Genomic DNA, 105,339 nt, shown 5'->3' on the forward strand with positions numbered 1-105,339 from the left:
CTGTACTCTTGAATCCTGGAAAGACAGTATTGCACATAGATTCTTGTGGTGGGTTTTAAAGTACAGTAAAGTTGATTCATCAGTGTCTCAAGAAAAACCAGATTTGGGGTTTTTTTTACTGATTGGGCTTTCAGGTCAACTGGCTAAAACCACGATTTTATGATGTTATTTCTAATTCAATAACATGTAAGTATCGAGGAAAAAATGCTAAAAACATTTCAAACTGTGCTATTGTAAAATATCTATTCATTTCTCCATGCATTTAAATAAATTGGATACTTATTATACTTCGAGTGCAAAATGCTGAGGGCCTATTCTGCCCTTTTGAGTAAAATTTTAATTACTTGGTAAAGGAAAGCACATCAGGAAGAAGAGGTGACATTTCACCCAAGAACTTTTCTAAAGAGTTGAACAAGGAGATTTGTATCTGCTATTGTTCACTGATGATGAGACAGTGCTTTTTTTTCCTTAGCTCATTTTATTCCTGTATTTTTCAGTTTTGACCATTTTTATTAGTCCATCTCCAATGGACTTGTATGAGCCCTGCTGGATGCTAACAGCAAAGATCAGCATCAAAGACAAAGAATAAATAAAACCCCCGCCTGTTTTCAGGTATTCACAATTTCTGGGATTATATCCTTTTCAGCTGGAGCTTTCCGTATTGGAGTCAGCCCAAAACTTAATTTAGGAAGAAAGTTTGATTAACATTCCTTCAGTTACGAGGCCTTCATAAAGCAAAGTGTTTTCTTGGCCCCTTTGTTAGATGTTTTTCTTCGTTATACGTGCAAGTGTCTTTGGAAGAAGAAAGAGCTGAACTTTAAAACAGACTTACTAAGAAGGTGAATGTGAAGTACTCAGTTTGCAAAGCTAGGAAATATAAAAGTGAAAGTAGTATGTTAGTGTTTGAATGTCCTGAATGCATGCTATGCATGATGGATAATTCTAGTGACATGGGTAAAAATCTGTACGGGAACTGCAGCTCCACGTAGGAGCGTAATGCTGATGAGGGAGGGGAGATGGCAGGCATGTTCTCTGTGTGCCTTATTTAGCATCTTTCAAAGAAATTCTGTTACTTGTGCCACCAACTAACCCCGGCAAACTGCTGGGAAATTTTGTGCTACTTCTCAAAATAGGATTGGTTGATGACTGTGAGTGATGACTACACTATCGCTACTTTAAAAATTTTAACTACATGGTACCCGATAGGCATTTGATACATATTTACGGACTGATTAAGTGATTGTTATCCAAATGATATATGTATTCTTCCTGGAAGCACCAATGATAGCAGGAAGTATAGTAAATTGAGAGTTAGAAGCCTATCCTGCCAATTTGCCCGCTATGTGATTTGTGACAAGATAAAATAATCTCTCTAAGCCTCCATTTCCAAGTCTGTAAAATGGGAAGAACTATGTCTACCTGGAGGAAAAATTGTGGGAAAATTAAATAGGGAGACAGTATGCAAAATGCCTGATACATGGGGGGCCCTCAGCTCTCAACACCGGTTAAGTTGAATCTTAAATTATTCATTCTCAGGAAGGAGTTTGTCTGTAATTTTAGTCTTTCCATCAATACTTTAGATGCATTTATTTTGCTCTCTGGATTATCTAGTAGTCCTCCTCCCTTTGAAAATAATCAACTAATTTTTGGCAAAGTACAGAAGCAAGCAAAAATAAAAGGAATATTAAATATTGCAATGGCAATTAAAAGGATGAAAATCTTTGAGATATTAATAAATGCACAGAGCAGCCCAGGGTCCTGGGTGACATTGGTAAGGGAGGCAGTGACCACAATAGTAGCTTCTCCGTGTGAGGACAACTGCAGGTTTTTACAGAGAACCCGGCTGATTGTAATGCTCTGCCATCCTCTTGACAGTTACCTAAGCTAACATTATCATTCTAGATTTGATTAATATGAAAACTTAGGACAGATGATAGGATACGTCCCTCCCAATAAAATGCAAATAGCACCCAAGGAAAAAGGAAGGGATACCAGTGAAGGGGCCAAAACTCAGCTGAATTAGAAGAGGCCAGTCTAAACAGATGCTTGGCCTCTCAGGAGACTGACAGCTCCAATACATGACAGGCCAGACAGCCTGGAAGCTGCCCCTTCCCTTCTGCCAGACCAGATGATGATCGGCAACTGACACATGAATAGGAAGGGCGGGGCCTGGGCCTGAAACTGCGGTGAGGGGCACCAGGCCCAGCCAATGAGCTGGCAAAGCAGTCTGAGAACGGAAAAATGCAAATGTCCTGGGTTGCCTCAGCTGTCAATTAGGAATCTGAGGACCAGTATATACATGGCTGTTTCAGGAAGATAAAGAATTGCTTTTAGAAAAAGATGGCAATTTAAAAACCAGCTTGTAATTGTTCTTATATTTCAGATGCTTTGATTTCCTATGATATTCCTACATAATTTTTATACCTGAATATCTTAATATTTGAAAAATTTTTTTAAATCTGAATTTTCCTCAAATTAGGTTCAACTCATTTTGTCAATATCCCATTTCTAAAGGAGGTGAATCTTTAAAACAAAATTTTGAGAACCTCTGAGATATCAAAAGTGACTTAAAATAACATAAAAAGTTTATTTCCATGAAGACATCATACTCTGTCTAGTCCAATGTTCTTACCCTAAAATAAGCTGGCATTCCAATGTTTTCATATATACTAATGAGCTATTACAACAATACTCATAGATTTTACTAACTAGTAAAATCTATCTAGTAATAAAGAAGATAATCTTGTGATTCTCCCACCATTTTGAGCACTTCTCAAAGAAAAGCCATTCTTAGTTTACTTTGCCTCTCTCTGGGATAGGATACAACTTGCCTTGTAGTTCACAGAATCAAGGAGCGTACATGCTTCTGTTTAAACCTCCATGTACAGTACTGCCATGTTCTACTACAGCTTGGCCCAGCAGATTCTCTGCCCACTAAATCATCTGAAGCAACAAATGTATCCTTCAATTGCCAATAAACATGTGTGAAGGGAGGACCCTCAGCAAAGATTTCCTGTATTTTAGAGCTGCTGCTATAATGATACTTTTACTTTCTCATCTTAGAAATTATTTTTCTTTGTAATTTAATTAGAGATGGAAATCAATGATTGGTGCCCTCCTACGAAATGCAGAGCAGGTCTAAACTAAGTTTAAAAGTCAAGATTGAGGGCCGGCCCGTGGCTCACTTGGAAGAGTATGGTGCTAATAACACCAAGGCCTTGGGTTCAGATCCCTATATAGGAATGGCTGATTAGCTCACTTCGGAGAGCGTGGTGCTTACAAAACCAAGTCAAGGGTTAAGATCCCTTTATCACTCATCTTTTTTTAAAAAATAAAAATAAATAAATAAATAAAAGTCAAGATTGTTTTCCCATCTCATGAGTTGCATTCTTTTTTTTTAGTTTTTCTTTCTTTTTTTATTTTCAATTTTATTTATATTTATTCTGTGGGGTACAATGTGTTGTTTCAATACATGCATATAGTGCAGAAATGATTCACTTAGGGTAGATAGCATAGTTTTGTACCCACTGAACTTAGTACCTCACAGCTTGGCTTGCCTTTTACTTCTGCTATGGCTGCAGCCTTGTGCAGCCACTGTCTGTGGCCAGACAGCACCTCACTCCAGTCCCACTTCATTATCTCTCACTTCTGCCCTAGGTGAGAGATGCCTGTGGTAACCTGATCAGCTTATGCACCTTGAAATATGAAAGGTTAACACCTGGTGCAATGCTTGTCCAATGAGGACAGGAACAGGTGGGCAAATGCTACCCACCCTCTCCCATTCCTCAGGTGAACAATTGAGAGGCACAATCCACATAGCTCCTTAGACGGTCCCAGAGAGAATGAACCCCAGCTGCCCACACAGTGGAAACCATCTGGCTAAGGCTCCCCTGGACTGGGTTTCTCCCTCCTTCACTCCTGTTCCCATGTTTTAGGCTCTGCTTTCTGAGGCGTACAGATTAAACTCCCACCAATGGTGACTGTTTCATCTTGTCAGTAAAACCAGACATTATCCGCCTTTTAATATGTTGTCAATCTGATAGGAAATAAGTAAATCTCGCTGTTTTAATTTGCATGTGTAAGTTAAACATAAAATGCTTTTTTAAAATCAGCACGTAAACCACAATCAACTATCAGTAATTTCTCCTAAAATTAAAACCTTAGAAAAACACCTTGTTAGCTCTTTTTTTTTTTTTTTTTTTCAGATGAAGGCATTACTTTCTGATTTTCATACAGCAAGCACCACAGCAGGGAAACAACATGACCAGAAGTCTTTTCCTTCTACCCTATAGCCCTTGAAATGTTAAGACAGGACCAGCAAATGATGGCTGTGTAGTTTGGATTTGAGCCTTGTCTATATATGACAGACTTTCATAAAATGTTGGAGCTGGAATAGATGTTAGATGTCACCTAGGTCAGTATCCTCACTTTGCAAATGGCAACTCTGAGGCCCAGTGAAGAGAAGTGACCAAGTGACTCACCCAAGACACAGACAGTGGAAGCCCCAACCTGGGACTCCTGACTCTTAGTTTAGTGCTTTTCCTACTAAATCCTGCTGCTCTTTCTTCAGAAACTGATCATTTGGCTTTTCCAAAACATCTTCACTCCTGATAAGACCCCACTTACTATTGAAATATAATAAGAAATATTATAATTCACCATAAAGGCATCATGAAGAACTATATCTAAAGAAAAATATCCAGAGAGGTTATAACTTGGTAACCAACTTTGTAATGGTGAGCTCCTGAAAGAGCTTTCTAAAGTGTCCAAAACTAGAGTTCCAGTCAAGATGGCAGAATAGATGGTCCCCAGCGTCACTCTCTCCCACAAATCAACCAATTTACAACTATAAAAATATAACAACAGCCAAGCTGGGGCCACTAGAGCTGAGTGGGGAAGAGGAGAAGAGACCTATGGTGTTCATGAAGGCGGGAGAAGCCACAATGAGAGAAAGAAATAACTGCTTGGAGCGTTTTGTGCTGTGTCCACTTTAAGGCTCCAGCTGATGCACACATGGTGCAAGAGCCAGCAGAAGCCGCAGCTGTGCCCTTCAGATGGAGTTAATTGGAGGAGGCAGGGGAGAAGAGGGCCTTGGTGGCCCCCAGGACAGCAAGACCACTAACAGGGTTCTCATGGACCCACACAGGAGCAAGGAGCTACAACAACTGAAAAAACGAGCCATTCAGAGGCCAGTGAGTCATCGCGAGGGACAAGCACACAGCCCATCATCCCATGGGAAGTGTTTGCAGCACAGGTGGTGGGGGAGGCAGGCAGTGGGGGAGATGGGCCCACTAGGAGAACACTGGGACACAGCAAGGAGAGCTGATCTGCCCCCCAATCAGCGCAGAACCACACAGAGGAAACTGGTCAGGAATCCAGAATTGCGTGGGGTGCAGTTTGATGAAAAGACTTAGGCACAGATCAGAGTTTCTACACAACCCAGATCCACTGGGTCTCTGGAGAGCCAGAAGTACTTATGAGGTCAACCATTAAACCCTGAGCTGCACAAAAAGTCTTCCCTAGAGAAACAGCAGCAAAGCAGCAATTTAGCTCAACCACACAGCTTAAGTACTGGTTCCCACAGGAAGTTCCCCCATTTTAGAAGTAAGCAAAGGACAGAAAAATGAGTTCTGGCCCAGGCACACCACCAGCACCTCAGGGCCTGCCAGGGTACCTGAGGCTGGAGCTGAGACCGGACTCCCCCCTGCCACCCACAACCAGGCACACTGCCAGTGCCTCAGGGCCTGCCCAAGAATCTAAGGCATAGAGCCAGGGACCAGACCCCACTCCCACATCCAGGCACAGCACCAATGCCTCAGGACCTGCCTGGGGACCTGGGGCTTGGAGCCGGGGACTGGACCCCCTGCCCACAACCAGGCACACCACCAGCACCAAGCAGCATGCCAAAATATCACCTCTATATGGATGGCCCACCACAGCCACAACAGTAACCACAGCTACTGCAAATGTGGCTGGACATCACAACCACCATGCAGATGGTCCACTAGCCACTGGAGTACATTGACACAAGGAGAGTCACCAGCAGAGACCAAAGAAAAGAAGAGGATGTCTCTCTCCACAAATCCCATTCCAGACTGACAGAAGAAGCATCTACTCTCTGATAAATTGGGGGACCTGAACTCATCTCTCAGCATTGGACAGATCATCTAGGCAACAAGTCAACAGGATAACCATTACTCTTTCAGAGGGAGAGAACAAATCTAGTGTTATCAAGTGGTGGGAGGGGGGAGAAGGAGGGGGATAGTGAGAGATTGGACAATAAAGAGCATAAAGAATAAGTACAATTTGTAACAATATGCATAATAGTAATATTGATTTGATCAACATATGTCAACATTGAATCCAAAAAATATGTATAATCAACTATGATTCAATAAATAAATAAATAAATAGACTCAATGAAACATGCAAAAATAAATAAATAAAATGAAGTGTTCAAAACTACAATTTGTTTTAGAATCCTGAGATACTAGCATATGTCACTATTCAAAGGTGGCATAAAATATGAGGTCAGCACAAGTATCTAAAATAAACAACAAAACAAAAACTAGAGTTGCTAATGCAAAATCAAGACCAATAAATAAAGGGTGTCAGAGACTTTACAGTTTTTAAGAGACCTATACCTACTAGTGAAAGGGAGCCTGGAAATCTATCTCACAAGACTATGTTCTAGAGTTAATTTTTTCTCTTTGTTGTGTTAGAGATTTACGTTAAGTTTTCATATGAATGGTTTTTATTTATTATGATAAAACTCTATTTAAAATAACAAAAGTTAAAAGTCATTGGAGGTGATTCATATATTTAGAACAATTGAATTTTAAATGCATAATTTTAATTCCTATTACGATTAATCAACCATTAATAACAGCTGAGTTTGTTTTAGCCATATCCAAGTATTATTTCAGCATATGAAAGAGCTAATATTTGTATAACACATGCCGAGTGCTATGCACTTTAGATAATTTCAACTTTATTTATTGCTGTCCAATGTCCTACTTTGAGTCACCCCAAAAGCAGACCTTCAGACAGGATTCTAGTGAGAACAGTTGATTTGGGAGGTGAAGGAAACACTGACGGGGTGGAGAAGTGAGACGGTGAAGGCAGCCAATAAAGGTGGTGTTTCTAAACTGGCTACCACTGTGGGTGATTGCGGCTTAATCCTTCTGGGGGAAAAAAAATCTAGAAACCACTGTAGAACATACCCCTGAGTTATCACACTCAAAGGGTAAGAGATCTGGTATGTTGGTCAATGTTTAACGCCCAGCTCTGGGAGAGGGTGGGAGAGCTCTGATGTGTAGCATTTGCCAGTTTCCATGGTGTCAGTACTTCCATCATGGCCAATTTCAAGCTACCAGTGTGACAAGACTGAAATTGGAGTTGGGAAAAGGTGTGCATTCTATGCTCTCATAAGTCAATGAAAGCCACCTCTAGTTCGCCACTACAGCTCCTGTCATGGCTAATGACTGCTCAGGATCAAGGGCTGGGCCACTTCCTGTCAGCAAGGCAAGGTCAAAGGCCAGAGAGATACAGGTGCTGGCATGGAAATCTGGCTTGTGTATATCAAACTAGAGGTAAGGGTGAGAGGAAAAGGGTGAGGATACTACAGAGGCTACTCCATCCTCATGTTAATGATAATCAAAGTGTGTACAACTTGCCAAAGATCACATAGTAGTCATGGTAGAGCTGAGACTCAAACACACCTGGCTGATACCAGTGCCCTCTTGATTCTATGTCATGCTGCTTCTCTCATAGGGAACTTTAAGTTTCATAGTGCATTTGTGAAAAAAGATAATGATACTGCATTACTTAAGGTAGATTGAACTGCTATAACAAGTAAACCCAAAATGTAATAGCTCAAGACAATTGAATTTTATTCCTAAGAAAGAATTCAAGTTGTCTAGGGGGCTGCCCTCCATCCGATCATTTAGGGACCCTTTTGCTCTATTGTTCTGCCATCCCCTGGGCCATTGTAGTCATGTGTATCCAGCTGTACCATTTCTGTAAAGCCATGGCTCTTGTGCTACTGGTGAGAACCAGTCACATGGCCATACCTAGCTGCTAGTCAGGCTGGAAAACAGTCCCTGGCTAGGCAGTTGCTTCCCAGCTATAACTGCATGATAATGGATGGGGAGAGGAAATTTGGTGGCAGCTGTCTCTACCACACCTTCCCATAGACTATTAAGGCTAGGAGGTTATTTTCCATTTCTTCATATAAATTTTAAGATCTAAAGTAATGTAAAGGTATATTTTTATGTCAGGTCTACAAAGATTTTTTTCAAATATAAGATTTGGAGCAGCTTGAACTTTGGGTTATAAAAGTAATGCCGAGTACAGCATCCCTTTCCCCATTCAAAGGGGTGTATTGGTGAAGACCTTCATGGTAAAATTTTCACTTGAGAAGATTAGGTGTTATTTTTTAGGGAATAAAAGCTGCATTGAGATAAGAACTCTGAAAAATCTCACAAATGCTTTTATGTTCACTAAGAAAATAATAACAGCTAACCATAGAAAAATGAAGATATTTTATAAATATTATATTAGTAATAATGGATATACATTGCAGCTTTGCAGTTAAAAGAATGGGCTGTGGAGCCAGAGAGCCTAAGTTCAAATCCCATCACCATTTCTTCCTACTGAATAACCTTGGTTAAGTTACTTAACCTCTCTTTGCTTCAATTTCTTCATCTGTGAAATGGAGATGATTATATTGCCTACTTCATAGGGTTACTGTGTGCATTAAATAAATTAATACTCATGAAGCACTTATCACTGTATTGGTATATGGTTTGTTTAATAAAAGTTTATAATTATATTCAATAATTTTTAACACCCTTTGCTCTCTTGAAACTTCCAGGATTCTCTTCCCACAACCTTTCAGATTTGTTTAATATGCTGCAGATGGTACACACGCCTAGAGACATTTTTCTGTTTTTTTTTTATAGGTTTCTATTCAAATGTTCAATGCTTTTCATTTTATGACTCCCAATACTACCTTGTCTCCAGGCCACTTCTCAAGGTTTTACCTCCTGCCTCCCTCCACCACCAATTCCTGCCTCCCTTCATCAACAATCCTCACAGAGGTTCCTGAACAGGTTCAGTTTTAAGGCCTGAGTTTACCACCCCTGGTCTATTTTCCTTAAACTTTCCTGAGGCTTCATTGCACACCTTTTTATTCCTTTCGTGCTTTTTAGATTCCTTCTCTTCTGCTTTTTAGATTCCTTCTCTTCTGCTTTTTAGATGCCCACTTTCCCAGGTCTGTCTGTCTGTCTGTCTGTGTCTCTCTCTCTCTGTGTCTCTTTCTTTCTCTCCCCCACCCCAGTATTCCCCAGTGAGAAGCAATTAGAATATATATAAAAATAAATATTCTTCTTTTTCTAAAGCAAATGTACAATTAAATTTGCAAAAGAAGTAGTATCATTTTAAGAAAAGGAAACTCCGTTCGGGAGGAAATGTGATTGAAAGCCAGATCCTCAGAACTCTTAGAGAGTTGGTGTTTTGTAACCAACTAAGTCAACTCCTGTTTATTGTGCATCTACTACATGCAAAGCATTAAGCTAGGGACCCCGGAGAGGCAAGGATGTAAAGAGGAAATGGTCTGCCCTTTGGGGTCTCATAGCTGGTGGAAAATGTGGACGTAGACACAGAGGCTCTAACACAAGGCAGGCTCTGTAAATTCCCCAAGGAAAAAGGCATCGATTTATTTTCTCTACTACTAGCACCTAGAATAGGGTCTGCCTCTTAGCAGGTGCTTAGCAACCCCTCCTCCCTCAGACTGGGCAGGAGGAGACTCTGCCTTTGGCCCTATGTTTTAGACTGCACCATGTGTCATAAATCTGAAAAACAAATTCATTAAAGAACACAGAGCTGCCCTGGTCACTTGGATCTAGTGTGTAGTGTAGTGTGACAGCTCTGCATAACCCATAACCCTAAACATTTGCTCTGGTGACCAGCACCATTCAGCCCCAGGGAAACACTGCTTCACAGTCCTTGCCCAGTGACACTGAGATGTCGAGAGGTTTTGTGGGTGTGTTGCTGTTGATGTTAGAGAACAACAATGCTTTGGAATAAGGGAGGATCTCACAGGTAGAAGCTTTTAGCAAGAGTACAGACAAATGTGCAAACTTGTCAAATCTGTCCCCTCAGGTAACAGAAATGCAACGGATTCCTGAACAACAACATGTCGTGTCCGGTCATCTGAGTGTCCATGTTCTTGCTTCCCTTCAAGGCCCATTTCGTGGGTCCTGAACTACTCACATATAAGGGCAATATTCATAACATCTGCACATAAATGCTAAGAAACATTTTGCAATATTAAGCGATCTGTATGATTTAAATTTGTATTTATATAGATTTAGACAAAACCCATGAAGTGGGTTGCCATTCTATACATTGGCAACTATACAGATATTAAATGCTAGAATTAAAAATAGTTTTATTTTAATAAAATATTTGATATTTTATTAAATTTTCAGTTTTTAAAATTCAGCTTTATTTAAATAATTTTTATCTAAAATTTTGATATTCATCAAGTTTGTATCTTAAATTGATTTTTGCCTTTAGTAATAATAGATAATTGACTTGTTTCAAGTGATTAAAGACAAATTATGTGAAAATCTTAATTATAACAACATGATTAGTAATTTTGTTGAAATAAAAGCTAGAAAATTAATTTCATAAAAAATATTTATAAATTATATATGTCTTTATTCCTCATCCAAACACTGTCAGCCCATCAATGGAACACCCAGATATATACAATTAAATATAATTGTCTTTGATATATTATCATGTCAGTCATATAAAAACAAATGGTCTTTAATCTCGTCTTTATAAAAGTATGCTTATCAAGATAGGAGCCTAAGACATATTTTTTTGTTGTTGGCTTACACTTTAACTTTTAAATAATCTAAAATATTGTATGGAACCTCCATCTGTGCTCTTGCCCAAGCTCTGCAAATGTTAGAAATGGGCTTAGCCCAGGGGTTGTGATGGTGACGGTTTTGGCAGTGGAGTGGATTTAAGAAAATGTTTGCAGGAGAAGAGGGTCCTATGGGTGGAAGCATGGAGGAAAGAGAGCACAACATGTTCATGACCTGCAGAACGGGTATATGTAGCTGGAGCTCAGACCTCAGGTCAAGGAGAACTATGGTGAGAATTGAGCAGTTGATGGTGGAAAGTAGAGGGAGATGATAGACTAGGAGTTCCATAAGGATAGAAGTCATATCTACTTTGATCTCTAGAGTATTCCCAGGTCTTGCATAGTATCCAGCACATAGAAGGTAATACACTTAATGTTGCTGAATGATGAAAGAATTTGAATTCTATAGCCTATGTCCTATGGAACCATTAAAGAGTTTGAGGTAAGAGGACAGAATCAGAACGGCAGCTGCAATAGATAACTCTTAACAGTGGCGGCTAAAAATTTATTTAAAAGGTTAACTACTAGAGGTGGAAATAACTAATTTACGTAGTTATATGTTACTGATTTATAACTATTGTGTTTTTTCTCTATTTCCTGAACATATACATGTGGATTTTTAATTTATACACTAATCTGACTTAATCAAGCATTTCACAATCCATAAAACTCATAGGTCTTAGGTACTATTGTTCTAGGGGCATGCTGTCCAATACACTAGCCACTAGCTACATGTGGCTTTTGAGCACTTGAAATGTGGCTAATTTGAATTAGATTTCCAAGATCAGGCTGCCCCCTCAGTCTGGAAGCAGACAAGAGAGCAGTTCCTGGGGGCCTAGACAGGAGTTGAGGGAAGCACCCCCCACTGAGAAGAACCCCCAACCCAAAAGCAGGCAAGACGGCATGCTGCAAACACCACTTCCATGTGGGTGGCCAACCACATCCACCACCACTGCCACAGCTGCTGTTAAAGGGACTGGATGTCACAGCAGTATCCACAGCCACTGTGCAGGCAGCCTGCCAGAGACTCAACTGCACTGACACAAGGAGAGTCACCAGTGGAGATTGGAAAAAAAAAGAAGATGGCTCTCTCCTCATGGCCCACTCCAGAGTAATAGAAGAAGCAACTGCTCTACCAGATGACCAGACATCAACAAAGAGATACTAGAAATACAAAAACCCAAGAAAATATGACACCACCAAAAGAATACAATAATTCAAACACCAGACCCTATAGAGCAGGAAACCCTTGAAATGACTGAAAAGGAATTCCAAGCAACAATCTTAAGGAAACTCACTGATGTATGAGAAGACTTAGTTAAACAACATAATGAAACAAGAAAAAAAAATCCAGGATAAGAAGGAGGAAGCTTACAAAGAGATTAATACCTTAAAAAAAATACTATAAAAAAGAATGTAGCAGAACTCATGGAATTGGAAGATTCACGCAACAAAATTAAAAACACAACTGATAGCTTAAGCAGCAAGCTAGAACAAGCAGAAGAAAGAATTTCTGATCTTGAAGATAGTCTTTTCCAAATAACACAGGTGAACAAAAAAAAAAAAAAAAGAAAGAAAGAAAAAAGAATTTTAAAAAATGAAGAAAATCTAAAAGAGCTAGCAGACAACCGTGAGTGCACAGACATTCGAATCATGGGTGTTGCAGTAGGAAAGGAGAAAAGAAAAGGCGTGGAAAACCTATTCGACAAAATAATATTGGAAAATATCTCACATATTGGGAGAGACATGGACCTCCAGATCCTGGAGGCTCAAAGATCCCCAAACAGATTCAACCCAAAAAGATCCTCTCCAAGACAAACTGCAGTCAAACTGGCAAAGCTCAAAGACAAAGAGAGAATCTTAAAAGAAGCAAGAGAAAAGCATCAAGTCACCTATAAAGGAGCTCCTATCAGATTAACACCAGACTTCTCAATAGAAACTCTATAGGACAGAAGAAGATGGGATGATATATTCAAAGTACTAACAGAAAAAAAACTGCCAGCTAAGAACGCTGTATCCAGCAAGACTATCCTTTAGAAATGAGGGAAAAATAGTCTATTTTCCCCTCACAAAAACAAAAACAAAAACTGTGGGAGTTCACCACCACACAACCAGCCCTGCAAGAAATTCTCAAGGAAGTCCTGCATCTGGAACCTGAAAAACAATAATCACTACCATGCATATGCAAGAAAGAACAAAATCCATTGGTAGAACAAAAAGGCAAATGAGAAAGAGAAAGAAAGTTAAAAGGAAAAAGAATATCTCTATATACATCAAAAACAGCAATGACATTGTTTATTCAAAGAATTCAAAGAATCAGTGCAGGGCTGTAAAATGAGTAGAATTTTGCTGTGAGATTAAATTTAATAAGTGTAATTTTATTCTTAAATATAAAATCCTAATTCAACTTTTTCATTTTTTACTACAAAATTTAGTTTCTGATTTTAAGTACTGTATATGCAAATAAATGCAAATGTCCGGTTAGTTCAGTAATAAAAGGGAATCATGTAAGAGAGTACTTCAAAAAGTTCATGAAAAAATAGAATTAAAAGATAATACGAATCTTTCTGTGGACTTTTTGAAGATCCCCCTCTTATCTCTTTAATATTTTACTCTAGCTTAAATATAAATAACAGGGCTTTGTTTTGGTCGGTTTGGGGTTTTTTGGCTGTAGGTCCTTGATCTTTAGAGTCTGGTTCCTCTATTTAGAGTTCCATGTGTCTTTCTCACAGGTTGCATTGTCTACAATTTTCGGTTTTAGTTTCTTTTAAAGCAAAGTGAATACTGATAGATACTTGCAAAGTAAATTCTTCTAGATTTGAATGCTTTCCTCTCAATCTTTTGCAATGATAATACCCACAACTAATTGGACAGAGATTTTTTTCAGTGTCCTGCCTTCATTCATTCTCTTAAAGCATCTAACTTCGTTTTCATTTTGGAACAACTTTCTTTTTGCACTCACATACTCATGTTTTATCAATTTAATAATAATTAAATAATATTTAGCTAAATATCATGAGGACAGTGTAATCAGGTTTGGGAACATGTACAATGGATTCTAATGGGGCCCAGAACTCACCCAGTGGGAACAGAAGTGCACAAGTGCATACCAGCCGTTGGCCATGAGCATTTACTGTGCTGAGGCATCTTTCTGCATGTGGTAAACGGCACCAGCAATGAATGGTATCTGTTACTGGGTGAAAACGGCACCAGCAATGAATGGTATCTGTTACTGGGTGAGTCAGCCAAGTGGAGGCTGGATAAGATATTTTCTACTACAATGTCACTTACAGTCACCTACAGTGACATTGTAGGGGGACCATTATCCCCCAGATGTCAAGATTTCCTGACTTAAATTATCTGGAAACACCTGAGAAGTATGGTGTTTGGAAAGAGCACGGAGAAACCAAGTAGCAGCCCCACCTCTCCTGCAAATTTTCCATAATAAATATTTATAAACCTGACAGAACATCAGCTTTTGCTCCATTCTCAAGGTTATGTTCTTATTTTTCATGTCTGTCTAAGACATAAAACTCACAGAGCCATGAATATGTGAACATATTCACATACTGATGGATCTGGAATTCTATCAGAGTCAACCCGATAAACACCCACTAATAAAAATATCTGTAGGTGAGAATATTTTATTTATTTTTGTAGAAATAAAAAGCACCAAACAAATCCCCAGAGGAGAAACTTTCTTGCATGTGCACGGTAAGTGCTTAATAAAAATATGATGAATGATGTACAGGCTGAAATATTTCTGCCAGTGTGTATTAAGTTTTCATTCTAATGCCTGTGATATTTATGCATAACGAGGAAATGCTCAATGTTAAATTGGATCCTCCAAAAGAATGTGGTGCAGGAGCTAAAGTGTGACGATTCCCAGAAGCACTATGTGAAAGCAGTGATCTGTAAAGCCCTGGCATAAAGATTGTCATTTCATGACAAATTTCATTGCATATGAAATCACTGCAAGGTTTACATCCAAGTGAGGCTGGAAATAAAAATGTTGAAAATAGTAACTGGAACCTAAAAGCAACCTTGGAAGAAAAACAAGTCTCCTTTATGTCATGAAAGAAATCAAATTAAGGCAATTTAGAGCCTACAGGAGCTTGACATTTGACATATGCCTCTGTGCAATAGTATAAAGCAGGATCCAACAGCACCAAAACCAGAGCTAGAGTATTCATCATGCTTAAGACTCAGAGACATGCTTAAGACTCAGTAGCAATCCGGTACAGTTAATTGCTCCTCAAAGAAGACTTTGTATTAACATATGGCAGAGGGAGAACACCCTTTTCAATCAAGCACATCCTGTGATTCATTTTTCTCTCTTAAAAAAATTAGTGTCCATGTGCAGATGCATAATGATAGCCCAAATATTTACATAAAAGGTTTAAAGCACCAAAAACTATGGAAAAGACCAGCAATTAGGTTTCTCCGTGGTGGTGTGTGGTGGATAGAGAATTGTAGCTAGTTGATAGTGCTCCATTTGGTAGCCTTTTCACTTTGGTCTCCAGTTTCAATCACAAATAAAGGCAGAAGTCAGAGTTGTGCTGGAAGACCATTTTTACTTTGCTACTGTGGACAAACTTCAAAACTGGAACAATTTGAAAGGCTAATAAAGGATTCCACTTACTTTTCTCACCTACAGGTACCTGAGTATGTTTGCGAATTTAAAGATTTTTAGATCTAGATAGGAAAGAGGAATTTTGTTCCTTTCAATTTAGGATATGGTGGGTGTGGCACTCCGGGAAGTCCTGGGAAATAACTACTGTATGGTTTGGATGATACTCCTGACTACCATTAAAAGAACGTATAATTATAGCCTAAATGTAGACTTAAAATTTTAACAGATTCATCTAAACTTTCAAAATTTGTACAGTTGGATGTAACCATATAAAACTATCTTATGGCAGATGTTATAGCAGTATTCAAAACATTAAGCTAATGAAATCAGAACGCTCTTAAAAATCCCTCTGTTGTCACCTTGCTCCTCAGTTAACCTTATACCTGAGAAGGGGGCTTTCATTTTATCTCTTCTCAAGAAGTCAGAGGAATTGTTTTGTAACTAGTTCGGGCTTTTGTCAAAATATATGAAGGCTGACAAGCTAGCTCTTACTCTGCGTGAGAAACTCCCTCCCCCTCGTCCCACGTCTTAATTAATGTTTCACAAAATAAGTCTAGAGACGCCGCTGCTGGGTTCTGGGAGATTTCCCATCCCAGATAAACCAGCTAGAGGAAAAGAAGGGAGAAGTGAAAATAAACGCGACACAGAAACTCTACTCGATTGATAAAAGTTTGAAAATCATTAACATGTGAATGTTTCTTTTTCCATCCCAAAGCACCTTATCGCAGACTCCTGGGACTGGAAGGGTTCAGAATGCCGCTTTAGGCAAGCCGGCCCCGCAGGGGTGGGGACGGAGGGAACCCGGCCCGTCGCCCGACCCTGCTGGGAAGAGGGACGTGCAGCTAGAAGCATCGGATTCGGGGAGGGCCAGGACCTGGCCGAGGATGGCATTATGTAGCACTTCCTTGCACAGCGCTGGTTCCTTCCCCACATGTGCTCTAGTGGTCCCGTGTACAGCTGCCTTTCCCAAAGACAGCCGAGGAAAAAGTAACGATCGGCAGGGACACCCGCCCCTCCTCGTCTCTCTTTAGCCGGTGGGGGACTGGGGAAAAGGGAGGAGGGAGGGGAGTGTCCCAAACTAGTGGCTTCACTGAACAAGGCATTACAGAAAACTTTGAAGTTTTGTTACTTGTAGCACGAGGGACGGGGTGTGGGTGGAACAAAAGGGAAAAAATGCTTTCTTTAAAAACAAAACAAAACAAAACAAAACTTCACTTTTTTGGTCTGCGGTAGGGGAACATTGACTTTCTTTCGCTTTGCAGCAGGCGACAGTCCCGGGCGCCACCTGTGCGTCCCGCGCTGAGCAAGCGGGGTGGGGGTGGGAGGTTAGTCCGCTCTACGGTCCCCCGACGCCTACTGCAAAGGGCAGTGCGAATGACAGACTGCAAACCATCTTGCCTGCGTCCCCTTCGGCATCCTAAACCCAAGTTCTAACTAATCAATTCTTTCCGAAGCTGCAACTCCCGCTGGGCGAGCTCCAGCCGAGCCGGCCGAGATTGCGGCGAAGAGGCAGCGGCGCGATGCTGCCGCCGAGGCTCCTCCTTTCGCCGGTGCGGCCGGGACTACCTGGCTGCACCGCGGGTGCAATGAGCGGACCCCAGAGCGCCCGCGCGCCCGCCACCTTCTAGCCCACCTCGCCCGTCCTAGTGCACCGCCCCCCGCCTTCCACCTGCGGCCGCCCTCCGCCTCCGCCTCCGCTACAGGTCGGCTCCCGCGCGCCCACCCGCCCGTGGGCCCAGGCCGGGTGCCCGGCGGGCCGCGCTCACGCAGTTGGCGCAGGAGGCCCTACGCTGGCGGCGCACGCCCGCCCGCCTGCCCGCCCCCTGCGCTCTCCCCGCCCCCTCCCTCCCTCGCAGGGGCCGAGCGAATGTAGCCCGCGAGAGAAAATGGCGGCGGCGGCGGGGAATCGCGCCTCGTCGTCAGGATTCCCGGGCGCCGGGGCGGCGAGCCCCGAGGCGGGCGGCGGCGGCGGGGCCCTCAAGGCGAGCAGCGTGCCCGCGGCGGCCGCGGGGCTGTTGCGGGAGGCGGGCAGCGGAGGCCGCGAGCGGGCGGACTGGCGGCGGCGGCAGCTGCGCAAAGTGCGGAGTGTGGAGCTGGACCAGCTGCCCGAGCCGCCGCTCTTCCTCACCGCCTCGCCGCCGTCCTCTTCCACTTCCCCGTCTCCGGAGCCCGCGGACGCGGCGGCGGGCGGGAGCGGCTTCCAGCCCGTGGCGGTGCCGCCGCCCCACGGAGCTGCGAGCCGCGGCGGCGCCCACCCTGCCGAGCCGGCGGCCGCGCCGGACAGCGGCGCCCCGAGCCCCGCGGGGGCCGAGCCCGGGGAGAAGCGGGCGCCCGCCGCCGAGCCGCCTCCTGCAGCGGCTCCCGCCGGGTGAGCAGCGCGGCAGGGATTGAGGGGCGGGCGGGCGGGCCCACGGAGGGCAATGAATGAACCCGGGCACCGCGCACGGCGTCGGGGGGCTCGGCGCAGCGAGGCTACGCGCCGCTTGCAGAGATCCGCGCCCCCGGCACTCCCCCGACCTCTCCGGGGTCGGGCGGCGCCCCGGACCCAGCCTGGGGGACGACACGGGGACGTGCCGGAGAGTTTGTTATTGTTTGCAGACATGTGACAGGCGTGCGAGCCGCGCTGCGGGGACCCGTCGCAAAAAGATGTGGGGGTCTCGCTGCTTTGTGGTGCTCCCAGAATCGGGACTCTGCGAAGAGCCGGGGTGCTGGGCCTTGGAGTCGGGCCGATGGGGCAGGAAACAGCCCAGCTGCGGCGCCCCCGGACGGGTGTCCCCGGGGCAGAGGTTCCTGGGGGCGAGGCTGGAGCCTGCTTAGGGCGGTGGTCGGAAAAGGGGCGGAGTGGGTGGAGAGCCCGAGGTCGGGTCGGGGGCACGGAGGGCCAAGGAGGAAGCGGCAGGTCTCCTCCGCTGCCGTGACAGGCAGAGTTCGTCGGCCCGCCGAGGGCTCGAATTCCCAGGCAGGTACCGGCGTTGGGCCCGGACGCTGGCGGCGCGCCCCGAGCGCCGGTCGCTGGGGCTCCGGGTGCATGGCTGGGTAACGCCTGTCAAAGCGGTGCGGGCGGACGGGCTGCAAACTCGCTCGGGCTTGCAGGGTTTCGGGACGTGCGGTTTGTCTAATTGCGTCCCCCAAGGGACTTAGAGTGTCCTTGGGAATGCGAACTGCACCACTAAGTCTTGAATGACTTCTGTTTGGAGTTTGAATTTGGCCTTTGAAGTTTGCATTTGGTTGAATGGTGTGAGAACCAGGACCGGATGTGTCAGCCATTCAGTTTCAAAGCAGCGGTGACTGCTCCCCGCAGCCCCTCCGGCGTGGCTCGGGGACCGCGGCGCGGGTGCGGTGCTTCCTGCTCGGTGCAGCTGCGCGGACTGGCCGCCGGATCCCAGGGGCCACAGTGCTGTGGGCTTCTGCTCACATAAGTCTTCTGGTGCCTGTGAAGTTTGATATGTGTAAGGTAATTTAGACCAACGGTTCATTGGCCTCGTCCTTTTTTTGACTACCGAAAATTTTTACGCTAAAGGAAATTTTTAAATCCATAATCCTTGTTTGTTTGTTTGTTTTTAATTTGATTAATGTATGCAAAGCACAAAGTTTTGATGTGTATTTTGAGTTTCTGGAAATGTTTTTGTGATAGTCTCAACCGTTGCCCTGTAGAATTCCCTTAGCTTTATTATGGGAATAAAGTGTGTCTTACTATGAGAGGACTTTGACAGTAGGAATCCTTGATTTTGGTTAATTATCTAAAGTGATTTGGCACTTTTTTATGCACTCGATTATTTGTTTGAAATCGAGGTCCGTTTATTACTTGGAGTTGCCTTCCCCCACCCGCACCCCCCAAAACCTAAAAATATTCTCAGCACTGTACCATGGCAATATTGAGTTGAAAGATTTGTGACTGTGATAGTTTTCTGTGTGCACTTGTACGTGTAACTTAGTCTTACAAGAGTATGTTCCTCTGCGGTTTCCTGTTTTTGTGCAGATTGTATTAACACTTAACTAGAGTAATTCTTTTAGGGCAATTGTTATTATAAAAGAACTCCAGGTAAAAAAAATTTAACCCCAAATTGAGAAATTAATTTTATCTCTTCTCATGAGACCTCTTTGGATACAATAAATAATTTAGCGTCAGCGTTCTAGTTATCTTAATGAACTGTAAATATAGTATAAAAGTTACCACTGTAAAAATAATATATAGAAGTTGTTTAGTGTTGTCTCGACACAAAATAAGAGGACTGAGGTGAAGGCAGGTAGAATTCAGGGACTGAGTTAATCCATGCCTATTTTTTGCATTTTATAACCTAGGTTTTTTTCTCCCTCTTTGTTTAAGGGATGGATTATAGTTGCACAGTATATGAAATAATGGGCTAGTAAGCACAATCTTTTTTTAAAAAATTAATTTTATTTGCCAGAATGCTGTTGGTTCACCCCAAATGTCATCTGAAAGATTTCATTTATACCGAAATGTTGATTCTCTATACTTTTGAAATACAGCGATTTTTTTTTTTTCCAGTTTTCTTGACATTGGGGTTGAAATTCATTTGAATCTGTTGGTATGACAGTCTTTGATTGTGGGGAAAAGACTTGTATCAAATTATTTTGCACGTATTTTATGTGTGTTGCAAGTTGGCTATTATACTTTATTTACCATTTAAATTAAAGTCAGAAAAAAACTTTATAAACAATTCTATAAAATCTCAGTTGAACTTTATATTTCACTTTTTTGACAATAGTTACATTCATACTTTTGAGAGGAAAATCTAACACTAAGATTTTGAAATATTTTTGTATTTCAGTAGTAGTAAGGGTCTAAAGACTCCTGTCTAAAAACCTATTTTTTTAAAAAGAATTCTTTGATTTTTTATTTCAGAATTTCGTTCAGTTTCTGATCTTTGGATGTAGAAATTGAAAGTGTAGAAAATATGTGAAGTATGATATATATATATATATATAAAATACTCACATTAAAATAGAAGATTTTAAGTCTGTTTCTTTTCTTCCCTGTAATAACTGAAATTAGTGAAAGTTTTGTGCCTGTAAGTGGCGCTCAAGGGTTGGAATTTTTCCTCATATTATAGAATTAAGGGCTTTTTCTTCCTATTTACTGTCTTTGAAGAAAAATTACAGTGTTACTCTCCATTAAACAGGCTATTGTGAGTTTGGTAGATATAATTACTTCATACTATTTTAGTAACTTAAAAAAACCAAACTATCAATTTGCTGGCCCTATGAAAGAACAAGATATGCTGTACTTGTTAATGTTAGTTTTTGTTTAAACATATTTCATAGGCTGCTTTTATATCCTCATAAGACCTTAGGTTTCACTTCCTTTTAGAAGCTTTGAGGCTAAAAAATATTTTAGTGACCTTTTTCTGGAGAGGAGGTACAAGAGCATTATATTACCCAAAAATAAGTTTTTAAAAAAATTAAGTTGGTGATTTTATAAAAACAATAGAGGTAGTCACATAAGTTAGTCTTACACTAATTTGTAAGTTTTGTACTTATGAATTGTCTCAAGTCAGGTAAAATTAATGCATTCTTTAAAGATTAACCTTATTAAATATAACTCTGGAAGAAAAATATCAGAACTAGAATTGTTGCCAACTTCTGTTTTCTTTTCATATCTGATTTTGGCAAGGGTGACTGGTTACCCAACATTCCTTAATATATGATTTGCAATACACTATAATAACTTCATTTTGTTAGATACGAAAAACAGGAAGTAGCCCTGTTCATTGATATTCTTTCACATCTTCCATACCACCTCAAGCATAATATGTTGCATGCTTTAGAAATGGCCACTGACTTGTAGACTGGAAGATTTCACAATGTGGAAAGGAGTGTTCTTTTGCTTTTAACAGCAGCAAAAAAAAAAAAAAAAAAAAAAAACCCAAAAAACCAGCTACAGCTTGCCTGGATTGTCTGCTAATCAGTCCTTGACACTGGCTGTGTGCATTCCATAGCAAGAAATGATGGGGTGGCAAGGTAGTTAATGGGGAATGGATTACCCCAAGGAAAAATATGGGGCAATCAGAAGTGCTGTAAGTTAGAAAGAACCACGTTTGCATTTTGTACTCCAGTCATTTTCTTGGATTGATGGTTATCTCTTGATACAGAAGGCAAATGGGAAAATGTGGCATGGAAAAGTAGTAGTCCCCAGAGGCAGCTTAAGAACTGCATGTCTGTTGCACCTCTAACCTTGAATTGCTTTGCTTATGTCAGATATACCAAGTATATTTCTTAGACTTGGTTGTCTTCCTTAGTCCTGGCCTTTTTATGTCTTAAGAGTTAGAGTGACTTAAAAATGTAAATGGGTGGACTGTTAATGTGAGTAAATGTGCAGTATTAGTAATAACCCAAAGTTGTCTTTAAGAAATAATTTAAGAACATTTTTAATCATGAAAGAAATAATTGGGACCAGAATTAAAGTAAGTGTTTCATTGCCAAGCAATGAGGTTAGTCAGGTGTTCTTTTCAAATTGCAAACATTTAAGAGGATTTTACTTCTTAATTACCACATTCATTGAGCATGTAGATATGCTTAGATACCTTTTATATAGTCATCTCTTTTGCCTTCTGTGTATCAGGTAAGTTATATATATATATTATTTCATTTAATCATCACTGCAGCCCTCTAAGACATTGTAATTTCAGTTTTCAGGACGTGGAAACTCATTTGAAATGGTAAAGTCCCATGATCACACGACTATAACACAGAGCTAGGATCCAACTCCAAATCAGTCTGACTCCATTTCTTTTTAAAATTAACAGTCAAATTAATTGGTGACTTTTAAGGAGGAAGTTGTTTTGCAACAGTCCTAACAGACTCCTAGCTAGGTCTCTACCCAGTGCTAAATTTCTTTACTAATATGTACTGTATATAAAGCATATCTTTCTATAACCTGGCCTCGTACATGTAATACAAGTAAACTGTGTTTAGATCACCCTAACATGTTAGGCAAAGAGGATAAGTGATTAGTGTTGGATGTTTCTTAGTTGTGTTGATTTGTGTTGTATTAAATCATAAGAGAAAGAAGATAAAGAAGCTGAGCTTAACATCACTTGTTCATCTTACCACACAGGAAGAGAAACTTCCAGTTTTGCTGGACACTACCCCTTGGTTATTGTTTTAGATTTCATTCATTCAGCATTGATGAACCTCTGCAAGGTTCTGGGTGGTAGAGAAAAAGATCAGTGTACAGCCTCTGTTTCTGCTGGTAGATTGTAGTATTAACATGTTTCACAATGCCGTGATAAATGCGGTAAGAGTTGGGAATCCAGAGGAGTACCCAGATCAAAACTGGTGCTCTGAATCTCATCTACAACATTCCGTACTGTATTCCTGTGGTGAGTACAGTCGTACCTCCCTAATTTTCTGAAGAATTAGTTGGTCTTCCAGGTTAGTAGTGAAGAGTGATGGGTTTGTCCTACTTTCTGCTTAACCATTTGGCCTGCTAGTTTTTGCCCTTTTTCCTTCAGTCTCTTTCCCTTCTCTTAGAACAGATACATGCTGTAGTATTGGGTCACAGTAATGGAAAAAGGAATCTAGGTACAGATTAGTTTCAAACTGTTGCTGCCTACTCTCTTAAGAGGAATTATATGCAGAACTGCAAGTTCAGACGTGATTTTTTTTTTCTTGCAGGAGAAAATTAAAATGGGGGCATGGAGAGCAAGGAATTCAATATCTGCCAATGCTGGTCTTAAAATTTAGTATTATTAGTAACAGCAACTCTGCTAGTTAAGAAAACAAGTAGGGAAATGTAAAATATGCTCTAGGGCGTAAGATGATCAAGAAGATATACTTGTCTTCATTTACTCTATGGCATGTGACAGTTGATTTAGGTATGTTTGGTATGGAAGGGAGTTCTGTATTGTTAGATATGGAGTCCTTTGGATGCCAAGCTGGTTAGTTTGATGTAATAGATTGGGATTTTGTAGAATACCATGGAGGATTGTGAACACACACCAACTGTGTTTCTGAAAGTGCATCTGTCATCTGGGAATTATCACTGAGGCCATTAAAACCTCTTGAAGAGACTGGAGGAAGTACTGGGAGCCAGATGTTACAGCTTATACAGTGCTGTCGTTAGTGCATTAACTAAGTTTATCATGTGTATCATAGCTATAATGGGTATGTGTGTGGAGTCAGGAGAGGGTAGATACTAGGCTGTAGGTGGAAGCTCTGCTCCTGACAAATAGATATTATCATTACTTTTCCTTGTTGCCTAAACAATCATTTAACTGATATGTTATCATATAATCTTCAAACTGGCCTAACAGCATTCTGATCACTAAATATTAGTTCTTAACAGATCAGACCAGGAATTCTGTCTTATTCTCTGGACCATCTCCTAGCACCTGGATTAGTGTCTGGCACCCATGAATATTAGATGCCCATGAATGTTAGCAGGAATTATTGTTTCCAAAGTAGTTATTTTTAAATTAGTGCATCTGAAGATTACAATAACATACTGTAATGAGATTTTAATCATGGTATAGCTTAAGGCAGGTTTTGAAGGCAAGAACTGTTATGAGTCTTTGTACATTGCATAGTATTTAGTAGCAGTGGTTGGTATTTAGAAAACAGTCATTGATAATATGACCAATTTTATATAATGTAAAACTTACAGTAATTAGTATATTTTAATGACTGAGTATAGTTACAGAATAATTGGAGCCATGTTCAAACTCTCAAATATTGAGAAAATTGAGGTTCTGGTATTTGAAAGTGTCTAGTTATTTGGATTAATAGGTAAGCCCTCCTAATTTTCTTCTTAACCTTGGCAGACCGACACCTGTGTGCCACTTCCACACTTGGATGTGCAAAACTAAATTCACAGTCTTCCCTGAATCTTCCCCTAACATGTTCCCTGCTCATTAAATGGAAGAACCAGAACCAAGGAGTCATCTTTGGCGCCTCCTTATCCCTCACCTCCTCAGGCTCAGTCCCTCCTCAGGTGTTGCTGACTGACCTGTTATCGCGTCCTAGTCCAAGCGTCCATCATCTCTCATTTAAACTGATATATAGCCTCTCACTCGCTCCTTATATCCTACTTTTTCACTTCCAATTTGTTCTCTATATTTGTTTATATATTTGTTCTCTATATTATGTAGTCAGTTCTCTATATTATATAAATCTAATTGTAATGTCCTCCCTTCAGAAAATTAAATTAAATTAAAAAAATGTTCAAATGCTGTCCATTTGGATAAAGACCAGAGAATCTTTAACATCCCCAACTGTGTCCCTGCCTGGTCTGGCCCCTGCCTGCCTCTCCAGGCCCATCTAGCTCACACTTGCTGTTGTTCTTTGAAGGATTGCCTGCTTTTGTTTTCTCAAACTTAGAACATTGCCTCCTGCCACAGGGCCTTTGCATGCTCCCTCTGCTGGGAACACTCTCCCGAGTCAGTCCCCAAGTCAGCTCCTCGTTGCTGAGATCTTAGTTCATTGATGCTTCCTCCGGGAAGCCTTCCCTGGTTGCCCAGACTGGCTTTGTAGCACAGTGTCTCTACTATGCATGTTGTGGTTTTACATTCATTATCTCATTTGATGAATGACTGCCTTCCTCAGAAAACCAAAAGACTGAGTGGGCAGGGCCAGTGTTGGGAAGGGACGCAGCACCTAGCAAAATGCCTGGCACAGAGTAGACACTAGGTAAGTATTTGTTGAATAAATGAATGAGAGGGATAATGGCATGGCATGTTCAAACTAGTAGATCATCTGTTCTTCCTCTTTGATCAGATGTAGTTTAGGACCTAGCTGAGAAGGGGTTAAATGGCAAAAATCTAGACTATTGGTGTTTCCAAATTGTAGGTTTGTGATAGACTCATTGGGAGGTACCTGGACTTGTAGACACGCCTAGTGCCCCAAGTCAAGTAGGACATCTTAATGTGGTATAGAGCAAATAGCTATACTGCATGATCATTTTATAGGTAAGAAGAGTTTGCTATGTGTATAGAATTCTTCTTTACTTACTAGGGTGTTGAGAATGTATATATGAATAAGTATACAAAGAAAGTTGTCATGCATTAATATAATTATTCCTTTTTTCAAGTTCTCAGCATGTTATCTGAACTTAAGATATAACTTTTAGGATTCTTGTGTGGAAAACCCTCCTTCATCCAAACTTTACTAATTTGATAATAATTCAACTTGGGATAAATAGAAGTTCATATTTGTATTAAAGAAAAGGTACTATATGAGATCTCAGGAGCCAAGAACCCATGTAACAGAAAACGTTTTAAAGTTTACTGATGGTAACTAAACCCAGCAGCCTCCTCTATCTAGAACATGGTTTAGCACTAAGAAGTAAGAAAGAAAGGCTCTGAGCAGCCAAAGAGCCTGTAACAAAATCTGTGCTTTGAAGTTCTTTGATTTTTACATTTAGAAGAGTTCCAAGGGCGTTTGCTCAGGATTGACATTTACTTAAGATGTTGTTCTTACAGTCTTGTTCATTTGGTGTCCCTAACGTGCATTGATTAAAAGCAGCCAAGTAGAAGGGATGGCAACGAGAGTACTGCAAGAGGTAGGTTCCCTGAAGTCAGCAGGGTTGGCAGACCTGAGGGCAAGAGAGGACATTAAAACCTTGCAATCGGGGGCCACCTGGTGTTGGTACAGTTAGTTCCACCTGGGTAACCTCTACAATTATAAATTTATTAAATCACAGCACTATTATTTTTGGGACATCAGTGTTCTAATTTGTAAAATGAATGTGATCAAGAATATATATGATTGTTTTTATTTATAAGTGAGTGTGACGCATTGTTAAAAATTTGTCAAGTTTCTATATATTCAGTGAATTAAAATTAGAAAGTTTGTGATACATACTAAGGAAAATTTCTGTCCAAGATAGTGGTAAGAAATTATTTCGATCTTTGCAGTGGTAAAGCTCTAAATTATATGGAAAATGTAGTTCTGTAGTCTTGATACTGAATAAATGAGGTGTACTTTAGAATTACATAAAATTGGATGCTGCTCATTAGAAATGTCTTGTGGATTGTCTGTGTGGAAAAAGGCTTTTTGCTTTATTCCTTGGCCTGAGTCATTTTATACCCTGCAATTTCTTTAAAATACTTACCACCACCACCACCGTCACCGTCACTGTCACCATATACTGGCCTGTTTCCTAGTTAGGTTGCAAGAACTCAAGCACTAAGCTCCAGCTTTGCAGCATTAACCATTATTTAATTACTACAAGATTTTTGGTTTAATAAGATGGTTAATGTGAAAACATTCTTAATGTCTGCATGTTCTAAGATGATATTTACTTCTGTTTTGAAACAAGCATTTCACAGATTATTCTTCCCACCCCCCACCAAAAAAAATCTTAATCAATTGGCTATGTATGTTACTTGTTTCTAGATTTCTATTGATACTCTTAAATTCTTCTTGGATAATAAGCCAGAGAAAAGGTCTGACTGATTAATAAAGTACATATTAATATTCCTGATAAAGTTTTAGTGTTTTAACCTAAATTTATTTTGAATTTTGAAAATATATTTTAAGTATTCTGGTACACAGGCACTTCCATGCTGTTAAACTATATTGTAGCAAGGTCCTAGAAGTATTTCTGGGATTTAGAATTTACAGAATTAAACTTCATTATTAAATGATTGGACAGTCCTTTTGAAAGCAACAGAAAAATTTACTTTGTTAAATGACACAGATGTAATTTTTTATAAACAGGACCATACTATGCATACAGATGTACAATTTGCTTTTTTTCTTAACAGTATTTTGTTAGTTATCTTGGTGAACATAGAGCTGTCTTATTAATGACTACAGTATTCCATGATATGGATTTCTCATTAATTAACCAATTTCCTATTTTTAACATTTACGTTGTTTGCTTTTTGGTTGTTATATTAAGCTTCTGTGACTATCCTTGTATGTGCATTTTCATATAGCTGTGTATTTAGTTCTGTAGAATAAATATTCAGAAATGGAATTGCTGAGTCAAAGGGCATCCATATTTAAAAATTTGGTCATATAGCCAAATTGCCCTGTGAAACTCTGTGCCAGTTTACATTTACCTCACAGTATGTGAGACTGCACATTTCCCCACATTCTTGCCAAAATTATATATCTTCAGTCTTCCATTTTTGCCAATCTGGTGGATTAAAGCTGTATTCTCATTTTAATTTGCTTTTTTTCCATCATTGTGCATCTTATATTTATGATAGTTTCATGCTTCTTTTGTGTATTTCTTTTCACACATGGGAGAGAACTGTTTATTTCTTACTGATTTGCAAGTACTCTTTGTATATTAGGAATATTAGTTCTGATATTTGTTATAATTGTTTTTCTCCACTTTTGTGTTGACTTTGATTGTAGTATTTTTCTATTAAGAAACTTTAAATTTTTGTCTTCAGATTTCATTTCTTTCTTTTACTGTTCCTGTGCTTACGTTATATAGAAAGGCCTTCCCCAGGGGCAGTGCTGTATAGTGATTTAGTACATATGCCTGGGTTCTAGTCAGGTTCACCACGATCAAGCAGTGAAACTAGGGAGTTATTCTTTGCATCTCAGTTTCCTCAACTGTAAAATGAAAGGGATAATGGTATCTATTTCATAGTTCTGAAGACTGAAAGAATTTGTGTTTGTGTAGCTCTTAAAATAGTGCTTGGTAAGTTGTAAACACTATATATGTAATAGCTTTTATTATTCCCTAGTGCTAGATTTCTAATAGCATTTTTATGGGTTTTTAAAAAATACTTTAATCTCAGATCCATCTGAAGTTTAAGGGGTGACTTTGGGCTCTAACTTTATTTTCCTGAAATGGTTGGCTGGGTGTCCCAACACTGTTTATTGAGTAAAACTGTTCCCTTTATCATATGCTAAATTTTCAGTGTAATTTGAAATTCCTAAATACGTTTATTTCAAGTGTTTTCTCACATTCCTAAATAATCAAATGTCAAGTTTCATAGAAAGATTAAAAGAAAGGTAGTCATTGACCAGAAAGAAAAGGATATCAGGAGATTATCAGCTATGTCCTTGTTGACTCATTCTTACTTTGCTGACTCATTCTTATTGATATTTTGGTGTCTTAATATGTCTTGGCTTCAGTGACAGAAGCCTGCCTCTGCCTGTCTCCAGGATAGTTCCTCCAGGAGGGACAGCTCTGCCAGGCACTGCAGCCACCATGTGTCCAAACTGCATTCCTGTCCTCTGCAGTCTCTCCATCCTAGCACTCAGATCTCCTTGTCACTTTGGGTGCCCATCTGGGTAAACACTGCCACCAGAATCTCCCTAACTGCTCTGCTCCTACCCCTTCAGCTTTCTCACCTTCAGCTTCCAGTCAGTCACCAGTTCTGTTGTTGCCACTTGCCAGCTCACCTTAGAATCTACCCAACTTTGTCCCCCACCACCATTGCTAACCCAAGATCAGGGCACTGTCACCTTTTCCTTCATCCTCAGAATAAAGTACAGACTCCTTCATGTAGCTCAGAAGCCCCTGGTGATCAGGCCTCGTCTCACCTCTCAGCAACCGCTTCCAGAACACCCTGCTCCAGTCATTTGGTGCCATGCTCATATTTGTATTCCCCCAGCTGACCCTTCTTCTTTGTCAGTGTGCTGAACATTCTTTTCCTCTATCTTGAATACTCATTCTGTCTCCTGTGAGAATTTTTTAAATGTTTTTTTCCCCTTTGCAATAATTATTGGTATTCCACTAAAAATAAATGTGGCTGGGCCGAGCCTGTGGCGCACTTGGTAGAGTGCTGCGCTGGCAGCGCGGCGACGCTCCCGCTGCGGGTTCGGATCCTATATAGGACTGACCGGTGCACTCACTGGCTGAGTGCCGGTCACGAAAAAAAAAAAAAGACAAAAAAAATAAATAAATAAAAATAATAAATAAATAAATGTGGCTATTTGTAGAAGTCAGTACTATACTATGAATTTTGCTGAATGCTTTGTTTTAAAGTCTCTCAATATCTGAGTTAGCTTTACTACTTTTAAACCTTTTTAGTTTTTCCTCTATTATTGTACACGTTTTCAGTTCTTTCTGAACAACAGTGTTTCCAAAGAGATGTTCGTAAAGCACGTTATTGTTAAATGAATCACATTTTCCTATTAATTTGTGTTAAAAATTTCAGAGATGTAGTCTCTGAGAAAAAAATTTGGTGACAACCCACATATTGCTGTCCTCGAGAATAATCCGAGGCCATCACAGGTCAGGCGACAAACATGCCCAAATGCTTCAAGCAGAGAGCCTGACTGTGGCATGGGCATGTCCATCACAATGTTTATATCAGCTGCTGGGCCTCCCTGGGCAGGGTCCCAGCGAGCTGGCGGGTTGTGGGTAAACAAGCATGTCACATGTGGGGTCACCCAAATCCCTCTAGTCTGTGGGTATTCTTTCTTGAGGAATGAAAGGACAGAGTAGTAAGCATGCCAGGGCGAGTGTGTGTCGCTAGTGCTGCCATCACTCCTGATGGGGATGTCCATGCCTTCAGGAAACACTCTGGGTGACTGTGCGAGCCAGGCTCCAAGGTGCTGGAGTCCCAGCAGGAGGAAGTCTCCACCCTGCAGTCACTGAGCCTATGGGAGAGTTTCCCTATGATGAGGGTGGTGCTGGCCTCAGTCAGCTGGGATGGGGGAGGGTTTCTGGGAAATGCAAGGTGGAGTGCCAAGTACTGAAAACTGGAGGAGTGAGCAGGTGAAAGGGGCTCTCAGGGAGGTTTCGTGGCCCCAGGGTAGCTGGAGAACACACAGGCTTAGAAATCAGCATAGGTAGGTTGTAGGATGATATGGAACATAGTTTAGGTAGCTCTGTCTGGGTGGAGACGGGGTGCAGACGGGGCTGAAGAACCAAGCTGGGGACAAGATTCCTGGCTCTGGTCAGAGAGAGAACCAGGCAAAACTCTCTGCTTTTTTGTTGCTCCCACTGCCAACCCTTAGATCTCAGTGCTTAGGACAAAATAAAAAGCCTTTGTAGTTTAACAGGTAGCCACAGTGTGCTAGGAAGTGGGTCAGGAGGCCCAAAGGAGGAGTTACGTCTGAGCTGGGAAAGACAGTCTAAGGTCCCAAGTCTGGGAGCTGTGGCTCCCCATAGTTTCAAAATTTCACAGATTGCGAAGCATTCTTGTACAAGATGAATTCTGTCCTCCCTGGTCCTGAATCTGGTTTTGGAACTGCGTGTTTCCATTTCAGAGACAGCGTATTGTAGTGATTAAGAACCTGGGCCCAAGAAGTCAACCTTGTTAGCTACTTACTACCATTGGACTCCAGGGGAGTCACTAAACTTTTCTGAACCTCAAATTTTTCATCTCTAAAATGGGATTAGTGGTGGTGTTGAGACAATGAAGCATGATTCTTGAGTGGTTGGATGACATAATACAGCACGATTCTTGACCCAGAAAAGCATTCAGATAATATTAGCTATGGATTATACTACCGCAAGTAACTGTGAAGACTTGGTACCTAAACCTTTGACCATACAGATGAGGATGAAGTTAAGAGACTCGACCAAGTTTACCTTGCTAGTTACCATTAGATTGGCAAAGGTAGTTTCTATAGACTATGCATCATTTTGATAACAATTCATTTTTCCCTATTATTTTGAAATGATTTGCTAGTAAAATGGAAAACTGCAGCTTTCAAAATTCTGTGATACGTGATAAAGCATCTCATCAGTAGTAGATAGATAAAGGTTCTCTTCACTTTGTGACTCAAGACAGGTTTCCTTGGTCTCATTTTCCCATCTGTGAAAAGAAGAGGTTGGCTTACATAATCTCTTAGTTTTCCTCAAGCTCTAGCAACTTTCTGAAAATTTAATTTGAAAATTACTTCTTGTGGCTGAATTCAGCTATAATTACTGAAACAACAGTTAGCTTTTTGGACTCTTAGAATTGTAAACTTGGATATAAAGAGAAATACAAATGAAAAGCATTGAAGGCTCAGGGAAGAGAGATCATATATGTTAACAGTAAGTGATGAGAAAATACTTTTTTTAAAAAAAAATGCTTATAACTGTGCTGGGAGAATATTATTTTGCAAAGTGGAGAAAATAAATTAGGGCAAAATAGTTAGCATGTTTGTGTTTAGCAAATATACCTACTTAAGGGAGCAGTTTTGATAACTTTAAATCTAATTTTTGGTAACTTTACTATTAATAACTCTCTGTTTTTCACCCTTAACTTTAATTGTCTAAAAGAAGGACATTCACCAGCGATAACCTCTAAGAAGCAAAGCAATCCTTTGACTTCTTCCTTAGTTTATAAAGGTCTTTTCATAAACATACATATGAACACATACTTTTCTGTTTAGTTAAAACTGAAAATGCTTCGCTCAGTGACTCTTAGTTGCATTGTTTCCTAATTGTGAAAACCCAGATTTAATTATATTTGGGGGGCTCTTTTCACATAATTTGGACAGAGTTGGCAGTTACCGAACATGTGAGTTGCACTGTGAATCCTTTTATTTTTCCTTTTAATATGGTAATTTTGGACTCAAGTTCTAGAAAATTATGGCTTTCAAATAGATTTGGAATAAGACTAACTGATTTAATCATGTGTTTGTACCTTGAAACATTCACACAAACCTTCTTGCCCATTGCTGCTTTTCATACACAGAACTGAAGCTGCTCATAATTTATAGTTTAACACATGGCATCCTGCAGTAATTACTGTGTTAGATTCCTGGTAGTGAGGAATACCTGACCCTTCTTGCTTCTGTCACAACCCATGCTGTTCCCTATGTCTCAGTGTTGTGATCAGTTATTCAGATATTTATTTGGAGTACTTGCTATGTGCTCCCAACACATGATTTCCAGACAAGGCTGTGGTAAGGAACAGAGTGAAGTCTTCTTGAGTCTTGGTCACTTTAGCATCATTCTCCAGCCTGTTGTGACTGATTGTGATAACTGGCTATAGGTTTTGTCACTAACAAATAAGGCAACAAGACTGTCATCTACACAATGCAAAAAGAAATCATCCTGCAGTTTTGTAAGTAAGTAGTAGAATATTCCCTTCATTGCAAGAGGATTTGCTAGGAGAGTTTTAAATCATGCCAAAGATACATCAGAACAAAGCCCTTCCTTTTTGGGCACAGATCCAAAAAGGCAATTTTGGCATCACAGAGAAAAGGTTTATGCTCAAGAACATCTTGCTTTCTCATCTCCCTCTTACTTCATGGGCCAAGTTTTGGTGATAAGATATAAAACCATTAGTGTCTGAAGTAAGCTTATCTCTGAATCTAGCAACTTGCTAAAAAATTGTATTCAGTATTACATTGTGTAATATAATGCTTTATTCTTATTGAAGGTTCCCCAAAATACTGAATGTCACAGATTTTAATTAGTAAAAACAAATTAATAGAAATTTCTTACCTAAATAGAGAATATGGTCGGCCATACCCTAAGCCAAAATGAAATTTTTTTTAAGTTCTGTGTCTGTTTCTTGTTTCTCTCTCCCTCTCTGTCCTTAAACTCATACATGTTCTACCTCCCCTATCCCCCATACATATACAGAGGTCTTGCTAAAGTGCTGCCAAGTTGTTCCGGGACTTGCTGTTACAGGCCCTGCAGTGAGCTGCTTATGCTGAATTCTGTGCTGTAGCAAAGTTGCTATAGTGCCAGTGCACTCACACCTTTTCCTGTATTTCCTCAGTGCTTTATTAAAAATAAAGCTCATTTTATAAATCATGTATTGAACATTGATAGGGTTTGCATTTGTAATCAAATGTTACCCATCTACTTTACACTTTGAATTACATCTATACCATGCTTTTACTCCTAAGCTAATATCCTATCCTCATGTTATTGGGTTACTTCTGCCACGGCTGTATCATTTTGTGTGTATGTAAAGCACATGAGCTAAATTTTATATTGGCCAGAGTTTTAATATCTGTCACAAAAGTTAGCCCAAAGACAGAAAATTTTATGCTCAAGTTACTGATTTTTTGATGCCTAGTCTAGGACTGATTTTTAAAATGTACTGTAGGAGATTGCCTGCCTGCATTCAAAGCGTTAATAGCAGCACTTATATGTTTTTTAAAAAGTTTCTGCTTAAAGAATATTTTTTAAATGTCGATTCATTCTTTTCCATATGCTTAGGCAGCCATGTGTGTCAAATCTTTTCGAGTACAATATTCTTTCTTTAAGCCATTAAAATATCCTGGAAATTTCATCATTTCGTATTCTAGCTCTGTCTTCCACAACTCCTTTATCCATGAAAATAGGTTAAAAAATTTTTTTAGGATCATATGTTTGAATTTGAGGTTCAGAAACTGTGGTCACTGCAGGGACCGGACAGCCATCACCGACTCTCCCCCAGGATTATGTGTGTCACCTGTTGGTAGGGTAGTGGGGTGGAGGGGAGGAGAATGGTGGTGTCAGCACTCTTAGCTGCTGTGGCTTTCACATTCTCTTCACAGCCCAATAGCATTTGGATTCTGTGGTAACTCTGGAAAGTGAAAACATCACTAGGTCTTACCTTGGGTCCTGCAACAGAGAGATTGGCTACTATGCTGCAGCTGAGGTAAGGTAGACTCCAGGCACGGGTAGTTTGGATACTTCCAACAATTGTTCCTCCTGAAGAAGACTTGCTCAAAAGATATCAACCTGTTCTTGCATGGTGAAGCAATGAAGCAGCCAGTGGGACTTTTTTAGAAGATTGGATCAGGACTGGGATGGAGAGCAGCAAGAGGGAGGATAGGGGTGGCTAGAATCAATCTCTAGAACCGGTGAACTACAAACCCTAATCAGGCTTCTTTCTAGGTAGGTAGACTCTGAGAGAGGAAGATGGACTACAAAAGACCTAGCTCTAAATTTTTTTTTTTTTTGTGACCGGTAAGGGGATCATAACCCTTGGCTTGGTGTCATCCGCACCGCGCTCAGCCAGTGAGCACACCGGCCATCCCTATATAGGATCCGAACCTGCAGCCTAGGCGCTCCCAGCACTGCTGCGCTCCCAGCGCTGCACTCTCCCGAGTGAGCCATGGGTTCGCCCCCTAGCTCTAAATTTTTTTAACCCAATTTGTAACTTGATGTTTTCCTCTTTGTTCATTTTATTTTATTTTATTTTTATTATTTTTATTTTTATTATTTTATTGAATCATAATTGATTATACGTATTTTGGGGGTTCAACGTTAAAGTATGTTGATCAAATCAATATTATTAGCATATATATTGTTACAAATCATACTTATTCTCTATGCCCCTTATCCAGTCTCTCCTCATCCCCCTCCCCCATTCCACCTCTGATAACCCTAGATTTCTTCTCTCCTTCTGAAAGAGTAACGGGCCCTTTGGCAGTGGCAGTGTGCCTGGTTATGGGAGGAGGGGTCGGTCCCTGGCTGCATGCCTCAGGACCCTGGGTGGGCTCTGTGGCAGCAGTGGCCTGCCTGATTGTGGGAGGAGGGATCAGTCCCCAGCTCCATCTGTTTTTACATTCTAAGTTGTTGTGGAGCAGTTCGGTGGGAGGGGGAGAGGGGAAGGGAGAAACAAATAGGGTGGGAGAAGGAGGAGAGGGGTCGTGGTTGAGGCCCATGGTGCCCTACTCATTCCTGCAGGGGAGACCAGGGGGCTTCCAGTGGTGGCTTGGTTGTTGGCTGGGCTGAATGCAGATGTCAGGGGGTGTGGCTGAAGCCCTCAATCCCCCACTTCCCTGGCTTGGGAAACAAGGGGGGCTTTCAGCAGTGGTTCAGTGGTTGTTGCTGGGCTGGTTGCAGATGTTGTGGGGGTGTGGCTGAAGCCCTTGACCCCCTACTACCCTGGCTTGGGAGCCCAGTATGTTTCCTGTGGCAGCCTGGTGGTTATCTCTGGGCAGGGTGCAGGTGTCAGGGGTGTGTGACCAAGGTCCTTGGCTCCCCACCGTCCCGGTTTGGGAGGCCAGGGTGCTTCCTGTGGCAGCTCAGTGGTTGTTACTGGGCTGGTTATGGGTGTTGGGGGGCATGGCTGAGGCCCCTGGCCCTTCCCTCTCCCTGGCTTGGGGGCCCAGGGGGCTTTCGGTCCTTCTAGGTTTTTATAAGTGTTCTTTGGTGATGTCAGACCTTTACTAGTTAATATCAAACTTTGTCTCTGGTCTATGGGTATTTTGTTTTTTCTTTCAGTTCTGTTCCCACTACTTAAACTCTGCACTGGAACTAATTTGCTGTCTTTTGGTTACTTCTAAAATGGGAGAACTTCCTGTAGGGACCAGCACTTGAGCCCTGTGGTTGAGTTAAATTGCTGCTTTGCTGCTGATTCCTGGGGAAGGCTTTTTATGCAGCTCAGGTTTTAATTGTTGACCTTGTATGTACTGGGTCTCAGGAGATCCAGGATACCTGGGATGTGCAGAAAACTCTGGTCTGGGCCTGAGTCTTTTCAGCAAACTGCTCGCCCTGCAATTCTGTATTCCTGACCAGTCTCCGCTGAGTGGTCCTGTGCTGATTGGGGGGCAGATCAGCTGTCCTTGCTGTGCCCCACTGTTCTCCCAGTGGGCCGGTCTCCCCCACTGCCTGTGCTCCAAACACTTCCCATGGGACGGGCTGTGTGCTGGTCCCTTGCAATGACTCACCACCCTCTGAGTGGCTCCTTATTTTCTGTTGTCTGTGGCTCCTCGCTCCTATGTGGGTCCACAGGAACCCTGTCAGTGGTCCTGCTGGCCCGAGGGCCACCAAGGCCCTCCTCTCCCCTGCTGCCTCCAAGCAACTCCATCTGAAGGGCACAGCTGCAGCTTTTGCCAACTCTTGCTTCATGTGCTCACGAGGGCCTGCCTTCAAGCGGCCGGGGCTCCAAGCGGTCCAAGCGGTTCTTTCTTTCTTTCATCATGGCTTCTCCAGCCATCATGCACTCTGTAGGTCTCTCCTCCTCTTCCCCTGAGCTCTAGAGGCCCCAGCTTGGCTGTCGTTGCTTTTTAATAGGTGTAAATTGGTTGATTTGTGGGAGAGAGTGATGCTAGCGTCCATCTATTCAGCCATCTTGACCGGAAACCTACCCTGTTTGTTCATTTTATAATTCAGGTGTAATAAATCAACTATCAGGCAGTCATTTAGTCTATTTCAAAAATTGGTAGCATGTTAATTTCATTTATTAAATGGCATTTAGAATCATTGACTGTTTCTTTTAGAACTTCAAACTTTTTTTAAAAAAAAACCTTTTGAACATTCTGGTGTATTTCAAGGTATCTTTGCCATTGCTTATGTAGGACTAATGCAAAAATTCGAAACAGACGAATTCAAGAGACTAGTCATTCCTTATGGATATGCTTGGCTTCCTCTGTCCCCTTCGAGCTGTTGGAGAGGGAATTGCCAGGTGTCTTTAGTTAAAAGATACTTAACCTGCTCTCTGACTGTGTATTGTGGTAAACTAAGTGTTAGCATTAGCTCAGGCTTGTGAGGCCTGTCCCCATTACTGTCTCACCACTATCTGCAGGATGTTGAGTCAAGTTATTTTAAACTCTTTTGAGTTTGTCCTCCTCTGCAAAATAGATGTAATTATACCTTTCCTACGTACAGAATTTGGGGAGATCAAATTGAGATGAAGAGTAAAAACAAAATACTAGGATTCATGGTAACAGCATTTTAGAATTCAAAAGGACATCTCCTGACTCTAAGTAATGGAAGCAGTGTTAAAAAGCTTCATCTGCTGTTGGGAGGTTTTCTGCTTCAGTGCAGACGTGGGTCTGGGACCAACCAAGCCCAGTTTATCCTGGTTCATTTTCATTCTACTCAACTTGTCTTATTTAGATTGGCAGTAATTGTTAAGTTCCTCTGTGCTTGGGACACTGGCTGCCTTCTGTAGATTGTCTCATTAAAGCCTCACACCATCCTTGTAAAGTAAGTGCAATTTTTGTTCCCATTTTACAAATGAGAAAGCAGAGGCCCTGAGAGGCGAGTTGGCTTGGCAGGGCAGCAATGCAGGCAGTGTGCGCTGAAGCCTGTGCGGGAACACCAGCAGTTTGATCCCACACCTGTGCTCTTAACCTTGACAATCATCTTTTATGCTCATTTTTGTATTTTTTTTAAATCAGGAGATAGGTTTGAGTTACATCAGAAACAAGTTTTATTATCTTGTCTTGGAAATGAATTCATTTCCTTGTCGTGGCTTTTATCTGTTGTTCCTCAACGTAATAATATAGGATGAAGTCAAAATCATATGTAATGATGACTCTTTAAATTATCTGTTTAGGTCTTCCAAAAATACAAGAAGCATCAGTGAAACATTTTAACCTTTTTTATTGTTACGTAAAGTTCTTATAAAATAAGGCAAGTTGTAAACACAAATAAATTTAGACTTCAGTATGTTTACTGTGCCAGAGAAGAGATTAGCTTCCCAGCTACAAATATGGTTAAATTTCTTCAGTGTGCACATTTTTGCCAGCAGAATCGGAGATGTGTTTGGTGCACACATGCAGTAGAAGTGTAGTAGTTGTTAGCACTGTGGAGCACGTTATCCTTTACAGAGTGCTTGCCCAGACTTTGTCTCCCATAGGCATCATTCTCGTTTCACAGTTGGTGGGAATACCTTGGCAAGTTAGGTGGCCTGGCCTGCCCAGCCCCACAGAGTGGTAAAGGGGAGAATGAAAACTCCCAACCCACTGCCCTGTATCCCACACATTCCCTCTGTCTCTTCTCCTCAGCTCCCACCTGAGTGTCCTTGTGCACGCTCCCAGGGAGCTGCCTTGGGTACCTCAGGCATTTTGAAATTTATTCTTTTACAACTAGGTGTAGCTATTAGAGCTCTTTATAAGTGAGTCCTGGGGGGGGGGTAGTTTTCATCTCCTGTGATCTTGAATTTAAGCTTATTTCAGACTTCGGCATTCTTTTAGTTGGTATGTTTTAATTCTTTGTAATGCCTGCTTACTAATTTGAGTAAAGATAATATCTAAGACTAGCATCCACTGTAAAGTTATGCCTAAATGGATATCAGTTAATTTATTCTCTTATTGATTTTTGTTCTCTACTCGTGAAATAAATTAATGAATGCCTTCCTATCAAGTGTGGGACCTTTATTTTATGTTCAGCAAGCATTCTTGATAATTAAAAGAGCTTAGTGGCACTGAGAGAATTCAGTAATCTGCCTTGCCCAATAAAGGAGATTATCTTTAAGTTTAACTATAGAAAGGTCACTCAGGTAAAACTGAAATCTTCAAGGCAAGATAAATATTTGTCCTTAACTGTGTCTCTGACATTCCACTATTTTGTCTTCTTCAATAATAATAGTAATGTGTTTGGTGTCCCATAAATCTTATATATGAACTACTTATGGAAATTTACAGTCACTTCAACTCAATATGTGTTTCTTGACATACTTTAGTTTGTGTATACTACTCTGCTAGGGGCTGAATTATCCCCAGGTAAAAGCTGGAGTTGGGAGAGGTAACAAGAGAATTTAATTGCTGTATTCTCTAGTTTTTGATTACTTGTGGCTAGTTTCATGAGAAACTCTTGAAGAAAACTGAGTAGGTTCTATGTGGATTTGACAGTGTTCATGTGTATGCTGGATATGAGGACAGCTTGATGAATGCTGCTTATTAATTGTGCTTTTAGGGTACAAATGATGTGGGCAATGAGGAAAAAAGATGAAGAAATATCATTGTGCTTTAAGAAAGCCCTTTTAATTAAATTGTGAGTTGACACTCCAACCCTCCCCACTCCCCGAAAAATATCAACGGTGATTCAATGTCAGATTCCTGAAAATGATTTTATTATGTATATTTTATTTTTATACAGCTTTTAAGAAAGGAACTTGTGTAAAGTAAGATATGTTTCATTTTATATCTTATTAATTACTAGTAGTTCCACCTTCAGGGTTGAAGATTCTTGGCCTCTAACGTTTCTAAGGACACCTTTGTTCACTCTAACCCTCTAGGTTGCTCAGAATCTGGCGTAAGTGCCAAGGACTGAGGAATGAATGGATAGTTCCTGTGGCAGTCTTAATTCCATGATAGGCAGGCCCTGGTCCATAGCCATACCTTTGAAAGGGTAGCAGGGACGTTTTAGCTTAGATTCCTCCCTTAGGAGTGCCAGTGTTTTCTGGAAGAGAGCAGAGAGGATCCCATAGAAGAGCTGGGGAAGTTGCAGAATAGGCCATACAGACAAGGCAGGGAAGAGGACTTTTCCGAGGAACAAACGGTCAGCAGTAGTGATGCTGCTGGACCAGGGCTACAGAGGGTGGAGTAGGAGCCTCACCGTGCTTCACTGAGGGGTGCAAGAGGGGTGTGGACACACTGGCTACTCTGGAGAAGCCTGGAGGAGGAGGGAGATGGGAGGAAAGTGGAAGCCAGAGGGTTTGCAGAGACAGAAACATTTGGGGGTTTGGTTGGTTTTCATTTTAAGTCAAGAGGAAAGAATGCTTATAGGCTGAAGAGAAGGAGCAGAGACGAGGAAGTTTTACCTGTTAAAGTAGCTCGAGTATGCTTTTCTGAAATACTGACATTTCTCAAGGAGGAGGCTTGGAACAGTTGATTAATGGTTAATAGGAAACCAGTCTGTGATGAAAAGCTTATTACGGTTATGAAATATGAAACATGTATATAGGAGTTTTCTTCTTGTTTGAATTATTGTCACCTCATGGTGTAAGAAAACATTTGTTTACTCAACAAATGTATTAAGAACTGGCTGTGTGCCAAGCACTAGGAATACAGCAGTGATGAAACAGACAAAAATCCTTGCTCTCATAGAGATCACATTTTAACAAACATTTGGTTATATGTGTGCCCAGAACCCATTCACAGTTTCTTCTTAAACGTTTTTTTCATGTTTTGTCTTAGGATGATGTGAATACTTCCTTTAAAGTGACTATTCCTACCCCATGTTATTTTGAGGACCACTTTCTGTCCAAGCCCTCTGGGGGGGCTCTTGCATTTCTCTACTTGCTTCCTAATTGTTGCTTTCAGTTACCTCATAGATCTACGTCCCTCTTCACATTTTAACTTGGTCAGCATGTGTACTTGATTGGTAGTCAGTCTCATTTTTGTGTTGAAGGCATAGGTGTGCCAACGTACCTGTGGAGGTGATCCAAGAGTGCTTTCTTGGTAATAATAAAATATCAAAGTTTTAAAATAATTCATTTGTAAGTTTTTTGCATTAAACTATAACATGATTTGGCATTTATATATCCTGTAGGAGGGAGTGAAACACTACCTGCCTTAAATTGTGATTTCTAGGAGGGTTTCTAGATTTAGTAAAACCTCAGATACAAATAAATGAATAAAGATTTTGAAATTGCTTTGCCTAACAATAATAATAATAATTTGTTCTTAGAAAAATAATTCAGGACCTATTTAGAAATACTCCAATAGATACTAGTTACTCTTTCGCACACTGGCAGGTGTTTTGGGGTGGACAGTGGTAGAAGTAGAGATGTGGCTAACACTTTGGCATTCTTAAAGTTTATCTTCCTCTGCCTCAGGGAGGGGATGACTTGTTACTTATATATGGCCAGTTGTTGTGGCCTTTCCTAAACAACTTTTTGAAGTTTTGTCATGTCTTGTGCATGTGAATATCATATTGTGATGGCAGAGTTGTTCAGAACAGCTGCTTCGGCTTGGTATTGAACATTTTAGCCATCCATTTAGTAGACTTCTGTGGAAGGATGAGGAGGGGAGCACACCTGGGAGCATCCCCTGCAGCTTGCTGTCCTAGGAGTGACTGCTTGGAACAATGAACAGAATCAGTTCAGGTCTCATGGTTTACCTTCATTCATTCATTCATTCGTTCCAATTTTGTATTTAAGTCATATTTGTATTTTTAACATAAAACCACCCCTGCACACCCCTCTTGCAAATCTTGGAATAAAATTGACACTCTGGAAATAAATGCTCTGTTTTCATGCTTATGTTGTGGTTTATAATGTATCCTGCCAGTTGTATCCCCCCAAACCAGGAGAATCCAGGTTTGAGAAATCAGGATTCTGGGTTCTAGCACTGCCCCTTCCCCAGACACACCTATTCATTGACCCCACCCCCACCCACCCCCCCAGCTAGTTTCCCTTCTTTTTTCTCAGGTTGCTTCCCAAACAGGATGCTGTCATGGCTTCTGCCTCTACCATCTAGGCACAGAATCTTTAAGGGTTTTCTTTAAGACTTTTTATGCCTACTAACCACAGGAAAATCAATGGTAATTAACAAAATTATACACATGGGTAAGTTCCAAAGCTGTGGGAAAGTTTTTTTCACTGAAATATAAATAAGTCTAGACTCATGGTTCTTAGCTTATTTTCCTGACCATCTCGTAGTGTTTTCCAGGGCATGAAATCTGTCATTCTTCCCAAGACTGGTGTCCCATCCCTTCTCTCTCTGCAGTGCCCCTAGGACTTATAGATACTTGGCTTACACAGAGGCCTCAGTGAAGCTTATTTACATCTAAGAGATCTTCCTGGTTTGGAGGCTGATATTGCAAAGGCATTGCTTCCTCACAGCCTGCCATGTACAAGTACCAGGCATTGAGAGTCAGTGCTTCTAGAATGAAAGATTAGTAAGACAAAAGTCTTGCCCTCAAGTAAAACACCGCCCGAGGGGAAAGATTAATCCATTCATTTATTCAGCACGTATTTATTGACTCTCACACCAAGCTCTCTACTTGGTGGGGACATAAACTTGAGACCCATTTCTGTCCTCAGGAATCTCATCATCAAGTGCTAGAGACAAATAAGTAAGAGGCCATTATAACAGAGTTCTGTTTTGCTGAGTGAGGACTGAGAAACAGTCCCTCACCCTGCATTATAGGTGCCGTGGCCAGTGAGGGAGGTTGAAGGCAGCATCTGGGACAATTTCTCCAATGAAAGGGCTGACCCTGGGCTTGAGTAATGAGGTGGAACCTGTAGGGTATTGAGACCAAGGGATGTTACCTATAGAAAATTAGGCAAATTTGGGTTTTGGGTTTTATTTTTTGCTTCTTCTGTAGCTAGGTAAACTCACATTTTACGAGGAGTCTTCAAAAAGTCCATGGAAATATTTGTATTATCTTTTAATTCCATTTTTCCAGGCATGCTTGTATTAGCTGTCAGCTTTGTTTTCATTTTTCAATTTAAAAGTTTTGAGGTTGATAACTTTGGTTCAGTATCAGCCAGAATGACAGTGAATTGAGTCACAGTTATTCTGAGTAAAAAGAATATTCATGCTTATGAAAAAGAGTCACTATCATGTTTCAAAATGGGAATAATAAAAATTCTATATACAGGTACAGTTCTTTGTCCCATTTCTGTTCAGATTGTTCAGAAATCATTAAAATTAGAAAACGGTTATGATGAATGTCTTTCAAAGCCTATACCAGGCTAAATCTTAAGTCAAAACCTGCCAGTGTAAAGCAAATACAGTTATTTGGTTTTACTGAATTGTATCTTTTGCTATAGTGAAAAGAAATGGGCATATTTATGAACAATTCCAGGATCCCATTGAAGTGAGGAAAACATTATTTAGGAAGACAGTATTTAGGACTATATTTAGGACAGGGTCTTGGAGTTTGTGCTTTCTCTTTCAAGCGATTAGTGAACAGATGACATCTTTGATATTAATAATTGCCTAGGTTACATTTCTAAGGAAAGAATGACACCTGTTGAATGAAGACTTTTTTTTCCTTCCCTCCCATTTGATTTCTAGAATCTTCTGTTTCACTTTGAATTCTTAGTTTCTGCAGCTGTGGTACAGGTAACTCCAATAGGTAGCTTATGCTGCACAGTGATCCCATCTTCCAGTGGATTAACTAGAGTGGCTAGGAGTCTAGAGGGCGTTTGTGCCTCCAAAACCAGGTGTAGAAACAAAATCTAATCATAAGCATGATTCAGCATTTTGCAAGTTTCAAAACCTTCCCATCATTTTAATGCACTCACTGGCCCAGAAGTTTGTTTGTTTTGATTTAAGCCGGTATATAAACACTCAGTGGGTAGGAATAGGTGAACAAATGGCTGGGAAGACATGAACTATTCCAAGGTATAATCGGAGAGGATTGAGGAGCATATGACACTGGTCAAGATCTACAGGAGGATACTTCATTCTCCTGGGGGATAATATTAGTACAAAGATTGATTGATCACAACTTGGCCATAGACCACTGGAGGGATTCCTGAAGTCAAGTTCAGGTCACATCCAAAGACCTGCTTCAGCGTCATCTGTGTGGTGCTTTTTTGGTAGCTCTTAACAATTATATTATCAGAGAAAGGTTGAGAACATGAGCACCAGCAAACATACCAGTATCAGAATTAAAGAATATTTCAGAGTTTTACATAGCCATTATTTTTAGTGTATTGGCACATCTTTGGTGTTGTGGCTTAATTTATTACCAGGCATCAGTCATCTCCAGCTTTTTCCACTTATTGGGCTATATAAGTAGAAAGTGATTTTTTAAAAAGGAGATGGACTGTATGCTAAATTGATTTATACTTGCTGATATCTAGATTAATTGTACAACCCACTGAGGGATGATATTTTCTGCTAGGATCCCAAAGTGATAAACAAAAAATATATGGCCTAAGGTATTAGAATTCATTCTACATAAAATGTTTATGTTTTCTAAGACAAATATGTCAAGCTTGTGTCCTAAAACACCAGATGTTATTAACCAAGGGTCAGTCACCTTTTTTTTTTTTTCTGGTTTAAAGTATAACTTGCAGTGACATCTATTCATGTTACTTAAATAATGAGTATTAACTGTCTGAATAGCAAATACTCTTGAAAACAGTTTTAAATACAAAAGCAAAAATATTTTAGCAGTAATTGTGTTTTCATATTAGCACTCAAAAGACCAGTATGACTCTTGTTAACATTGTCCCAGCTTTCCTCCTTTTAAAAAAAAGCAAACCATAAATTCTGTGCTTTGACAAAGATTAAGCATTTCTGGTACTGTTTTTCTAGATTGTGAGAAAAGTAGGCTGTGTAGCTGCAGAGAGCCCTGGCCTGGAGCAGTAAGAATTCAGATTTGAGACATGAGGACAACTGGAACTGAGATTTGGTCAGAAAGCACCATGTTTCATTTCTCATTTCAGGCTATTACTTTACATCTTTTGACTCACAGCACTTAAATATGCAAAATGGTTATGTTTCTTTTAAGGAAGAGAAATTTGTGACTCATTCATTAAAAAGAAAAAGACTAGTAGAGTTGTTTTTAGTGTAAAACAACCTTAAAATCTATGCTTTGTGCTCTCAGCTTTCTCAAATGTTCCTCTTGACAGTTGTTTGATCTTTCTGAGAGAGCTTTGATACGCCTCGCCCTTTTTACTAATTAGCTTGAATTGCCTTTGTCTTAGTGACTGTCTGTAGAGTCTAAAAGTTTATAGCAATATTTCCAGCCTGAGTTATCACAAGGGGTCTGCAGATCCACATAGCTGCTGTGGAGATGGGGATGACGATAATGTTAAAAAGGATTCTCACATTTGAAAACACTGGGAGCTACTACGTTATGGGAGTGGCAAAGAATATTGTATATAAATAAAATGTTGGGAGATTCTCTCCAGGTTTAACAATTGAAGGGAGTTTGTGGGTCCTATTGAGCTTTTTATTTTCTGATGTTGTATCTCCCTAGCAGGAATATAGCATTTTTATAGTGGTGGTAATAAATTAATTATTATGTTGACACTCACCAGCTTTAAAGTATCATCTTGTAGTCTGATCTGATTTTGTAGGTTCTTGATTTCAAAAAAGGCTGTAAATTACTTAACATCATGTCGCTGGTTAAAGGCACTGTCGGGACTTAACTGTATTTTCCTTTGGCTCCATGAAGCTTCCCACAACATAGAGTGGTAGTTGAGTGGCACATGTTTATTTCTAAGGAAATACTTTAAGCATACAGAAAAATACAAAGGGTATATGTTGTAGTATAATGAACAGCCATAAAACCTTCACCAGTATTTAATAAATGTTAATATTTTATCATACTTGCTGCAGTTGGGGGTGTGTGTTTGTGAGTTTTAAAATAAGTTAATAATAAAAAAATGGCTGAAGCCTCCCTTGTCTTCCTCCCCACATCCAGAGGTCACCTTGAACAGCCGTCTTCACATTCCACTTGTCTCTAATCAACATTGCTACCTCCTAAAACCAGAAAAAATAAGTGTATTTTGCTGCTTTCATCTGTTTTTCAAGTAACTAATTGTTAAAAGAAATTATGAAGCAGCATAGTGTAGGAAGAGGAAGATAGGGATTTAAAGCCAGAAAGACCTGGTTTTGAAACCCAGAATTCTCACTGTGGATACTAAATCAAGCTACTTAATCTTTCTGCAAGAGTTTCTTTATCAGTTCAATGAAGATGAGTCTTACCTTGTAGCATTGGTGAGACTTAAAAGCCACTGTATGGACAACACCTAGCATAGTACCTGGAACAGAGGAGATGCTCCATAAAGGTGACTTTAATGATAATAGCAGCAGTAGGGATTACATTTATGGTGTACTTACCATATACTTGGCACTGTTGTAAGTGCTTTGTCCATGTTCATTTTAAGACGGAGGTGAGAATTATATGCAAAGGGCTTAGAACAGGGCATGGCACATAGTGAGTGAGTCATAAATATTAGCTATTATTATTATCCCCATTTTACAGGACAAGAAATTAATGGAAGGAAATCTGGGAAGTTGACTTTTTTCCTAAGTATTTTACTTACGTTAACTCATTTAATCCTAATAGTCACCGTATGTAATAGGTATTATTATCCCCACTTTACAGTGTGGAAAAAGGGGCACAGAGAGGTTAAGTAACTTAGACTAGTATCTAGTAAGTGTCAGGCCTCAGATTTGAACTCAGGCAGCCTGGCTCCAGAGCTCATGCCCATTATCACTGTGCCGTACTTCTTGATTAGGTATGTGGTATGACTACTTACCTTATCTACCCTATCCTAGGAACATGTCTTTCAAGTTGTATGATCTCTGTTGACTAAGAAGCCATTTTGGTTTTGTTATGTATACAACCCAGGTTTCCTCATGTGACCCTGCCCTGTTAAAATGGGGTCACTTTGATGAAAGCTGCCCAGATTTTACTGGTTTGGATGGCGGTTGCTTGATCAGTACCTCTGACAGTCCTCTGCCCCCACAATACTTCGTAGTAAAGTCCCCAGTGTGGGCCTTACATATGCTGGTCAATGAATGTGGTCAGTTGCCTTGTAGCCTTCTCTGGATGACACTGCCTCCTCAGCCATTGCCTTTGCCTCCTTCAGCCACGTTGGTCTCTGCCTCTGCTGGGCACTGATGCTGTTTCTGCTCTGAGCTGCTTTACCCACCATTCACTGCTTGTTACACTGCCGTCAGTGCTGAAGACGAACAGGTGTGCCCTCTGTGCACAGCTAGGTCTTTTGCATAGAATGAGAATGTTCTTCAGGCCCTTTTTAAAATTTCAGATTCTGGAGCTTTCTTATAGCCATATAGTGATTTTTACAGAAAATGGTTTATCAGGGAGTTATTTTGCTCATGGCTTTTTTGTCTTCACCCCAGACCTAAGTCCTTGGCAGATAAGTGAGTAGACTGGGCCAGGGGTAAATCTCTGTGATAAACTCTAGCCTCATGCCAGAAGACTTTACCCATCTCGCTGTCTGTCTCTCTGTCAAATAATCCTTTTTCTCCCTTATTTTGAATTCTTGGAGCCTTATATTGCACTAAAGATATGATGAATTTTATGATAGCATAAGAAGTCTTATATTAAGACATTAAGACAGCTGGTGTTAATTTCTTCCCTGGTTTTTTCTTAGAAATATTATCTTATTAGAACAAGAGGGTCTGTGTAGATGATTGAGTACAGATTTCTTATAGTATGTCTCAAGGAGCACTACTCCATCAAAGGTGTTCAGCAAAAAGGACTTTCATGCCAAAGTGTGTGGGATGCTGCATACCTTTTCCCCTTAGAGAATCATGATGCACATAGGTTTGTATTAGAGCCTTTTTGAGATGTGCTGTAGTGAATTAACCCAACTAACTTTATTTCATCTAGTGTTTCCTAATCTATAGGATCACAAGATGTTTCGTATTATGGAACATTACTTTTGCCAAAGCTATGTCTTCTGTGTAGAATATCTCCTTTCAGCCTTCACCAGCTCCATGCCTGCCAATCCTATTCTTTAAAGTTATGAGGGCATCACCTACTCTGTGTATCTTCCCAGGACTTTCATAGATAAAATTGAGGATGGAGATCATCCTTGTAACTATTTATGATGTGTTAAATAATTATAGTAGTCTGGCATTGTATTTTCTTGCTTCTGTTAAACTAAGTGTCTAGAGGGATAAACACCTTGCCTTATTTATCCTCTTTCTTTATTTTTATTCTCTGTTGCCTAGCCCCGTACTTAACACATGGTAGGTGTGCCAGCATTCATTGAACATAGTGGTTTGTTAGCATTAAAAGCATAGAGAAGAAAAGCTGCATTTGTCAGGGTGTTATTCTTCCTCATTCTGAGCATCCCAGTTAACATGCCTTTCTATCAGCTGGAAGGAAGTAGTAGAGTACTAGCTATTCCTCTGGGTTTGGAAAGAAATCCTCCCAGCAAAGGCTGTAAGAGGGCTTTGTATTCTAATTCAGCATTATCCCCTCTTCTCCATTAATCTCAGAACATTAAAAACACTTAAAAGTTTTTGTTAACATGGAAGATACTCATTCAAAATGTTGCATATTTAAACCACTTCTTTAAAATGTGGGAGAGGAATATATACAGTAACAGATTACTTTCCCAAGTACCAGCCTTGTTCATTTGATCTCTTAGAAGAATACTCAAACTGGATGGCCACATTTCTTCAGAGATCACTTAGTAAAAATGTAATCACACACCCATTTGGAGAAGGTTCCAAAGAAAAAATATACCAGAGTCTCCACATAACACTGCCTTGGGATGTTTTTGATGAAATCCAAAATGGCGAAGGGCCGGCCATGTTTTTTCAGATGCCTGCACTGTGCCATGCACTCTGTACAAGTGCTCTTAGATGGAGCGCAAGACATGGTGCCTTGCTGAACTGCCCCGCAGTGCTGGTGCCCACAGTGGTTCCAGTCTACAATAGTCCCCCCTTACCCGTGGTTTTGCTGTCCATGGTTTCAGTTGCCCATGGTCAGCCATGATCTGCAAATATTAAATGGAAAATTCCAGACATAAATAATTCATAAGTTTTAAGTTGTGTGTCATTCTGAGTAGCATACGAAATCTCTCTCAGTCCCACCTGGAATATGAATCATCTCTTTGTCCAGCGCATCCACACTATATATGTTACCCTCCCGTTAGTAACTTGGTAGCACCCTGGGTTATCAGATCAAAGAAACATAGTATGCATAGGGATCAGTACTATCCAAGGTTTCAGGTATCCACTGGGGGTCTTGGAATGTATCCCCTGAGGGTAAGGGAGGATTCTGTACTTCTTTAGAGTAGTGTAAGATCTGACTAGGTTTACCCACATTAGTTTTCTTGTAAACATTCCCAACCCTAGGTTTGTCAAGTAGCACAAAAGGGGAATTCTTGAAAGGAAATACACATTTAGCCAAATATTTTAAGAAAAAGAAAAAGAGCATCCTTTTCCTTGCTTACTGATCTGTGTTCAACAATTAAGGAAGAGGATGGTCACAATGTCCCATTTTTCCCCCAAAGATTTCTAAAGATTCTTTCTAAAGTATTAAGGACACAACAAAGGAAGGAATAAACAGTGGAATTTTTGCACAGAATATCAGAAGAATGTAAGCTTACATCGGTTTTTTTTCAAAAGGAATAAATGGGAAGTGGGACCACATTGATGTTAAACTCCCTGTGAAAACACTGGCTGTCTGAAAAGACTTCGTTTACATTAAACCTCATAGATTTTCCGAGTTCTCAGGTGAGACGAAAAGAACAGTGTGAATCCTTCCTCCTGGGAAGATGGATCAAGAGTAATAGTATTTACACGTACTGTTACAAAGGTGATGATTTTGATGAGTGAGAAAGTAATCTTGAGAAAAATTTAAATTAGTAAATATTCCAGAGACAGCCAGTAACTTTATAGTTCATTTATTTTGTCTATCATTACTAAAACAGCGTTGTTTTTCTGTTACTAAGGTTTTCATGTATTTCATGAGGTGTTGAATCTTACAAAATCACCAAACTCATATTTCTGTTCAGTTCTGACCATTTTTATGATTTTCACTTGTCTCCATAAATATTACCAACAAATTTTAGTTCATAATTTGTGATGAGTCAGCTGATTTCATTGAATTTGAGTCTTAAGTCACTAGAGAACTATCAACATGTTGGTTTCACTTTAGTCTAATTTGTTTTCTGTTATGCCCACACATGGGAGGGGGGGTGCGGGGGGTGGGGTGCTAAAAGTCTGCTCTCACCTCCTACTTTTTCTTCTCAGCTGCTTTTTAGAAAAAATACTCATCAGATTTCAAAGTTCTAGCCTTTTAGGATTTTCATTTCCTTACCAACCTAACTTGATTACTAACCGGACTCATCTTATCTCTTAGTTTTCTTTAAAATTCATATCAATTTTAATAGTCATTTCATATTCTCGATTGTCTCTGCATAGCTACCCGCCCCCCGTCTCCCCCCCCCCCCAAGAAATTCTGATGTATTTTTGACTTGTCTGAAGACTCTTTTCCGCCTGGCAAGTTTTAACTTCTGTTGAAGTTTGTTTTCTTGAACTGAGGATACACATGACTGTTTCCATGGCTTGACTAAGTATATATACATACTTAGTTTTATTCTTATATAAATGTGTTGATTTTTATATTCATCTGTTAACCATTTAGAAGGAAGAATTGTACACTTGCCAGATTTGGATAGAACATCTCAGTTCCATTATTAAATGATGTCATGAGTAATGCGAATTAGACTGATTTGTTGCGGTACATTAATAACTTGAATGGGGTGGATTTTAGTGGAATCTGCCAGCTACATTTCTGAGAGATGAGGGTGTACCAAGGAATACGTGAACCAAGCCTTCGCATTGCTGCTTTATTTTCTTTTTGGGATTGGGCAGATATAAAGAGGTGATTTAGAAAATCTTTTTATATTGTATCTCTTTTCTTTTCTTTTCTTTTTTTTTTTTTTTTTTTTGGCTTTTCTGGGTTTCAGCCACAGGCAATGTTTGATGGTATTTACTCATATGTAAGTATGTCTACCAGAAGGCCTCCCGTTGGTGTTTTACCTTAAATGTGTCAGTAACTTTGCAGGCTATTGGAGTACATCAAAAATGTTTGTATTTTAAATTTACAAGTTAGATTTTTCCTGCAAGGCAGTTTTATCAAATTCATATTTGAATATTCCTGTGAATATTTGTGATCAAGAAAGATGCCTTTTAATCATAATATAGTTTTGAGTAGAGTTCAACAAAAATGTAATTCATAAAAGATAAACTAGAATCTTTTTCTTCACTTAATAATATATTCTCTACTCATCATAATAGTGCCCTAGTCTGTCGTCGTCAATATTTTATGCACACATTATTTTATATGTTTTAATGGTGTCTGAAATTTATATCACACTGAGTTTGAGTTACCGGTAGTAATTTATTTAGCAATTCCTTAGAGTTTATTCAATATTCTATAGAATTTCACCTGCTTTAGATATATTTCTAACATGGAGGAATGTATAGTATAGGAGAATTACACAGTTAAAGTACAGTTTTATTTTTGATTTGCCTTCTCTAAAGGGAGACTTGGGCATGTTGTAATTGACTGCAAAAAAAGAAAAGGGAATTTGGTATAGAGTTGCCACCTTTAAGAATGGTTTGATACTGACTAGTAGCTCTCTGCTTTTTGTAAATTCTCTGTTACTATATTTGCACGATGATTGTTAAGCCAGTCTTTTACAAATTACTAATTTAGAAGTAGGGAAGCCTTTTGAATATTCTCCCTATTCTCTTTGAAGCTCTTCGCATGTCCCCAAAGGCACTAATTTGTGGTAGAGTTATGGATTGCGTGTGTCCATTATGTGTGATGGCCGCAACATCTGCACAGTGTTATCTCCTAGATCTTTGTTGATTAGAAATGATAACCAACTACCCTCTGAATCAGCCAGTGTTTATCAAGCCCATGGCATTTGTTGCTCTGGGTACTTTGTTCTTAGCTGTAGGACAGTATAGGGAAAAGGCCCTGCCCTCAAAGAACTTACCCTTTCCTTTTGTAGATCAGCTAGTGAACGGGCATTTGCAGTATTGATTACCTATTAATACATTATTTCAGCTTAATTTTCATTAATTTCATACATTCTCTTCGTGGTTTTTATACCATGTTCTACTTTTCAAAATCCTGTAATTCTTACTGGAGAATACTTTTATCTTTACAACTCAAATGGGGTGATATTTTAGTAGAAACTAATTCATCATTTCAGACAAATGGATTTATAGTATGTGCATGCCAATTTAGAATATTTTAGAAATATGAATCAATCAAAATCACTAAGGTGGTATTAAACTGCTTATATTCTTTGTTTATAATTAGTTATATTATTGTCTTCATTATTTAGCTTCTATATTATTTAACTTTTGATGTAGTTAATCAGAATTTGAGCTTTTTGAGGGTGAATTCTGTGCCTGTATCTCTCAAAGGACTAAATAGGGAGGTTTGCACATAATACTGGAAATAGTTTTTCCTTCCTAATAAAGATTTCTGTTAGATAGTCAACATATTATAAAACTGATTATACCACAGCTATACCCATATTAAGAAATCAACAGTCTTTTGTTGTGCAAAAGAGAGGATGTTTACTCTATATAGGAAAAAAATTAGTAGCTGTTTATTATTATAAGTAAATAGAGGTTGTCCCATCTTTAGATCTCAGAGTCAAACATTACTGACTACAACCTGGAATAAAATCTTTTGGGAACTAATTTTCATAATGTGAGCCATTTTTACACCCTGTTATTTCTTATGTAAACTTAGATGTGTGGTAAATGGAAGGATTGCCCTTACCAATGGTTTTATTTAATCCTTCTTGCTGAAAAGAGGGAAAAAGCCAACTGTTGCAAATGACATATCTTTGGAGAAACTATCTTACTGAAAAACAGAATTGTCTCAGTATTAAGATACAAATTTTTTGGTTTTGTTTTCATTTGCTAATGACTCATATTCAGATGAACCAGATTTTAAGCACTTATAAGTATTCATTTTCCTTTTGTCCTGTAGGAGACACAGACTGTGAAGTCATTCTTATCTGAGTTTAAATCTGTTTTTTTTTTTTTACATATAGATTTAATCACCTCGATCATGTAGCTTGTCTTTTTTCTCCTGTGTAAAATGGGATAGTAAGAGTCTTGGCTCATGAGATTACTGAGAACCCATGTGGAGCTGTTAGCACAGTGCTGTTCATGGTTGGGGGTTTCTGACCTTTACATTTTATCACGCTGTCTCCCCATCCTTACCTAAGTCATTCCTTCTCTTGCCTTTTACCTGGAAACTTACATTTTAAGGGGCCCACAATGGACTAGTATCGTTTTGGAAGGTAGGTCCTCTCTTGCCCTTCTCTCTCCTTGGTAACAAAGCTTGTAAATTTGGTAGTATGTGAATTCCTGCTAGTATGAGGACTTTTCAAGTAGACCTCAGGTGGGTAGCTCTGATTTGTGCCTGTCCCAAATAGTCCAATGTATTTTCCAGGGTTCCTTGTGATTCTTTGGACACTGAGAGAATTGAGATTCTCTCTATATACAGTTATCCATAGTCTAAACTGTTATGGAAATCTTTATTTATGTTAAGGTTAAAATCCCATTAATTTCCAGAAAGGTTTTATATGATCGTTATATTCTTAGTTGCTCCTATTACAGTTAAATGCTCTACTAGTGAGTAGAGTTAATGTGCTGCTTTAATTCTTTTAGTAAAATAGTCACCATTGTAAAACTTATAAAATTTGTTTGTATTATTATCAAATAGATATCAGCATAGATATCTGAGTGCTGACTTGTAAAAACAGAATCAGATTTGGCAGTGACCTACCATAGCAGTGAAGAGCACAGGCTTTAGAGTCAGACCGGGGGCAGGTTGAATCCTGGTCCTGTACTCACTTTAAACTGTGTGACCCTGGGCATGTAACCCACCCTCTCCACGCCTCAGATGGTAACGATCTCATAAGGTTGTTGGAGAGTGAAGTAAGTTAATACATGGAAAGCACTGAACACCATGTAATGTTAACTTTTTCTATAATGACATAGTCTGGCAGTTATTTCTTTCTATTACTAGTTGTTGACTAACATAATATTCCCATGCCAAAGATGAACCATTTAAGAAATAACTTTATAAAAATTATAGTAGACTTAGTAGGATTCTATTTTTGAGTATTTATTGAATATCCTCTGTGTGCCTGGTACTATACAGAATTAGTTAGGCTTTTTGGGGTTGCAGGGAACAGACACATGTTTGTGTTAGGGTTAGGGTTTATTTCGTTCCAGCGTAAAGAATCCATGAAGAAGTTTCCTCCACTTTAGCATGTGTTGCGGCCCCTGGAAAACTAGTCATTCATCAGCCAGGGTCGCGTAAAAGTAGCTGTCATCATCTAACAGCATATCAAGGGACACAGGTGCAACTCTTGTGTTTAACTTGTATCACTTCTCCATCTCTAACTACATCTTCCTCCTGACTAATGCTCTCTCTCATTGCTCTACTTACTGCCTCACTCTGTTTCTCTCTTTTGGTGCCATTCTTCCTATGGTGACACTGCTCATGTATCTTGCTTTCAAACTCTCAGAGAGGGAAGATCTGACTGAGATGTCAATACCATCTGGTTTAGAAGGTCGTTGGACCAAGGCTCATTCTTGGACCAGCCAGCTGTGGACTGCAGGATGGGTTCTGATGTATAAATGTGGCACCCTAAGCATCAGGCACCTCTCTTAGAAGGGCGGGTGGCTGTTGCTGGGTAGGCCTTTGGCTCCCCAGAAGGGAGCAATGTGTTGGGTACAGTTTGTAGTCCATCCAAGCAGTGACAGAAAATTGAATAAGATGTAACGTGTCTGGGAAGAGTTCCTGATGTAGTGAGGGAGGCAGATACTTAAACATATACTTGATTTTATACTATATTATAATTAATATTTAGCATGTTGGTGAGGGCGTAGCTAGCTGCCATAAAATGGTGATAGGAAATTCTTTACTGAAGGCATATGAGATGGTAAAGGGTATTCCTTGCAGGGAAAAAAATCATCTGCAAAGACAGGTGTGAAATATCTTAGTATACTTAGGAAGAAAGTTATCTCAGTGCTGCGAGAAGAGTGCAGTAGTTGTCATTCAAAGGGCACCAGGAAGAGGATCTAGTTTATGGCACTGAAGAAGTTAATAAGATGGTTAGATGCAGAAGTAGGAGAAAATGATCTTGTAGAATAAGAGAGGAAAGATGTATAAGAGAGTCAGTACAATCAACAATGCTGGCACCACAGTAGGTCAGATAAAGGCAGGACTGACTGGCTTTCCTGAGAAGGGGTCATTGAAGCATCTTGGTTTTTAGCAGATGAGTTCTGTAGTCTAGAAAGATCTAGGACTAGAAACCTGGCTTCATGGGAGAAAGGGCCCTTGAGAACCTGGCTCAATCGCAAATTCATTTTGAGGAATGTTTAAAAACCAAAAGAAAGCAAGAAACTTCATGTTTCCTAAACAAGCAGGAAAGGAAGATAAAAGCCTGATCTGTAACATTGTTTCTCATTTATCTGCCTAAAATTTTATTTATTTTTTAAGTCTTCAAGGTGGTTTCCCAAAACTCATTATTTGTTTTGCTAAAATGTGTTATTTTTAAAAGTCATAAATATATAAGCTATTATTTTAGTTAAAATAGATATGGTAAAAATAACTCCCCTAAACATTAATGTTTAACCAACGTGAATGAGAGATGGCTCTCATGTCCCAGTGACTTTGCAGCTATCTGTTTAGATTAGCTTTGGTTTAAAAAATAAAAGCATGTTTTTTCTCCTGTGGCTGTGATATTAATTGGATAACAAATCACTGCTTTATACATATGTACACACACAAATAATTAGCTGGTAAAAATAAAAGCCGTGTGTGTGTGTGTGTGTGTGTGTGTGTGTGTGTGTGTGTGTGTGTGTGTGTGTGTGTATACATATCTGGTCTGTGAAGATTATATGTTGGGATTATAAGAAAACAAGTATGTAAGAAAAACCTAATTTTCTTCCCAGATTGGTTTCGATTTCAGAGACAAACAGTAGATATGATTTCTTCTTGGCACGTAGAGTAGGATTTATTGTATATTTCATTGATTCTAAAATACCAGTAATTATAAATTGTACCATTATTTTATATACCATGAAGAAAGGGGGGGGGGGAAAGCCCTACCAGTGAAATTACAATATCTTTTTTTTTTTTTTTTTTTTTTGGTGACCGGTAAGGGGATCGTAACCCTTGGCTTAGTGTCGCCCGCACTGCGCTCAGCCAGTGAGCACACCAGCCATCCCTATATAGGATCCGAACCCACGGCAGGAGTGCCACTGCGCTCCCAGCGCCGCACTCTCCCGAGTGAGCCACGGGGTCGGCCCATTACAACAATACCTGATTGTGAGAGGCATTCAGATTTCAAGTATTAAAATGTGAAAAAAAATATTTTAGAACTAATGATTTGTAATTATTAATTATGAAGAGACTAGAAAGAACACTTTGTATTTGCAGATTAAATTTAGGAACAATTAAAATCATTCTACTGAACAACATTTAAATTATAAATTTAGTCTTTTAAAACTGAGGAAGGTCCTTAGGACTGCCAAAGATGTTAATAAATGATCATTCATTTAATATATTGTTAATACCTATTGTGAACCAGACATCGTTAGATGTTGGATGTATAAATGGATAAAACACATGGTCTCTACCTTCATGGAGCTTACAGTTCAGGAAGGAAGGAGGGATAGTTTGCAAATTGCCATGAGCACGTTGATGGACTAATACAAGTGCTGTGAGAGAATGGAACCAGGAGTTCCTAACAGGTCTGGACCATTTCTGAGGAGTTGAGGAAAATCTAAAGAGTGGGAAGAGATTAACTAGGTGAGAAGTAGGCAGAATAGGAAGAAGCCCAGGCAAAAGCCCTAAGCAGAAAAGATTTTGGAGTTTTTTGAGGCAGTGAGAGAAGCAGAAGAGTGGGGTGCAGGTCTGGGTGACATGAGTTAGGGTGAGACCACGTGACGCAGGGCCTCATAGGCTATGCTAAATGTTTTGGATTTTAGTCTAAGCCCTGGGGAAAACACTAGAGGCTTTTAATGGGGGAAGCAACTCTGGCTTCTCTGTGAAGCCTGGATTGGATAGGAGTAAGATTCAAAGTGAAGAGGCCCCTGAGGAGCCTGTTGCTAGTTCAAACCAGATTACTTAGCAACTTGACCTGGGGAGCGGGGTAGTGATGAATGGAAGATGCATTTTCTTGAAGATAATTCGCCAGTATGTACTATCTAAATCTTAATTTGTATACATTTTGACCCAGCAATTCCATTTCTGGGCATTTATGCTAAAGAAATAATCACAGATATGTGCGAAAAGTTAAGCTGCTAGTATGGCTTTCCATACTATTTATAATAAGAAATTGGTCTAAAAGAGGATAGTATTTTCAAACAAGTGGAAAGGAAGGAGGCAAATCATACAGACTTTAAGGAGGCCAAATCATCCAAGAAGATTTGTTTAGACAAGGAGAACAATGTCCGTGTTTCGGTGGTTGAAAGGAAGAGAGGCACTGAAAATGCAGAACAGAGAAGAGATACTCCTGGAACAAATTTGGGGGATCAGAGATGTCTAGAACCAGAGGGAAGAGGATAGATAATGCCATTGTCAGGAAGTGCTGGAGCTTCTGGTATTAAAATGCACTCTAGTTCCACTGTGGGACTTATTTTTGGGGGAACTAGTCTGTGAACTTAACTACACCTTGCAACATTGTTACTGGAGGGGGGAAAGTGTTTGCTTTCAAAGTAGAGACTTCTGAGTGAACTTTTGGTATGCGATTAGCCCATAAATTCAGTTGCCTATAAATCTGAGCTTCCGCGAGTGAGTATTAACTGAGCAGGATGGATTTTCAGGAAAACATTTCTCTCTTCCACCTCTGCCCATCTCATATTGCTTCTATTTATGTGACAGTTTTTATACCTGTGTGGTGGAAATATTTTTACTATATGGTGTTAATGCCCATTTGCAAGCTTCAAATCAAGAGTTATATGCTCTTTGTATTTCTAAAAATATCTAGGCCAGACTCTCACACAGAGGTATTTAACATGTTGGTTTCTATTCCCCTCAGAGTATTGATGCTTCCGTGAAACCAGTTAACCATTTCCTTTCTAGTGTGTTAAGTAAAATTTTTTGCTGGTTCTCTGAAGATACTGCTTCATAGTTGTGATAAGCTGGAAAATTCCTAGAGGAATTTGAATATGACTTTTTAGTAAGCTCGAGGTATCATCTCTGGTATTTCCTTGAATGTTTCCTTTTCCTATCAGTGTAGAAAAATTATTGCTCTCTACCCTTATAGACTTTTCAAAATAGTTATTGAAGTAAGCTTATTCTTAAAATTGTTACTTCTAAAAAAAAAAAAAAAAAAAAAAATTGTTACTTCTTCCAGAGTACAGTTGCTTTAACTGCTTCCTTATGAACCAGGTTTAAAAATCTATGCATATTGTGTGTGTATATATGTGCGCATGTGGATATGAATACATTTTTTAAATTAATGATTTTTGTGAGCTTGATTCTTTACCTATTAGGCTTTGTAGAATTAATTCTCAAAAGTGCCTAGTTTAGAAATTAATTTATTCTGGTAATGCCACACTATTTGATGAAGTAAAGGTCAAAATGTTTGTACCAGATCTTTTTTACTCTTTTGATATGAAGTGCCCCCAATGCTTTGTCATGGAATTATTGTTCTATAAAAAAATTAATTTGATCATTTAGGCTTTGAAAAATTGTTTTAGTATCATAGAAGATGTAGTTAAGTTTTATTTAGCTTATTAAATATTCAGCTCATTTTAGAAGATGAGCATACCCACCAGATTCTGTGTTGACTTAAATTATTGGAATTCCTGCGATAAAGAGTAGTAAGATGCCCTTCTAAATATTAGTTTGTCATATACTTGCGTATGTTAGAGTAGTGAAATTAGAAACATGCAGCCTTCATGAATGTATTTGTTAATGCAGTCAGTTCTTAATGTCTTAGGATCTATTTTAACTACCTGGGAACAAAGGTCTACATTCATATTATTAGTAAGCCTGCGCCTTCTACATAAAACATTTCTTTTTAAAGGCATTAAACTCATGTTTTCATGTAACATGCAAGACTATCCACTTTGTAAGTTCAACAATACAGTAGTATATAATTCACAATATTTTCATACCTTGCTTAAATTGTTCAGTGTTTTTAGCAGTTATCTTTTTGGTTTCATATCCATTGGAATTTTAAAATAGAGCCATACTTTTCTGTTTGTTCTTGGAAATTATTTCTTCTCTATAAATTTCTCATTCTCCTTGTTTCTCCCTCCGTTTTAGTCGTGAGATGGAGAATAAAGAAACTCTCAAAGGTTTGCACAAGATGGACGATCGCCCAGAGGAACGAATGATCAGGGAGAAACTGAAGGCGACCTGTATGCCAGCCTGGAAGCATGAGTGGTTGGAAAGGAGAAACAGGAGAGGCCCTGTGGTGAGTGGCTGGGGGTTACCTGCTAGAAGGAAGAAAGCGTAGGAGGAAGTGGAAAATTAAACATAAATAGATACTCTTGTAAGCTTTTTTCTTATTCTTCATTTGACATGCAATAGTTTTATTTGCTTGATATTCTGGTCACTTGGAATAAATCATAATTTAAACTATGGTTATTAAACTAACTTCAAACTGTTCTAGGAGTTTAACTGTGTCTGCTGGAGGGGTAAATGCTTAAAGCAACACTGCCCTCTAATGTCCATCTCTAAAATCCTTTCATTAAGAGTTTTATACTATACTTCTTTCTAACTTAAAAAAAAAAAAAGAAGGAATTTTTCCAATTTACTTTAGATGTTTTATCTCTAAGTTAGGATCCAAGAATCTTAATTCCAGAAATCTTCCAGGAAAGCAGAAAAAATTAAATAGACCTGAGGTTTAAGATAAATGTAACATTTATGGGATGTGGAAAAAGAAAATCTAGAGTCTTAGATTAGGAAGGGTAGAGATACTTCATTTTTTGCCATGGTCATTCTCTTTTGAAGTATATTATCATTATGAAATAAATGTCTTATCATTCTTACAAAGGAAGAAGTAGATCCCAATTGTTAGTGTCCTAGCACCAGTCTGTACCAGCAAGTTTTTTTTTATTTTGTTCTCTTCAAATAGAGAAGGCAACTTAAAATTCATGTAAACTTTGGCAGGAGTCTAGAGTACATACTCTGCCAAATGATCACCTAGCCCTACATTGATCCTGCATGCCTATGTAAGTTACAATTTAAATTAATTATACGTAAATAAAAGAATTTAGTTCCTCATTTGACTAGCCACATTTCAAATGCTCAGTGGCTACCTTTGGGGCAGTGCAAATATAGAACATTTCCATCATCTCAGAAAGTTCTAGTAAATGTTGAGCACTGCCTAGCGTCTTACTTAAATATCTCAGTAACCCCCGAGGCTTTGGACATCCCTCATCATTGAGCTACACTCTGTCATGCATATTCTACCCACTGGCTTTAATCCCAACCCGTGGAGCTATGCAGAGTAAATCTAATTGTTCCTTCACATACCAGCTTTTATTTTCTTTTTAGCCACTATGGGGCCTGTGAGTCCTTTTCAGCTAAGCTTTTGCATTTCTTCTATTTATTCCACACATGAGGTAGTATGGAGGGAATCTCTCACCACTTTAGTTATTCACTTCAGAGGATGAAAGTGAAGAAATCAACGATTTATCTTAGAGAAGAGGAGATTCTATAGAAACATCTTGTAGAAGGTGGCAGTTAGAGGGCCATATTTTTACACAATCAATAAAAAGAACTTTTTAATAATTAAAGCCATCTGAAAGTTGAATGTACTGCTTTCTGAGCTCCTTAAGCTAGAGGTGCTGAACAGAGCCTAAATCTTTTGAGAATACCATAGGACAGAAATCACAACTTTTTAAAAAGAAGTCAACCTTTATTATACATGAACTAAGAATATCTAGTTCTCAAAGACCAAATTTTGTTTTTTCTCCTAGTCCACTTTGCAGCAAATACCTAACTACCTTGTCTGTATATAGGACAGGAGTGAAGAGGGAAGAGATGTGTGGAATAAGACACATAATATGTAGTCCTTAAGCTTAATTACCCTACCCTATATTTTATGGTTTACAGATTTCATATTATCCTTAAGTTCACTATCTACTTGAGAAGTCTGATTTTGTTTGTTTTCATGTTCTATGTAAATTGCATCAGATCCTTGAAACATGAGTAAGGTGTAAATGTCTCCATATGGGAAAACAAGACTAATACACTATCAGTAAACAATAAAGTAATTCATGAAATATCACAAAACAATTTGTGGCTAGGTGCCAAATGTGTGGGGTGGGCAGAAGAGCAATAAGGACTTAGGAAAGATAAAGTATATCAGACTGGTAGAATTGAGAGAGGTTTCCTAACAAGCGAGATTTTAACTGAGCCTTAAAAGATGGGTGAGTTTTTCCTATGTAAATGTGCACTGGCTGGGCCTCTGAGTGATGGAGATCAGGATTAGGTGGGAGAGTATAGTATGCATGAAGCACAGGAGGAGGAAAGGTTATGCACAGGTGGTTATCCAACTGCAGGAGAAATAGGATGAAGGCCAGAAAAATCTGCTGAGCTGCGACTGTACTGAGGTTGCAGAGTTTGGCCTTCTGGTCACGGTTAGGTTAGATTAGATTAGAGAGCCCTAATATTTCAATAGCAGGTCTTGTAAACTGCATTGCTGCTTGAGGGATTGATCTTTAAACTTCTAGCTGCTTTTGGTTTTCTGAGATACATGTCTAAGCTGTCTATTGTAATAAGACTGTTTGAGCACTTAAAATTATGTATTGTTTTTAAGGTCCTGTATTTTGTCAAAACAAATAAAGAAAACATCTTTAATCTAGTTGAACGAATTAACTGTTGATGTTATAAATATTTATTTTTCATCTTTGTTTACTCACTTTTGATGATTTTGAATTTTGAATGAGTTAGGGCATATAGTAACTATACTACCATTTCTAAAATTTTGTATGATAACATCTGAATGACTTTAATTTGTGCAGGTAGAAATAGTTTTTTACATTAATGGCTAAAGTAATAATAAAAGTTGATGTATTGTCTGGTATATTGATATATAATATTTCATAATAAAAGCTCATTAAGTTTATTTCCTACATTATGATGTTCAAATTTACTTATCTTTTATATTTTTAAGTAATCAAAATAATGGAATATTTTTGATTCAGGTGGTAAAACCAATTCCTATTAAAGGCGATGGATCTGAAATGAACAATTTGGCAGCTGAGTCTCCAGGAGAAGGCCAGGTGGGCACCGCCTCACCAGTCCCCAAAGGCCGGCGCAGCCCGTCTCCTGGTGGCTCCCCCTCAGGCCGCACAGTGAAATCAGAATCTCCAGGAGTAAGGAGAAAAAGAGTTTCTCCGGTGCCTGTAAGTTATTGTTTCAACAAATATGTTACTTTCTATCATTTTTAGACTCATTTATAGCATGAAAAAGATTAGCCAGCCATCTGTTACAGCTGCAGTTCTCTAAGTATGATCTATAAACTCCTGGCAAAGGGGTTCCTGAGACCCTTTCTAGGGGCCCACTAGATCAAAACTAATTTCGTAATAAAACTGAGCTGTTGTTTGCCTCTTTCTCTGCATTAATATTTACAGTGGTGAGTAAAGGTGCTGATGCCTTGACCTGAATTAAAGCTATGATAATAGAAATTATATTCTTTGTGGCCATTAAAGAAAAGAAATTTTTTCACGTAAGAATGCCTTTGGTGAAGAAATAGAAATTTTATTTTATTAATTATTAAATTTTATTAAATCTCATCTCTTATTAAATACACTCCTTTTTAATATTCTGTGTGATGAAATGGGAAGCATGCATGAAGCACTTCTGCTGCAGACCAAAATACAGTAGTTGTCTCAAGGAAAAGCATTCATGCAGTCGTTACAGTTGCAAGCTGAACTAGTCGTTTTTTCATGAATCAACACTATTATTGAAAGAATGAGTAACCAACAAACTATGATTATTCAAACTTGGTTATTTTGCAGACACTTTCTTAAGATGAATTACGTGAGACTATCACTTCAAGGAAAACAAAGAGTTTTTTCATCAGTGATAAAATTTGAAATTGCAAAGCAAAAATTAGAACTCTGGGGAACACATATCCACCACTATGAGCATGACAGCTATCTAATACTTAGAGATTAATGATATCAAATGAGACTGGTGATATCAAATGTAGTATTTTTTTAATAATGTATAATGAAATGTGTGAAGAACTGTGTAACTCAGTGAACCAATATTTCCCAAATGGCTAATACATGATGATACAAAATTATTTATAGCCAAAAGTATAAGATATACCATTTGGATTTTAATGTACCAGTAGGAAAAGTTTATTGATGTGGTTTCAAATTCCACATTACAAATGCCTTTAAGAAATCTCTTGTTGAGCTCCGGTGTAGTACCAAAGAAGAATTCATATTAATTAATTAATTCATTCATTCATATTAATTGAAAAGGCTATTAAGGTACTCCTTCCTTTATAGCTACATATCTATGTGAGGCCAGATTTTCTTACATATTCTTTAACCAAAATATTATATCACAGCAGACTGAATGCAGAAGTAGCTGTGAGATTCCGGCTGTCTTCTGTATTAAGCCAGATATCAAAGAGATTTGGAGAAAGATAGGTGGTAACTTCATGAGAGAGAGAGAGACTTCTAGTGGCAGAAATACAAGTTAAAACTTAACTTTTTAACTTTGAACAGAAAATGAGGGAATGGAAAAATTGTTGAAAGGGTGACTACAAGGGGGAGTTTTCCTCAAATCTGGAATTGTTAAAGCGTATAAATTCTTCAAAAAATACATTTTAAGTAAACATTTTTTGCAATAAAATCTAAGATACCCAACAATATTTGTTGACTCTGTGTTGGCATGCATCCATAAATTAATTATTAATTTTTTATTTTATTTTATTTATTTATTTTTTTACTTAAAGCAATAACAAACATTTACTAGCTTATGAATCTACAACTTGGGCAGGGCTCAGCAAGGGTAGTTTGTCTTTGTTCCCCTAGGCTTCTGCTGAAGCTGAGATATCCAAGACTGCTTCTTCACTTACATGTCTGTTTCATGCTTCAGCTGGGATGCTAGAACAATTGAGGGCTGTGGGCATATCTTCCTCAAAACAGGGTGGCTGGGTGACAATAAATGTTTCAAGAGGGCCAGTCCTGACATGCAAGCTCTTCTCAAGCTTCCACTTGTATCATGTTTGCTGATGCCTCATTGCCGTAAGCTGGCTTACATGCCCAGACCCAGAGTCAATGTGCTAGGGGTCTATACAAGGGTATAAAATTCTGGGAGATATGGTTCATGGGGGCCATCAGAGTAAAAGTCTACCACAAGTATAAACAGAATTGCTTCCCTTACCCCCACAAATCCATGCTGGGCATATGTGCTTGACAAAGTTACCTCCTTGTTCTTTTTAATGTAATTTTATTATCTGCATAAATCATAGTTTATGCAATGAATTACCTACTAATGGACATTTATAGTCCTTCTAAACTTTTTACTAAAAACAGTGCTGCAGAAATATTTTTTATGCATACATCATTTTGCACATCAGTGAGCATATCCATAAGTTGAATACCTGGCAGGTCAAAATGACATGTGCATGTATAATTGTTTTTGGTTTTTGTTATGGGGATTCTTCAAAAATTCTTGGAAAAATAGAATTAAAAGATACTACAGATATTTGCATAAACATTTTGAAGATCCTTCATAATTGTCTTTTTTACTTTTTGGCAACTGCCTTTAAAACTATAATGGCTTTATTGAGATGTAATTCATATACTGTACAATTCAGTGGTTTTTAGTATATTCACAGAGTTGTGTAGCCATCACTACAGTCAAATTTAAAATATCTTCACCACCTCAAAAAGAAACTCTAGACATTAGCAGTATTAAAGCAAAATAAGCAGGAAGTCATTAGTCTGGGGTTGTTTCTATAACTGGAATCCAAACTGAGCTTTAGCTAATCACAAAAAGCCAGCCAACCAATTTGTTATATAATTATGGATCTCCCATCACACCATGCCCAAATAAGGCAAATGCCTAGCTGCAACCAATCAGGTAATTTCTTTACTTTGCCTTGTGTTCACATTCATAGAGGGCTGGCTATTCATACTGCTAGATCTAAGCTCTCTGAACCTCTTCCAGTATTGAGTGCTGCCCAATTCATGAACCATTCTTTGCTCTAATACTCTGTTAACTTTATTTTGTCTAAAGTTTTTTTTCTTTTTTGGTGTCTGGTCAATGTGGAGAACCAAAAACCCTTGACCTTAGTGTTACAACACCGCACTCAAACCAACTGAGCTAACCGCCAGCCCTAAAGTTTTTCTTTTAACACAGTCTCTCCCCAGCCCTAGGCAACTGCTAATCTGTTTTCTGTCTCCATATATTTACCTATTCTGGACATTTTCTATAAATGGAATCATATAGTAAGTGGTCTTTTATGCCTGGCTTCTTTCACTTAGTATTGTGTTTTCAGGGTTTATCCATGTTATAGCATGCATCAGTACTCCCTTTATTTTTAATTGTAGGACAGTATTGTATGGATCTGTTCATCAGTTGGTGGACATTTGGGCTGTTTCTACTTTTTTGCTGTTATGAATAATGCTGGTATGACATTTGTGTACAAGTTTTTGGGTGGATATATGTTTTCATCTCTTCTACTCTTCTACAAGTGGAATTGCTAGATCATGTGTTTAACGTTTTAGGAACTGCTATACTGTTTTCCAAAGCAGCTGCACTTTTTACATTTCACCAGCACTGTATGAGAGTTCCAATTGCTTCATGCTCTCACCTACACTTATTATTTTTAACTAGCCAATTAGGAAAAACAATTGGAATTTCCACTGCCTTTGATGGGAAGACCAAGTTCTAGGAAAATTAGTGGAGTGGAGAGTGATATATATCTTCTTGGCCACAGGAGAATTTTTGTCAGCCTCCAGTGAGATGTCTTGATCAAGGGAGAGTCTCTTTACGTAGGGTACTGTAGGGAGAACTCCATGGCAGTGTTTGTAAATTACCAGTAACAGAAGAGCATTTAGTAAAGCCTTAAGTGGAAGCCAGGAAATTGGATGTTTAATTTTTACCACTAGACATAGTCCTGTTGCCTGCTTATGATATGTTCTTTTTATGCATTTTATTTTGGTTTACATAATACTTTCAAAGAACCCAGATGTTTATAGAGTAATTTGTAAAATTACCACATGGTTGTCTCTGTGCTAGAGATTTATCATCAGTTACAGGGATGACTGAGGTTTTAAAAGTTCACCTGAGATGAGTCTGTCAGACAAAAGCATTTTGCCTTTGTTCCTTTATATTTTATATATCGAGGCATTTTTTCCAGAATATAATCTGCCAAATGGCTATCTGGTATTACCTTTTTTGGATACTGGTTTCTTGCTGAGAAGTGAGAAACGTAAGTAACAAAAAACAATGTCATGAAGTTTCAGAGCGGCAGAGTCACACCGCCCCGCAGAGCCCCTTCCCCGGATGGCTTCTCACCGTACAGCCCCGAGGAGACGAACCGCCGCGTGAACAAGGTGATGCGCGCCAGGCTGTACCTCCTGCAGCAGATAGGGCCCAATTCTTTCCTGATTGGAGGAGACAGCCCGGACAACAAGTACCGCGTGTTTATTGGGCCTCAGGTAACATTTCTCCTCATTTTATATTTTATTAGTATCTCATGCTAATTCAAGTTGATATACTGTAATGTTCTTAAATGTAGATCACTTAACTCCCTTTAGTAAACTAAAGTGAATGTAAAGTGTATTTTGGACTAAGAAACATTTTTCTTTATTTTTATATATTCTTTATGTATTTATGAGGTTTTTACCATGACTTAATATACCTTAGAATACAAATTTAATCTATTTAATAAATTGATTGAAGGGCCGAGCCCGTGGCGCACTCGGTAGAGTGCTGCGCTGGGAGCGCGGCGACGCTCCCGCAGGTTCGGATCCTATATAGGAATGACCGGTGCACTCACTGGCTGAGTGCCGGTCACGAAAAAATGACAAAAAAAATAAAAATAAAAAAATAAAAATAAAAAATAAATAAAAAATAAATTGATTGAAAATAAGGATTGTTCATGGATATAACTGTAGACTTTTCTTATATATGGAGATAATGAAAAGTATGAATTAATAGAAACTTTGGTATAATGAACTTGGAAATACAAAAAGAGTGATAAACTTAGAAGTTCTTATAGAACACAGATTTATTAACTCACAAATTTTCTTTTAAATTTTCAGAATTGCAGCTGTGGACGTGGAACATTTTGTATTCATCTGTTATTTGTTATGCTCCGGGTATTTCAACTAGAACCTTCAGACCCAATGTTGTGGAGAAAAACTCTGAAGAATTTTGAGGTAATTTTTTATAAATGTTTTAGAGTAAAATTGTCAACAAATTTTTATGGTGTATTCCTGAAAATTTTTCATGAGCACTAAATTTAAATAGTGATCATTTTGAAGGCGTGAAGGTACATAAGAGTTATTTGATGCATATAAATAGTTCTCTTATGATCTATTGGCTAAGTTTTTTCTTATAAACTGAAAAACAGTAAACTGAACTGCTATAAAAACATTGTTCTTAGTGTTCTTATTTTTGAAGCTCTTAGTCAGCTTTATGAAAACTTAGCAAATAAAAGACAAATAATTCAACCTCTAGAACTCTTCATATGTATAATTATGGCACAAATATCATTATTACTGTCTTTTTCCAATGTTAGGTTGAGAGTTTGTTCCAGAAATATCACAGTAGGCGTAGCTCAAGGATCAAAGCTCCATCTCGTAACACCATCCAGAAGTTTGTTTCACGCATGTCAAACTCTCATACATTGTCATCATCTAGTACCTCTACATCTAGTTCAGAAAACAGGTTAGTACTTTCTAAGGAATTAAAAGCATTAATCCAGTGTTACTTTTTAATTTTAGGGGTAATTTTTTGTATATGTATTTGTTGAGTTGCTCTAAAACGATTTAATTATTGAATCTTGGCTTTCAAGTTTAAAATCAAAGGTTAAGAATATTAAAGGTCATCCACGTATGTATATATGGACATTTTGTCCTAAAAACTAGTTTTGAAAAATGGCACAGTAATATAGTAAATGTCCATTTCATGAGAAAATTCAGGCGGCAGGTATAAAGTAGTAAATGGCTACTGTTTATCAATCATTACTTTGTGCCGAGCACTTGATACACTGTCTCATTCTGTTCTTAAAACAGCCTCATTACGTAGGTTTTATCACTGTTTTTACAGATAATGAAGGTTAGGTACTGTATAATGGCAGGAAATGGCTGTAGTTCTTTTATGAATAAATTATGTACAAGGCAAAGTGGTTTTCCAAAATCACCTTCAAGTATAAGATTTTAAGTTGTATAACATCACTACTGCTTACATAGCTATTTTCAGGGAGTCCTCATTTCAGGTTATTTTACCTATGAGAACATAAGCACCCGTCTTTTGTAATTAAGAGCTACAGTAACGGTTAATCACAGTTACTACTTAAAATCTACAGTGCTTCTCAAACTTTTCCATTGCCTAATTGCAGCTAAGAATGAACTCATAAGCCTGAAGGATGAGATATAGCCCAAAATGATGTGAAATTTTTTTCAGGTCTCTAGTATTATAATAATTCATGTGAATTTTCTTTCTATTCCATGATATTGCTTTATTGGTTTTAATGTAAAAATGAGATTTTAAAATTACTTCAGAAAGAAGTGCTGCTTCTGTTACAAGAGCACCTCCTGTATGTTCCCAAGGAACCCCAGTTTGAGAAGCACTGGTCTAAGTGGTTAAAGTCCCATCTTCATCTCATCAGTCTTTTAAGTATTGTAACTACCTCAAAACTCATGAAGAATGAGGAAGCAATGATACCATGACAAGGGCCCAGTGAAGAAGAGAGGTTTTTTCATCTGTAGAAAAAGGAAGTGTTTGGATCTTCTTAATCTCAATTAAGTGAATTGATTTTAGAATCCTAGAGTTTTATGAGTTGTTTGGGACATTAATGATTTTTAGTTTATGTGGCTCAGTGGTAAGTTAAGCCAAAAGGCCCACAGCTCATTTGAGCAAAGATATAACCAGAACCTGGGTATCTTGACTTCTAGTTTAGGGCTCTTTCTGTTACTCCTTGTCTCTTCTAAACAAAATGAAAAAATTGGGCTTTATTTCCCAAGTTTTGTGATTTACACTTATTCTAGGTCCTTTCCCCCTTTGATTGACGTTTCTGTAGCTTTTTATTTTGGAAAAAAATAACAAATGCTTAAAACTAGGTAGCCAAAGTTAAAATAGAAAGTTTCTCTAAGATGAAAAAAGACACCTTCCAAATATGGGTTGGGCATAATTTGAGAGTTCTATTGATTTATTTGGATTGGTATATCCATGAGAGGAAACCACAAAAGTTATAATCTTGTAATATTGAGATAATGCTGTGTAGGTAGGTAGGTTTTTGCTCATGTAATCACATATTTTTATATATAAAGAGTAAAATCAAAAAAAAGAAAACAAAGGAAATTTATCTGGCACTCTGATTACATAAAATTTTAAAAGGTCTGTTAGAAACAGTCAAAAAGAGAACAAACGAATTGAAAACACTTACAACAAATAATAAAGAAAACTTTACCAAAAAAATAAAACTGCAAACAGGAACCTAAGATCCCAATACATAAATGGACAGAGGGCATGAAGAGAATATTTACAGAAAAAGAATTCCAAGGGGCTAACAAACATGAAAACTGTTCAGTCAACCTAATAACTAAAGAAATGCTTGCTTTAAAAAAAAAGATACAAGTATTTATTTACAAAATTAGTGGAATCTTCTATAATGACACAGTTCGGTTCTTGTAAGGATGTGCTTCACTATGTAAAGTGGTATAGCCTTTCTGGAAAAAAGTAATGTGGCTTTTTAAAATATTTGTATTCATTGATCCACTAATGTTTTTGGGTTTTTTTGTTTTTTGTTTTTTGTTTTTTGTTTTTGTTTTTGTTTTGAGCAAAAAAATTTAATCTAAGAAATGCACAAGACTTACGTATATAGCTGTGTCTCATAGAATTATGCTAAAAAATTGGAAACAAATATCCAACAGCAAGTGCATGGTTAAAGTATGTCCATGTTTTAAATGTCTCATGCAGCCATTAAAATTTTGCTTTTGAAGAACATTGAATGGCATTGGAAAATTTTGATAAGTGAAAACCAAATCAAGGTTGTGACATTATGTCATGCATGAATGAACCCAATTTTATATATATAAAAATAACATAGGTGCATAACAATTGAAAGAAATAAAAATTTTAATGGTTACTAGTAGGAGGTGTTATTACAGGTGACTTCTTTTATATTTTAAATACTTTGTGGGCCATTGGGTCTCTGTTGCAATTACTCAGCTCTGCCTTTGTAGCCTCAGAGTAGCTGTAGACAATATGTAAATGAATGGGCATGATGGTTTCAATAAAACTTTATTTACAAAAGTAGGCCACAGGCTGATTTGGCCACCTTATAGTTTGTTATTCCTTGCTCTATACTTACATAATTTTACTTTTGAAAAAACTGTGCTACAAAGAAAATAATCTGAAATATCAAACAAAGTGGGCACTAAGATTTTTATAACGGTTTCTTAAAATGTAAAAATACAGAAATAGCTCAAATGTCCAACAATAAGAGGATACTTCAGTTGTTAGGATCTGCCTAGTCAGTGGTGGAAAATTATGCAGCCTTTAAAAATTATGTATATGGTGGAAGCAACCCAAATGTCCATCTATGCATGAATGGATAAACAAAATGTGGTATATACCCACAATGGAATATAATTCAGCCTTAAAAAGGAAGGATATTCTGACATGTGCTACAACATGGATGAACCTTGAGGACATTATGCTAAGTGAAATAAACCAGTCACAAAAAGACAAATACTGTATGATTCCACTTACATGAGGTACTTAATCAAAATCATAGAGACAGAAAGTAGAATGGGAGTGGCCAGAGGATGGGAAGAGTGGAGGATGAGGAGTTATTGTTTAATGGGTACAGGGTTTCAGTTTGACAAGATGAAAGGAATTCTGAAAATAGATGGAGGTGATGGTTGCACAACACGAATGTATTTAATACCACTGAACTGTACACTTCAAAATGGTCAAGGTGGTAAATTTTACGTTATTTTATGTTTATTTTACCATGACAAAAAAAAAAAGTTATGTATATGAAGTTTAATAATTGTAATTTTATGATAGAATTTTTAAGAATATGAGATAGTACACATGTATAAATGATCTGAACAACGTTTATAAGATACATACTTGGAAAAAAGACAGGCAGAAAATACCCCAGAATGTTTTTTTTAAGTCAGAAAAGCATTTAAGTAATAAATTGCACTTGCAATTTGACTGGAATTGTGAAACTTTATTTTCCTCTTTTGAATAAGTTAATTTTGGTATAATTATTTGAAAAGCTAGTTGACCTTGGATCATTTTTGCCATTAATATTTTTATTACAGATTGTTTTACAAACCATTTCTGTAATGTTGCTCTTAATCTATTGTCATTAATTCATGCATATTTTGACAGCTTTTCCTCACTCCAAGTAGCTCCGTAATTATGAAAAGAGATGAGGCAGATAAATCGGGAGAGAGACTAGTAAGTGTGCCTTTACCTCAGGAGTCACACATTGTGACTTTGCTGACCTGTTTGTTCGGCTTTTTGGAAAATTTTTTGTGCACTTGGGGAACTGGTTATTTTGCTGTCATTCATTCAGACCTGTTTTACAGGAACTATAGCTTAAGATAGTAAAAGTGCAGTATCGGGCCCAGGGGAAGGCCTGCGCTTAGCAGAGACTCTGGAATTTGTAGTGGTAGGTAACTTGTAGCATATTTTCTCAAATAAAAGTCTAATGATAGGTCTGCCACAAACTGATTTTATGATTTGGGGCAACTTATTTAACATCCCAGAGACTTTTTACGTTGTAATGGAAATACAGTTTCTGATTTTTAAAGCTATTCATCACATTGTGAAGGTTCAAACAAAAACATTTGTGAGCATAAAATAGAAAACAAAGCCCTCTCTCCAGCCTGGCTACACAATAACTACTCTTAACAGCTTATCACAACTTTTAAAAATTATATAAAGCAAGGAAATAACTCTTCTTTGCGTTCTATACTTAAGCTCGTGTGCGTGTGTGCACACAATGCTGCTTTCATCTTTTCTGTTTTTTAAATAAAGTCACACCGTATGTTTTGGTCTGCAACTTGCCTTTATTTTTACTTTATATATCCAGAACATTTTCTCAAATCCGTACAAAAATACACACTTCTTTCTTTTCATGGCTGGCTGTATAAGATGATGGTGATCCACCACAATTTATCTTGCCGTTGCCCTATTTAGTGGACATTAAGTACATCTCTAGTTTTCTGTTTGCCTATTAAATGCAACAGAGTTTTCTAATTTTTTTTTACATTCTTAAAATATTTCTGTAGGATAGCATCCTAGAAAATAGGATTTTTAGGTCATGGATATATACATTTAGTATTTTAAGAAATACTAACAAAATTTCCCTCCAAAAACTAGTTTTTTACTCCCACTACCAGTGTGTATGAGAACCAAACCTGTTTTCCTATGCCTTTATCGGGGCTAGATGTTACCAATCTATTTAGTTTTTGTGAATTAGACTATCCAAAAAATAATCAGATAAGTAAAATAAGGTATGGCTTTATTAATTTCATATGCATTTTGTTCTTCCCTTTTCATGTTTATTGGCTATTGATTTTTTTTTTATTTCAATTGCCTTTGTATCTCCTTTGTCCATTGTTCTATTGAGTTACTAAAGTATTATTTTTACCGATTTTTAAAAACACTTTGTATATTAGGAATATTTAAATATGTACAATGTAATTGCCAGTTATATGTTGCAATTTTGCCATATTTTGCCATAAATGGAATCATTCTGTACATGTTAGCATTCTATCATGTTATCTGCTTTTTTTTACCCTGCTGTATATTGTGGACATTTTTCTTTGTCATTATTTGTGGATCTCTTTGTTCCTTTATAAAGGCTACGTAGTATCTGGGTACACAATAATTTTTTTTTTTAACTTTTTGATGTTCATTTGGTTGTCTTGATGTTTTCATTATACTAAATAACACTGCCGTGAACATTTTCACACATATATTTTTTTTTCTCTTTATTTCCTTATGGTATGTTCCTAGACATCTAGGTGAAAGGTTGTGTGCATTTAAAATGTGACATGTTTCTAGGAAAATTGGACCCATTTATATTACCACCAAAAGTGTCTGAAATGGGATTCAGATTTAGGATGTGGAATAGATGAGTTTAAGGTCCTCCAGTATTAGAAATCTTGAAACTGGTACCGTGGTAGTGTGTTTGTACATAGTCAAACCTTAGAAAGCAGTTTGTTTAGTCAAAAGGTACAGTAGCAGAATTTTAGGGATACAAATGTTCTTTCTAAGATTGCAGTTTATATATTGAATTGTATTCATAGCAAGGACAGGTTAACTCACATCTGCAAGCTATAAATACACAGGTGTGTGAATCTGATAGGTATTTCTCAGACAGTTACATAAGATGCTCTTAAACAAGATTTTCTAATGAATGTGTTCATATACTAAAGAAGCAGAAATTGTTTTTAGGATATGGCATTAATTCTGTCTTATATTCTTTTGTGCTTAATACTTTTGCTTCCCCTTCCTTATAGCATAAAAGATGAAGAGGAGCAGATGTGTCCTATTTGCTTATTGGGCATGCTTGATGAAGAAAGTCTGACCGTGTGTGAAGACGGCTGCAGGAACAAGCTGCACCACCACTGCATGTCAATTTGTACGTGGCTCCTTCTTTTCCTGTTGCTTACTCAACACGGTTGCTCTGTGAGCTCACTGTATAGTTTAGGATTGTAACATGGCTTGTGGGGAGACTGATAAGAAAAGCAAAAAAGTAGATCTAGGCCCTATGTGAAGTTTTGAACAAATTGGAGTTTAGGATCTGTTAAGGGATGAGTTGTGTGAGCAAAGAAATGCAATATAGTGTGAGGCATGTGGTGAATAATGGAAGGAGTGCACAGAGTTAGAAACAGCTCCAGCCTGCGAGGTGTAAATGGTGGGAAAGAGGTGGAAGAACGCCTGGGTGGGCACTACAGAGAGGGTGGCATCAAAGCAAGGTTTGCAATGACCATGGCCAGGTAATCAAGTGGGGCGGAATGTTTTGAAAAATAGTAAGCAAAATACATATTATCGTAACTAATAAAATAGCGTTTGCAAAAGGTATAAGTATCAGAATAATTTAACCTACTGTGTTTGCCTGCTTTCAGATAAATATTTTATCAGATTTTTTTTTTAGTTCCTTATAAATTCTATACTAATTATTATGAACAGTTATGACATATAAATAATGTTAAGCATTTACATTTTTGTAAGATTTTTTTCTGTAATTTTTCAGGGGCAGAAGAATGTAGAAGAAATAGGGAACCTTTAATATGTCCCCTTTGTAGGTCTAAGTGGAGATCCCATGATTTCTACAGGTAATAATTTTGAGTTAATGATTTGTATGTGTTTAATAAAAAATAAAAATGTTCTCAAGGTATGATTTAAATCTGTCAATTTTTTTTTAGCAAGTTTTGTTGTTTTTCATTTTAGCCATGAGTTGTCAAGCCCTGTGGATTCCCCTTCTTCCCTGCGAGTTACACAGCAGCAAACCATACAGCAGCAGCCTTTGGCTGCATCACAAAGAAGAAATCAAGAGAGCAATTTCAACCTTACGCATTATGGAACTCAGCAGATCCCTCCTGCTTATAAAGATTTAGCTGAGCCATGGATTCAGGTAAGTAGTTCTTCGTTCTTTCTCTCAAAGAAACATTTGTAGATCAATTAATGTGTTTATTCCTTTCCTCCAGTTGTTTATAATTTAAGAAAATACTTTTGCTTGCCTCCCTTGTGACTCTTATTTCACTGAAAATTTTAATTTTACTTTTGGTATTAATACTATGCTGCTTACTATACAACTTAAACTTCAAATATTCTTTCTATTTTCACTTCCCATATCTAGAAAAATCACTTCCTGAACTAACAAATGTAAAAGGTTATCCAGGGATAGAAACTCTACCCCTTCAATGCTGACTTTTTTCAGTGTTTAACCCCTATTCCAGCCAAGCTTTTTTGTCATGTTTCTTATTTGCTGCTGTTTAAACTCAGTTTCTCCTTTCCGTGTATCCTAATGACATATAATGGGTGCTTAGTAATTGCTGAGTGGATGAATAAGAAAAACACATGGTATTTACTTTGAATTAGTCGTTTTTATTTGTAATGACAGTTTCCATTCCTCCACCCTCTTTTCTGATTGAATGCTTTTTTATCCTCAGTAAGTAGGGTATTTTGTTGTTTGGTTGGTTTGTGATGATTTTCTTAGTTGTTGAATGCTTAGTCTATTATTTAAAAAATGTAGAATCCAAACCCAGACATCTAGTAAACAATAGTGAAGTAAAACAATTATTTTTGATAATCTATTAAATTCTGTTTAATATTATTAAATTGGTGAGTAGATGCATTAACTCATTAACCTTGTATATATTAGTATTTGCTTCCTTTTTCTTTTTGTGGCCTTTATAATTCTACAGCTTTAGAATTCTCTTTCCTTAGCATGTTAGCAACCCATTATGAATCGAATAAAATCTGCAAATTAATAAATACATCTTAATTCTTTTTTCTAGTTCGTTAATGGTATTTAACATAGGTTCTCACCTGCTCCTTTATGAGCCCTCAAAGAATTCTCAAGTTGATTCTGAGCTATTAGATGCCATTTTTTCAAGCAGGGATCTAGTTTGTTTTGCTTAAGCTTTAGGTTGGACTAGGCTCCATATTCCTAGTTTTTTTATTAAGAATATCATGTAAGACAGAGTTACAACTTAGATAGTGATATGTTACTTAACAGTGCCAGAAGTTCACTGTATTCTAGTTGGTTTATTCTCCTTTACTATTGCTTTATAACACAACACATGTAAATAAGTACGTCATGATTTGTTTTCTCCAAAATTGTGTTTTATTCATCTCTAATATTTAGAAATTTTCACATGATAAATTATCTTACGTATTAAGCTTTCTTTTAGCGAATTGGCCCATAATGTCAAGACCATTTACCCTTTCCTTTCTTTAGGGACTCTGTGGCTTTGGGTGCCTGGTAATGATGATTTTAAGACCACACACATTAATTCTAGGTGTATCATTATCCATTCATTATAGTCCAACCTGTTTTGTCTAGTTTTTCTTTCACATTATTTTACAAGACAAAAATCAAATAAATGCTTTTGACTTACTGCTGTTGTCTATAAGAGAAGTACTCTATCTTTTGAAACCTCTGCTCTGGTACCTTTTTTGATTTGGCTTTTTTTAAAAAATCTTATTCCAGTTTTTTCTCTCTAAACTACCTTAATATAAATACAAAGTTGAAGTTCTTCGCAGTTTTGGGGGGTTTTTTTTGATAAGCATACGTGGTACAGGCATAGAAATGTATGTATTTCATCTAACTACTTAATGGAGTTTATTCGTAATTTTACTTGAGCTAATAAATGTTAATGACTTTTGGTAATTACCAGTTAAACTTGAGTATGAAACTCCTCATGATTTTCGAGTGGCTAGATGTACATGAAATTGTGTAGTATGGTGTAGATTTAAGAAGTGTCCTTTTTTTTTTTTTTTTAAATAAAAAATCATGCTTAACTCAAAATAACTGTGGGTTCATTAGCTTTTCTTCACATTGAATTCATTATGTTTGTTTGATATAGGTGTTTGGAATGGAACTCGTTGGCTGCTTATTTTCTAGAAACTGGAATGTAAGAGAGATGGCCCTTAGGCGTCTTTCCCACGATGTTAGCGGGGCCCTGCTGTTGGCAAACGGGGAGAGCACTGGAAATTCTGGGGGCAGCAGTGGAAGCAGCCCAAGTGCTGGAGCTGCCAGTGGGTCTTCTCAAACCAGTATCTCAGGAGACGTGGTAGAGGCGTGCTGCAGCATTTTGTCAATGTTCTGTGCTGACCCTGTCTACAAAGTGTACGTTGCTGCTTTAGTAAGTAGCTTTATTCCATAACCATATCATTATTGGGTTTTTTTTGTTTTTGTTTTATTTGATGGTTTGTAGGTACTGTTTTTAAGATACAATAAATATATTTACATAATTTTGGAAAATCTAAATTTTATTTTTATTTTATAATCCAAGAAAATTGCAATTTTCCATTTACTCTGTTCGTTCTAATTTTACTTACTTTAATCTACTCAAGTTTTCTTATGTGTCGTTTACTTTTTTCCCCTCAAGTAGCAGTGTCTTGCTGTTCATATCTTTACATTTTCCTGAATAGTCATCTTACACATGGCCAAATTAAAAATGCTTTATGGAATAGCAAAGGGATCAGAGTTACTTTGATTTTTTTTTAATTTGATATCAGTAGATGTTAAGGAGAATTTATTTTTCATAAACGTTTTGCTTGATTTTTAATAAACATTGTTGTGTAGAAGTTCTGGATCCCTTTCACAGAAGAGAGTTCCATGACATAGACCACTGACTTGTTTTTCCAGTTTAACCTGTTAGAAGTTGTCTTTCATGAGTGGGATAGAGTGATGAGGTAATTTTGGAGATTAATCTGACTTTCTTCATTCTGAGTATATATCTCTTTAGAACAGGGTTTCTCAACCTCAGCACTATTGACATTGCCAAATAATTATTTGTTAGAGAGTAGAGGGCACCAGGGTATTTATTGTTCTGTACACTGTGGGATTTTTAGCAGCATCTCTGCCCCTACTCATTAGATACCAGTGGAAAACCCACTCACACTCCTTCAGCCCCTTGAGTCATGACAATCAAGAATGTCTCCAGTTATTGCCAAATATCCCCTGGGGTCAAAATCGTCCCCAGTTCAGGTCCATTGCTTTACAATAATTCTTATGTAGTCTGTTGTTAAAACTCATTAGTCTCTAAGCTTCCTCTCAATGTTTTTCTCATCCATCCTCTAACAGCCGTGCCTGATGAATATTCTTCTGGAGAAGTAGTATGTATAATGGTTATGAACATGGGTTTGGAGACAGAATTGAGTCACCTCATAATTTATCATCCCAAGTGGAATACCTGAATAATGTGCTGGTTAAACTGGGACTAGCCTAGGCAATTTGGATATATGGCCAGGATTATAGAGACCTTGATTGAAATTCTGGTTCTTCTCTGTGCTAGCAGTGCAACTTTAGGAAAATTACTTAACCTCTCTTAAACTTTAGTTTTCTCACCTATAAAATAATGAAAATATTTATGACTTAAATTTGAAATGAGATCGTATAGAAACCTTTAACCATAATACCTGGTACATTGTAAGGACGTTGGATACACAGTAGCTAATTATTTCTTAAACAACACTTTGGTTGTTCCCCAGTTCCTTTAGAAACTTTCAGAGGTTTCTGTTGCTTCAGCAGCATTTCCTGAATCATATTCTGTGGAAGTTTGGCAGGATTGTGAAAAGTTCCCTGAAGAAAGAGTTCGATGTTAAATTAAGATTGGTGAACACTGGATTATACAGGAGTAACTAGGTCTGTTCACTGAATTGCTCCTAGGAACCTTTAATAAGCTAACATATGTTGTGAATCTACTCATATAAGATCAAAGTGCAGGGTGCATTATTTCTCAGATTTGACTGTGACCTGTTTTTTCATGTAGCATCTGGAGTGACCAGATTTATTTATTCAATTATTTGTTTGCATCATTATAGACTCACTTAGTTTTTTTATTTTATTCTATGGGTTATAATGCATTTCTATTATTATTTATTTTGTTGCTCAAATTGTCTTAGATTAGGCTATTGTCTCTGATGTTTTTAAAATGTTAAACTGACCTTCAGTTTTTTTCTCTCCAGAAAACATTGAGAGCCATGCTGGTATATACACCTTGCCACAGTTTGGCAGAAAGAATCAAACTTCAGAGACTTCTTCGGCCAGTTGTAGACACCATTCTAGTCAAGTGTGCAGATGCCAATAGGTAAGGCCTTATTGATGAACCAGTTGAAACCATTGTGGATTAAAACTGCCTAGCACTACATCTCACACCTAGTGAATATTTAATACATATTTATTAAGTGAGTCTTTGAATATTGTTTTCTAATGTCAGATTTGAAATTAAAATGTAGCACTCAAAACTCTTAAGGACTAAGGAAAAGAACTAACAGCAAGTAAAAGCCAGGCTAACAAACTACATGGATCTCCACGTTAGTGTTTTGTGACTGATTCTCTTAAATAAAATGCTTAATCTGAAGTCCATTTGAGTAGAATAGGTGACATATATATCCATAAAGTATAATCTCATTTTAGAGAATGAAATACACAGGATAGGAGCTACTAAAATCATTATACCTGCTTATGCCTTATTATCCAGATCAAAAGTGAAAAACAAACCCATTTCATCGTTTTCAGTGTAATGTAATTTAATTATGACTGCTTTTGTTAAAATTTTTTTTCATTCTGTATGTTCCTGCAATATCCTTGAAAATTAACAAGGAACAAGAATAACCCTAACTAGGGAGAAAAATATGAGGTAGAGAGCAAAGTATGGTGATAATAAAAATGAGCACAAGCCATGCTTTTTTCACACTAATGGTTCTCTTTGCTTTTACCCTTCCATATAGTGGGAGGAAAAGATTACTCTTAAAAAGCATAGCTGCAGCAAACAGTTGTTTGGCAGTTCCCAGCTCTTTACATCCCAGCAGATCTTGATTGGCAAGAAGTGTTGAATCTCCCTTGTTTTGCTTCCACTTTCATGCATTCAGAGCTCTTTCAATCCAGTCTTTTCTTCCTACCCAAGTCATATGAATTAGTTTGCATGGAGTTTCAAAAGTGAAGTACCTAGATATGATTAGTTTCTTGTCTCATAAAGTCTGTCTTTTGCCTCCTTTGTTTTCTCTGCACAAGCCTATAGACTGTATTTGAGTTTTCTTTTTGCTTAGATAAAACAAAATATCTGAAAAACTTTGGCAAATTAACAAATAGTTTGCAAAACGCATAGGAAAAATTGTGTCGCTTTTCAGTGTTAGAATAGGTATTTTTCTGAGAACTTTAATATTTTCATGGCATTTGTTGTGTTGCCCACTTTCCGAAATTCTGACGTTAGGTTGTTTACCTGATCATTTGACTGACTGAACCATAAGAAATACTGTAAAGAGATTTTAAGATATTTGGAACTCATTCTGTCTATGTAAGAGAACATAAATGTTTGGGATGAGAAGGTGGTGTTTTGAATTCAAGAAGATTCTTAGTGAAAGTTCAGAAGTCAAAATGTTAGGGTCTTCATTCTATTTTATTTTAACAAGATATAATAATGAAAATAAACCTTTTATCTGGTTGACACTTAAATCAATTCTTGCTAAGAACCAGTACTGAAGATTCTGTGATTAACATAGAGAATAAGTTAAATTTATGAAATTAGACCTAGTAATGAATATCATTATCTAGTGGCATTGTTAATGTGATTTTAGTAGTGGAAAAGTAAACACTCCTAAAAACATTATTGTCCCACTTTCTCAGAAGGAATTAAATTACTACTATAATATTAATGTATATTTTATTCAAGATCCAGGATTGATGTTGCTTTTTTTCATTTTTAGCCGCACAAGTCAGCTGTCCATATCAACACTACTGGAATTGTGTAAAGGCCAAGCAGGAGAGTTGGCAGTTGGTAGAGAAATCCTAAAAGCTGGTAATAACTTTTTACTTAAAATTAATATAGCATGTTTTATCATTTTCCTTAGCAGCCTATCCAATCTCATTAATCTCTCATGTGGCAGTTACAGGATTTTGAAGTAATTTTGTAAATTGATTCACTCAGCTAAGGTTAGAAATGTTCATTTAAGAAAGAAATTCTTTAATATAATTCAGAGTATTAATTTTCTTTTCATAGGATCCATTGGTATTGGTGGTGTTGATTATGTCTTAAATTGTATTCTTGGAAACCAAACTGAATCAAACAACTGGCAAGAACTCCTGGGCCGCCTTTGTCTTATAGATAGACTATTGTTGGAATTTCCTGCTGAATTTTATCCTCATATTGTCAGTACCGATGTTTCACATACTGAGCCTGTTGAAATCAGGTAATTTTTTTTCTAAAAATATATTGCTTTACTCTTCCTACCCATCTCACACCTTCCCCAAGAATGAACATTTTAGATTTATGGAAGACTAACAAGTTACAGAGCACACATAGGTTACTAATACCTTACTATTTGATTGACATAAAAACCTGAAGTCTAGGCTGTTCAATTAAAAATTTATAGATTCTTATACCCAAATGCTTTCGGAAGTGTACAAGCTATAAATTAGTACTATTTTTTAATTTACATATATTTATCAGTAATTTGAACTTGTCTAATAATAGAATGCATTTTCCCCCCCAGGTATAAGAAGCTGCTGTCCCTCTTAGCCTTCGCTTTGCAGTCCATTGACAATTCCCACTCAATGGTTGGTAAACTCTCCCGAAGGATATATTTGAGTTCTGCAAGAATGGTTACTGCAGTACCACATGTGTTTTCAAAACTGTTAGAAATGCTGAGTGTTTCCAGTTCCACTCACTTCACCAGGATGCGTCGTCGTCTGATGGCTATTGCAGATGAGGTGGAAATTGTTGAGGCCATCCAGCTGGGCATAGAAGACACTTCAGATGGTCAACAGGACAGCTTTTTGCAGGCATCTGTCCCTAACAGCTATCTAGAAACCACAGAGCGCACAGTCCATTTAGAGAAAACTGGAAAAGGATTATGTGCTACAAAATTGAGTGCCAGTTCAGAGGACATTTCTGACCGACTGGCCAGCATTTCAGTAGGACTTCCTAGTTCAACAACAATGGAGCAACCAAAGCCAATGATTCAAACAAAAGGCAGACCCCACAGTCAGTGTTTGAACTCCTCTCCTTTATCTCCTCATTCCCAGTTAATGTTCCCAGCCTCATCAACCCCTTCGTCCTCTGCCCCATCTGGACCAGCTGGCACTGTAACAGATGTCTCCAAGCATAGACCTCAGGGATTCATTCCCTGCAAAATACCTTCTGCATCTCCTCAAACACAGCGCAAGTTTTCTCTACAATTCCAGAGAACCTGCTCTGAAAACAAAGACTCAGATAAACTTTCCCCAATCTTTACTCAGTCAAGACCCCTGCCCTCCAGTAATATACACAGGCCAAAGCCATCTCGACCTACCCCAGGTAACACAAGTAAACAGGAAGATGCCTCAAAAAGTAGCATGACACTTGACCTGAACAGTACATCCAAATGCGATGACAGCTTTGGTAGCAGCAGCAATAGTAGTAATGCTGTTATACCCAGCGATGAGACAGTGTTTACCCCAGTAGAGGAGAAATGCAGGTTAGATGTCAATACAGAGCTCAACTCCAGTATTGAGGACCTTCTTGAAGCATCCATGCCTTCAAGTGACACAACAGTAACTTTTAAGTCAGAAGTTGCTGTCCTCTCTCCTGAAAAGGCTGAAAATGATGATACCTACAAAGATGATGTGAATCATAATCAAAAGTGCAAAGAAAAGATGGAAGCTGAAGAAGAAGAAGCTTTAGCAATTGCCATGGCAATGTCAGCATCTCAGGATGCCCTCCCCATAGTTCCTCAACTACAGGTTGAAAATGGAGAAGATATCATCATTATTCAACAGGACGTAAGTATAGGGTCTTTAAGAGGTTAGAGAGTTTCCTTGGACCACGCTAAAATTAATTTAGAAATGCTGCTTTTAATATGAGTTAATCATTACAAGCAAGTTTTTCATGTAGAATTATTAATTATGCAATAATAATGTTTGTATCATTGAAACAGCAATACTCCTTGCCTATTTCAAGGTGTTTCTGGTTGATTCTATAATGGTGATCACTTCTGCATTTGACATTGGTCACCAACACTATCCATTCAGAAGTCAAGTGTATAGGTGGTTTGGGAAGCCATACTGAACAAGAGTAATATTTTGCCAGGCCAATTTCACAAAATCTTACACTTTCAACTTAACAGTAAAAAGGTTGCTTTCATTTAATATGTAGACACCAGAGACTCTACCAGGACATACCAAAGCAAAACAACCTTACAGAGAAGACACTGAATGGCTGAAAGGTCAGCAGATAGGCCTTGGAGCATTTTCTTCTTGTTATCAGGCTCAGGATGTGGGAACTGGAACTTTAATGGCTGTTAAACAGGTAAATATCATCTAGTGAGCGTATAAATGAAATGATTTAAATTGTAAAATGAAGCATGAGCAAGTAAAAAGAATAAAGGATATGTTCATATGTGTATGTACTTTAGTTCTTGAAGCTTAGAGAAACCTAAATTTCAAAGTAGATATTGCCAAAGCATCAGAAACATCGTAAATTCTATTAAAAGGTGAAGCATGATGACTGTAAGACAGCAGTATTGAGATGAACCTTATAGAAGTTTTTTTTTGGTTTGTTTGATTTTGCTTTTTATACTTAGGAGAGGAATGATTTCATACTCCTTTAGCAGTGTATTGGTGTAATGCCATCATGGGGTTTCTGTGCTTTACTTTTTGTAATGAGTTGTTTATCAGGACATGAAAATAATAAAGCTTTCATTTTTAAATCATGTTGATTCTTCTCTCAAAATTGGGCTTTTCTCATTTTTACTCCATCATTAGACTGTTGAAATATTGGCTCTATCACAATTTTTTGTCATTTTTCTGATATTTCACTGATCTTTCAGCTAGATTCTTATTGTCTAAAAGAATCCGACTTAAAGTGTACTTAAAGTACACTGCAACCATGAACATAAATGCCATCTGCTATTAACGTATAAGCTGATTTGGTTTTGTCCGTTTTAGATCAGATTGTTAGTGAAAACTGTAAATAGAAACTCATCAGCATTGAAAACTTTGTGAACATGTTTTTCTGAAACAGGTGACATATGTCAGAAACACATCTTCTGAGCAAGAAGAAGTGGTGGAAGCATTAAGAGAAGAGATAAGAATGATGAGCCATCTGAATCATCCCAACATCATTAGGATGTTGGGAGCCACATGTGAGAAGAGCAATTATAATCTCTTTATTGAGTGGATGGCGGGTATGTTCATGTTTTCAATAACAAATAATGGTACATGAGTTTAACTTTCTGATATTAAATTTAGGAAAAACTATTTAATGAACACTTATTTTTATTAAATAGTTTGAGTTGCTAAAAGCAAATCACCCCTAACATACTAGCATGAACTGCAAATACTGTTTTATCTTTCATTTAGATATAAATATGTATCACCTCTACCTTTTAAATTTTTCCAGTGTGTTTTTAAATGATTGTGTAGTGATGTTTTAGAAGAATAATTTTATGTGTGAGATCCATATTTTTCCAGTTGGCCATCATTAACTGGACAGACTTAGGAGGAGTTTTAACATAACAATATAAAAACAAAATTAAAATATGAACTTGAAAAACTTGTTACAGATATACTAGCCATGAAGCGTAAAGGTGAACCTTGCCATATACTCAAACAGAGAGACTTTCATGTTATACAGTGTATACAATAAAATAAATGACATGAGATGCGATGAATAGATTAAGTATTTGGTTTAACATCTTAAATTTGTGTGTGTTTTAAGAGTGCATCTTTATGTACTAATCTCTTTTTAAGTATATTATCTGTTGTTGGTCTTCATAAGGATGTACAGAGTAGATAGGTTGTTTTAAACACATAAATGAGGCCCATTGAGTTTGGGACTTGTCACAGGTCAGAGCTAGTAAACCATAAGATACGACCCTAACTCTGGGACTTCTGGCTCCCTCTCCCATTCTCTTTACCTTCTGCTAAATAACATGTTAGCATTGTTTACTGAAGTCATTAATAAAAGCATTTTGTATATTTTGGTCAAGAAGACAGAGAAGTAAATTGTACATTTTGGAAATATTTCCATCCAGAATTATTTTAAAGCTTTCTGAAATGTTGATCCTCCGGTAAACTAATTCCATGAGGGTTCTGTGAAAATATCTCCTAATTGATAGATTTTTGAGATGATGCAGGAATGTGTTAGTTTTTAAATCAGTTCCACTTCTGATACAGGGTGTAAATTTAACATTTCAAATGTGAATGTGAGTTCATGTAGTTTAATAAACAGAAGGTTAATAAACCAAGTATAATAAGCAATTTTAATTCTGGCTTAAGTTTATGATACTTATTACTATTTTGTATTTGTCTTATAGGAGGATCTGTGGCTCATTTGCTGAGTAAATATGGAGCCTTTAAGGAATCAGTAGTTATTAACTACACTGAACAATTACTCCGTGGCCTTTCATATCTCCATGAAAATCAGATCATTCACAGAGATGTCAAAGGTAGGAATTAAATAAGTGTAATTTTAAAACTTGGATCTTTGTTGATAATTTCTAACCTAAGTTTCTAACTGTGGGATTGTTTCTCCTGAGTAACTCAAATCACTGGAATATTTGAACTGAAACGAGCCTTCCTCATTTTATACAAAAGTATATTTAACAAGAGAGGCTGTGACTTTTCTAGTTTTACTGCTAGTTGATGGCAGAACATATAGATTCCAGGTCTCCTGATTGGCCTCATAAGGTACTGACTCCCAAAAAGTTCTTGTTCCTGGTTTTATTTAGAATAATTGGGATATAAAACTTCTTTAAAGAAAAATTCTTTCAAATCTTTTGCAGTTCAGTTTATTTTTATTAAGAGCAGTGTTGTTTTTCTGTCATGAATCTCTTTAGCTAGCATTTGACATAATGTATTGAAATTTTATAACATTAATTTTTTTATTAAGCTGTGATGAAATTACAGTATATAGTTTGAATTGATCTAGTATTGATCTTGAATTGGTTAGTATGTTTCAACAAAACTGTCTTAAAATGTAAATTACACTAAAATTTGAATTTTAGAGATTTTGTTAGAAATCATTATATTAAAGGTTTTCAACACTTATTTTTTTAGAGTTTCACTAAATTTCTACCTTTATCTCCTTATGCCTTAATACTTTATTTTTCAGACTTTCCTTGAGGCTTTAGATTCTGTTTACAGTAGACAGACTTGTGTGCCTTTAGCAATTATATGAAGTGACAGGAGAAGAGAGTAGCTTTCTCTGAACCTCTGACATTCAGTCCACTTCTTTCTTTTGTCATTGTCCCATTTCATTATTAGTATTTTACTGGTTTTTCTGTCCTTACTTTTGTTTTTAATATATAAAGTCATTTGCTGTGTTTGTTGACAGGTGCCAATTTGCTAATTGACAGCACAGGTCAAAGACTGAGAATTGCGGATTTTGGAGCTGCAGCCAGGTTGGCATCCAAAGGAACTGGTGCAGGAGAGTTTCAGGGACAGTTATTGGGAACAATTGCGTTTATGGCACCCGAGGTGAGAAACAGCTTTGAGTGTGATGAAAGAAAATATTTGGAGTTCTGCGTGACTGCATTACACCAAAGTATCCAGGGTGTGCTTACCAATAACAAGTCCATGGCCCCCAAAATAAGATTTTACTAATATCCTTCATATCAGACTCTTATTCCCGTCTTTGTCATGACAAAATTTGAAAAGGTAGGTTTTAATAGATTGGCTTAAAGGCTATATCTAACAAAGAATTGTTGGGTAATTGATAGTAGTTTTGTGGTAAACCCAAAGTGCACATAATAGGAATTTTTTAAAAATTATTACCTCTATTCTGAAGGGAGCTGAGCACACAGGAGCAGGACTTACCAGTAGTGGAAGAAGTTGAAGCATTGCTCTTCTGAACTCAGCCTCTTCTGATGTGTTCATAGCTCTTCATGTTCATATGTAGTGATTATTTGTTGTCCTCTTGCCCCATAGTTTACTAAGAGCACTGGGGCTGCTTTGAAATTTTATTGATGTGGCTCTTATTCAGAACCTCACAATTCAAAATATTTTTGTGCCACATGGAAGATTAAACTTGCTAATGAAATAAATGAGATATCAGGTAGTCCATATAATTGCTCTTTGTACCATTGTTTTGCTCTTAAGTAAAAAAACTAGAATTCATAACTACAAAATGGCTTTCTCTTTTTTAAGTGAGTCTATATTTCCAAATGAACTCTGCTTTATTTTAGGTACTAAGAGGTCAGCAGTATGGTAGGAGCTGTGATGTATGGAGTGTTGGCTGTGCTATTATAGAAATGGCTTGTGCGAAACCACCATGGAATGCAGAAAAACACTCTAATCATCTCGCTTTGATATTTAAGGTAATCGTGAGATAAAAATTACTTCTTTCTGCTAAAATTGGCAGGAGGCAAATTCTCACAGGTTCTCCCTAACTATCAATCTAACTAGAAGGATATCTTCCTTGAAATATATATGTATATATATTCAGGAATTTATATGGTTTTTTCAGTGTTAGTGGAATTCAGTCAATTCTGATTATACAAGGTACCTATGCTCTGTAAAGTCGCTTCAGTCGTTGAAGTAGCAAATACCACGTTGTTGCTCCTAAGGGAAATGTGTGTGTGTGTGTGTGTGTGTGTGTGTGTGTGTGTGTGTGTGTGTAAACATCTATCACTTTGAAAACTTGAAGCTCTTCATGTGTTTTACACAATTCAAAAATTTTTTACTTTTTTTTTTTGGCAGCTGGCTGGTATGGGGATCTGAACCTTTGACCTTGGGTTACAACACCGTGCTCTAACCAGCTGAGCTTTTTTTTTCTTTTTAAATTTAGAAATTTAAAAAAAAAAAATCTAATTTACTGTTTCCTGTATTTAAAAAATTTACACCCAAGTCATTTGCCAAATTCTGTTCTACCTTTTTGTAATTCTCAAATCCATTCTCTCCATTTCCACTAGAGAATAGTGTAAGGTTGAGACTTTTAGCTTTTGAGTAGATATGTGATGGTTAAAAGGATGGGCTTTAGAGACATATGGTCCTGGTTTCAAACACTGGCTCTACCCCTTAATGGCCATGTGACCATAGGAAAATTACTTTTTGTATCTACCCTCTGTTTTCTCATTTGTAAAATGGGTGCAGTAATAACACCTACTTCATGGGATTATGATGAAGATGAACAAAATCACCTCTGGGCCTTGGTCAAGCACTTAGCCCACACAGTCACCTCTAACCTGCCATAACCTCCTCTGGTCCTCCCCACACTTGTGTAACTTCCTCAGTCACCTCTCTAACGATGCCTGTTTGGTATTATCGCTGTATTCCCTGTTCTTCCATCCCTTCCATGTCCCTTCTCTATGTGGTTCAAATTCTGAGTCTCATTGAGGCCCACATGCAGCACTCCTCCTGCTTGGGCATTCCTTCGCACAGCCCCTGTTTGCTCCTTCCCCAGACTCATAGCACTTCAGTGTATAATTGTGTCTGACACTTTCTTTGTCGGTCTCACAGTTACTTGTGTTCCTCTCTTACCTCCTTTTTAAATCTCTGAGTCTCCTTGAGGTCTATTCATGTCTGATTCATTGTCGTTCCTTCCACAGTCTTGTACAGAAGTTGCTCAATAAATGCTCATGGCTAGTATCAATTTGAAAGTTTGATATTATTTTAAGAGTTTTGATGAAACCAAATTTGGTAACAAATGGAAATGAGCTTCAAATTGGCACAGTCCATATTTTAACAGATTTCATCGCATTCTGCTTTATAGGAAGAGTTTAAAGAGAATTGTACTGTAGCATTTTCAGTTTGAATTCCTCTTGTGTTTCAGTTCCTCTGTGTTCTGGATGGATATTTAGAGGTTATGAAATATATGTACATATACTTCTGTAACAAAAGTTCCAATTGTGGAAAGTGTCAACACTGGCTTTTTCTCCTATAGATTGCTAGTGCAACTACTGCTCCATCAATCCCTTCACATCTGTCTCCTGGTTTACGAGATGTGGCTCTTCGTTGTTTAGAACTTCAACCTCAGGACAGACCTCCATCAAGAGAGCTACTGAAGCATCCAGTCTTCCGTACTACATGGTAGCCAATTATACAAATAAACTATAATAGAGACAGGATGCTCAATAAGAAAAAAAAAACTTTTGTGGGGAACCACGTTGATAATCTGCTGGTCTTCATGCCACTGAACAGCTATGAATGAGGCCAGTGGGGAACCCTTACCTAAGTATGTGATTGACAAATCATGATCTGTACCTAAGCATAGTATGCAAAGGTCCACAATTTGTGCAGAAACTGTAAACCGTGCCTTTCAAAGAACTGGCCCTAGGTGAACAGGAGAGCAATGAAGTTTGCATGACTAATAACAGATGCATAATTTTATTTTTGGAGCACTTTTTCAGCAATATTAGCAGCTGAGGGGCTCAGGACGTATTTTAATGTTTCAATTATTCCTCTATTTCATATAGTGATCACAAGCAGGGGGTTCTGCAATTCCGTTTGATTTTTTTTTTTTTTGTCACTGGCTGTTAAAATCAGTATCTGCCTCTTTTAGGTCAGAGTATGCTATGAGTAGCAGTAAATTCATATATTTTTAAAAGTTGGTAACTTCTTTATGACCCACAATTGACCTTTATTTTTTTAAATGCCTGGGCAGTTGTGGTTCATTGTGCATTTTACTGTTGGCCCATTCATTTCGTTTTTAGAAATTATGGTTCTGTATTTTCATTTCACCTTCATTTTTGTTTAATATTCAGGGAAAGGTGATCTTTTCAAACCAGACAAAAAAAAAAAATAGAATTAGGTGTCAACTTGAGTTTATTACATACCTTGCTATTGCAAGAGTTTTTTAAATACAGATTTATTTTTTAAATTGGAATATAATAAAGTACTACCTACATTGAGTCAGTCACTGCTCTTATTGTGCAAGTTAAACACAAATTAACCGAAATTCAGCTATGCTCTGTGATGCATCTCACAACCAAGATCAAGATTACCTTGAAATTTGACTTTTTAAAATGTTTTGGTTTCTTTAGTGAAACTGTAGGAAACTTCACACCATTTAAGTCTTACTTTATATGTAACAATTCATCATTCATCATCACCACTGATAATAACACATAACTGCTATTTTCCTTCTACCATGCATCATCTCTTTACAGTAGGCTGGCTGATAGATAATTAAAGAAAAATTAATTTAACTTAATTACTCAACTACCAATCAGTAATGTTGTTTTTAAACAATAAATTTGACTTCAACATGGAAAACATGTTCGGATATAAAAGTGAAATTGAATTTCATTTACACACTAATTCATTGGATTTTACACAGTTATCTAATAGTTTTAGTCTGGATTTGAATTCAGATGCATGGAATACTGAAGGAAAATGGCAGCTCTTTTATCCTTTTTTAGTGAGTCTTTTAAATCAAGTACTGAATAACTATTAAATACAACTTTGAGATGTTAAGTTTTAACTCTTCAGAAGCCAGTGTGAAATAGAATTGGTTATTCTCAAAGACTCAGGATAAACTAAATAAGCTATATAGAGTACATTTAAAATGTACAACACAAATTGGAAGTAAAATAAGTTACAAGATAAGTTTACAGGGATATATATTGCTTATCATTTTTAAAAGGCAGTTTTTTTTTTATGTGAATGTGTTTCTTAGTGAAATTTTACATTCCTTTGTTTTGGAAGATTGGCAATATTTGAAGAGTTAAAAATAGTACAGAAATGTGAAGTTTGGTAGCTCTAAATGTTGTACTTGACTTTCTTTTATGTTTTGTTTTGTTTTTTTTTTTTTTTTTGACTACTTAGAATTTTCACAATTCTAATAAGATTGTTTCCAAGTCTCTCATGTGCAAGCTTTAAAGGATGCACTCTTGCCATTTTATGTACTGGAAGATCATTGGTCAGATTAATACTGTGTCTGACAGAAATGTAAACTGTATAAACTGAGGAACCTCAGCTAATCAGTATTACTTTGTAGATCACCATGCCCACCACATTTCAAACTCAAACTGTCTCCAGATGTCAAAATCCATTGTGTTTGAGTTTGTTTGCAGTTCCCTCAGCTTGCTGGTAATTGTGGTGTTTTGTTTTTTGTTTTGTTTTGTTTTGTTTTCAATGCAAATGTGATGTAATATTCTTATTTTCTTTGGATCAAAGCTGGACTGAAAATTGTATTGTGTAATTATTTTTGTGTTCTTAATGTTATTTGGTACTCAAGTTGTAAATAACGTCTACTGCTGTTTATTCCAGTTTCTACTACCTCAGGTGTCCTATAGATTTTTCTTCTACCAAAGTTCACTTTCACAATGAAATTATATTTGCTGTGTGACTATGATTCCTAAGACTTCCAGGGCTTAAGGGCTAACTTCTATTAGCACCTTACTGTTTAAGCAAATGTTACAAAAAAAATCTCTGGGTTAAGAAAATTTGGCTTAAATGTATCCTTTGTTATTTTAAATATATTGAGATATTTTAATTAAAATTTTTACCCCATTGAACCAATTTTATAGTATTTGTACCTATTTTGGTGTTTTGTCTTTATAGTAAATAAAAGTTTTTGAACAAAAGTTAATTGTTACTTTTATGTATTTTGAAATAATACTTATAAAAAAGTTGCAAGGATACCACAAAGAATTCCTAAATACCGTTCACCTAAAATCCACAGTCAGATTTTACCAGCTGCTTAATTATGTTCTTTATAGCAAGAGGAGCCAGACCACGATCATGTGTTGCTCATAGTTGTCATGCTTTTTCAGTCTCATTCAATCCAGAATTGTTCACTAGTTCGATTGCCTTAATGGCTTTTTTTTTAAAAGATTATAGGTTGTTGTTTTATAGAAGCCCCTCATTTGAGTTTGTCTGGTGCTTCCTTGTGATTAGATTCAGAGTATGCATTTTTGGCAGGAGCATCACAGAGGTGATACTGTGCTCTTCTCGGTGCATCATATCAGGAGGCACACAAGGTCAATTTGTCCTGTTGCTGGTGATATTAACTGTGAACGTTACTGTAAAGTTACTCTTCCCCTTAATAATTAATATTCGCCTTTATATTAAGTATTCTGTAGAGGCAATACTTTGACACCACATAAATATCTTATTCCTCATCCAGTTTTAGCTCTCTGCTCCTAGGTTTCTTGCCTGAATTATTATTATTCTGGTGGTTGCCAAATGATTTTTCTAGTTCCTTCATTCCTTCTATATTGTATGAATTGGCATTTCGCTGTAAAGATCTTTCTCTTCTCCCATTTATTTATCATGTATCATCACGTACAAGGGGTCTTTTAAAAGTTCATGGAGAGGGCTGAGCCCGTGGTGCACTCGGGAGAGTGCGGCGCTGGGAGTACGGTGACGCTCCCACCGCGGGTTCGGATCCTATATGGGAATGGCCGGTGCACTCACTGGCTGAGTACCGGTCACGAAAAAGACAAAAAAAAAAAAAGTTCATGGAGAGATTTATACTATCCTTTATAACCTCATATTTGTTCAGATTGCCACAGATTTGGCCAGTGGGAGCTACTCAGAATTAGCGTCTTCTTCTTGGCAAGCCACCATTATTCTTGGAACCCTCTGTACTTTCAGCCCCATCTTATGTGTTGTCTGCTTTGTCCCTGGAATAAGCCATTTTTCCAAAGAGCCCTGATTCCTCTGATGGAGAATGGTACTTAAAAACAAAGATCTGGATGCTAGATATGCTCATTGCTATTGGGTACCATTGCTCCCAGACCCTCCTGGTAGAGCTAGAATATGTATATGAATATACAGTTTTGCACACATGAAAAATGTACATATGCTTACATACATACACACACATATAAACCATGAGTTCACACCAATCTTTTCAACAGGGTTCATTCAAGCTTTCCCTCTTTCCAAATTTGTAACTACATTTTCAGACAGTGAGAAATCTGGCTCCAGTTATTCTCAGTATATTGACTTATTTGCTCAATTCCTCCTTTAATATATTTAAGTGATATTAATAATTTCATAAAATAACCAAATCTGAAGGTTGGAATCTAGAAAAACATTGGGGTATCATGGTCATATGGAAATGCCAATGACTGCATTTATGAATGCATGAAATACTACAGTCATCAGGGAAACAGTGACTAAAGGAAAAATACAAATTACCATCTCTCAATGTCATAACAGTTTTAGGTTTGTCAATTTTTAATTATGCTGTAAGCATAAATCTCAGGTGAGTTGGCATAAGGGAGGAAAGGGTGGGCCTTTTAAAGTGAGTGATGATGATGACAGACACAGTGACTACAGAACCTGAAATATAACGTGTTAAATCTGGTTCTGCCACTTACTGGCTATGAAATCCTATTTCAACATTCTGAATCTTCATTTCTGCATCTATAAAATGAAAGTGAGTGTTGTGAGAAGAGAACCTATGTAAACGGCCTAGGACAGTACTGGGCACATAAAGGATGCACAGTGTGTTTGCATTAATGAATGAGTGACCCAAAGGTCACAAACTCAAACACCTGTGGACCGGTATCCCTAGCAAGGCTTGTGGCAGACCTGACAGTTCATGTCAAGTTTATGTCCAAGGGGGGGACACCGTGGTTGCCATGTTGAAATAAAAACCCAGTGTTGCCAAAGTCTAAATTTTCAAAAGAAGCTGGAAATCTGGATTTTATGTGCAATTTCCTGCTGCTTAAACATTGGAAAGTAATTTATCATTTTTATTAAGAGCTGTAGGATAAACAAAACTCATCTTTGAGCTAGATTCGCCTGAGGTTGGCCACTTCTTTACCTCTGACCTGGGTCCAGACTTATATGACAAAAGAAGGAGAGTAGAAAATTAAAGGGGAATCTCAGCTCTGGAAAATTGGATCTAAAACTTTTGTCTTTTAAAACATGGGATGAATGAAAGTGGAAATGCAGATTATAGATGCTAGAGAGCTAACTTCTGAAGAGAAAATGAATGTCTAATCATACACACTGATGTGAAATGCTTGCCACTAAAGTCCAATTATCATGCAACAAAGTATGCATATGGAGCATTCAAATAGCTATCACAATGTTATAGTTAATCTTGAATTTTATTTTACATTAGATAACTGTATAATCTTACTAAAAGAACTCCATCCATGACTGAAGCCAAATCTCATCACTTCATAGTCAGCCTGGCATCTCTGTGGCCCATGCCTCGTGGCCCTCAGTTTATGGCTTTGCCAGATCTGTAGAGGTAAAACTAGGCCATAAGGGGCAAATCCTTCAGGCTCCAAAGTTTCTTTTCCCATAATGCTGAAATTCCCATTAAAGTTTATTATCAGATAACTAAGTGCTACTTTCCCTTAAAGCCAATTTGCTTAGTAAGATTTCTCAAGTCTGTACAGACATGCTGAGAGGATGAAAGTTGTCACTAGGACGGAAGGAAGAGGAAGGAAAGGAGGAGAAATAAAAAGGTATGAGGAGATATTGAAAAATCTTTGGCAGGGAGTGACATGATGATACTTGTACTTGAGAAAGGTCACTCTCGCAACATCTTGAAGAATTAAAGGGGGCAATACAAGGGGCAGAGAGAGTCAGAAGGCAACTGCAGTACCCAGATGAGAAATTGTGAGGGCTTAAGTAGAGGTAGAGCCACGGGAATGAGGAAGAGGAGACAGATCTGAGAGCTGTTTAAACAGAAGAATCGAAAGGTCATAGAGATGGTGTTAGGGGAGGAGTATGAGGAGGGTGGAGAATGGTTTTGAGGATGCTTTTCCTGTCCTGGCTCGGTCACCTGAGTGGACAGTGGAACCATTCACTGACACAAGGAAACCACAGGGAGAGTAAACTGGAGGACAACATGTGCTTTAGACATTTTAAATTTAAGTTGCCTGGAGGATATCGAAGTAGGAGTTTCTCATAATACCGAATATACACATCAGTACCTCCAGAGATTTTTTTTTTTCTGGTTGTAAATAATAAATGTGGAAGCTATCAACACGTAAAAGGTAAATTGCAGCCATTGATGTGTCCTTTAGGATTGTATTCAGCTGCATGTAAAGTGATTTGACTACACAGAGATGTTTTTCACATAAGAGAAAGGTCCAGAGGTAGGCAGACCAGTGCTGGTATATTAGGCCTGCAATGTCATTTATTTTGCCACGTTTTATCTGTATATTCCACTTTTCTTAATATAAAGATTTTGTCCTTAGGATCCACCTCTGGTTTCCAATCTACAAAGAAAAAGGGAAAGAAAAAGGACAATTAAAAGGTAGTGACTGTGTCAGGAAAACACAAGCTTTCCTACAATTTTCACTCACATCTCATTTAGCCAGAACTCTCTGGCTGTAAGGGAGTCTGAGAAGAATGGACATCAAGCAGGCAACTTTGTAGCACCTACCACATGGATGGCAGTGGGGAACAGCACATAGGGATACTCAAGAATATGTTTAGTGAGAAGAAATGACCGAGATCAGAACCCTGATGAAGACAAAGATCTAAGGCATAGGCCGACAGAAGCAGAACACATGAAGGAGACAAGAGGTCATATTCAGAAAACTAACAAAACCTGAGGTCAGGGAAATCAAGAGAGGAGAAAGTTTTAAAGAAAGGCCAGTAATTTCAAAAGCCACAAATGTCAGATAAAATAAGGACTGAAGTCTCAGAAGATGAGTGGCAAGGATCATTCCACTGGGGCTGGCCGGAAGGAAGCAAGACTGTAGTTGGTTGAGTGTAAAAGGGAAATGGGGACATGGAGACGATGTGCATACCTACTTTGTCAGGAAGCTTGTCTAGGAGCAAGAGCGAAGGGAAGTAGTCTAGAGGAGGCATAGGCCCCAAGAAGGAAACACAAATGTTTAGCATGGCTTAAAAGGTTCTCTTCATGGTCTGGCTTCTGCTCATCTCTCTTGCCTCTTGACCTATCACTTTCTCATGACCTTGGTCATTATTAGCCATGGCCATTTCCCAGCATAGTCATGGTCTCTCTTGCCATCACACTCCTCTACCAGGATATCCTGTTCCTGTTTTCATTTGACTTGCTCCTACTCATTCTTCAAGATTCATTCAATTTCTCTAGGAAGTCACCCCTACCTAGGCTGAGTCAGATGGTTCTCTACTGCAAAGCATGAGTTACCTTCTTGGGTTCTTTCCCCGCTTCACTATGTTTGGGTTACTTGTCTCTTTTACTCTATGAGCCTGTGACTTTTACAGCTGTAGGAACAGAATCTTATTTATTCTGTGTCATTAGTTACTAATACAGTGGCTGAAACATACTCAACTTAGATTTGTTCAACTAAATGTCAAAGAAAAACTACAGACTAAGAAAATATAGTTTAGGGACTTCCAGTCAAGATGGTGGAATAGACAGTCTCCAGCATCACTCTCTCCCACAAATCAACTAATTTACAACTATTAAAAAGCAACAACAGCCAAGCTGGAGCCACTAGAGCTCAGGGGAAGAGGAGGAGAGACTTATGGAGTTCATGAAGGCAGGAGAAGCCACAATGAGAGAAAGAAAAAACCTCTCTGTTTTGAGCCCTGGCTGCTTCCAAGCTGGAGCTTCTGAGCTCATGTAAGAGGAGCTGGCAAAAGCCACAGCTGTGCCTTGAAGTTGCTTGAAAGCAGGAGGGGAAAAGAGGGCCTTGGTGGCCCCCAGGCCAGCATGACCACTAATACGGTTCCCGTGGACCCTCATAGGAGCGAGGAGCCACAACAACTGAAAAAAAGAAGGTACTCAGAGGCCAGTGAGTCATCACAAGGGACCAGCATACAGCCTGTCCCATGGGAAGTGTTTGCAGCACAGGCGGTGGGGGATACAGGCCCACCAGGAGAACACTGGGGCACAGCAAGGACAGCTGACCTGCCCCCCAATCAGCACAGGACCACTCAGAGGAGACTGGTCAGGAATATAGAATTGCATGGGGTGCAGTTTGCTGAAAAGACTCAGGCCCAGACCACTGTTTCTACACAATCCAGGTGCATTGGATTTCACTAAAACTGGAAGTCCTATAAAGTCAACCATTAAAATCTGTACTGCACAAAAAGCCTTCATAGGGAATCAGCAGCAATTTAGCTCAACCACAGAGCTCAAGTACTGGTCCCGACAGGAAGTTCCCCCACTTTAGGAGTAATTAAAGGACAACAAATTAGTTCCAACACAGAGTTTAAGTGGTGGGAACAGCAAATAAACACAGAACTGAAAGAAAAAACAGAGTATACACAACCAGAGACAAAGTTTGATATTAACAATAAAGGTCTTATTTCACCAAAGAACACCTATAATATCTAGAAGGAATGGGAGTCCCCTGGGCTACCAAGCCAGAAAGGGGGGACAACCAGGCACACCACCAGTGCCACGGGGCCTGCCCGGGGTCCTGAGGTATGCAGCCAGGGACCGGACCCCCTCCTACAACTAGGCACACCGTCATCGCCACCACCAACTAGGTAAGGAGCATGCCAAAAACATCACCTCCATGTGGGTGGCCCACCACGGCCACCACAATAATCACAGCTGCCGTGAAAGTGGCTAGACACCACAACCACCATGCAGATGGTCCGCCGGTCACTGGAGTGCATTGACACAAGGAGAGTCACCAGCAGAAATAAAGAAGAGGATGTCTCTTTCCACAAAGCTCATTCCAGAGTGACAAAAGAAGCATCTGCTCTACGATAATATTGGGGGACCTGAACACACCTCTCAGCAATGGACATATCATCTAGGCAACAAATCAACAGAGTAACCATTACTCTTTCAAAAGGAGAGAAGAAATCTAGGGTAATTAGAGGGGGCAGGGAGAGGGGGATGGGGAGAAATAGGACAAGGAGCATAAAGAATAAGTATGATTTGTAACAATATATATGCTAGTAATATTGATTTGATCAGCATATGTCAACATTGAACCCCCAAAATATGTATAATCAATTATGATTCAATAAAAATTTTAAAATTAAAAAAAAGTTGATTTCTAAATTCAATAAAATATAGGCTAAGTAACTGATGAGAATAATTTTCCAATTGTAAACCTGTAATGGCACACATTCAAAGGATAAAAAAATTGCAAAGAAGAGAATATTTGGTTTGGTAGTGGTGGTATAATTTTGAAAGTATTTTGTGTGTAGTAGAATAAATAAGTAAATACATTAATGCCTTTTGTATTAGTCCGTTGTAATTTGTAAAGAAATGAAATTTATTTCCTATAGTTTTGGAGGCTGGGAGTCCACGGTCCAGGGGGCACATCTGGTAAGGGCCTTCTTCTTGGTAAGAACTTTCTAAAGGGTCCTCTGGCGACACAGAGTATCAGATGGTAAGAACAGTCAGAGCTCTTTCATGTGCTGTCCTTATACACCCCCACTCCACACCCATGATAACTCATTACTCCACGAATGGGTTAATCCATTCACAAGGGCATAGTCCTCATGATCCAATCACCTCTTAAAGGCCCCACCTTTCAAATACCATAATTGGATTTCCAAACCTGTTAACACTGTTACAATGGGGATCAAGTTTCCAACACATGAACTTTTGGGAAACACTTTTGACCCATAGCATTCCACCCCTGGATGCCAAAGTTCATGTCCTTCTCACATGTAAAAACATTCATTCCATCCCCAAAGTCCTGTTTCAACTCAAAAGTGCAAATTCTCATCTGTGAAATCAAACAAGTGAGGGACACATTAGACCCATAGCACCTTTCACAGTGGAAGAAAGAGACATACAAATGTGAATAGGAGAAGGTAAAGAAGAATCTAATAGTATTAAATTTCAAATGGAGATGTACTCATGATTTTTAAAATGTAGTTTCTAGTTACGATGAGCACAGTTAGCTCCTAGATCTTAGCTTCTAAAGCCCACTCCCTAATTAAAAAGAAACAGGGCTCCTTATATAAATAGCTGGTTCCAGATCTGGAACAATAAAATAGAAAGTGAGCCTAGTATATATACTTTGTTGTTCTAAAAGCACATGGCACTCAAAGATTAATGGGGACATGTCAAAAGAACACAGCTTGACAGGGCTCCTACATGCCAAATTTGGAGCAATTTCATCAGATTAATGATGCTAATAAACTTATTTTAAAAGATCCATGAGTCCACAGTGATTATAAGAGGGCGGGGTGTGTGTGGGGGGACAGGTTTACAGAAAAATACCAGCTAAAAAAACTATGAAATAAATATAGAAAGGGTGATAGAACTGGAAATGTATCATTTTGTGAACCCCATTGTAGTAATTGACTCAGGCAAGAATCCTCATTGGTACTGAAATCATTCAGTGAAATTTTGTTAAGAAACAGGATATTCACATAACCATAGAGCATCACTCCATAGATTACTTATTAAGTACAAAGAGGAACTGGTATCTTCCAATGGAGGTCTGTTAGCTGCAACTTTAAAAAAGTGGCCACATCTAGCATCAGCAATAGCGGGACAGCCTGAAATTATGTGACTCCTGATGCAGTAATAAGTACGTTACATATGTGTGTTTGTGTGTGCGTGTGTTTGTGTATGCCAAAACTGTTTAAGTTGAATTGAATTATGAGGAAACAATCAGAAAAATGTTGAACATAGAACATTACGCAAGACAGGCCTGATCTCTTCATAAAAGTTATATGTCATAAAAAACAAATAAAAGCAGGGGGTAGATTAAATGAGAGTAGACTAAAATAGACTAAAGGCACTGTGTGAATTTTAGCCCAAATTTTAAAAACAAATAAATAGATATAAAATACATTTTTGGAACATTGGAGGAATTTAAATATGAACTGTATGTTCATGATATTGAAATAATGTTCATTTTTAAAGATGTGACCATGGTATTGGGATTATGTAGAAAAATGTCCTTGAGAAGCTAATGTCTCGAATTTACATTAGAAATAAAATATATGTACGCATATACATATGTATGTATGTATATATGTATGTGAAAAAGAGAGAAAAATGTTCCAAAATGTTAAGTTAGTGAACCTAGATAAAAGATATGCAGTTGTTCTCTGTACCTTTCTGTAGGTTAGAAATTTTCAAAATAAAAAGTTTGAAAAATATTTCTAAGTTTGAATACTTTTTGGTTTCACTTAATTGATTTTTGTATTTTACCTTTATTTCCTTGTCTTTTTTTGCAGCTAAATTCATGTATTTCAGTGAAAATTCCGCCAACACTAACTGAACACCAGAGAACAAATTATTTAGGCAATTTTGAAACATCCAGAAGAGGGCAGCAGAGTAAAACTTTAATTTAAGGGTGATTTTTAACAGTGTTCACTTTGCCAGATGATCTGAAAATCAAATTTTACCTCACTCCTTTCTCAGGAATAGAGCAGAAATCTTAGTGTTCATCTTAGAAAACTGAAATAACTCAAGGCAATCACCGAGAATTCCATTTTTCCAGTCTAGAACCTAGATACAATGTTTATTATCTAACAGGACGTCTATTCCCCCAACCCATTCCAACAGTCTACAGTAAAGGAGAAGCAGTATCAAGATACTTTATGCCTTCTTCCCTAGTCTCCTGTTCTCAGGACCACTCTGCTCCCAGCTGGCTGGCTATCTGTCCATCCATCCATCTGTCCATCTATCCATCCATGTATCTAGCCATTCATGCATCTTGCCAATCACTGTTCTTCTGAGCTTCCAGACTATTTCTAGCTAGTGCTCTGCTTAAGAACCTTCAATGACTACTGCTACTACCTCAAACATCAAGGTTTTCTAATAGTCTGGACTTACTCTGCCTAAAACTTATTCTGCTACTATTCGTAATGCAAAATTTCTGCTCTGCTCCTACCATTATACTCTTGCTCTCTGAACCCATTATGTTCGATCTCACCTCTGCACCTTTGCTCATGTTGGTGGTTCTCAAACTTTTTGGTCTTAGAGCAGTTGAGAACCACTGCCACAGAATCTTCCAGCTGACACTTGAGACTGCCACAACTTGCTGTTTACTATACAACTCTTTGGGGCATCATGCACATTATAGTTGTAATAGATCTGTATATTTATTACAATTATTTTCCAATAGATGTCAGTAAAGTGGACAGAGGAAGGGGTGGCTTTTGCTAATTTGCACAAAGATAGCAGAGACCATTTTTCTCCACCTTTTTATGCAATATTTTATGCCCTGCACAAAATGATTTAAAAATACTTTGTGTATAATTTCATTAATATGCAACATACTACTGTAATTGATAGAAGTGGTATTAACTTCAACATCCGATGAAATGCCTTGCCACATACTTTCCTTCTCAAAATTTTAAATCACGATATGTAATTCAAAAACTTTTTTTTTTTTTTTTTCTTTTTCGTGACCGGCACTCAGCCAGTGAGTGTACCGGCCATTCCTATATAGGATCCGAACCCGCGGCCGCTGGGAGCGTCGCCGCGCTCCCAGCGAAGCACCCTCCCGAGTGCGCCACAGGCTCGGCCCATAATTCAAAAACTTAACTCTCATTTTGTCTTCAGACCCCATTACACTTTTAAAAATTATTAAGAGCCCCGAAGGTGCTTTTGTTTACGTGGCTTATATCTATTGATATTTACTGTATCAATATTAAAACTGATACATTTAAAAGATCTACTTATTGGGGGCTGGCCCATGGCTCACTTGGGAGAGCGTGGTGCTGACAACACCAAGTCAAGGGTTAAGATCCCCTTACTGGTCATCTTTTTAAAAAATTAAATAAATAAAATAAAATATCTACTTATTAAATTCACTAGAAATAACAATAAATAGGGCCAGCCCATGGCTCACTTTGGAGAGTGCGGTGCTGATAACAGCAAGGCCGCGGGTTCGGATCCTATATAGGGATGGCCAGTTCACTCACTGGCTGAGCGTGGTGCTGACAACACCAAGCCAAGGGTTAAGATCCCCTTACCGGTCATCTTTAAAAAATAAATAAATAAATAATAACAATAAAAATCTACTACATGCTAAAATGGATAACATATCTTTATAAAGAATAACTATATTTCTCCCCTCAAAAACAGAGAGAGTGACATTTTTTATACTTTTGCAAATCTATCTAATTCCTGGCTTGATGAGAGAGAGCCAGATTCTCATATCTGCTTCTGTGTTCAATCTGTCGTATTATCACACATCATATAACCTCTGGAAAACTCCATTGTACCCTTGTGAAAGAATAGGAGTAAAGACAAATAACAGATTAGTACTATTATGAAAATAATATTGACCTTGCAGACACCAGAAAAGACCTTCAGGACTCCCAGTGTCCCCAGGGTACATTCTGAGAATGGCTGGCTTCTGCTATTCCTTTCCTTCCACCTCTCTTCTACTCACTTCTCTTTGAAGCACTCCCTAACTCCAGTAACTAACACTAAAATTCTAGGGTAATTCATATTTAATTTTTCTAAATTGTGTTTCTCCAAATAGACTGTAATCTTTTGAAGCTGCACCTAGACATACAGTTGTCACTGAATAAATATTTGCCAGTTATGTTACCCACATTAGACAACACAGCTATTAAAATAGCCTATAAAATATCTACCATCTCTAAATATCATCTATCAGCAGAGAATTGTAAAACCAAAGTTCTGCCTCTTACTTCCCCTGTCCCCTGCCCCACAACACACACATCAATTTCTTCCTCTTTGTCAGCTCATTCTTGGATCTGCACACAAATATGCTATAGAATCTTATCATCTTACCAAACTTAATGAAAGAGACATGAACACTTGTTTCCCCTTCTTCACCTCACATTTTCTCCTTAGCACACTCAAACACAGTCAAACCTATTACCAAAATTGCTCTTGACCAAGCCATCATGGGTGTGTATTTTGCAAAACTCTATGGTCACTGTTCAATTTATGTTCTTTAATGTCTGAAGACCCTAATTTTATTTCCAGCTATGGCTCTGGAACTCCACATGTGAATATTCAACTAGTTTCTCACAGGCATTAAAACATACCCCTCCCACATCCCAAGTCCTGTCAGTTCCTCCTGCAAAATATAATCCTAATCCATCCACCCTCGCCATCTCCAGTTACTTCTCTAATCCAAGCTACCATCATCTCTTACTTAAACTACTGTATTAGCCTCCTAATTGGCATTCCTGGTGTGGCGACTGCCCACCTATTCTCCCCGTAATACCCAAAGTGATCTCTTAAAAACATGAACCAGATCATATCACCTCCCTGCTTCAAACCCTCCAATGGCTTCCCATTACACTAAGAATCCCAACTCATCACCAGGACCTACAGGATTTGGCCCCCCCTCTTTCTCCCTGACTTCGTCTTTCCCTTTTCCCTTACACACCATATTCCAACCACACTGGCCTTCCTCTCCTTGTTTGAACATGTCAAACTCCTCCCCACCTTAATGCCTCTGCATTTCCTAAGTAGAGAGTCTTCCCATGGATCTTCCCAAGTTTTGTGGCTTCTTGTCATTTAGGTCTCAGTCATTCATGTTATCACCCTATCCAATGTTACCGTCTCTATGCCCACCCTATGTGACCCATATAAAGAGAGGAAGGTCCAGCAGGAAACAGATGACACACACAAATTAGGAAAATTTGAGACTAATCATATAAAGTCATAAGCAAGGAAAAGGAAAACCCACAAGGAGATGTACAGAACTATGGAACTAGCAATAATGAAGTACTATGACCACCCCCACGCCTGAAAGAAACCCAGAAAGAGTGAGAGGGACATATGAAAAGGGCCTTTGGTCAGGATATAGGCAGTACACAGAGACCCACTCCTCACTCTCATTCCTCCCTGCAATTTCCTGCCATTGCTCCCCATTGGTTGAATTGACTCAGAAACAAGAGGGCAAGGGAGTCTACTGATGTGCAAACTGGTCAGTCCCCCACGGTGTGGAGTGAATCTGGAGGGGCTACAAAGGACATCCAGTGCACTCTCTTCTCAGTACCTTGCCTCATTTTCTTCAGGGCATTAATTGCTGTTTGACTTTATTTGTTTACTTAGCATCTGTCTCCCATATTAGAGCCTGGGACATAGTAGGTGCTCAATAAATTGCTGAAAGATCGTGTCGTGTCTCATTTTGAACTCAAGAAGTTACAATCCATCCTGGGACACATGCCCTACTTGTGCATTTTTTAAGACATTTGTGTTAAAGATTATCTTTCCTACATGGTATTTTTGTGATTTGCAGCATAAATGGGCTTTAAATGGAAAAATACAGCACATACATTCTTATCCTCAATTGGATAGTGTATTTGAGGAAACTGGAAACAACAGGAAGCAGGGAAAAGAGAAGAAGAGGGTAATTTTGGACAGTAGCACATCTCCATGCTTACCAATGCTGAACTTTGGCTTGCTATATATATAATAAAATTGTCTGCCAATCTGTTGCTCCTCATTCATCTGTATTAAAATTTTTATGTAAACCATTAAAGACATAGATGATCTAAAGAACACTATTAACAAGCATGACTAATTAATATTTACAGAACACTAAACCCAACAAGTACAGGATACACACGCTTTTCAACTGCGCATGGCACATTCACCAAGATAGAATATATGCTGGGACATAAAACAAGTCAATAAATGTAAAAGAAATGAAATAATACATGTTTTCTAACCACAACAGAATTAAAAACTAATTGCAATAACATATCTAGAAATCGTAAATATTTGGAAATTAGAAACACAATTCTAAGTAATCTCAAAAAAGAAATCATATGGGAAATCTAAAAATACATAGTACAGAACCAAAAATACAACATATAAAAATTCCTGGGATTCAGCTAAAGTAATGCTTGGAAGGAAATTCATAACTTCAGATGTTTATATTAGAAGAGAAGAAAGAACTAAAATCAGTGACCTAAAATTCTACTTTAAAAAACTAGAAAAAGAAGAGCAAAGTAAACCCACAGTAATTAGAAAATACAAAATAATAAAGATAAGAACAGAAATCAATAAAATAAAAAGTAACAATAGTGAAAATTAATAAAGTCAAAAGCAATTTCTTTTGCAAGATTTACAAATACCCAATGACAGTGATGAAGAAGAAAAGAGAACACAAATTACCAAAGTCAGGAACAAAAGTGGGGTTATTACTATAAATCATAAAAGATATTAGAAGGATAGTAAGATAATATTTATGAACAATTTTATGCCAACAAATTTGACAACTTAGACAAAATGCACAAATTTCATGAAAAATAAAACTTACCAACCTGACACAAGATAAACAGAAATTTTGAATAGCCCTATACTTTTAAAAGAAACTGAATTCATTATCAAAGAAAACTACAAGCCCAGATGGTTTCCCTGGTATATTCAAGCTGAAAACTAAAAGAATGTCAAAATAAATATGGGATGACAATATCATATATAAAGACCTATAGGGTCTGACCAAAAAGGTACTCATAACTGAGTAGAGATATCTCAGAAATCCAAGGATGGTTCAACATTTGACGATGTATAATTCACTACATTAACTTGAGCCGGCCCGTGGCTCACTTGGGTGAGTGTGAGGCTGATAACACCAAGGCCATGGGTTCGGATCCCTATAGAGGGATGGCCAGTTTGCTCATTTGGGAGAGCGTGGTGCTGACAACACAAAATCAAGGGTTAAGATCCCCTTACCGGTCATCTTTTTTTTTTTTTTTTAAAGTTCAAAGAGAACTATATGGTCATCTCAATAAGCAGAGAAAAGTATTGATATTCCTCATTCCTTTAAAATTTAAGACAAAAATTCTTGGAAAGCTAAAAATAGAAGAGAACTTTTAAAAACTCCATAAAGTATTACTACCAGAAAATTACAGTAAATATTAAATTTGAAGGTAAAACCTTAGAAATAGATGTAGAGTAGACTTATACAATTAATATGGGCAAATCTCCAAGATATACTTTTGAATAAATAAAAGAAGTTGCAGATACTTATAGTATTTTTAAAACACTCACATAAAATACTGTATTTTCTATGGAAACATACACAAGTATACAAACAAAAGTTAAGACTGGCAGAAAACACATCAGTCTAACAACTTCC

The 105,339-nt window shown here is 38.0% G+C and overlaps 1 protein-coding gene across 1 annotated transcript; it reads left to right on the forward strand.

The window, feature by feature from the left end:
• The first annotated feature begins 17,458 nt into the window (after positions 1-17,458).
• On the forward strand, positions 17,459-88,873 carry MAP3K1 (mitogen-activated protein kinase kinase kinase 1). The gene is made up of 20 exons (XM_063087118.1): positions 17,459-17,940; positions 58,852-59,002; positions 61,743-61,943; positions 66,027-66,227; positions 66,834-66,950; positions 67,313-67,461; positions 73,284-73,405; positions 74,021-74,102; positions 74,218-74,401; positions 76,359-76,637; positions 78,466-78,587; positions 80,206-80,297; positions 80,499-80,688; positions 80,992-82,258; positions 82,632-82,784; positions 83,499-83,661; positions 84,793-84,924; positions 85,812-85,954; positions 86,662-86,793; positions 88,359-88,873. The coding sequence occupies exons 1-20, from the start codon at positions 17,459-17,461 to the stop codon at positions 88,506-88,508; spliced, it is 4,512 nt and encodes a 1,503-aa protein (XP_062943188.1). The 3' UTR covers positions 88,509-88,873.
• Positions 88,874-105,339: the final 16,466 nt, after the last annotated feature.

Source organism: Cynocephalus volans, chromosome 2 (assembly GCF_027409185.1).
Source record: "Cynocephalus volans isolate mCynVol1 chromosome 2, mCynVol1.pri, whole genome shotgun sequence".
Classification (NCBI taxonomy): Eukaryota; Metazoa; Chordata; class Mammalia; order Dermoptera; family Cynocephalidae; genus Cynocephalus; species Cynocephalus volans.

What these genes read in the sequence shown, in the direction of transcription:
- MAP3K1 (XM_063087118.1), top strand. Translation starts at nt 17,459, where the DNA reads ATGGCGGCGGCGGCGGGGAATCGCGCCTCGTCGTCAGGATTCCCGGGC. An exon ending in AAACTCTGAAGAATTTTGAG is followed by an intron (nt 66,951 to 67,312) that starts GTAATTTTTTAT and finishes TTCCAATGTTAG; the next exon opens with GTTGAGAGTTTGTTCCAGAA. An exon ending in TTGCGTTTATGGCACCCGAG is followed by an intron (nt 85,955 to 86,661) that starts GTGAGAAACAGC and finishes GCTTTATTTTAG; the next exon opens with GTACTAAGAGGTCAGCAGTA.